General features: G+C 46.0%; 1 protein-coding gene across 1 annotated transcript; it reads left to right on the top strand.

Moving 5' to 3' along the window:
- The first annotated feature begins 1,624 nt into the window (after positions 1 to 1,624).
- On the top strand, positions 1,625 to 112,418 carry VCP (valosin containing protein). Its single transcript, XM_069212692.1, has 17 exons — positions 1,625 to 1,863; positions 11,531 to 11,645; positions 17,945 to 18,117; positions 19,692 to 19,834; positions 23,354 to 23,484; positions 31,639 to 31,770; positions 32,141 to 32,243; positions 34,140 to 34,273; positions 56,447 to 56,582; positions 61,251 to 61,363; positions 61,561 to 61,725; positions 61,821 to 61,943; positions 66,472 to 66,684; positions 67,004 to 67,312; positions 104,501 to 104,656; positions 105,479 to 105,633; positions 111,853 to 112,418. Exons 1-17 carry the CDS (start codon positions 1,847 to 1,849, stop codon positions 111,956 to 111,958), a joined length of 2,424 nt encoding a protein of 807 aa, XP_069068793.1. The 5' UTR covers positions 1,625 to 1,846; the 3' UTR covers positions 111,959 to 112,418.
- The last annotated feature ends 31,761 nt before the right edge of the window (positions 112,419 to 144,179 follow it).

Here is a 144,179-nt window from a genome sequence, read left to right on the forward strand (position 1 = left end):
AACTGATAGACATTACAAGGTGGGTATCTTATCTTTATTTCCATACGATGAAGAATAATCTGTTTTCTTGTCCTCTCAAAAGTACATTGTGGCAAGTAAAATAATGCTTGTATCACTGAGTTTAATGGTGTATGTTTCTAAATTACTCAGTTTGGTTAGGTATGCTTTGTTGTTAGACAATAGCCACATGTAAATTACTGATATGGGAATGGACTTAACGAGGTATGTTTTATATGTAGTATCTGATAACAAGACTGATTGAAGCTGCTTGAACTTAACCTCCTACAGTGAAGACAAGGAAGAACTTGGGGAGTCTGGATTATATATTGACTTGTGGACTGCTTGGGGATTGGTTGATAGTTACTAAAAACACTGTCCCTTGGGTCATGGGATATGTAGTCTGTATGTTTTCTTTTGAACTTGCTGTTAATAAAGAGTGAAGAAAGTAATGCATAATCCTCACATCCGTGTCCGTAATAGAATTTTCCTTCTCATTAGCTAGGAAATTTCTCATTTCCAAACTAAAATCCTTCTTTCATGTATAATAAGGGTGTCTGAGATGCCATAGTATTATCTATGGGCCTGCGAGGAAAATTACCAAGCACGATTTAATTGGGCAGATGACGATAATGTCAGGTAGCTGTAAGGGAATTATTGCAGAAAGGGGAGTCTGAAAGGCGTTACTGAATTGCACACAAGGTTTAGTGCATATTAAGAAGCTATTATGGGGGTTATTACAACTTTGGAGGAGGTGGTAATCCATCCCAAATGTGACGGATATACCACCAGCCGTATTACGAGTTCCATAGGATATAATGGACTTGTAATACGGCTGGTGGTATATCCGTCACTTTACCGTCACTTTTGGGACGGATTAACACCTCCTCCAAAGTTGTAATAACCCCCTTTGTGTCTGCAAACCCTATGCCTTTGTGAATCGCAGGGACCGAGAATCCAACATTTTTTGTTTTTTAGGTTCCATGTTAGGTAAAGAATTAAGTTATATTCAATTGGTATGTTGCAGTTAAAGATGTAATGTGTTTTATATTGGACTTTTGTTATTGTTTGTCAGTAAAATATTTACTTTACCTGACAAAAGTCCAGAAATTTCTGGTTTCACTATGGGCAAGCTCCTATCTAGACTATACATCCCACAAATAAATATATTTACTGAATTCAATGGAATGGGGAGACGTGATGGGAGCACAATCAGCATATTGTGCAGGGGGTCCCCTCAAGTTTCTTAGACACGGAGTAACAAGTGTGAAAATTCTACAGCGTTCAACTCCCAAAAACGAGGCTTCAACCTTCGAACCGAGCCGGTAAAATAATGTCCGCAAGTGACGAAGCACCATCCAGCATGACTGGCAAAATACGATCAGCCAATCACACACAGACATGTAAGGTTGCGTTGCACCCTCACGTGGCTTATGTGAGAAAAATTTGCATTAGGTCGTCTCATATTGCACGGCCCCAACCAATGGCCTATTTGTCGGTATGACGACTATTGTTGGAGTCAGCCAATAATGAAGAGCCGCTTGTAGGAACTCGGAAACTTACTTTGACATTTTTTGATTGGATAGAACTGGGACCCGGTCCTTTCCTTGTTCGCCGGTCTCTGACCAATCGGCGCCGCTTTAGCTGGTGAAGCAGGAAGTCCCTTCGCCCCGGCGAACAGTATTTTGTTTCACTGCTGGGGATTGCTGGGCTTTGCGCAGGCGCAGATCCCTTCTCGTGCCGCCGGATGACTCGGTTGTGAAAGCTTCGGCCGGGATCTTCAGTCAGAGCGGAGCGAGCGCGAGGCAGAGCCGGCCAGAGACCCGCAGAAAGCACCAGCACCGCAGCCATGGCCTCGGGATCCGAGTGAGTGTCCGGTGGGGAGCTCCGGTTCGCCGGGGTCCGTGGAGCGCTGGGGCGGGGGTCGCCGTGCCTTCTCGGTGGTCTTCCGCCTGGGGATGGGGGTCCGGGTCCTCAGTCGGTGCTTGCTGTACGCTGGTGCCCCCCCCCCCAGGCCCTTGTGACAGCGCTGGGAGCGGCCATGGGTGGAGGAGAGGGGGAGGCCGGTGCTCGGGCCTGCGTCCTGCTGTGTCATGTAGGCCCCGGTGCTGCCCACGAGCAGGGCCTGTGGGTGCCGCCGCTGCCTGAGGGTCTTCTGCGCTCTTTGTGTCACTAGCCTGACGGCTGTAGCCGGGGAGAGGGTCGGGGGCCGCAGTTTAAATGCTTGAAGTCATCGCCTTTGTCACGAGGCTCGCTAGTCTATGCTGTATTGCTACCAGCTTACTGAGACCTTTATCCATCCTTTTTATCCCAAACCATTGCCTCTCTGGGCACACGCATTTGGCCTACCTCTACTCCACGAAGTTTAAGAAATATTTCCTGGTTAGCAAACCTGTTTTAAGTGCAATATCCTTGCCTGGCAAAATGTATGGTAACATGCATTTTTATATACCTAAATGGAATATTAGAACAACCATCAACATTGTTACACAGCTTGTCAACTGACATCTTTAAAGTACTTTTGTGCTATCCTGAGTTAACTCCGTAACCTCGATTATAAAAGCCATCCGCCTCTTTGCGTGAATGTAATTAGTCTTTTCACATAACTCAATGTCCAGGCTCCTTAGTAGGTGAGGCTGGTTTATAGCTCTCTGGTATATGCCATAAACTAATAGATAGTAAAAGCATATTCCCCACGTAGCGCCCCCTTCCCTAATGAGCAGTGCATCGCTTTTCATATTGTCAGAGCATTAGTTCATACCGTTTACACCTGATTATCCAGAAGCAGAGTTATCTTTTGTTGAGACCTAGGAGCACATTTGTTCCCCGAAACTTGTCTTCTGATTAGGGAGACCACAAGGAAGAGAAAATATCACCTTGTGAATGTGTTCCTGACTTCTCAATCACACAGACTGATGCCTGGTCTTGATTTACCTAAATCATCGATTTCTAGTCCCGGGCTTACTTCACTTTTATTTTTTTTTGTTTGCTAATTTTCCTTACTTGTATAGCGCGTCATGGGCAATAGTGTCGCGAGGAAATCGCGAATAATGGCTTCCTTCTGCATCAGTTTAATTTTGTTGCCCCCCGAAATATCGGAGTTCCTGCCGTGGAACCTATCGCCAGAGTTTGGCCCCACAGTTACTTGCTGCCCATTACAAGGATACGCAATAGCCCTTTAGTCTGTCGGCAACTAGAAAGCTATAGAAGTAGTCTGAACTAAATGTGTTAGTGTTTAAGTAGCTTGTGTGTGTGTGTGTATATATATATATATATATATATATATAGTTAGTTAACTTCCGTCGTCTTTAGGTAGCCAGTGGCAATGCATTTAAACTATTGGGACGACAGCCTTTCGTGACCTGGCAGAAGCGCAGTGACAGTGCGTCTTTCAAAGGTCTCCCACATTTTGCCATCTGCATTTCGAGTGAAGGATGTTCAGTTGCAAAACACGTGACATCTTACGGTGTAGCTGAAGGCGAGTCCTCGGGCTCACCACGGCCAGCCTCCTTGCTTTGTCTGTTTATTCCCAGCGCGGAAGAGACGACTCGGTTTCGTTTTCCTGGCTATGGTTACATCATAGCAGGTACGTCCGCCCCTAGCACTAGTACTGCTTGAATGTGCGCAGATGTTACCCCGTTTGTTTTTCGAATTACACTTAATTTTCTGATGGGCTGGTACTTAAAACATAATCCTCCGTTGAGCCCGTGAATTAGTGATTCCATGCCCTATCAACTTCGAGCTGTCTGATGCTGGTCTCCCGGGAGCTGGAGCAAGATGAACGCAGCGCTTTTCACCTGTAATTTAATATGCTGGTGACGGGCGTTGCTGTGCATTGTTTATCCTGCATCGTCATCTGCAGTTATGGAAGCAGGCTGTGGCATCTCTGTTGCTGAAGGGCCTCGATTTCCATAAGTTTGACAGCCCAGCATGTTTTAGAGACTATTTATTCACTATGATGCATCGTGTGTTTTTTTTCACGCTCTTATGAAATGGGTCGTACCTTATTAGTAGTGAAGGGTAAATACCCACCTAAATGTGCACTATCGCGAATAACAGTACGTACCTTGTAATGCTCGATTCATTTGTATAAACTTATTTTTTAAACGTTTTCACCCAACACATAATTTGTAAATTAAGTTTTTTTTAAACATAAGATTCATAAGCATGTATGCCTGTGCTCTTTCATGTTTTAGCTTAGATTCTGGTACATTTATACTGTCAAATCTACATAAAGAATAGTTTGTTGAAGCCCTCCCTATAGCCATATTTCTTGTACATAAATGCATGCGTTTATTATAGTATGCACATTAATAAGAGCACATGCTACAATGTTGGCTACATATAATTTGTTACCGAGGCAAGTCTGGTGTCTGAAACAGTTTTTTTAATGGTGCTTTTATATTCAGATATCTGATCTTAAGCTAGTTAAAATGCGCCACAACCTCTGTTCCAATACTGTGAGCGGTGCATTTCTGTAACGCTGATTGTCACAGTGACTGATTCTCGGAGCCCTATTTCAGTGACCATCCAGCTTTTTATCAGGGCAAGGACATCACATACTTTATACTGGATTTTAAAAACACCAATCTATAAACCAAGCCCTTCTTAGCCAGGGGCACTGGAATTAAACGATTGTGCGGCACTAGCGTTTTTCACATAATTCTAGATCTGCTGCATTTGCCATATAAATCCATCATCTGCTGCACAATCTGCAGTTTTTAACAAAAAATAGTTTCTAGCTTAACCAGTTCAAAAGTTACTGACATAGCAGCCACATCTTTCCGAGCAGTGTAAAGCCCTTTGCACAGGTTGACTGGTCACTTCTAGTGTTAAGTGTAAAAATGACAAAGTAATGCTATCAGAACATGTGCAGTATACAGTCGAAAGTCAGCAGTGCCGCATAATTTGGCTCTCTCCTGTCGCATAACTCTGTTAGCACTGTTCTTAGCCCATGGTGGGCATTGAAAGTTTGGGCCTTCATTGATAACCTCCAGATTGTACTTAATGCTAGGATTTAAGATTCATGCTTTCCAGTCACCTCTAGAACAAAAAGCTATCTTCCTGGAAGGTATTTGAGCTGTCCAGGGGAACTGTTATTCAGACTGTTAAAACTGAACCCTGACTGCTTAAGTTGCTATGAGCGCTGGGCACAGTAGTCTTATCTCAATTAGAATTAACTAGATAGATTGCTCCACCATTTTATAATGGTCTTACTCTCCCACTTACGGAATTGAGAGCTGTATGTCCGTCAATGATTTCCTCTTCCCTGCAAGGTTTCCGCTACCTGTTTCTTTGTACAGTAGTTGGTTAGTCAACACTTCAGAGTGGGACTCGTGGTTCATAATAAGTGTGAGAACACCCAAGTACATTGATTCTCCTCCGTATCGAACAAGCAGAACACTGGCTGGTTGTAATATAACCACATGTCTGTTAGAAGCACGAGTTGAGGGCTAGTTTAACGGAAGCATCACTTTTGCTCTGATTTTAAAATAAGGGAAGTGGTCTGAATAAATGAAGCTTTGAGCCCTTCAGAAGTTGGCAGTACCTAACGTTGGTTCATGAAGTTTACAGGTATCCTTTTTATGAAGAACCTAATAGTTTTCTTTTCTAGCTTACTTCTAACTGGTTTTAATTAGGACAGTTAAAGAAACTGAGGTACAATTAAATCACGTCCTTTGACTCATACATTTTATTGGGAAGGTGCAGATAGGGCCACAGGAATTATACAGCAATGTGAGTGAAGGATTATGCGGCAGTATTAATTAAATTACGCAGAAAGAAAGGGCAAATTATGCATTATAATGCAGCTCACTATGTGACAATGTTGTTTAATAAGTTTGTTATTTTAACACATAAGGGTCACCTCAGTAGTACCAGTTTAACATTTGAACACAACTATCATTAATTTAAGATGACCAGTTAACCTTCACAAATAGCCTGCCACTGCACAGCAGCACACATGGCATGTTTTATTGGTAACGTTTTGACATGTTTCTACTAGAAATAAACATTTGATTAAACTTTGCATGTTGTGTGGATGATGGAATATGTGGCTAATGTGGTAAATACATGTAGGAAGTTGGCTCTGTATATACTACCTCAAAGTGAGAGAGGCTCCCCTTAGAGGTTAATAGTGACAATAATAGATAATACTAATGCTATAATTTGTGGTAGTGTTGCCGAGCAGTAGGCGTATCAGAGGGTAATGTTAAGCATTTGTTGTACACACACAGGCAATAAATGAGAACACACACTCAGACTTAATTCCAGGCCAATAGGTTTTTTTAATAGAAAAATATGATTTTCTTAATTTATTTTAGAACCGCAAGACTCAGAATTCAAGTAAGTACATACATTGTTGGGCACTTGGCATAGGTAAATATGGAACTTTGAATTAAAACAGTAATGTACAAAGTTTTGGCAAAAATGGCAATAAGCTAATTTAAAAGTGGACACTGCAAAAATCAACAGTTCTTGGGGGAGGAGGGGTAAGTATTGGTTACTTTTTCAGGTAAGTAAAGCACTTACAAGTTCAGTCTCTGGGGCATAGTCAGCCCACCATTGGGGGCTCAAGTCAACCCCAAACAACCAGCAACACAGGGCCACAGGTGCAGAGGTCAAAGTAGGGCCCAAATAACATAGGCGCCTATGGAGACTAGGGGTGCTCTGGTTCCAGTCTGCTAGCAGGTAAGTACCTGTGTTCTCGGGGGGGGGGGGGAGCAGACCATGGGGGTTTTGTAGATCACGGGGGGGGGGTCACAAACGGGCACACAAAATACACCCTCAGCGACACAGGGGCGGCCGGGTGCAGTGTGTGAAGTAGGTGTCAGGTTTTAGGTAGAAATCAATGGAGAGACCCGGGGGTCACTTTGGCGATGCAGGCCGGGCACAGGGGGGCTTCTCGGGCCAGCCACCAACTGGACAAGGATGAGGGCCGCCTGCGGGTCACTCCTGCACCGGTAGTTGGTTTCTCCCGGGCCTGGGTGCTGTGGGTGCAGTGCTTCTTCCAGGTGTCTGGTTCTTTGTTACCGATCTGTCGCGGTCAGGGGGGAGCCTCTGGATTCTCTCTGCGGGCATCGCTGTGGGGGTGCAGGGAGATTGTTTCAGTGTGTCCACATCGTGGGAGTCGCCTGGGGGTCCTCTCTGCAGTGTTGGTTCTTCTGGACATGAGTCGGGTGCAGAGTGTTGGGGACTCACGCTTCCGGAGTGAGGCTGGAGTCCCTTTTTAAAGATGGTTTCTTTGTTACTGTTTGGACAGAGCCGCTGTCCACAGGAGTTTCTTGGTCCTTTGGTTGCAGGGCAGTCCTCTGAGTCCTCAGAGGTCTCTGGTCCTGGTGGATGCGTCGCTGTGCAGTTTCTTTGAGTCTGGAGACAGGCGGTAGGGCTGGGGCCAAGTCAGTTGTCGTCTCCATCGTCTCTGCAGGGCTTTCAGGTCAGCAGTCCTTGTTGTAGGTCGTCAGGAATCTGTTTTCCTGGGTTCAGGGTCACCCCTAAATACTGATTTTAGGGGTGTGTTTAGGTCTGGGGGGCAGTAGCCAATGGCTACTGTCCTCGAGGGTGGCTACACCCTCTTTGTGCCTCCTCCCTGTGGGGAGGGGGCACATCCCTAATCCTATTGGGGGGAATCCTCCAAAGCAAGAGGGAGTATTTCCTAAGGCAGGGGTCACCTCAGCTCAGGACACCTTAGGGGCTGTCCTGGCTGGAGGGTGACTTCTCATTGTTTTTCTCATTATCTTCTCCAGACTTGCCGCCAAAAGTGGGGACTGTGTCTAGGGGGGGGGGGGGGCAGGGGGCATCTCCACTAGCTGGGATGCCCTGGGGTGCTGTAACAAAACGCATGAGCCTTTGAGGCTCACCGCCAGGTGTTACAGTTCCTGCAGGGGGAGGTGTGAAGCACCTCCACCCAGTACAGGCTTTGTTCCTGGCCACAGAGTGAGAAAGGCACACACCCCATGTGGCCAGAAACCCGTCTGGATGTGGCAGGCTGGCTGAAACTGGTCAGCCTAGCACTAGTAGTTGGACTGGTATACAGGGGGCATCTCTAAGATGCTCTCTGTGTGCCTTTCTCAATAGATCCCACACTGGTATCAGTGTGGATTTATTGTGCTGAGAAGTTTGATACCAAACTTCCCAGTATTCAGTGTAGCCATTATGGAACTGTGGAGTTTGTGTTTGACAAACTCCCAGACCACATACTCTTTATGGCTTCCCTGCACTTACAATGTCTAAGAATTGGCTTAGACACTGTAGGGGCATAGTGCTCATGCAACTATGCTCTCACCTGTGGTATAGTGCACCCTGCCTTAGGGCTGTAAGGCCTGCTAGAGGGGTGACTTACCTATGCCACAGGCAGTGGGTTGTGGGCATGGCACTCTTAAGGGGAGTGCTGTGTCAACTTACTCTTTTTCTCCCCACCAGCACACACAAGCTGTGAGGCAGTGTGTGTGTGCGCTGAGTGAGGGGTCCCCAGGGAGGCATAATATATGCTGCAGCCCTTAGAGACCTTCCCTGGCCACAGGGCCCTTGGTACCAGGGGTACCATTTACAAGGGACCTATCTGTGGGCCAGGGCTGTGTCAATTGTGGGAACAAAGGTACAGTTTAGGGAAAGAACACTGGTGCTGTGGCCTGGTTAGCAGAGTCTCCGCACACTTTCAATCATAACTAGCATCAATAAAAGGCAAAAAGGTAGAGGGTAACCATGCCAACAAAGGTATTTTCCTACAACACATAATTATGTGGAAAACACCATAGGCACACTATTGTGAAATTAAAGTGCCCGAACCATAGATTATAACTTTTGTGCCAGGTTGAAGTTGATAACTTGCCCACATCTCATTAATGTCAAAACAAACGATCCTCTTCAAGGGCCTGTTTGGAATAAAATGCCTTGTACTATATACCCCAGCCGTTAATTGTCGCAGAGGTTTCTGCTTCCCAAAACAAATCCACTGTAGCACCCTGCATTGAGTATACGATATCTTGTTAGAAGAACTATTGTTAAAACAGTTTATTGAAAGCATAATTGAGCTTCTCTGAAAACAGTCTCTTTACTTTCTGTAAAGTGACAGTAATGCCCCAGATTATCTGTATCTGATCCCAACACTGTACATTGTTGCATCATTTCGTTATTCTGCCACTGGTACTTGTTGCAAGGTTTTGTTTAAGCCCTCTTGCGTGTAATACATGGTTGCCTCCTCTAACTAGACACCAACCAATATTTTCTTCTAATTATCTAAAGTATTAAATATGGCATTTAACTTAAAACTTAATGGCACTTGGTTGGAAGTGTGAGGGGAAAATGTATAAAACAAAACCTATTCAGATAGTGAGTGCAATGATACGTAAGTGCTGCGTGAAACAATGCCAGTGAACCAGTCGTTTTAATAATTGGTGGCTGTATCTTGAAAATACAATTTTGTATGCCTAACCCCAAGTTGCTCACTATAAATTCCTTTGGTTGGCATTTCTTATTGCTACCTAGGCAGGAGTGGTTATAATATCTGCTTTGAATGTTAAGAATTCTACCAGTACAAACTGTACTGTTTATATGTCAAAAGCCCCTAATGAAGTTTGTGGGTGCTGAAAACCCCTCTTGTGCAACTCCCATTGAGAGGAGCTCGTAAGATGGCTGTGACTTGCAGTTCATTTAAAATCCATGGTTGCAGCAGGACATAGAATTGTGAATAGTAAGCAATGGTTCATAACATTTTATGGAAGCAGACGTGTAAATATTAACCTCTAAAGGCAATTGTTGGACCGCCTAAATATCGGCCTCCTCCCCAATCATATTTTAGCGCGCCCCCTCCACCCCCTTTCCAATGTTCAATAACTCGACCATGAGCCTTGAAACATTGTTGGTGACTTGATGCTTGTCTGTCTGTTATTGGCCACTAAGGAGCTCTAAGTACAACAACTTCTGTCGCCTGTGCCCTATGAAAAGGGACTCCATGGCACAGATGGGAATCATAGGGAATCTGGTCACCATTGATTGGGCAAATATTAGTGCTTGGCTGTCCATCTTTTGGTTCCCCATAGAGTTCTGGGTTACATGTTAGATAAGGAGCCCTTGATTAACCGAGTTATCTGGTCTTTGCATGAAATATCAGTCACTGCCACCCACATCTGGGACCCTGGGGACAAGGGCACAGCAGAGCTACTCTGGACAGCACCATGACATTTTGCTAATTGAGATCACCTGTATCCTGACTCTAAATTCTTGAATGTTCTTGTCTAACTCGTTAATGAATGTCTGGTTAGCCAATCTGGCAAGTGCACCACTCCCAGGCACACAGGAAGCCATTTATTTTTCTTCTCTCGCATAAGTCCTCCTTCCTGGAGGAGACGGTGTGTTAGCTTTCTTCTATGTCTGGAAACCACGTGGCTTGTACGATGATGACCAAATAAGGCCCTAGCTGCAGTTCTCAAACTCTTAAAAACTCTAAAATCCCACTCATGCGTACCTCATGTAAAGGTGGGCCTGCATATGTGAAAAATGTATTCGGTATGTGAAATTGTAGAAACTGCCATGGCTATGTAGAGGGGAAAAGCTTTGGGTGGTTGAATGTACAAAGTAAAGCTAATTGCAACAAGGTTTAGTTTTCCCTCTTAAAGGCACATTTTGCCTCTATTACTGGTAGAGCAGCTTTCGCATCATAGATTAGTATGAAGTTGGTGATAATAACCCCAGTTTCACTTCCCAGAGGCTTGTTCCTCTCAAAATATTACTCTATGCCTCCTGTTAAGACAGTGGCTGTCCAAGGAGTGAGGTGGTGCGAAACTTGAGTGTTAGTAGGCAAAAAACGTGTTGAAACGCTCGAATGAATGGTAGGTTTAGCTTACACATCCATTTCCAGACTGTGCATGGGTAGGAAAATTGAAAGAAGAGATGCTAACTGAACTTAAGAGGTGAATTGTGAGTATTGAATTTGTATGAGAAGATGGCAGCTGGCTGGATTAAATGGATAGTAACATATGGTAGGTTTTGAGCCAGGAATCAAAGTAGAATTGAAAAGCAATAATCTCTGTGGGAATAGACAAAAGCAAGGGTGTTTTGTCTTTTGTAGCTTGGAGAGATGGCCTGGGCCGAGTCACGTGGCTACTGAAAAGTAGTTGTATGCAAAAACTGGTAGGAATATTTGTAAGCAGCAGTTGAGCTAAAAAAAATATCATTTAGGATCCTGTTACCTCCTTAAACTTCATGTGCATTGAATAGTTCCTTATTCCCATCCATCTTTAAGACCAAGGAAATAAACTATTCTGAAAATTATCCTCTAACGGCAGACTCTAGACCACTTAAATATCACTCCTTTTCATTATCGTTTGAAAATGCAAAGGTGACTTTTTTTTTTTTCCCCCCTTAAACATAATTTCTTTATGTAGGTTAATAGTAAGAGCTAGGCACTGGATTTCTAACGAGGTGGTGGTGCAACTACTAATCTGAAAACCATAAGAATTAGGTGCATGTTTTTGTAAGGCAACTCACACAATACTTTTTCATGCAAATTCAATTTACCTCTTTTTTTCGACAGTTCAAAATCTGCAGATGATCTGTCCACTGCAATTCTGAAGCAAAAGAACCGGCCTAATAGACTAATTGTTGATGAAGCGATCAATGAGGACAACAGTGTGGTGTCGCTGTCCCAGGTAACTGTAGCTGTATTCTCTAGTAATTGTGTTGTGTGAGACACTCGTCTAGATTTTAGATTTTGCTTTGTTAGTCTCAGGTGACCTTCGACCATGTGTATAACTGATTATAATTTCGTGGAATTAAAGGTATAATCCGTTTCGAGAATCGCTTCAGATGGCTATGGTTGGATACAATTCAGAAAGGTGAAGTAAGTGGTACAGACTAATAAGAAAAGGCAAGCCTCTAGCTCTGATTTCAGTGAATGTGTTTTCTGCTGGTACTGCTTTTACTGTTCTGTGCACCTGCATATGTCCCTTTTTTCGAATATGAGATAGGCAAATCTCACTAATATTTTTTTCTTTCCTTCTAAATGCTTCGAAGTCCTGAAACTTCCAAGCATACATAGCCGGGCTTTTTATTGTAAATGTTCTTTAAATAGGAACGGTTCGGTTCTGTATATCAAAATTTGTGCAGCAGAAATAGCTTTTGATACCATAACCAACTCTCTGTATGAGCCCCCCTCTCTTGCAGTTTTGGAACAGTGCGTTGTTTAATAAGATCTTATAGCAACCTTTCCAGGCGCCTAGTTACTTCTGCGTGTGAAGTTGAATGCTGCTTCTCAATACTAGCAACTCGTTGTTAAGCTGCCAGCATGTTTCCTGAAAATGTGAAGCTTAACACAGATGATCAGGACAGTAAGGACGCACATAATCACATTTTTAAGCTGCATGGGGTAACTTTACACAGCAGTGACCCTTGATATCTCCAGCTTATTCAGTTGGCTTTCAACAAAAATACCTTTAATAAGATAATCATGCTTTCTAAATGTCCACTGGTCTAGAATCTATTATTCGTTTTTAGCAGGTACTTTTGTTTTTGATTTTTTTTAAAAACATCTGTAAAATTAGAGGACTCATGCTGTTCAGCTTCTCTGTGCGTGCCGCTTTCCCACTGAAAGTTGTATCGGCTCAGCAGCCAGTCTAATCTCTTACTCTTTTCAGATAAGTTTCGAAGTCTTTCATTACATTTTGGTGAATTTCCTTCATGGCTGTAAATCTAATTGGAGCATTTTTAAACTTTCTGTAATTCCCGTCCCAGTGATAGCAATGGCGCTTTGTCTAGTGATATTTATGTAACTGATTTTTTTTTTCCACTGGATTTGAAAAGGGGGAATTTGGAGGTTTGCCCCTGTTATGCTATATATTTGAAAGAACGTTTGGTTTTTGTGTTTCTCGTGTGCTACAGCTGCTTCTCTTTCCGGTGCTGTTTAAGCTGTGGCATTTCTGCAGGTGGATATGTTGAAGAGCCCTCCTTTATTCTTTCTTCCTGAGGTTTGCTTATGTCCCAGTGTGATCTTTCCCTGCTACGCAGCCATCTTTCCAATCCCAGAACTCCTTTGTGGCTGTGAAAAAAGAGGCTTTATCATATACTCTTTCAGTTTTGTAGGGTATAGCTGCATATATTTAACATTTAGTTCCCATATTCATCTTTTGCTTCAGAGAATTACGCTCTGTTGCACTGACGTTGTGGACTTATATGTTGTTTTTTCTCCTTAAGTTGTAATGCTGTGCGTGCCATTTGCAGAATAGTGTCTCTGTCTTTGTCGTACAACAGCTTCACGACCACAGTTTTTGTGGAGTCTCCATAGATGGGAGACTTGTCGGGAAAACCCCTGTAGAGTTACTTCTATTTTCAACCAGATTTCTAGGTAGGATAATAAATCATTGCCTTATAAACTCTCGGGTGCTACTGCGTCTGGATCGTTCTTTTGCTTATCAGCCCTATACTCTAGAAAGTGCACACTTTCAGCTGGGCCTGTCACTTGTTTTTATAGATCGAATGTTGCTTTATGCAGTTTGTTCAAAGCCGTTTCTGCATACTCCGCTGAGTCCAATATTCAGTTTTTATGGATGAGTAGACAAATACAGCTCCTGTTTTGGGCTCTTGGATTTTAATTGATCATTTTGTGTTGAGTGGTCTCGGGCTGCTGTGCTGTTGGTCCCTGTGGGGTATCTTACACTGGCAGTTCTGGTTGGGGGTTGTAGCTTGGGCCACATTTTGTTCCAAAATAGAAGTATTGCATGATTTTCTCATCCTCACTGCAGTTTAGTCTTTCTTCACCATTTGTCCCTTTTAATTGGTTAACTTGAATTTATTTTTTTGGGAGCTGGCGTTCACGTTCACATACTTCGATGTTGTGACTGTGGTTTATACAGTTGTAAAATCCCTTTGAGTGCTTGTCCTGCTCCACTATTCTTTCATCTGGTTTATCCTGATATTTTCCAGTGCTTTATATGGCTGCATTTTGTCTTTTGCTAACTTTATTCATATATTTGATAATTCCTGCTCCCTTTGACTCATGGTCTCCCCGCCCTCCGCCACCACACCCATCAAGGTGATGGGTGGGAGTCTGCTTTTCTACTAACAGTTTCCTTGTTTAATTTAATTACAACACTTGCACCATCTCCTATGGCTTTACCAAGGGTGGAAGAGCAGTGTCTCCAATATGTTGCCTGGTCTGTGTGCCCTTTGACCCTGGCTTCCTATATCATCATAGGTAGACCATCTTGGGGTTATGGGCCCTCAGACTGCCGCAACCTGTTTGGGGCCTTTCCTTGTGGTGTCTCCTTTGGTGGCCGGCAGTGAGACAGTTGCTGCTGCATTGGTGGCACATCATTAATCCTGGGCTGTTTCTCTAACACTTCACCGTTCTGGGATCACACCTGGGTCGTTGATCAGGTAACGATCCTAAATGTCTTTTGCACCCCAAACTCAGCACTCTGACGACTTGTTTTGATGCACTCTCCTCCCCCGCCCCCTCACATCGCCCTAGTGTAAGACCTTCGTTCCTACTGCAAGCCTGACCACTGACTGCGACCTGTATCTGTGCCTCCAAGACAAGCCGTGTTTCATTACTTCAGTGTTCTAAGAATATTTTGCAGAACATTGCAGGGTTTATTTATCTGTTTACTGATAGTGTATCTCTTCCCTTTAGTTTGTGTGGCCTGCCATCTTGTCAGTCAGCTGCAGGGGTGTGGAATTTATTAAAAGATCTACTTGTCCATACAGGTTGCCTCATAAACTTACTTGTACTGAATATAAATCTTCATGTCCCTTTGGACTCCTGTATTGCGGCGACAAATTAGGACAGCAGTCTCATTATATAAGAGCTCTGATAATAGCCTTTTTGATTATGCCAGGGCTAATACCATAGTAGGGCTTGAATACTGGTGATTTCCTTCTTTTTCCACCGGTCCGCAGATCTACATAGTGAGGGTGGAGGAATCAGTAAGCAATATTTCCAGTCTGTGCAAACCTACTAAAGTTTTTTTTTTTTTTTTTTTTTTTTTTTTTTTTTTTTTTTAAGGGTTTTCACCAGCATTCCTCTAATCTTTTCCTATACTGAGAAAGATTGGAAATTTACTCCTGACAAGGGCAGAAGTAAAACTTCTTCTAGGGTTGGTGAAAAAAGTGGTTGGAGGGAAAGCAAATTGGTAAATGCTCAACAGATTTTCACATGAGCACATCTACACATGCATGTTTGCTTCTGCTAAAATACAGTTCACAAATTTTCTAGGAGTATGATTTCCTGATCTACTTCTGTCAATTCTTGTGAATTCATGAAATACGTAAATCTGCTGTAATGCAAAGACATATACCATGGATTCACTTTTGTGACTTTCTTTAAGAATTATGCCCCTAATTAGGTCTGGTGTTAACCAAGACCTTTTTGTTTTTATTGAAATTCTATACCTTTCTCGATCGGTTGGCTTTACTTTGAGTTATACCATGCTGCTTTTTCACAAGGAGCATAATGGCACACAAAGTAGTGCCACGAACTGCTGTTTCAAGGTGTGCTTTATTTATTTTTTAGTCCAAAAAATAATTTTGCTTTTTGACAGTGTTTGTTACAATGGTGAGGGCATGGCACCACCCACAACAATGTTTTACAAAATCCATGTCAAAACAAGACACATTGTCAAAACCAGTAGACTGACAACCAATGTCAGACCTAATGGCTTTCCTAATGTGAATATTTTCATGTTTCCCATAATCTTGTCAAAACAGGTTAGTGATTTTCCATTAAAAAATATTTTTGGGAAACACTAATATGCATCAACACATTATGCTTAATGATGCTTCTAAGAAATGGAACCTAAATTTCACAGCAGTTTAGCAAAACACTTTTATTTCACAGTTGCATTTTATTCTGAAAGGAAATAATTATCAATCTTGCTTTCAAGCATCTACAAATATTTGCATCTAATCAGAGCATTCTGGGAGCATTAAACATAGTTTCATATTCTTACATTTAGCAAAAATATGCACATTTATTGGAACCACTGGCAGGTAGTGCAGTCAAAGCTTACAACATTTATTTAGGGCGCTCACCTTAATAATAAAGGCTTTGCATTAATGAACCATAAATACAAGTTTGAACAGCATTAACATATGGGCATAAATATCATCTTAACTGCAGACCGTCCCCTTGCCTGTAAACTGGCAGCCAAAGGGTTTGTGCTGCAGGGGACTGGGACTACTTGTCCCAAGGACAAAATAAATATGAAAACTTGTCTGACTCCAAATGTTATGCCCTGAGCATCGGGCGTTAGGAATTCCACACCCCTGCAGCTGCATTTGTGGTTCCCACATCCAGGGATAATTTGGTTGTAGTATGGTGAATTTTGATGGAGCGCCACTGCAGGAAGGTGCCTAAATTAGTTTCTGCTATGTGATGTGTGTTGGGTGTTAAATGGACTGGGTTGTTAGAAATTTGTCTACTTGGTGGGAATTCCAAGGGGTATGTGTAATTCCTTTCAGTTCTCAGCCTCTTGGCCACGGCACCCCTTATTAGCTTAGTAACTACAATTCACATAAGCTGTGTAATTATTTTTGGGAGCGATATCAAGTGCATAGAAATTGTTCTTAGAGTAGGAAAGAGCTGTTTGGCTGTTTGGGGTAGTTTGCGCTTAGGCTTGCATAACTTTTTTGTCCATGTAAGGTATCCATGCCAAATTTGAATCCTGTGTTTTTTTTTTTTTTTTGTCCCCCCCCCCCCCCCCCTCGCCTCCCTGTCAACATCTGGGGGATTCCAGTAGTACCCAAGGCTTGTGGATTTCCCTGTAGGGGACTGAGAAATTAGCCAAAATACAGCAAATGTTTTTGGGGGAAAAGTGCTGCAGAAGAAAACATTTGTCCATTTCTGAATTTGTGGCCCATAACAGCATATGAATTAGAGGGCTTTTCTCAAAATGACTTAATCATTACACACTGTCTTACATTTGGAAGGCGCAAATGCAGAGAGAGAGAATTGGCAATAACACTTGTTCTACTATTCTGTGTTCCTTTAAGACTCCCGATTAAAAGTGGTACCTCACTTGTGCAGGTAGGCCTAGTGCCCGCGACAGGAAATGGCCCAAAGCGCAACATGGACGCAGCAAAGTTTTTTTTTTTTATTTTTTTTTTTTTTTTCTCCACCGAATCATGGCCCTTTCCCCCCCCCCCCCCCCCCCCCCCCCCCCCCCCCCCCCCACCACCACCACTGTTGGTAGCTTGAGAGTTTGGACACTAGCTCAGTCGGCACTTAAGGAAACCTAGCCAACCTGTACATTTTTGAAAACTAGACACCTACATGTATGAAGGGTGAGTTGAATTGTATGGCTCACACCACATCTTTTTACCCAGAATCTCTTGCAAACTTCACACATTCACTAAAAAACACATTTTCCTCACATATTTTTTGATGGAAAGTTCTATAATCTGCAGGGAAACTTTGGGGGATCCATGCAAACCACACCTCCCTGGACTCGCCCCCACACCCCCCCGGTGTATAGTTTTCAGAAATGTCCGGGGTTGGTAGGTTTCCCTAGATGGTCGCAGAGTCAGCGACCAAAATCGGAGGTACCTTGCCACCCCCCTTGCAAAAATCATTTTGTGATCGGTAGGGGGCCACCTGCTTTTTTGGTCCCAGGCTGAGAGCCATCCGCACACAAGCACTCCAGTGTCGAACAGCTCATGGCCGTCCGACGCACGCAAATGGTTAAGGCTATTTGCCAGTTGTTAAAAATCTCTGTCCATTGTAGACATTATCTGCATCACGCCACGTCTTGTGTAAACAAGTCAGGCTTTAATTTGAGCGTTTAATTTGGTACAGTGATAGGGTCTTCAATCAAAGCTAATAAACCTTGAGTAATGGTGATGGCAGCAAACATGACAGCAAGTAACCAATAACAAGACCTCGGAATACAAGAGAAGCTGTATTTACATATGAACCAACAATGGTTAAATTTTTTATATTTTTTGCTCTTTTCTACAGGCTAAAATGGATGAATTACAGTTGTTTAGGGGGGATACAGTTCTTCTGAAAGGAAAGAAAAGACGGGAAGCAGTCTGCATTGTCCTTTCTGACGATACCTGTTCAGATGAGAAGATCCGCATGAATAGGGTTGTCCGTAACAATCTACGGGTTCGTCTGGGAGATGTGATCAGGTACTGTATTTGTCCACTGTCAGTTGATTTTCAGTTCGGAATGTCATAGCGGTCTATTGGTAATTTTTAGTGTTGAGTATTTGCACTTGCGTTCTTATGACCTATTAGGCTACATGGTTAATATGATATTTTGGAGGCGTCAGACATTTCTGTGATTTAATTTTAGGTATAACCTATGTTGCAACTGGTCAATATGGTAATGCAGTAGAAAACCATTGAAGAAGTAGGTGTTAAACTAGAAAGGGGTATTGAGTCTTGTTTAACAAAGACTACAAGGCTTATAAATTAGTAATTTTTATCTGTAAAGATCCAGTCCTGGTTCTTTAAAAAGGGGGAGAAAATACAGTTTTCAGCAGTGACCTTATTTGGAATTACTGCAGATTGGACTGGGATTACTGGTGAGTTAGGATTTCAATTAAAGTTTTAATGGAAATTTGAAAATTTAGTGACAATCCCTTGAGTGACAGTTTTGGCAGTATTTGCCCCGATGTGGGCCTAAGTTGGTGGTCCATTATCATTGTTTCAATGTCTAGCCAGATTTATAAATGGTATTTTTGCTCTTGTTAGGGAGACTCTACTTTGTCCCCCACACTTTGTGGTAGTATTTCATTGAAATGGTAGCAGATCACCGCTGTAGATTCTCAGTAGCCTTGACACTATTTCAGATTGAGTTACCCATATCCTGTAGTAGAGCTGGAGGAGTTTGTGCTGGTATAATTGGTAGTTATCAGTCCACTTCAATTTATTTATTTTTGAGTAGATTTATTTGCATTGACTGTAAACTCCCTCCTCTAAATGAGGCCATTCATTTTGGAGATAAATGCTTGTCAAGCTCCTGTAGTCGGGTAACCCCTGTGTTGTCCCCTTCCCGTGGGCTCCATTAAGAGTTTCCGGCTGGGTCAGTGGGCAGAAACAGTTTCTGCCTGGTGGCCCAGCGGGGAAAGGCCTACAAAATTGATAAAGGTGCTGTTGAGAAGTAGAAGATCAGGGTACACAAGAGACGTGCTACACTCATTGTGAGATAGGCCTAAAGATCCTCCATTGCAACGAAACTGCTCACATCTGACCGCAACGGGGAGTTCTAGAGGTGAGTTACACCCAGATGTTTTGGCTAAGGTCTACTTTTATGAAAACAAAGAACAAGTCTTGGTCCACCCTAAAGGCTAAGATATACCATTCCATTAGCATAGTGTCCACCTCACTTAAGACCTCAGTCTGTTGATTTGATGGATGTATAGTTTACTTGTGTTTTTTTTTATTATTTTTTTTTTATTATTGGGTTACTGGAGTTATGGGGGAAGTTACCGGAAAGAGAAACACTCAGCTCACTGAAAATATCTGACACAAGTGCTAATTAACGCTTTTCTGTACTGCATTCACAATGCCATTGAATATTGTGTCCTTTAATGTCACTGGTCTCCATTGCATGACAAAGCGTGGGGCAGTGTTAAACATGCTCTAAAATGCAGGTGCAACATATGTTTATTAGACACAACTTTGCTCTTCAGAAAGGACTTGTTTGAGAGGTTGTTTCTTTTTAAATTTATCATATCTATGTATTTCTTTCATTTTAGCATCCAGCCATGCCCAGATGTGAAGTATGGAAAGCGCATTCATGTACTGCCTATTGATGATACAGTTGAAGGGATCACTGGAAACCTTTTTGAGGTGTATCTTAAACCATACTTCCTTGAAGCCTATAGACCAATTAGAAAAGGTAATGTAAGTACTGAAGAGAGGCTGTTGATAATCCAGATTTTCGTTGGCGCTTTAATTTTTCTCTCCCATGCTTAAAAATGTAATTGTAATTTGTAATGTTGCTGAAACTCTGTAAATGTCAGTTCCTAGTGCTTTGGTAGTCCTAAGAGAATACTCCCCACCCTACCAATAGTTACAAGTATTCTTACTGCACGGAGAATAATCCAAATCTAAAAGCTTCCCAAAAATGTGGACTCTCTAACAGTCTGTTAAAGGTGCTGCTGCAAAGATGAACCTAAGCGCCTTTTGTGCTTGTGCATTTCTCACACAGTTTCCGAAAAATGTACGTTTAAGATATTTCATGACATGTTGCTGATAGGGACAGAGAAACTATGTTTGACCTAGTAAACATAAGATGGCAGCATTGACAGTTACACTTGCCCAAATGAGATCTGTACCATTTACCCCACTTTGCTCATACTTTCCCCAACGAGTCAAAAATATTTTTCATGTTTTATTGGTTTAACAAATTGTGTCAATGGAACTGCATTTGATTTTGGATGTCCAAATCTACATTGGTGCACATGCCTGTTCTTGAGATGCACTACTTGTTATCCATTCAGGAACTGAATTCTGCTGTCTCTACTTTAAGAAAAGCCTTAGACTGCAGGGCTTTAGACCTCACAAAAAAAAAAAAAAAGCGAACGACCATATATTCTTTTAAAGAGCAGATTCAAGATTTCACCCAAAAATATACCTAGCCAATGAGGACACTGATCCAGTTTTACACACTAATAGCTTCTTGCTTTAGTCAGTAGCCCAGATGAATCATAGCCCCTATGATTTGAATGTAGTTGCATACCTGGCCAGTTTCCAGTCTCAGAGCTTGACCTGTGGAGCTACTTTAGCAGATACTGTTTCTGGCTCTTATACCTCATGTCTGCTGAGAATCGTGTCAGTTGTGTGACATTCCATTCTGTAGAAGAGTATTGCTGGAATTTATGTTTTGAGGGTGGCTATAAAACGTTTCTCAAGGTGGTGTAGTATAGTGTTCAGGCCAGCTGCAAAGGAAGTTAATTTGACAGCTTGAATGCAATTGGCAGTACCAATTCTAGAAGAGAAGCACCACAGACAGATGAAACTATTGACTTTCCCTAATTTCCATTTAAATATCAACTTTCTTGATTCCAAGAAAAGACAGTTATCTTATTCATGGTGGCATTTATTTGCAGGGGTTCTTAGTAGTCTAATAGAGCCAGTGCGCTTTTCTGAAGGCCTATCATGGTTGGTCAAAGATAATGACCGTGTCAAAATAGGCGTGATTATCTAACAGCAGTCTGCCTGTCACTGGGGGACATTTCTAACAGAATATTGCAGGTAGATTATAGCTATAGGGGTTTTGGTCGTGGGGAGGTGTAAATGGATTTTTCCTTTAATCTGTCAGGAACCTCATATCTGCCTTTTTGGGCCTGACTTCAATTATCAGGGTGTAGCGCAGCTAATATCCTCAATACCCTGACTGTTTAGTGCAATCAGTTTGTCCCGCGACCTCTGCCTATCCTATTTTATCAGAGGTGGTTAAAAAATAAAAAAACTGGGACTGCAATGGTGGTTTTCTACATAATTATCCGAGATTGCTCTAGTCTAGCCTAGTTACATTATATAAACAAGAAAACTACGCTCGCGTGCAGTGGAGCTTAAAGTTGTTGAAACTCATCCAAGCCCGTACTGTATAGTAGCCCCAGATACAGTGATCCATTGTGAAGGGGAGCCTATCAAATGAGAGGTAAGCCAACATCTAGCATAGATGCTGTGATCTCACAGATCTAAAACCACTTCCTAAAACCAGCTTGAATACCAAAAATGCTCCAAGCATAGAATTTGACGTAGGTCTACTCCGATGTTACAATTCTAGAACCACGTTAGTGGAAACCTTTTCAGTACCGACTAGGAATGTAATTTGGCAAGAATTTTTAGAGCCATTTTTGGCACCTTTTTGTGTCCCAGCATCAAGATGCTACTCCTTCAGACGTTTATCTGTGTGGAGCATAACGACTCTATAAAAAGATGCCAGATTTGTGTATCGGGTAAACTGTCTTTTTGTGCATGTGTGTTTTTTTTTTTTTTTTTTTTAGTTATGCTAGCTGTTAAAATATCCAGGCCACCAGCTGATGCTGACCCAGGGCAGGTGTGGGATGGGGAGGCCTGGGGGGGGTGTCACACATTTACTATAAGGCGCACTGACTATATCTGCACCATGGGACATCCATTTAAAGGTGACAGACGAGGGCAGGGCACCCTATATAAAGTATGGTGCTTAAGCCCCCTAGGTGTACTTTGTCAGATGGCACCACACAGTTCACCCCAAGAGACCTGACATTGTCCGTAAGATCGCTGCTGAATTCGTACACTCACTCACTATTACCTCTCTGCTCCAGATGGAACTTGTGGGTCCCACACAGTGAGATTCTTTGTAGTCATGTGAATTACTGACGTGCTAGAATGGGGGTAGGGAGGTCACAGAAGAGCAACATATACGCCTCTCCCGCTCTGTCAAAAAAGGTGCTGAGGTTGGGACAGCCTAGAGGCTGCAACTGGACGATTTTAATGAACATGTCGACTCGGACACTGATTCAGACCAGGGAGTATGTGAGACATGAATGTATACAGATTTTTTGCTGAATAAAGGCGCTATGGTTACCAAGAGTAGACTTGCGGAATGTGCTGTCTGTGTTAACTTGTATCTTCAGGAATACTGGATGTGTAGAGTGGCAACTGCACTTGGCGATATGCAGTGAATGTTACATTTATTTGTCGCAATAAAGGCACAACTAAAGGTTTAAAAACAACAACAAAAAAGTTCTTTGTAATGTATGCCGTCGCTGGGCCCTATGGTGTTGCTGCTGAGCTGTGCTATATAAACAGTTATTGGGTCCTCTGTTAAAGACAATAATACAGTTCTGCCAAATTCTGTATAGTCACTAATTAAAATCAGTTGTCACCTTCCAGTACTATACAGACTTATTATTCTGGGAGGTTTGTCTACCATGGTTTTACTGTTTGGTGATTCAAGAATGTTCTGTCCTTACAGTGCCTCTGAACCCTAGAAGCATCCACCTCTCACTCCTGTTGAAGGCTTGTATATATCAGGTTACTTTTAGCTCATCCGCGACGTGTCTGTTTTGGCTAGGGACGCATTCAATTTTTCTTGGTCAAATTGAGAATTTTATTATACTTTGTTCATATTGCACACTTTTCAACTCTGTTCCATTGGGGGGGGGGGGCCCTTGTTGGAACCTACCTTACTTGTTTGATACATTTGCTGTTTCTCCCTGATATGAGGTATTAACCCAACGATTCATATGTTCGATAAATTGGTTTCAATTTGGAAATAAATTGAGCATCTTTTTGTCTTTTCATATATTGTAGCTGCTTCTTAAGTGAACTAAAGGCTTACCACAATACATTAAAAATCCATAAGAATCATCTCTTGGTGGGTTAAATGAGTCACCTTGAATGTTTCTTCCTCAATGCACAGGTGATATTTTCTTGGTCCGTGGAGGAATGCGTGCAGTGGAGTTTAAAGTTGTTGAAACCGATCCAAGCCCGTACTGTATAGTGGCCCCAGATACAGTGATCCATTGTGAAGGGGAGCCTATCAAACGAGAGGTAAGCCCGCATCTAGCATAGATGCTGTGAAATCAAAGATGTAAGACCGCTTCTTAAACCAGCTTTGACTTAATAGGAATACCATAGTCCTTGTGCTTCTCAGGGGTTCTTAATTTCTGTGTCATAACTGACCTGCTCTAAACACAAGATTTAGCTATTGTAAGTTTCCTTGTGTATTAGGCTCTTCTCTACTAAAGTTAGGAGTTGCGCGCTCTACCATTTAACTTGGTAACAAAAACAATCATGAGTTTGCTGTTCTCTGCTTGATGGCCCAGAGCTAAATTTACTTTGCTCCCCTTTTCTTGGTCGATGCGAGTTTCTTGGTAGTATGCCTTCATTTTTTTTAGTTTGAGCGAGTAAAGTAAGACCGGAGGCCTCACATGTGATATGGGCCTCTTTGGCAATTGATACATCATGCAAAGACTCTTCAGGTGAGTCAAAGACAAAAAATTAAAACTTGAGATGTTATAAGTATAGATGTTATATACATAGCAGACCTCTATCACCATGCACTTTCTGGAGATAACAAAATAAAGATGGATAGTAGTTTTTTTGCATTGTGAATCTTTTCTGCATTGTCTTGCCATCAAGTGGCTGGGTCTAGAATTGTCTTTCCTCCTTGTCCCCTTGTGACATCAGACGTATGTCCCAGAAGTTCCCATGTGTGGTTCCCATTTTCATATTCTTTATTCTGCTTTTGGGTTTTGAAGCGCTATATAAAGCAACAGGTCACACACAGTTCAGTGAAGTGAAAGACATGGCTGAAGGAAAAATCTGGATGAGTGAAGACACCAAGATCAACTGTGGTCATTGAGGGCAAGCAAAACTACCAAAAGCCTGAAAGGGCTGTTTTTTTAATGTGGCACTTCAATCACATGTTTTGGATTATGAACGATAGGAAGGGGATTGGTGTCTATGGGAGATAAGGGCAAACACCACCTTTTAGGTTTTGCCTGAAATTCCACCGCAAACTTTCACTGAAGGACAGTCACAAAGTCTGTAATCTCCGCCTGTCCATCAATCGTAATGGCGAAGGTTGTGAGGTATGTGGAGAATTTCTACCCACGGCTCTTCAGGTGAGCCTTCTCTCCAGGACATGGAGCGGTCAATTGACTATGAACAACTTGGGGGAAAGAGTCAAACATTGAGGAGAGTGTTGCTTACCTTGAAAGGATTTGCTGAGGAAGGAGTTGAAGGACTCTGAGCGATAAAGGGCATTTTTTTTGCAACGCCACAAGATTGCTTCGGGGCTTAAGTGAAATCCTCAGACTGTCCTCCAAGACATCCTTGACAATAAAGCAACTATTAGTTCGAGGGAAGTCGAAACGCAAAAAGCCCCACCGATCCAATCACAAGGACACGGTCTGTGATAAACCCTCAGACCCTGGCTTGACTCAGAAAGGGTATTGGTACTGTGGGGAAGTGTTTTGCTTTCACTAATTACCGAGCTGACAAGAATTTCTGGAATGCTCTTCTCAGTTCAAAGAAGACATTTGTTGTTGTTTCACCACGAGTTTCCTAAAAAAGGAGTTTAGTAGATTGAAAGCATGTTTAAAAAAAAAAAAAAGTCACAGCAATGAAGGGAAAATATACCAAAATGATTCTCAACTGCAATGTACTCAGCAAATATATGTAGTTATGATTATGAAAGGCAAAGAATAAAAATTAATCACTGTAGGGCCTGCCAAGCTCTTCATCTTTCTCATGCCAGCAAGAAGATGACCCCGTTCAACTGCGAGAAAGATATCCACCCTCACGGGGCAGATATGTCAGGCATTCGACGTCTAATCCTGACCGAGGTCTTGGAAATTTCACCTCTACTGACCAGGGCACCTTTTTATAGCTTAACCCGAGAAGGGCTTTCTGGAAAAAACCCTCCCATAAAAAATAAATATTCAAACATGCTTGCTAATGTAGGTCAGAGCTGAAAGAAACGGGTTATGGGTTGAAACTGGCAAGTCTCCCCAATTGTCTCTCAAGGCCAAAACCGTTCCCTGCTTGCACAAAAAAAAAAAACAAATCAGTCTGGTACATTCTTATTGTGCTGACTGACTAACTGTTCGGTGATAATATGTACTAGTTCTTCGGTGAGAAAGAATACGAAAATAAGCACAGTTTATAATGTGGAAAAACACGGACGGTTTTAACATAGCAGTGTCTAATGCTACGATAAAGTCAATAGGCAGCTAAACTGAATACAAAATGTAATCTGCAACTGGTGAACTCTAGACAGCTAATCCAGGTGCAAAGTGTTGCAACACAGTCAGTGGTCAAGAACACATTTAACAACAGGAAGGAAAAGGAAAACACCGAAGAGAAGGACTCTGTGCTAGGTGCTTGACATCTAGCAACAAAAAGTTCACTAATAGCAAAGATCGCAGTACTGCTCCACAGGGACGAGGAGTTCCACAACTCTTGCAAGGCCTTAAAAATTCTATCAAGGCCAGAGTAGACTAAATGACTAGAGAGGGAGCACAGAAATGACAGCCTCCTGCAGAATGTAAATTGCAAAGATAGGAACAACAACTCTTGTACCAGAAGGAAGGGGAGCAGCAATATAAGCCTGACCTTTTACAAAACTCAACAGAACTGGTCTGGCACCAAATTGACACCAACCCATTAGAAGTCACTCGTCCTACTCCGAGTCTTTACCCCCCCATATGACGCTGACCTGTACAATGCTATCATTAGAGAACAGCCGACATCTACTTACGGTACACCTACAGGAGGAACAAACCAATTCATGTTTTCGGCTTGAAACCCTCTTCCCTCTACGAAAGAACCCATACTTGCCTATGCCAGCAAGGTTCTTAGATCAGGGGATGAAAGCTTTTAAGGAGATGGTCTCTTCAAAAGCTCTTACACCTAGAGTGGTGACAAAATATTAACAGTCCTCACAGGATCCTGCATACATAAAGAACTCCTCAGCAGACTCTAATGTCCACAGCAAAAAAGCAGTCCAGTCCTCTGGTCTGGTGAGGAAAGTAAAACTGAAAAGTTGGTTGGAAGTAGGCCGGGGTGGAGTTCGCGTAGTGACTAAAAAACTCTGCCATGATACGCAGCGTTCATCAAGCAGCGGAGTGAGTTGGGTTGCGCAGTTTGTGCTGATTTTTAGCACCGGGTGTTTGTCCAGCACTGTAAAATCAGCGCGAACTGCGCCATGCACAGTGCAAGAGGGTGCTGCTTCTGCCGCTCAAGTAGAGGGTGGTGTGATTGAGTGAGGGAGGGTGAATGTGTGACTAAGGAGGAGAGGGGGAAAGCAAGAGAGGGGGTACAGAAAATGTATCAAGTGAGAGTGGTGTGTGAGAAAGATGGTGAGAGAAGAGAGCAGAAAAATAGAAAGGAAGAGTGACACAGGTGTGTGGGTAAAAGAACCCAAACCAGACTAGTAGGGTGAGGGTCAGGGACACGAGGGAGCAGCAGCATCTGTTAATGTCACAAAACCTCAGAGTTCAACGTTGTCCTCTGGTTTGCCGACAAAGCTTCACCCTGACATATTTCCCCTTCTTGTTCGTCCTAGTTGGAGCTGATTGAACTGTCAAAGGGGGTGGGAGGTTGGAGCTACCAGAGAGACAAATGTGAAACCAACTCAAAGTGCACAGCCCTTCCCTCTCCACACAGACCCCTGGCATACTCCTTACTCCATGCCCTGAGAGCACACCTCATCCTCCACATCCGCCCTGACCCATCCCCACAAACAGGCACCAAAATGCTAAGGCGGTGACTCTCGCAAGTGGAAGCTGAAGCAAGAAACAGTGAAAGGTCTTTTAGGAGTGGGGCAGACCAGAAATTGTCTTCTTAGCAACTGTAAGAAGTTGGCTCTGTGCACACTATTTCTTACTTTGAAATAGTATATATAGAGTCCAAGGGTTCCCCTTAGAGGTAAGATAGTGGCAAAAATAGATGATTCTAATGCTGTATTTTGTGGTAGTGTGGTCCAGCAGTAGGCTTATCAGAGGGTAGTGATAAGCATTTGTTGTACACACACAGGCAATAAATGAGGAACACACACTCAGACTTACTCCAGGCCAATAGGTTTTTATATTGAAAAATATATTTTCTTAGTGTATTTTAAGGACCACAGTTTCAAGATTTACAGTTAATACTTTAAATGTATGGTACTTCACTTAAATACTTGAGGAACTTTGAATAAAAGCAATATCACATAGTCTTTGTAAAAATGGCAATAAGCTATTTTCAAAGTGGAGACTTAGTGCAAAAATCAACAGTTCCTGGGGGAGGTAAGTAAAGGTTAGGTTTGTAGGTAAGTAAAACACTTACAAGTCTCAAAGTTGGGGCAAAGATAGCCCACCGTTGAGGGTTCAAGTCAACCCCAAAGTTACCACACCAGCAGCTCGGGCCGGTCAAGTGCAGAGGTCAAAGAGGTGCCCAAAACACATAGGCTTCAATGGAGAACAGGGGTGCCCCAGTTCCAGTCTGCCAGCAGGTAAGTACCTGCGTCCTCGGGGGCAGACCAGGGGGTTTTTGTAGGGCATCGGGGGGAGACACAAGAAAGCACAGAAAGTACACCCTCAGCGGCACAGGGGCGGCCGGGTGCAGTGTGCAAACAGGCATTGGGTTTTAGATAGGAAGTAATGGCGGGACCCAGGGGTCACTTCAATGATGCAGGCAGGCATGGGGGACTCCTTGGGGCAGCCACCACCTGGGCTAGGCAGAGGGTCGCCTGGGGGTCGCTCCTGCACTGGAGTTCGGTTCCTTCAGGTCCTGGGGGCTGCGGGTGCAGTGTTGGTTCCAGGCGTCAGGTCCCTTGTTACAGGCAGTTGCAGTCAGGGGGAGCCTCTGGATTCTCTCTGCAGGCGTCGCTGTGGGGGCTCAGGGCGGTCGTCTCTGGTTACTCACAGGCTCGCAGTCGCCGGGGAGTCCTCCCTGAGGTGTTGGTTTTCTGCAGGTCGAGCCGGGGGTGTCTGGTGCAGAGTGGAAAGTCTCACGCTTCCGGCGGAAAACTTGAAGTCTTTAAAGTTGCTTCTTTGTTGCAAAGAAGTTGCAGGTTTTTTAACACAGCCGCTGTTCTCTGGATTTTCTTGGTCCTTGGGTGCAGGGCAGTCCTCTGAGGCTTCAGAGATCGCTGGTTCCTGTTAAATGCGTAGCTGTTGCAGTTTTCTTCAAAGTTGGGAGACGGGCCGGTAGGGCTGGGGCCAAAGCAGTTGCCGTCTCCGTCTTTTCTGCAGGGCTTCAGGTCAGCAGTCCTCCTTCTTGTTAAGGTTTCAGGAATCTAGTTTCCTAGGTTCTGGGGTGTCCCTAAATACTGAATTTAGAGGTGTTTTTAGGTCTGGGAGGGCAGTAGCCAATGGCTACTGTCCTTGAGGGTGGCTACACCCTCTTTGTGCCTCCTCCCTGTGGGGAGCGGGGCACATCCCTAATCCTATTGGGGGAATCCTCCAAACTCAAGATGGAGGATTTCTCAAGGCGGGGTCACCTCCGCTCAGGACACCTTGGGGGCTGTCCTGACTGGTGGGTGGTGACTCCTTGTTTTTCTCATTATCTCCTCCAGCCTTGCTCCCAAAAGTGGGGGCCGTGGCCAGAGGGGCAGGCATCTCCACTAGCTGGGATGCTCTGGGGCGCTGTAACAAAAGGGGTGAGCCTCTGAGACTCACCGCCAGGTGTTACAGTTCCTGCAGGGGGAGGTGAGAAGCACCTCCACCCAGTACAGGCTTTGACAAAGGCACTCTCCCCATGTGGCCAGCAACATGTCTGGTGTGTGGCAGGCTGGCAGAAACTGGTCAGCCTACACTGAAAGTCTGGTATGTTTTCAGGGGGCATCTCTAAGATGCCCTCTGGGTGTATTTTACAATAAATTGTATACTGGCATCAGTGTGCATTTATTGTGCTGAGAAGTTTGATACCAAACTTCCCAGTTTTCAGTGTAGCCATTATGGTACTGTGGAGTTCGTGTTTGACAAACTCCCAGACCATATACTCTTATGGCTACCCTGCACTCACAATGTCTAAGGTTTTGCTTAGACACTGTAGGGGCATAGTGCTCATGCACATATGCCCTCACCTGTGGTATAGTGCACCCTGCCTGAGGGCTGTAAGGCCTGCTAGAGGGGTGACTTACCTATGCCACAGGCAGTGTGAGGTTGGCATGGCACCCTGAGGGGAGTGCCATGTCGACCTAGTCATTTTCTCCCCACCAGCACACACAAGCTGAGAGGCAGTGTGCATTTGCTGAGTGAGGGGTCCCTAGGGTGGCATAACACATGCTGCAGCCCTTAGAGACCTTCCCTGGCATCAGGGTCATTGGTACCTGTTACAAGAGACTTACCTAGGTGCCAGGGTTTTGCCAATTGTGGAGACAAAAGTACAATTTAGGGAAAGAACACTGGTGCTGGGGCCTGGTTAGCAGGGTCCCAGCACACTTTCAAAACATAACTTAGCATCAGCAAAGGCAAAAAGTCAGAGGGTAACCATGCCGAGGAGGCATTTCCTTACAGCAACATACAAAAATGTGAAAATGCCAAAACTTTGTATCCAGTTGTCTGCACCCCCTATATGTCGATAAGACTTGGCAGGGAAACCTGCTTACACCTTTCCCCTAATCCGACTAATGTTTAAGCAGGTGCAAATTAACTGCCTTTTCACTGATCATGATAGCTCCACAGTAGGCCAGAGAGAGGTGGTTTTCTGACCTGTTGGAGATGACACAAGGCACGATAATAAAAGTATCCCCTTAAATGACCTGTTAACAGTACAGCGGTACAACTGTCGTCCAGATTCAGCCAGCTTTAACTTAGCAGAAGTGTTTCTGAGGACTTAGAATTTGGACACGTGTGTCTTGCACAGAAATGCATGGAAGTTCTGAGCGAGGCTATGAGACCTACAAACACGTGCATGCATTTTTGGTGCCTGCGTATGGTAACGGAGGACACCACGAGTGCTCAGTAGTGCTTTGTCAGAAACTAGCCTATTATGATAGTTATACTTTAGCATTTCTTTTTAACACTGTGGCTGTGTTATTGATTTTAAGACTGTGTTTTACAGTGCATATGTACACAAGTATTTGAGGTCTGTATACTCCTGGTGCAGGGTGGGCTGGCAGTTAACATTTTGAATGTTCTGTTTTAGTTGTTGCATCATTTAGGCTGGGAAAAGGGGCTCTTGTCACATTCTGATAAAATGTCCCACTTTGTGGTTGTGGGAGAGATGACTAAATGGAGGCTCAACTTCGAATTATCCTTGAACCAGATGGCAGTATATTCTACTGCTAGTATAGTGGCTTGGGTGCGTTCTTTCAATAATCCTTGTAGTGGTTGCGTGACGCCTTGTGTGATATTACACTGTTTCTTCTATCTCTTGCTTTCTTTGTTGCCTTGTATGTTTCCTAAGAGAGCGGATGGTTAAAAGGCATAACTGTGTGCATTGAGCTGTTAGCATGTATATGGGTGTCCGTTTCCAAATGAGAGAAAGTAAAGCGAAGGTGCGTTTGCACTTGTTTTGTCTTTCCTCCAGAGGAACACCTTGCTGTTCCCGCCCAGCCCTCCTCCAACCCTTAGGAAGAATAAATCCTCAGACTTTTTCACAGTGGTGAATTATCTGTAATGGCTTTATGGATACTTAGAAACTTGCAGATATGTGGTATTCACTGACATTTACAGGTGCCTCCGTTGTGCAGTTTCCACAAACGTGGCCTCTGGTTCTATTTACTTGTGAATAATTTTATGTGCGGTAACAGTTATGAGTTCATAGTCAGGTTTTGCGAATAATCAGTTACCTTTCTGCTCTTAAATCCTGCACAATATCAGCTAGGTGTCTTGTCGTCTTTCGGCTAGGATGTCCTGCTGGCGCACGAGGCTGTGCTGGCCATGGGAGTCTATGTAAAGGCTGAACAAGGGTTCTGTGTATGGCTGGCATTGGTTACATTGATCTCTAATGTGCTAATGGAGGGTTTGTGTATTCAAGCGCCCTGCCAAATTCTTCAGTGCAACCCCAAGCACTTACTTTACTGCGAGTGTCTTATTAAATGTGTTCGTTTTTGCCCGGGGATCTGCTGCATTAGATCTGGAGTGCGCGCCAAGGCCCAGCCTGACCTTAGGGCCTCAGGGCGGGTGTTTCTGCGCTCTGTGCTTTGCAGCGTTATCGCGACGCTCTTGCGGTATCCGGTGCCACTGAGGTTTGTCTGCTTCCTTCTTACAGGATGAAGAGGAGTCCCTGAACGAAGTGGGTTACGATGATATTGGTGGCTGTCGGAAGCAGTTGGCGCAGATTAAGGAGATGGTGGAGCTCCCGCTCAGGCACCCGGCGCTCTTCAAGGCTATAGGCGTGAAGGTAACATACACGGATGCTTTAACAGGCCCTCTGATGTTAGAATCCACTCAGTTTATCCATTTGTGTTCTGCCTTCTAGAAATCTGAACAACCTTGGCATAACTAGTTAAGTTTGATGTCCTAAAAAATGCCACTCCTGCAGTCGAAAAAAAAAAAGATTAGAAAGGGAGTTAAAGTCTAAATTCTGTACGTAACGCCAGCTTACCAAGTCTTTTCCTCGGAGTATCTTGTCTGAGTATACTCTATGTAGTGTGTTTTGACAGACCATCATTTATCACTAAAAGTAAAAAAAAAAAAAAAAAAAAAATATACTCTTGTCAGTATAACTCTCTTGGAACTTTGCTGCATTTAAGTGTCTCTTTCGCCCTCAGCCTCCACGTGGTATCCTACTGTATGGACCCCCTGGTACTGGAAAGACCCTTATAGCCCGGGCAGTTGCAAATGAAACTGGAGCTTTCTTCTTCCTGATCAATGGTAAAATCTGCTTTTTATTCTTCTCCCGTTGTGTTCATGGCTCATAAAGGTCATTTTGTTAGTGTACTAGTCCTCGTGATTTTTTTTTTTTTTAACAGTAACTACAAATGATGAAATGACTTCAAATCACATGAAGCAGCCTACCTGATTAACATTTTTCAATTTTCTTGTACTTTCCATGTTCTGCTGAGAGCGTCTCATACTATATTTCAGTCCAAAGTTTGGAAGAGAATCCCGGTCTAATAAGGCTGTAATTATTTCCTAGGACTCTTCACATCTTATTCTTCTCAAAAGATGGAATTCTTCATGCCTGGGCTGCAGTACAAACTACTCTACTTCTTGGGTGTTCTTCTACTATGAACTTTTTTGTCCTGTAAATCTGCATCAAATTTGAGACCTACATCCAGTACATATCTCAGATTTGCTGATGATCTGATCTTTCAGCGCTAACTTGGCCCTATGTACACTGTTGGTGCTCTGGCATCTTGTGCACACCATCTCAGTGTTGTGCTTCCACATTACCGCATACCCCCATCAGTGAGTTCCAGGAAGGAGAGGTTTGTAATTGGACAGAGCCTTTCTCCATGGTAGCCTTACAAAATCCCATGCTTAGTTGAAGGCAGCCCCTATTTAAGAACTTTATAAAGATGCTCATACAACTTGGGGAAAGAAGCGCATGTTAAGTCCAAATGAGGACTTTCATCTGGAGCTGCATTCCAAATGTCTGAATCCACCCTCTCGAGGCACTACAAATAAAATTACTTAGTGAAGTGCTGCAAATTAAAAAAAAAATTTAAACTGGTTTTGCTGTTGCAAAGCCTGCACTATGACATGCTAACAGGCTTTGAGTGTCAAATCAAAAGTCCCTTTGCACTAACTACTTTGCGACCCATTCCAAATGACAAAGGTGAAGAGCACGTAAGGGGCGCTCCCTCCTATTATCACATTAGCAAGGCGCAGATAGCAGACTCCTTCCATGTCGTGAGTACAAATGACAGCCAGTGCCACATTAGGTAGTGTTGTAGAGCGTGTAGACTAGAGGAAGAGACCGTCATACCAAGCACCCAGAATATTCTTTGTTATTTAGATTCACTTGCCTATTAGTTTTTGACTCCATCATTTTGCGTCCTTGGAGGCGGCTTTTATGATGGTGCTTAATAGAATAGCAAGGTTTTCGCAGCCTTTTGTTGCTATGCAGCAGTTTTTATTTGTAAGGTTTCTTCATTCTTCTGTGGTGTGTTTTTTTTTTTTATTTTTTTTTTTTATTTTTTAAATGTGGTTAAATCAAGACTAACTGCTCACCCTCTTCTGGCTGCCATTATGCATTTCTGTTAAACTGCAGAATTACTTTAAATTTACTGTAGTTCTTTGATAGTCTTATTTCTGAACACCACCACTCATACATATTGGTTGTCCAGCCATCTTCTGTTATTTCAGCTTATATAAGCCTCGTCCTAGAAGATGTTGGTGACATTTCATGCAAACACAAGATTGAAAGGAAAGATGTTTAATGTTTCTCATCAGATACACCTGAGGAAGTTGAGGCTACATTAGTGCTTAATGTGTTAAGTGGTACTTGTGTTCTGTTGGTACCCAGACTAGGGAAGCTCCGAATGAAAATCGGGAGGATTGAATACCACCTTGTGTTCAGAAATACCTTGAAAACCTCCAAGTTCTGCTAGGTGAAAGTCTACACCGTTAGCTCCTTGAAGTTTTGTTTTTATCTCTTACTGCCAAATAGCCACTTGTGGTACAGCCTGTGCATTAGAAGTATGTTTAAGTCATTTTTTTGTTTCACTATAAAATGTTTAACATTAATTGTGTTTTTGTAAATATTTCTGCTATATAGAGGGTAAAAAATTATAATTAAATGAATGCAATAACTTTGTTTCGCAGGTCCTGAAATCATGAGCAAACTGGCTGGGGAATCTGAGAGTAATCTGCGTAAGGCCTTTGAAGAGGCAGAAAAAAATGCTCCTGCCATCATATTCATTGATGAGCTTGATGCCATTGCTCCGAAGAGAGAGAAGGTTAGTGACTAACCCAGACATTCTCTGGAAAACTCTAAATGGATGAACATTATTTCACCTGAGCCCTTGATGCACCTTATACTTTTTGTTTGCATGTCTCTCCTGCATTTCGCCCATTCTTTGTGTTTTTTGTTTGCTATGTTGCATAATTCTCTATGGTACGTATCCAAGCACTGCTAATGGTGAAAGTAGTGATAATTTGTTCTCTTGAACAAAAAAGTGATAGCCCCTTCCCCAGTTGTGAAAAATAGAATTTATTTGGTTTGGTGAAAACATTTTGCTTTGCCCTCTTATGTGCAGCAACTTGTTCTTCTGTTTTGTGGGCTACTATTTTAACAGTGAATAAGATATACCTTTACATACTCTATCAATACCGGGCTAGCGAGAGAACAAAAAAGTGTTATTGGTTTATCTCTTTCGGTTTTCAAAATAAATCTTCGTTTTTGTTCTTTATATTAAACACTTTGCACAGCCAAGGTATAAAGAGATTGTCTTAATAGACAAAAAATGGCTTGCAGGAAAAAAATTATTAATTTTATTAAGTAGATCATGTGGTCCTTAGAAGCATTATCTAACATTTTAGCATAGATCACTAGACATATTTTCTGGTTATCCAGGTCTGTTAAAAAGAATAGGATGTCATAGCTTCACCAAAGTCGTGAAGAGGACAATTGCTGCAGCACCACGCGTCTTCTAGAGTAAGAGCTACTCTTGCCTTTTTAGTGTAACCTGATCTGGCAATCTTGAAACATCTGTTTGCATTCCTACGTGACATCCACACCTTGTGCTCCACAGTGAAGTTCTAAACCTTAAGGAGATTGAATGTGCTGAGCTACTTGGTGTTTCATCCATCATATGCAGCATCCGTTTTTGGGGTTTATGATTCATCTGGACCAGAAACGTTGTCCTTAGGATGACCACCTGGCATGGGTGTAATTTCAGGACAGTGAGTGTAAAAATTCAGGACAAAGGGTCAAAATTCGGGACAAAAGGTATGTTTTACAGACTTATCGGAGTCGGGCACACAATAGTATACCAAGTGAGCAAATAGACAACCAACACCTCAAATAGACTTATTTGCAACAAAGGAGAACGCAAAATGCCAAAACTTCGCATCCAGATACCCACACAGGCAGTCTCAAGGCAATGCCCTATGGATGAACTGGTCAGGGATATTTGCGTACGCTTTTCCCCCTCTCCCTCTCCTTCCATATCTAGTAAACAAATTGAGTCAAAACAAACTCAAACTCATACTGATAGCACCAACATGGGCAAGGCAACCATGGTACACAACACTGCTAGACCTATCAGTAGTACCCCACGTCAAGTTGCCCAACAGGCCAGATCTGTTAACACAACACAAACAACAGATCAGGCATCCAAACCCAGCATCGCTGAATCTAGCAATCTGGCTCCTGAAATCCTAGAATTCGGACACTTAAACCTCACACAAGAATGTATGGATGTCATAAAGCAAGCTAGAAGACCATCCACTAGACACTGCTATGCAAGCAAATGGAAAAGGTTTGTTTGCTACTGCCATCATAATCAAATTCAACCATTACACGCATCTCCAAAAGATGTAGTGGGTTACTTACTACACTTACAAAAATCGAACCGGGCCTTCTCTTCCATTAAAATACACCTAGCAGCAATATCTGCATACCTGCAGATTACCCATTCAACTTCACTATTTAGGTTACCTGTCATTAAAGCGTTTATGGAAGGCCTCAAAAGAATTATACCACCAAGGACACCACCCGTTCCTTCATGGAACCTCAACATCGCCTTAACAAGACTCATGGGTCCACCCTTTGAACATATGCACTCTTGCGAAATACAATTCCTAACCTGGAAAGTTGCATTTCTCATCGCCATCACATCTCTAAGAAGAGTAAGTGAAATTCAGGCGTTTACAATACAAGAACCTTTTATCCAACTACACAAAAATAAAGTAGTCCTAAGGACCAATCCTACATTTTTGCCAAAGGTTATTTCACCGTTCCACCTAAATCAAACGGTAGAGCTACCAGTGTTCTTCCCACAGCCAGATTCCATAGCTGAAAGGGCACTACATACATTAGACGTCAAAAGAGCACTTATGTACTACATCGACAGAACTAAACACATCAGAAAAACTAAACAACTGTTTATTGCATTTCAAAAACCTCACGCAGGAAACCCAATATCGAAACAGGGTATAGCCAGATGGATAGTTAAGTGCATCCAAATCTGCTACCTTAAAGCAAAAAGACAACTGCCCATTACACCAAGGGCACACTCAACCAGAAAGAAAGGCGCTACCATGGCCTTCCTAGGGAATATTCCAATGCACGAAATATGTAAGGCAGCCACATGGTCTATGCCTCACACATTTACCAAGCACTACTGTGTAGACGTGCTATCAGCACAACCAGCCACAGTAGGCCAAGCCGTACTAAGAACCTTATTTCAGACTACTTCCGCTCCTACAGGCTGAGCCACCGCTTTTGGGGAGATAACTGCTTACTAGTCTATGCACAACATGTGTATCTACAGCGACAGATGCCATCGAACTGAAAATGTCACTTACCCAGTGTACATCTGTTCGTGGCATCAGTCGCTGAAGATTCACATGTGCCCACCCACCTCCCCGGGAGCCTGTAGCCGTTTGGAAGTTAGCCTTAACTTTGTACATTTGTAAATATATTAAATCTTAAATAGGTACATACTTATTCACTCCATTGCATGGGCACTATTACTAACAAACAACTCCTACCTCACCCTCTGCGGGGAAAACAATCGAAGATGGAGTTGACGCCCACGCGCAATGGAGACAGAGGAGGAGTCCCTCGGTCCCGTGACTCGAAAGACTTCTTCGAAGAAAAACAACTTGTAACACTCCGACCCAACACCAGATGGCGGGCTATGCACAACATGTGAATCTTCAGCGACTGATGCCACGAACAGATGTACACTGGGTAAGTGACATTTTCATAATGCATTAAGACATCTAGATAATAGTCCATCTTCAGGTTCATTAAGGGAACAAGCATAAAAGTCCACAGAATCAAAAACATAATGCTGACTTAGTTGCTACATAAAAAACACTTGTTACAGCAACTTGAGACAACTAGCTTAAAAGACCATCTTCAGGCTTAATAAGCACACTGACTTGCAATGTCTGCAAAAACTTTCAGCTTGTTATCGCAATAAAATAAGTAAAACAGTGGCAACTATCTGAGAAAGTGACGTAAAGTGCAGGGTCCAGTAAGATGAGACAAAGCTATGAAATGGTCTTGCCTGTGAACAGATACTGCTCAGTGAGTACCGCTGCTTACTAACAGCAGTGCGGTTGCGAATAAGCCATGCAGCATGACAACATTTCATCGTGATAACAATCCATTCTCTCGTATCAGTGTCTAATATACATAAAACAGGGATGAATTGAGTGAATCCAAGGAGCTTCCATGTAGGTACAAACCACTTTGTTGTGAGGACGTGCATAGGTTGGTCAAAAGAAGGCAAAGTGGTCTAAAGTTTCCTCGACTGTGGTGCAGGAAGGACACTTACTGATGCTACAGTATTCCTCACCCTGTTTGGCACAGAAACGGTTCACGGGGAAACAGATATGTAATCCGTGCCTCTCTCGATCTCTAAAGATGGCTGTTGGGTGTGTTAGCACTTCAGGGTTAAACAGGCTATGCATCATGGTCGTGGTTGGGTTTACAGCACAGTCATGGAGTCAAGCAGGAGAGAGGTTTTAAGGGCATTTGAAAATGTCACTCTGGACTGTGCTCACCCGAGATGCCTCAAACCCTGCCTTGAAACACAATGCTGTTTGACCCTATAAAGTACCTTTGACACAGAAGCACTGATCAGTCTTGCAAGGTGATATCTAAAGGGACATCCTCTTGCTTTGCAACCAGCTGACTCTTGACACCAACCATTTGAGGCGGTCCAAAGCATCCCATGGCAGATCTCACGATTCTTTGACATACATTCATAACAACGTGACAGGACGTGAAAAGAACACATTATATCTGCCTTAAGATAGTCCATGAGGAGCACAATTTGAGGAAAATGCACCAGTTAATGTCTTTAAGGGAGTGTTTGTTTCTCACATCGAGACCTTTCCTCACACCCAAAGGGTAAAAATATACACAGAGAACATGTGGTAGCCATATATAATACATTTAGAAACTGAAATGAACTTACTCTCTCCTTCAGTCTCAAACTGCCCCACAGATGTCCCACTGGACTCTAAAATGCCACTTTTGCCTCTTGGCATAACCTCTTCCTGTGACACACTCTCTTTGCAGACCTGCTCATCAGGTACAATCAAAACAAGCACTGGTAGGCACTGAATCCTGAGATTCTCAACCTATACTTCAGGGGTAGGGCACACCAACTCAGGTTTGATTTCCACAGCTGAAAACAAAACGGGCCACAGCTTTCCAGGTTTCATTTGTTAGGCAGTGCACTGAGGATCAACTGGTCAGGGATATGTTCGTACGTTATTCACGTCTTCAACTGATTCTTGTATTGTTGAGTAAAAATGTGCCAAGTGGCTAACTTACCATCCCAATCCAGTCACTAAATCTAGCGAGGTGACTCCTGAATTCTTAGCAGTTATAAAGCCTAATTGACCATTGATATGTATAGCTATCCTTAGGACAGCATAGTCCCACAACATGCATGTGCTATGTATGTAGCAGTGGAAATGTTTCATTAGTGTAAATGAGCCTCTGTACATCCTCTCACTTATTCTCTGATGCACACAGTAAATACCTGTTCGATGGCATCTGTCGCTGTAGATACGCATGTTCTGCAATAGCTCGCCATCTGGTGTTGGGCCGGAGTGTTACAAGTTGTTTTTCTTCGAAGAAGTCTTTCGAGTCACGGGACCGAGTGACTCCTCCTTTTGTCTCCATTGCGCATGGGCGTCGACTCCATCTTCGATTGTTTTTTTTCCGCCATCGGGTTCGGACGTGTTCCTGTCGCTCCGAGTTTCGGAACGGAAAATTAGCTAATTTCGGAAGATTTTCGTCGGTATTGTTGCGTTCGGGATCGGCGTACTTAGATTCCACACCGCATCGAAGATCGAAGAGCTCCGGTGCCCTTCGGGGTAGTTTTTCGATCCCCCGTCGGGGCCTGGTCGGCCCGACCGCGTGCTGAAGAACGCCGATGGAACGGACCCCGTTCCGTTTCTGCCCCAAATGCCACAATAAATACCCCTACACAGACCAACACTTGGTCTGCAACCTGTGCCTGTCACCTGAGCACAGCGAAGACATCTGCGAGGCCTGTCGTGCGTTCCGGTCCCGAAAAACACTCCGAGACCGTCGAGCCAGAAGACTTCAGATGGCGTCCGCACCGACAGCCCAACGGGAGTTCGAGGAACAAGAAGAGGAAGGTACCTTCTCGATCCAAGACTCAGACTCCGAAGGATTCGACGATACACAAACCGTGAGTAAGACGTCGAAAACCACACAGAGAAACATTTACAAGGCCCAGGGGACGCCACTGCCATCCGGCCATGGCTCCACCCATAAATTCGGTGACCGACCGTCGGCACCGAAAAAGGCCCAAACAGTGCCGAGGTCGTCCGACTCCGGTCGAGACACCGGCACGCAGCCTTCTCGGGACCGAGAAAGTGCTGGAGACAAGCCTCGCCACCGAGATGCCGGTGTGGACACGGCTCGACGCCGAGACAGCGGCGCCGAAGCAGATCGACGCCGAGAGGTTTCGGCCCCAAAAAAGAAAAAAGTCACCTCGGAGCCGAAAAAACACGCAGACAGGGTTTCGATGCCGACACAAACTGCAAGCGACCCAGCTTCAGGCTCTTATACAGAAGAGCACTCGCTAACCTCCCAAATGCAAAAGCATAGGTTTGAGGAAGAGCTACAAGCAACTGATGTGGACCATACGCAAAAGCGTATCTTCATACAGCAGGGGACAGGAAAAATAAGCACCCTTCCCCCCATTAGGAGAAAGAGGAGGTTGGAGTTCCAGACTGAACAGACACCACAACCAAAAGTGGTGAAAAGAGTTACCCCACCACCCTCTCCTCCGCCCGTGATTAACGTCTCACCAGCACAAACTCCATCACACTCCCCAGCTCACACCACCATGAGCCAGGGTGACCAAGATCAGGACGCATGGGACCTATACGACGCCCCAGTGTCAGATAACAGTCCGGAGGCATACCCTACGAAGCCATCTCCACCAGAAGACAGCACCGCGTATTCTCAAGTGGTAGCTAGAGCAGCACAATTTCACAACGTAAGCCTCCACTCAGAACAGGTCGAGGATGATTTTTTATTCAACACACTCTCCTCCACCCACAGCTCATACCAAAGCCTGCCTATGCTCCCTGGTATGCTCCGGCACGCAAAAGGCATCTTTAAGGAGCCGGTCAAAAGTAGGGCAATCACACCAAGGGTGGAAAAAAGTATAAGGCGCCTCCTACAGACCCGGTTTTCATCACTACACAGCTGCCACCAGACTCTGTCGTTGTAGGAGCAGCTAGGAAAAGGGCCAACTCTCACACATCTGGAGATGCACCACCCCCAGATAAAGAAAGCCGCAAGTTCGATGCAGCTGGTAAGAGTCGCAGCACAAGCTGCAAACCAGTGGCGCATCGCGAACTCCCAGGCACTACTTGCGCGCTATGACAGAGCCCACTGGGACGAGATGCAACATCTCATTGAACATCTGCCCAAGGACTTACAAAATAGGGCAAAACAAGTGGTTGAGGAGGGACAGACCATTTCCAACAACCAGATCCGCTCCTCCATGGACTCTGCAGATACAGCTGCACGGACAATTAATACATCTGTAACTATCAGAAGGCATGCATGGCTCCGAACGTCTGGATTTAAACCAGAGATTCAACAAGCAGTTCTCAATATGCCTTTTAATGAAAAAGAACTGTTCGGTCCAGAAGTGGACACAGCGATTGAGAAACTCAAAAAAGATACGGACACTGCCAAAGCCATGGGCGCACTCTACTCCCCGCAGAGCAGAGGGAATTACAGCACATTCCGTAAAACGCCCTTTCGAGGGGGGTTTCGGGGTCAGAGCACACAAGCCAGCACCTCACAAGCAACACCGTCCAGTTACCAGGGACAGTATAGAGGAGGTTTTCGGGGACAATATAGAGGAGGGCAATTCCCTAGAAATAGAGGAAGATTTCAGAGCCCCAAAACCCCTACTACTAAACAGTGACTCACATGTCACTCACCCCCTCCACACAACACCAGTGGGGGGAAAGAATAGGTCATTATTACAAAGCATGGGAGGAAATCACTACAGACACTTGGGTTCTAGCAATTATCCAACATGGTTATTGCATAGAATTTCTACAATTCCCTCCAAACATACCACCAAAAGCACAAAATTTAACAACACACCATTCCAATCTCCTGGAGATAGAAGTGCAGGCACTATTGCAAAAGAATGCAATCGAATTAGTGCCAAACACACAAATAAACACAGGAGTTTACTCACTGTACTTTCTGATACCAAAGAAGGACAAAACGCTGAGACCAATCCTAGACCTCAGAGTAGTGAACACTTTCATCAAATCAGACCACTTCCACATGGTCACACTACAAGAAGTATTGCCATTGCTAAAACTACACGACTACATGGCAACTTTAGACCTCAAGGATGCTTATTTCCATATACCAATACACCCATCGCACAGGAAATACCTAAGGTTTGTATTCAAAGGAATACATTACCAATTCAAGGTACTGCCTTTCGGATTAACAACCGCACCAAGAGTCTTTACCAAATGTCTAGCGGTAGTCGCTGCACACATAAGAAGGCAGCAAATACATGTGTTCCCATATTTGGACGACTGGCTAATCAAGGCCCATTCGTTCATAGAGTGCTCAAATCACACAAATCAGATCATACAAACCCTCTTCAAACTCGGGTTCACCGTCAACTTTACAAAATCCAACATTCTGCCGCGCAAGGTACAACAATACCTAGGAGCCATAATAGACACATCAAAGGGAGTAGCCACTCCAAGTCCACAAAGAATTCTAAATTTCAACACCATCATACAACGCATGTATCCAACACAAAAGATACAAGCAAAGATGGTATTACAACTCCTAGGCATGATGTCTTCATGCATAGCCATTGTCCCAAACGCAAGACTGCACATGAGGCCCTTACAACAATGCCTAGCATCACAGTGGTCTCAAGCACAGGGTCACCTTCTAGATCTGGTGTTAATAGACCGCCAAACTTACCTCTCGCTTCTGTGGTGGAACAACATAAATTTAAACAAGGGGCGGCCTTTCCAAGACCCAGTGCCACAATACGTAATAACAGATGCTTCCATGACAGGGTGGGGAGCACACCTCGATCAACACAGCATACAAGGACAATGGAACGTACATCAAACAAAACTGCATATCAATCACCTAGAACTTCTAGCAGTTTTTCAAGCACTAAAAGCTTTCCAACCAATAATAGTTCACAAATACATTCTCGTCAAAACAGACAACATGACAACAATGTATTATCTAAACAAGCAGGGGGGGACGCACTCCACGCAGTTAAGCCTGCTAGCACAAAAGATTTGGCGTTGGGCAATTCACAACCAAATTCGCATAATAGCACAATTTATACCAGGGATCCAAAATCAACTCGCAGACAATCTCTCTCTCGATCACCAACAGGTCCACGAATGGGAAATTCACCCCCAAATTCTGAACACTTATTTCAAACTCTGGGGAACACCTCAGATAGACTTGTTTGCGACAAGGGAGAACGCAAAATGCCAAAACTTCGCATCCAGATACCCACACGAACAATCCCAAGGCAATGCCCTATGGATGAACTGGTCAGGGATATTTGCTTACGCTTTTCCTCCTCTCCCTCTCCTTCCTTACCTGGTAAACAAACTCAGTCAAAGCAAACTCAAACTCCTATTGATAGCACCAACTTGGGCAAGGCAACCCTGGTACACAACGCTGCTAGACCTATCAGTGGTACCCTGCATCAAATTGCCCAACAGGCCAGATCTGTTGACACAGCACAACCAAAAGATCAGACACCCAGATCCAGCATCGCTGAATCTAGCAATCTGGCTCCTGAAATCCTAGAATTCGGGCACTTACAACTTACCCAAGAATGTATGGAAGTCATAAAACCAGCCAGAAGGCCATCCACCAGGCACTGCTATGCAAGTAAATGGAAGAGGTTTGTTTGCTACTGCCATATTAATCAAATACAACCATTACACACAACTCCAGAACATGTAGTGGGTTACTTGCTTCACTTACAAAAATCTAACCTGGCTTTCTCTTCCATTAAAATACACCTTGCAGCAATATCTGCATACCTGCAGACTACCTATTCAACTTCCCTATATAAGATAGCAGTCATTAAAGCATTCATTGAGGGCCTTAGGAGAATTATACCACCAAGAACACCACCTGTTCCTTCATGGAACCTAAATGTTGTCCTAACTAGACTTATGGGTCCACCTTTTGAACCCATGCACTCCTGCGACATACAGTTCCTAACCTGGAAGGTGGCATTTCTCATCGCCATTACTTCCCTAAGAAGAGTAAGCGAGATTCAGGCGTTTACAATACAGGAACCTTTTATACAACTACACAAAAATAAAGTCGTCCTAAGGACCAATCCTAAATTTTTGCCAAAGGTTATTTCACCGTTCCATCTAAATCAAACAGTGGAACTTCCAGTGTTTTTTCCACAGCCAGATACCGTAGCTGAAAGGGCACTACATACATTAGATGTCAAAAGAGCATTGATGTATTACATTGACAGAACAAAAAACATCAGAAAGACTAAACAACTATTTATTGCATTTCAAAAACCTCATGCAGGAAACCCAATATCAAAACAAGGTATAGCCACATGGATAGTTAAATGCATCCAAATCTGCTACCTTAAAGCTAAACGACAGCTGCCCATTACACCAAGGGCACACTCAACCAGAAAGAAAGGTGCTACCATGGCCTTTCTAGGAAACATCCCAATGCAAGAAATATGTAAGGCAGCCACATGGTCTACGCCTCACACATTCACCAAGCACTACTGTGTAGACGTGTTATCCGCACAACAAGCCACAGTAGGTCAAGCCGTATTAAGAACATTATTTCAGACTACTTCCACTCCTACAGGCTGATCCACCGCTTTTGGGGAAATAACTGCTTACTAGTCTATGCAGAACATGCGTATCTACAGCGACAGATGCCATCGAACTGAAAATGTCACTTACCCAGTGTACATCTGTTCGTGGCATCAGTCGCAGTAGATTCGCATGTGCCCACCCGCCTCCCCGGGAGCCTGTAGCAGTTTGGAAGTTACCTTCAATTATTTATATATGTATCATCTCAACCTTAAATAGGTGCATACTTAGTCACTCCATTGCATGGGCACTATTACTACAATTCAACTCCTACCTCACCCTCTGCGGGGAAAAACAATCGAAGATGGAGTCGACGCCCATGCGCAATGGAGACAAAAGGAGGAGTCACTCGGTCCCGTGACTCGAAAGACTTCTTCGAAGAAAAACAACTTGTAACACTCCGGCCCAACACCAGATGGCGAGCTATTGCAGAACATGCGAATCTACTGCGACTGATGCCACGAACAGATGTACACTGGGTAAGTGACATTTTCATTTTCTTCCCTTAAGAAAGCACCCTAACCTTCACTTCATTTATTTGAAGTGAAGACGCCACTTTAAGTACCAGTACATCACAAGGCATCAACTATCCAGACCCCAGCTTCTCCGAACACTGATTTTATGCTCATCACGGACTTTGTGCAGAGCTCTGCTGCCTTTTAGCTAGGTTTGCTCGCTAGAAATGCCATATGCATTCATACATTTTGTAAGCACTTGCAGACAATAAAATTCCACTTGGGAAATCACTGTCCATTAAAAGTTCATAGAACAGTTAATTCTAAAGCAAACCGGGTCCGCACTTGGATCACGAACAGGCTCATAGTTCCACTTTTCTGCCAATGCACTGATGTTCACGTAACATGGAAATGTGCATTTCTGGTATAAAGCTCTTGCTTGTCCTTTGCTCTCTTACCATGAGTAGCCTATTTCTAAAAAAGAGCATAGCCAGATGGACTGTGGGATGCAATCATGTGTGTTACACTTCCACATACACGTGACTCCAAGACACTGCAGGCCATGATGGCCTTTCTTGGCAGTAGCCAGCATGTGGATATTGATCTGGCAGCAAAGTGTTCATATGTTCCTGTGTTAGTAAAAAATTACTATGTGAACATTCATAGATAATTGGAAGCCCAAGTTGGTGAAAAAGTTACAAAAACATTATTTGCTACAACTTCCTCTGTCCACCTCAGTCTTAATGGTATGGGGTGGTACTTCTAAGTATGAGCAGAACATGATTGAACCACACACACACTAAAATGATGTGTTAACCTGCACAGCCACTGTAGATCTAGAATTCTACAGATGCAGCTTTTGCCCCTTAATTATGGATTTCCCACACAGTAAGTAATGTGCTGCATACTACGCTGATTACATCAAAAACAATCCGTCTCTAGCAGAGACGTATCAAAAGTTGCTAAAAATGTGATGTTACCGTGCGGTGGAAGACCCTTCACAAAGGTTGACTGGTCATCTTTCAGTTACTTATTGTTGACAAACCGGTATGAATGAGGTAAAATCTATCCTTAGACACTGTTACCAGGTGTAAAAATGTCAAAATAATGAAAATGTGTTGTATTACAGTGTTTAACTTTCCTTTCTTGTTGCATAATTCCAGTGGCCCTGCTTACACGTAACTGTTAGCATTGTGTCATGTTGATTTGCACATGCCACCCACCTCCCCCCGCAAGTGAAACACGGTGAGGTTGACTTTACTAACCGTGTCATACTGTATTTAACAGGCTCAAGCGGATGACAATTGTTTCTAAAGGGGAAAAATAATAACAATCTTAGGTTAGAACCTGCTAATTACGATGCAGTTTTCACTATGAATGTGCCACCCACCTCCCCGGCTCCTTTGCTGTTAAGTCCTTCTTGAAACAAAAAGTATAATTTCGAAGTGAACACGTTGTAATATTCAAAACCCAACACAAAATGGTAGTTTAGTGCACCACATATTGCGTATAACAAAAAGGTGCAAACAGTTGGTTGCAGCTAAATCCAGGTGCTGGAGGGGTTAGCCACTTTGAGAGAAGTATAAACACAATAGATTATGTTCTGCTTTACTGTCCTGTCTATTAAAGAAAAGGACTTTGTTTCAGGCTTTTTAAGGACCCAGAACAGTCCTAGCAGATGAATTGGTAACCATGGTATTTTATCAAGTTTGAGCAATGCACTGTCAAATTAACAAAGATTAGTCCGCCTTCAGCATCTCCAGGCACCCAGCTGATGCCACCATGCACCTTGCCACACTTCAACTCTTAACCTCCAGTCGGGCCTTCTAGAATGCCAATGTCTTTGAGCCGAGATCTGGCAAGATAAGGAGTATGTATGTATGTATGTCTGTCTTTCTTTCTCAGCTTCGATAACCATTACAGTGCTCCCGAGAGCGCATTGTTTTCCCGGGGTTCTGGGGCACCCTGGCGGTGTCTCTCAGTGATGAGCTTACTACTTCCAGCTCCACCTAAAGCAGCCCACTAAGCACCAGGCTGTTTTTCATTCAAATCCTCACGTAGGATACACACTCCCCAAGCCAGGTCTCCCTCTGTAAGATAACCAGTCTCAATCCTAGAGTCGAGCAAAGTTACTCCCTCTCACTCAATTTTAAGATCCTCCAGCCTTGTCCTCATTGTGCATGTCTCCCCAATTCGGTTTGCAGCTTCCTTGATGTTGAGTCTTGGTCTCCATTCTATGCCAGTTGGGCTGATGCCTAGACCTTCAATTTTATCCTGAACTGATCTTACTGCCTTCTATTTGTTGTCTTCTGCACCATTTCAGGGTGCATGTCATTTATCAATCGCAGCAGTGTTTTCGTACCAAGTGAGTCTTACTTCTTCATCCTACAAACCCAGTGGGGTGCTCCTTCATCCTTGTACCCCAGTGTGGTGCTCCTCTGTGCCTTTTCATTTCCTCTGTTAGGGACAACCTTTTTGCATTTGTCTGTTATTGCCACCAGGAGACAAGATGCTAGTTTCCCAAGCTGTTCAAAATGCAGAGGATGGCGCCACTTCACTGCATCTTCTGGCCTGGGGTCGGCAGTTATAGCAGGCATGAGTTTCAATTCACAGCTTGTTAGACTTTTCATCCTTGGCGTGGTCTCCCTTAACTTTTTGCCTCAGTTTCTCAGGTTGTTGATGTGTGCTGGAATCTGATTTTGCTGTTTTTGTTACTCTGGGCACTTTACGACTGCTAACCAGTGCTAAAGTGCAAGTGCTCCTTTTACAAAATGTGTATGTAATTGGCTTATCCATTGTAGGAAGTTGGCTCTGTATGCACTATTTCAAAGTAAGGAGTAGTATGCACAGAGTCCAAGGGTTCCCCTTAGAGGTAAGATAGTGACAAAAATAGATAATTCTAATGCTCTATTTTGTGGTAGTGTGGTCGAGCAGTAGGCTTATCAGAGGATAGTGTTAAGCATTTGTTGTACACACACAGGCAATAAATGAGGAAAACACACTCCGACAATTCCAGGCCAATAGGTTTTTGTATAGAAAAATATATTTTCTTTATTTTAAGAACCACAGGTTCAAGATTTACAAGTAATACTTCAAATGAAAGGTATTTCAGGTAGGTACTTTAGGAACTTTGAATTAGCAAAATAGCATATACAGTTTTCACATAAATGACATATAGCTATTTTAAAACTAGACAGTGCAATTTTCAGCAGTTCCTGGGGGAGGTAAGTGTTTGTTAGTTTTTGCAGGTAAGTAAACCACCTACGGGGTTCAAGTTTGGGTCCAAGGTAGCCTACCGTTGGGGGTTCAGAGCAACCCCAAAGTTACCACACCAGCAGCTCAGGGCCGGTCAGGTGCAGAGGTCAAAGTGGTGCCCAAAATGCATAGGCTTCAATGGAGAAGGGGGTGCCCTGGTTCCAGTCTGCCAGCAGGTAAGTACCCGTGTCTTCAGAGGGCAGACCAGGGGGGTTTTGTAGGGCACCGGGGGGGGGGGGGAGGCAAGTTAGCACAAAAAGTACACCCTCAGCAGCACGGGGCGGCCGGGTGCAGTGTGTAAACAGGCGTCGGGTTCGTAATAGAAATAAATGGGAGACCAAGGGGTCTCTTCAGCGATGCAGGCAAGGGGGGGGGGGGGGCTCCTCGGGGTAGCCACCACCTGGGCAAGGGAGAGGGCCATCTGGGGTTCACTCCTGCCCTGGAGGTCGGATCCTTCAGGTCCTGGGGGCAGCGGGTGCAGTGCCTTTACCAGGCGTCGGGTCTTTGAAGCAGGCAGTCGCGGTCAGGGGGAGCCTCGGGATTCCCTCTGCAGGTGTCGCTGTGGGGGCTCAGGGGGGGGTCAACTCTGGCTACTCACGGTCTCGTAGTCGCTGGGGAGTCCTCCCTGTGGTGTTTGTTCTCCACAAGTCGAGCCGGGGGCGTCGGGTGCAGAGTGCAAAGTCTCACGCTTCCGGCGGGAAACGTGTGTTTCAAAGTTGCTTCTTTGTTGCAAAGTTGCAGTCTTTGGGGAACAGAGCCGCTGTCCTCGGGAGTTCTTGGTCCTTCAAGATGCAGGGTAGTCCTCTGAGGCTTCAGAGGTTGCTGGACCCTGGGAACGCGTCGCTGGGGCAGTGTCTTTAGAAAGGGGGAGACAGGCCGGTAGAGCTGGGGCCAAAGCAGTTGGTGTCTCCGTCTTCTCTGCAGGTTTTTCAGTTCAGCAGTCCTCTTCTTCTTAGGTTGCAGGAATCTATCTTGCTGTGTTCTGGGAGCCCCTAAATACTCGATTTAGGGGTGTGTTTAGGTCTGGGGGGTTAGTAGCCAATGGCTACTAGCCCTGAGGGTGGCTACACCCTCTTTGTGCCTCCTCCCTGAGGGGAGGGGGGGCACATCCCTATCCCTATTGGGGGAGTCCTCCATCTGCAAGATGGAGGATTTCTAAAAGTCAGTCACCTCAGCTCAGGACACCTTAGGGGCTGTCCTGACTGGCCAGTGACTCCTCCTTGTTGTTCTTATGATCTCCTCCGGCCTTGCCACCAAAAGTGGGGCCGTGGCTGGAGGGGGCGGGCAACTCCACTAGCTGGAGTGTCCTGGGGTGCTGTAACAAAGGGGGTGAGCCTTTGAGGCTCACCGCCAGGTGTTACAGTTCCTGCAGGGGGAGGTGTGAAGCACCTCCACCCAGTACAGGCTTTGTTGCTAGCCACAGAGTGACAAAGGCACTCTCCCCATGTGGTCAGCAACATGTCTGGAGGGTGGCAGGCTGCTAAAACCAGTCAGCCTACACGGGTAGTCTGTTAAGGTTTCAGGGGGCACCTCTAAGGTGCCCTCTGGGGTGTATGTTACAATAAAATGTACACTGGCATCAGTGTGCATTTATTGTGCTGAGAAGTTTGATACCAAACTTCACAGTTTTCAGTGTAGCCATTATGGTGCTGTGGAGTTTGTGCATGACAGTCTCCCAGACCATATACTCTTATGGCTACCCTGCACTTCCAATGTCTAAGGTTTTGCTTAGACACTGTAGGGGCATAGTGCTCATGCACTTATGCCCTCACCTATGGTATAGTGCACCCTGCCTTAGGGCTGAAAGGCCTCCTAGAGGGGCGACTTACCTATACCTATAGGCAGTGTGAGGCTGGCATGGCACCCTGAGGGGAGTGCCATGTCGACTTACTCGTTTTGTGCTCACCAGCACACACAAGCTGGCAAGCAGTGGGTCTGTGCTGAGTGAGGGGTCCCCAGGGTGGCATAAGACATGCTGCAGCCCTTAGAGACCTTCCCTGGCATCAGGGCCCTTGGTACCAGGAGTACCAGTTACAAGGGACTTACCTGGATGCCAGGGTGTGCCAATTGTGGAAACAAAGGTACAGGTTAGGGAAAGAACACTGGTGCTGGGGCCTGGTTAGCAGGCCTCAGTACACTTTCAAATCAAAACTTAGCATCAGCAAAGGCAAAAAGTCAGGGGGTAACCATGCCAAAGAGGCATTTCCTTACATCCATGATTGGCATATTTGATTTTTTTTAGTAAGTCTAGTGCACTGGAGGTGCCCAGGGCCTGTAAATGAAATGCTACTAATGGGCCTGCAGCACTGGTTGTGCCACCCACATAAGTAGCTCTGTTATGTCTCAGACCTGCCATTGCAGTGTCTGTGTGTGCAGATTTACCTGTAAGTTCGACTTGGCAAGTGGACCCACTTGCCAGGCTTAAACCTTCCCTTTTCTTACATGTAAGACACCCTAATGTAGGCCCTAGGTAGCCCCAAGGGCAGGGTGCAGTGTATGGTTAAGGTAGGACATATATTAATGTGTTTTATATGTCCTGACAGTGAAATATTACTAAATTCGTTTTTCGCTGTTGCAAGGCCTGTCCCTCTCATAGGTTAATATGGGTGCTACCTTTAAATTTGAGTAAAGTGTAGATTCCCTTTGGGAGTGGATGAGCATGTGGCGTTTGGGGTCTCTGAGCTCACAATTTAAAAATACATCTTTTAGTAAAGTTGATTTTGATATTGTGTGTTTGAAAATGCCACTTTAGAAAGGGAACATTTTCTTACCTATGCCATTTCTGTGACTCTGCCTGTTTGTGGATTCCCTGTCTGGGTCAGTTTGGCAGTTGGGCTGGTTGCATCTCACACTAGACAGTGACACAAAGGGAGCTGGGGTGTAGCCTGCATATCCCGATGAGCCATCTGTGCTAGGAGGGAGGGGAGGAGTGGTCACTCACACCTGAAAGGGCTGTGCCTGCCCTCTCTCAATACAGTCTCCAACCCCCTGGTGAGTGTCTGAGGCCTGGCCTGGCCAAGGCAGGATTTCACATTCAAGAGAGACTTTGCTTTGCAGTAGGCCTACTTCAAAGGAGAAATTGGGTATAAGAAGGGCACCCAAAACCACAGACTTTAGAACACTTCTGGAAACCAAGAGGAACCTCTGCTTGGAGAAGAGCTGAAGAGCTTCCCTGCCTGTGACTGTACTTTGTGGAGCTATCCTGCAGTTGCTGCTTCTGCCAGAGTAAGGGGGCAAAGACTGGACTTTGTGTGCCTTCCATCTTGTGAAGATCTCCAAGGGCTTGATTTAGAGCTTGCCTCCTGTTTGAAGTCTCAGGGACAACAAAGACTTCTCTCTGCCAGCACCTGGAGTCTCTGGAGAGACTCCTACTTTGCCAAGTGGTGCCCATCCAGTTCCTGGGACCCTGAAAGGAGAAGCTGGCAGCCTAAGAGGAAGAAATCCACGCACAGAACGCCGTGCTGGGAAAAGATCGACGCGACTCTGATCTGCGGCTGAAAAATCGACGCTCACCTGCAACGCGACCGAAGAATTGACACACAGAGCTGGAGAAACAATGCACAGCATCGCTGACGGAGGCTGGTGAGATCGCAATCTGCGCTGCGTGGTTTTTGGAACATCGTGCGGCTGGGTTTCCGACGCAAACACCGCTGGGTGTGTAAAAAAAAAAAAAAAAATAAATAAATAAAAAACGCAAGGCCTGCCTGGACCTGAGTGCTGACCGGATCGACGCCTTGCTGTCCTACGGAAAGAAGAAACAACACTCCCCGACCCGACGAAAGGAGAAACGACGCAACGTCTCGCTCGTAAGTGAAATCGACGCATCACAAGCCCTTTTTGACATTCACTCGCCCGTGCGGGGTTATTTTTGACACACCCAAGGTCCATTTTCACAATAACCGTGTTAGTGTGTGTTTAAAACTACATGAAGACTCTCTGCTTTTTAATTGATAACTTGACTTGTGTATTGTGGATTTTTGTAGTTTTGGTCTTGTTTTGTTAAATATTTTCTATTTTTGTAAACCTGTGTTGTCATTTTGTAGTGTTTTCATTAAGTTAGTGTGTGTTGGTACACATACTTTACATCTAGCACTCTGAAGTAAAGCCTACTGCTCGTGCCAAGCTACCAAGGGGTAAGCAGGGGTTAGCGGAGGGTGATTCTCTTTTACCCTGACTAGATTGAGGGTCCTTGCTTGGACAGGGGGTAACGTGACTGCCAACCAAAAACCCCAAGGACAAACCAGCTGTTGCAAGGTTTGTCCTTCCCCGGAGACTCCTGAGCCCTAGTTAATCATTGACCCTCTGGGGATCTACAATCCTCCCCAGTGAGATCCTGCACTATCTACCCCAGCCCCAATAACCAGCATACCATGCTGCAGTCCTGGCTAAAGTCGGCCTTTCTGGGAATGTTCGCTCCGTCTTTACATGACCTGGCAGCGCTCCTGAGTGGTGCTCCTCGGCTGCACTGGGTTCCCTCTCCACATAGCAGTCTCATTAGGGTTGTCATTGCTGGGTGTCACTCCGCTACAGTGTTGTGCTGCAGCACACGTCTGCTCCCAGTTGTGATGCTGCACGTGCTCTGTTGTCTAGAGATCTTCCGGGGTGCCAGTGTCATCGCATGCGCTGACTCCACAAAAGCTTCTACAGTGGCTTTGACGGGTGCAGGACTGACGCTCTGATGGATTGCTGCCATATTGATTACTGGCTGCTTCCTCTCCCCTCAAAGGAAAGAACTTTAAAAAGCCATTAACACTGCACCTTTTAAGAAAAATCATTAAACAAGTTTAAAAAAACTAAAACGTCCTTATATCTTCTGGGCTGAAGTAGTGACCCTGCGCAAAAACAATATTTCTTCTTCGTGCTAGATACTAGATTTTCTTTTAACTTTGAGCCCAGTAATGTTAACCAATGTAAAATGCCTCCAGTCAACTCTAATGTTAAGGACTGCTCGATGGTTAAATTAAAATAGCTATTGAGTGACTGGATACTGGCATGGAGACCAGAACCCGTATCTTAGTTTGATCGAGCTGCCCTTGGTACTTAAAAGTGCTATTTGAATAGAAGGAGTGTAGGAAGTTGGCTCTGTATGTACTATTTCAAAGTAAGAAATAGCATGCACAGAGTCCAAGGGTTCCCCTTAGAGGTAAGATAGTGGCAAAAAGAGATAATTCTAATGCTCTAATTTGTGGTATTGTGGTCGAGCAGTAGGCTTATCAGAGGATAGTGTTAAGCATTTGTTGTATACACACAGGCAATAAATGAGGAACACACACTCGGAGACAATTCGAGGCCAATAGGTTTTTGTATAGAAAAATATATTTTCTTAGTTTATTTTAAGAACCACAGGTTCAAGATTTACAAGTAATACTTCAAATGAAAGGTATTTCAGGTAGGTACTTTAGAAACTTTGAATTAGCAAAATAGCATATACAGTTTTCACATAAATGACATATAGCTATTTTAAAACTAGACAGTGCAATTTTCAACAGTTCCTGGGGGAGGTAAGTGTTTGTTAGTTTTTGCAGGTAAGTAAACCACCTATGGGGTTCAAGTTTGGGTCCAAGGTAGCCCACCGTTGGGGGTTCAGAGCAACCCCAAAGTTACCACACCAGCAGCTCAGGGCCGGTCAGGTGCAGAGGTCAAAGTGGTGCCCAAAACGCATAGGCTTCAATGGAGAAGGGGTTGCCCCGGTTCCAGTCTGCCAGCAGGTAAGTACCCGCATCTTCGGAGGGCAGACCAGGGGGGTTTTGTAGGGCACCGGGGGGGACACAAGTCCACACAGAAAGTACACCCTCCGCTGCACGGGGGCGGCCGGGTGCAGTGTGTAAACAAGCGTCCGGTTTTCAATAGAAAGCAATGGGAGACCAAGGGGTCTCTTCAGCGATGGGTGGGGGGGGGGGGGGCTCCTCGGGGTAGCCACCACCTGCGCAAGGGAGAGGGCCACCTGGGGGTTGCTCCTGCACTGGAGGTCGGATCCTTCAGGTCCTGGGGGCTGTGGGTGCAGAGTCTTTACCAGGCGTCGGGTCTTTGAAGCAGGCAGTCGCGGTCAGGGGGAGCCTCTGGATTCCCTCTGCAGGCGTTGCTGTGGTGGCTCAGGGGGGGTCAACTCTGGCTACTCACGGTCTCGTAGTCGCCGGGGGAGTCCTCCCGGTGGTGTTTGTTCTCCACAAGTTGAGCCGGGGCGTTGGGTGCAGAGTGCAAAGTCTCACGCTTCCGGCGGGAAACGTGTGTTGGTTCAAAGCTGCTTCTTTGTTGCAAAGTTGCAGTCTTTGTGGAACAGAGCCGCTGTCCTCGGGAGTTCTTGGTCCTTCTAGATGCAGGGTAGTCCTCTGAGGCTTCAGAGGTCGCTGGTCCCTGGGGAACGCGTCGCTGGTGCAATGTCTTTAGAAGTGGGGAGACAGGCCGGTAGAGCTGGGGCCAAAGCAGTTGGTGTCTCCGTCTTCTTTGCAGGGTTTTTCAGTTCAGCAGCCCTCTTCTTCTTAAGTTGCAGGAATCTAGTTTCCAAGGTTCTGGGGAGCCCCTAAATACTGAATTTAGGGGTGTTTAGGTCTGGGAGGGCAGTAGCCAATGGCTACTGTCCTTGAGGGTGGCTAAACCCTCTTTGTGCCTCCTCCCTGAGGGGAGGGGGGCACATCCCTATTCCTATTGGGGGAATCCTCCAAAATCAAGATGGAGGATTTCTATAGGCAGGGGTCACCTCAGCTCAGGACACCTTAGGGGCTGTCCTGACTGGTGGGTGACTCCTCCTTGTTTTTCTCATTATCTCCCCTGGGTTTGCTGCCAAAAGTGGGGGCTGTGTCCAGGGGGCGGGCATCTCCACTAGCTGGGGTGCCCTGGTGCATTGTAACACGAAGCCTGAGCCTTTGAGGCTCATTGCTAGGTGTTACAGTTCCTGCAGGGGGGAGGTGTGAAGCACCTCCACCCAGAGCAGGCGTTTGTTTCTGTCCTCCAAGAGCACAAAGGCCCTCACCACCGGGGGTCAGAAACTCGTCTCTCAGCAGCAGGCTGGCACAGACCAGTCAGTCCTGCACTAAACAATTGGGTAAAATACAGGGGGCATCTCTAAGATGCTCTCTGTGTGCATTTTTGAATAAATCCAATACTGGCATCAGTGTGGGTTTATTATTCTGAGACGTTTGATACCAAACTTCCCAGTATTCAGTGTAGCCATTATGGTGCTGTGGAGTTCGGTTTTGACAGACTCCCAGACCATATACTCTTATGGCTACCCTGCACTTACAATGTCTGAGGTTTTGCTTAGACACTGTAGGGGCATAGTGCTCATGCACCTATGCCCTCACCTGTAGTATAGTGCACCCTGCCGTAGGGCTGTAAGGCCTGCTAGAGGGGTGACTTACCTATGCCACAGGCAGTGTGAGGTTGGCATGGCACCCTGAGGGGAGTGCCATGTCGACTTAGTCATTTTCTCCCGACCAGCACACACAAGCTGGCAAGCAGTGTGTCTGTGCTGAGTGAGGGGTCCCTAGGGTGGCATAAGACATGCAGCAGCCCTTAGAGACCTTCCCTGGCATCAGGGCCCTTGGTACCAGGGGTACCAGTTACAAGGGACTTACCTGGGTGCCAGGGTTGTGCCAATTGTGGAGACAATGGTACATTTTAGGTGAAAGAACACTGGTGCTGGGGCCTGGTTAGCAGGGTCCCAGCACACTTCTCAGTCAAGTCAGCATCAGTATCGGGCAAAAAGTGGGGGGTAATTGCAACAGGGAGCCATTTCCTTACAAGGAGGCTGCCTTAAGAAATGGTCCATGCATGTGTCCTTTAGCAATGCCTACTCCAAAACTCACCCCCAATTCAGCACGACTGCCATCTACAGGATTACTTGAAGGCATTCACAGATGGACTGGTGGCTGTGTGGGTTAAGAGTCATGTTGTTGGTGTTGAGGTTTTCAACAAGTTGCTGTTATATTTATTGTTTTGTTTAAGTACTTAAATGTTACCATGTGTAATCCCTGAACTTTCTAATCGAAGAATAGGATGGCTGTTTATGATGTGAACGTGTTAGTCCTTCGGAGGGTGGTTGGCATCGATTTTAAACAGATGTGGATATAAGGGAGATGTTGCAGCAGTGTATTGGCACTGTGTACCCGGCTGCCGAATGCAGACATTTCCATTATTCCACTTGAGATCTGGTAGGAACTTGAGCACTTTTGGTCCCTCTGCTGTTAGGTTAATCCCGAGATGCTGTGAGGGCGCTGCGTTATGATGCTCCCCAAGTTACATTACAAGTGAGGAATGGAATTTAAAATGACTGAAGCTGCTAACCTGCTTGGTTTCTTGCAGACACACGGGGAGGTGGAGCGCCGTATCGTGTCGCAGCTGCTGACGCTCATGGATGGCCTGAAGCAGAGAGCACATGTGATTGTCATGGCTGCTACTAACAGACCCAACAGCATCGACCCTGCGCTCAGACGATTTGGTAATGAAACGTCTTCCACACTTGCAGCTCTGGCATAATGTGCCCTTGGTGTGTAACCTCCTACTCCCATAATCGCAGCAGCTTGATTTGATACTTAGGATGGCTTTCCCAGTACACTGAAATGGTTCATATTATGGTATATGATGCTGAAATGAAATGGAAGGGAAGGCTTTAGTAACAAAGGTGCTACCCTGACATTCTGGGGGAGCAGTTATGAGCAAGTCCTTCTGTATGTGATGCTTGCTCCAAGTTTACCTGGAAAAGCAAGTGTTCGTGGAAGGCTGTCCTAGGGAAGTATTGTGGCTGTGAGTACAACTGGGAACCTTCAAGAAGCCATCTCATTAACGCGCAGTTGTGATCCATCTGTTTGCTAATGGAGGATTGGCAGTGTTCACCGAGGCTTCCACTTTTGGTCACTTTGAGCTAAGAGCTTAACCTGGAGGTGTTACAATATTCACCAAGCATGAGACGGTGCAATGTAAACAATTTAATTTTCAGCAGAAGTGGTTTCACATGTATTAATTACAATTAAGAGGCTTTTGAGTTGGGTTTCAGGTCCATAACTCCCTCTTCAACTGTGTTGTAAAACAGTCGCTTCCAGATGGTATTAGCAAGTCAGGGTGTTCATGGGTGGGCAATGCTTGAACCAGAGAGGGAATAGATGCGTGGACTGCTAAAGACACCTATAGGTCTGGCTTTTAGTCTAAAGAAGAAGAAAAAGAAACCACATCTTCCTTCATTGATAAGTGTATGTGTGGGTATACAGATTGGTAAGTTGGCAAATGCAAAATTGAGTGGAAGGGTAGATGGCTGGGCAAGTACACGACTAAAGTTGAATTAATAGAGCAATTAGGCACGCGTCTGTGGCAGAGGACTGGTTGCTGGTACTGATGTATTCGCGTTGGTGGCAGGAAATGGATCTTACCTCCTGTCTAATCTATGATTTTCTCAGCTATTCACTCATTATTCCATTCATCCACACACACACACCAAACTTTTCAGTGAAGAGGCACTTTCGGATATTTAAATACTGTTGTGGATTTGTCTTTATTGATATAAATTCTAATAAGGCATCACTGGAGTTTACCCTTCCTGTTAGTAACATTAATGTTTTTTTTCTTATAATGCTACTGCTTCCAAGTGCTGTAAATTTCTAGTATTGCCTTTACTTAGTTTATTTGGGGCTACTTTCATTTGCTAGCTTTCGTAAGTCAGGCTAGTTAGGAGAAGCCATATTAGTTTGACACCTTTTCAAAACTGTGACAATTATAACTTTGCATTAAAATGTGACCAAGCCACAGATTACAATATTCTGGACATAATATATTGTTTGAGGACACTCCTGTTACAAATGCTCTAATGTTTTATAGAAAAAACAAGGAAGGGTCAAAGCAGCTTTTGAACATCTGTTATATTAATGGCTTTGCATATCGTTCACCGCGCCACCATTGTTCTGGTATACTAGTGCATTACTGTCTGCGCATCCTTGAGTGCACACCTAGGTGTTCATGGGAAACAAATGATCTGTTCTTGATTTATTGTCTTTAGTTCAGAGCTTGTGTATTGATTACTACAGGAGTGCATTGTGTATTAGTCCAATCTCCAAAGATAGTTGCGTTGTTTGAAGATTTATGCATTTAAACCCCCCCCCCCCCCGGCCTCAACCACCACCAACCATGCATTACATGTACAATCCTTGTAAGAATGTGGATCTTGTAGGATCACAAAAATGTTAGCTTCTTGGTGCTAGAAGTGTGTGGTTTCTGTGGGTAGAAGTGAGAATGTGGTGATGCAGATTCTATACTTGGTTCTTGAGGACTGGTGCTGCAGGACCAGAGAATATTGCCCTCTAGAGATGCACTTATAGTGTTCAGATACCAGAGATTTCAGGGTTACAGTGCTGTAAAACTAGGATCTTCTTATCCATTTTCAGAGGAAAACAGAAGTAGGAATTTTTGGCTAGAGCTGGAAAGCACCACATGAATGGACATGCAGTGTGGCCTGATGGCCTTTACTGCACCACCCTCAGCTGATGTGATGAGCGCACGAGCGTGGCTGCGGACGGGGATACAAGTAACCCGAGTCCCCATCCGAGCCATCGAGTACTCGAAGAAGCTCAGCGTCCCCTCTTGGACGGCATCGTCTCATTCTACTAGTTCTTCTATCCGGGTCTGCAGCTAACACACAAGTTGCACTAACTGCAGAGGGCCTCTTGTCCTTGAGACCATCTCATAAATGTCAGTAGCAGGTCTGCTTGACTGTGGGGAGCACTGTTCCGTTCCCTCTTCTGGAAAACAACAAACAGTTACTGTCAGGTCTGTGTTTACCCAACGCGGGCTTACAGGGCGAGTTGAACAATGACTTTATTGTAAAAGGAATAGTTCATCTTTTGGACGCTTAATATTCCAGTTGTCACTTGAACATTACGGGCCGCAGAGCCGTCGGCTACCCAACCCCCCCCAACTAACATGGCGGAGAACTAGGATGTCACTACGACCATATCTGAGATGTGCTGCCTGTGAGGATGCCTCTTCCTCCGCCTGTGCTTGGGGAGTAAACTCTACACCCCTGGCTGTGGCTTAGCACAGCGGCCTGCGCACGAGGAACCAGCAGGGCTTCTGGGATCAGCTCCCTCCACCGGCCCCCGCTTTTTCTCAGATCGGATTCCTTTTTTGCGAGGAAAGCTCAGAGTGCAGACTCTTCCAGAAGTACAGTACCACTACTAGATGTCCATGTCAAGTAAGGCGCGAGGAATGGTCCCAAGGATGTGGGGGAAACGGGCGTAGGAGGAAGAGCGGGAACGGGGGTGGCAGAGTCCAGGGAAGGGAGGGTCGGAGCCCCGCAGCAGGACACCAGGGGAAAGGAAAGGAGTGCCTGGACACACCGGGTCCAAGTGCTGTAACAACTGAAGTCACAAAAACCAAAGCTCTAATGCAGTGTCAGTAGTGCGATGCAAGCATCCTTGGATGCCTAAAGCAGGAAAGCTGTGGGGGCACAAACCTTGCTCTGTGTACTTATTGTGCGTATTTTTTAGATCTTTCCTAGGACAGTGCATACCATCCGTGCTGCCGGCAGCTACAGTACAATGCCATAGCCAAAATCTTTGATTGCCTCTTGGCTTTGCAAATGTGTTTTGTAAAAGTTACATGAGCTCTTGCAGCAGACAACTAAAGCACTCATTGTGGTTAGCCCCAAGATATACCCCTGAGAATATACGGCGCTGGGTGATTTCTGTGTCTCTGAAGTTTAGTCCGGGTGATTCCGGGCCTGAAGACACCGAATGCGTACCGCGGTACAGTTAACTGCTGCGCCCAGACCGTCCACCTAGCTCCTGCACAACAGGGAGAGCTTCAAAAGCTCTGACCTTAAACCACATTATTTCACGCAACTGAGAGGTACTTATTACAAGTGATCATTATTGAATATGCGCTTTCAACCATTCCCGCTCCACTCCTGACGACCATGTCCTTGACCTAGGAAGCAAATTAGTTCTCGTGCACCCTGCATGTGCCCCATGTTCTTATAAATAGGGCAACATTGTAGTCTATTGAATCAAACGCAGTGCTTTTTGTGCAATTCAATATTCTTAACTTGGTATTTGAATAATGATAATGAAGTAAAAGGAGTATCAGTAAAATATTTGACTTGGATCATACTGTTTGGTTAAGCAGGGTAGGTGGGCTTAAAACCACGTTTTCGGTTATTAATATTATTTCTGTTATTGTTATTGATATTTTTTTGTACAAATCAGTCACTAAACAGGTCTCTGTTGAGCTCTCTGTTTTATTTCAACTGTTAATGCTTGTTACTGCTTTGAATTTAACTCTTTACTCTTAAAGATAGAGCTTGGGTAGCAGGCAGAAGTCACATGAAAGCTCAGCACGTGTTTGTTTGAAATTCCAGGAGGACCTTGAGCTGACTTCTGGCTTGAGCTTTCAGTGGCTTGTCCACCTCTAAGAAGCAGATTTGGTCTGCTGTATCTGGATTCACGTGTTGTTCCCTTATCCCTGGGGAATAACTCTTAAACCCCACATTTAGGTGCTGGGGCACTGCTTAAAGTCAATACTGGGCTCCAGTATCCCAGCACTTGCATCTGGGAAACTGATGATGGCCTGAATCTCTCATCTCTGAATGTTTCAAACAAAAGTTCTCCTGTAAACTTAGATGCCTCTCTAGACTTACTTTTTTCTTTTTGCAAGCCATGTGAGCCTGGTGCGTCGGTAGTGCTCCATGGCCAGTGCAGCATCAGCATGCATCACTCCTCCCACTGCAGTTTACTGCTTGCGCCTGCTGCCCTCCCGGGTACCACAGAAACATCTTATATAGTCTCCGTGAAGCAGAGGGTTACCTCCATGTCTCCCAATCAGTAAATAACCTTTTCGATTAATTGATCTTTTTAGTGACCGGCCCCTCATTTCTATGTTTTCCCCAAAGTTTAATTAAGGCCTCTCCAACTTCTTTATTAAACCTGCCTTGCGAGCTCTACCTTTTCTAATGACATTTTTCTTGCCACTTTGTTCAAATGGTGCCCCTCTCCCCCCACCAAATAGTTCTGGAAAATTTTAGAGCATCAATCTGCTAAAAGTCCACTGTGGAATTTACACTTTATGATGGGCAGTCTGAAGTGACTTATTTATTTTTAATGGGTGTCTGCCTTCCACTCTACAGGGCGTTTTGACAGGGAAGTAGATATTGGCATTCCAGATGCAACTGGTCGGCTGGAAATTCTGCAGATCCACACCAAGAACATGAAGCTCGCTGATGATGTTGATCTGGAGCAGGTAGGTGATGTAGGAGTAGTTAAAGTCCTCTCATAAGCTGCACAGCGTTGGCTTAAATCCTGCATTTGCTTCTCTCTAGTTTGTATGCTGCTGATTATAATGAGGGTGTTCTTTTGGCCTTGATCTTCGGCAGCAGTCTGAGAGGTCTGCTGGGACCGTTAAGCTTTTTCATCATGTCTTGTTCCCAATTAATCCAGGTGGCAAATGAGACCCATGGACACGTTGGTGCTGACTTGGCTGCTCTGTGCTCAGAGGCCGCTCTACAGGCTATCCGAAAGAAGATGGATCTCATCGACCTGGAGGATGAAACCATTGATGCCGAAGTAATGAACTCGTTGGCTGTGACCATGGATGACTTCAGGGTGAGGAGTCGAGGGGCTGTTCTCAACGTATGACACATTCTAGGGCTTCTAGTTTAACAGTGTTTAAGCTCTAACCATGCTCTGTATTTCTGCAGTGGGCTTTAAGCCAGAGCAACCCATCTGCGCTGCGTGAGACAGTTGTAGAGGTACCACAGGTCACTTGGGAAGATATTGGTGGTCTCGAAGATGTGAAGAGGGAGCTTCAAGAACTTGTGCAGGTAAGGCAGTGGTATGAGGTATTCACCTCTAGAGTACAGTACAAACAAATACGGTCAAATCTTTCACCATGTGAAACCTGCCTTGCTAAAATACTCCATACTGAACTTTTCTTCATGGATGAAGCAAGATGTTCTGTAAGTGGCTGTTCTGTACTGGGCAGGCACAAGCCAGGAGTTGAAGGCATCTGGTTTGCTTGATATAAAGATTAACTCAACAGTAATTGGTCGGGTGGGGGGGTGCGGGGGGTTTGGCGGGAGAGAATTGGGGGTGTCTGTTCCCTGTGGGGACCAGTTCGATCCTCGTAGCATGGGTAAACACTGTCAGTTCTAGGCAGGCAAACACTATCATTTTGATGACCGGTCACTGTAGTGTGTTTAGGTTGGTTTTTGTGAGTGCTTCAAAAAACTGAGTGCAGTTATATTTGCCTTGGTCTGCTTTATAACCTTCCCTACTAACAAAGCGCATGTGGAGTTAAAATAGTAAATACTCTTCATTATGGTCCTCATTATTAGAGGTATGTGATATTTGGGGTGGGGGGTGGGGGAGAGGGGGGGTGGTTGAGTGTTTTACTCACCATTGGGTGAGATTGAATGATTATAACTTATGGTGTGGAGACTCACAGTAGTAGATAATCTCTGAGGATCTCTATATATGTAGAATTTAAGAATGTATTGTGGTGCTTGAAACCAAGGCTTATTTCTATGCATGATTTAGAGAAGAGTGAGCTAGACTTTGATATCTGTATGCCTAGTAGTGAGTTAACCCTTTCTCCCAAGTTGTGGTGTGAAACCATATTGGACGGATTTGCTTAGTGTCTTAAAGAAACCTGCAGCAAACCTAAAACACTGATATAATTAGTACTCTGTAGCAGGACTCGAGTTTCATGATTGTGTTACATGTTTATATACTTCCTTTAACATTAATAATTGACATTAACAAACACTGTTTTCAAAATAGAATGGAACCTTGCACCATGTCCCTCCCCCTGATGTTGGCCTTGGTAAAAGCAAATGGCGCCCAGTAACAAGTAGAGCATTCACAGTCTGGACCAGTGTTAGACTATGTATTTTACACATCGTGAACTCAGGGGAGCTGAAGCTGTCCGTTTGCTCATGTAAATTGAGTGTTTCTTCAGTGAGGCGCTATGGTTCAGAGAGGAGAGTTATTCTCTTTGATACTTGTGCCGGCTAGCGAAAGGGGTGTGACAAGCCTGGGTCTCTGTGGAGGACCAGCCAGTGAATGAGAACTGCTGCCTGGGTGAATGAAAAGACTGAAACGTGTAAGCATGTGGCAGTCACTTTCACATTGTCCAGCTGACCTGATTTTCTCCTCACTCTATGCTAACAGCGTAGGAAAGTAGCTTCTTTTTGGCATGGCTACCCCCACTTTTTGCCTGACGTCAGTATGTTTTGACTGTTCACTAGGATCCTGCCAACCAGGACTCCAGTTACTGCTCTTTCCCCTCTAAATTTGGTTGCTGGGACTTCACACATGCCACATTTGGCATACTGGTGCTCCCATATAAGTCCCTAGTATATGGTACCAGGGCATTGGGGCCCCAGGGGTTCCCCTTGGGCTGCAGCATGTATTATGCCACCCATGGGAGCCCTTGTAAAATGTGCCTGTAGGCCTGCCATTGCAGCCTGTGTGAAAAGGTGCATGCACCCTTTCTCTACAGGTCACTGCAATTCACACCCTGTGGTAGGCCCTCTTAGCCAAGAGGGCAGGGTGCAGATACCTGTGTATGAGGGCATCCCTGCATGAACAGAGGTGCCCCTATGAACTCCCCCTCTATTTTCCTGGACTTCGTAAGTGCGGGGAAGCCCTTTTAACCATGCACTGGACATAGCTCACTACCTATGTCCAGCTACATAACGGTAATTCCAAACCTGGACATAATCAAACAAGTCGGAATCATACCCCAATAATGTTGCCAGTATTGGTTTATGATTCTATGCACTCTGGGGGGCTCCTTAGAGGACGGTCAGCATTGCTCCTACCAGCCTTCTGGGGTTTTCCAGGCAGCCCACGCTGCTGCCCACCCCTCAGACGGGTTTCTGCCCTCCTGCTGCTTGACCAGCCTCAAGCCCAGGAAGGCAGAACAAAGGATTCCCTTTGGGAAAGGAAGGTAACACCCTCTCTCTCTCTGGAAATAGGTTTTACATGGCTTGGGAGGGGTAGTCTTCCCAAGCCACTGGTATGCTTTAAAGGGCACATTTGGTGCCCTCCTTGCATAAACCAGTCTACACTGGTTCAGGGACCTCCAGTCCCTGCTCTGGTGGGAAACTGGACAATGGAAAGGGGAGTAACCATTCCCTTGCCCTTCACCACCCCAGGGGTGGTGCCAAAGCTCCTCCAGGTGGCCACTTTATTCTGCCACTTTAAATCCAAGATGAGCAGAGGCCTCTGGGAGCATCTGAGTGGCCAGGTCAGGCAGGTGATGTCACAGCCCCCTCCTGGTAGATGTTCACCTTGCTAGGTGACCAGTCCTCCTTCCAGGGCTATTTAGGGTATTCCTCTTAGGTGGGTCCTCAGATTTGATGTGCAAGACTCCAGCAGGACTCCTCTACAACCTTTACTTCGACTTCTGGCCACTGAAACCGCAACTGGACTTCACAGGAATCTACAATCTGCAGAGACGAGACTGCTCTGTAACATTGTTTCTCCAGCTCCTTCCAACTGCAACATTTCCCCATCTGTGCATCCTCTGAGGGCAGCAAGCCTTCAGTCTCCACCGAGAAGCATGAAGGAATCTCTCTTGGAGTGAAGGAGTCACTCCCCTGCATCTGCAGGCACCTACAGCAACAACCGGCTACATGAATCTCCTCTCCTCCAGAACTGCATGGATCCTGCATCGTGGGTGGTGGTCTGGAGTTGTCTCCTTGCTCCTTTCTACCAGCTATCCAACTTGGGAGATGGCAAGCCCTTTCCTCCCCACGCAAGACAGTACCCCCTGTGCACTGCATCTCTTGCAGCTACCAAGGCTTGTTGGCATCGCCTCCAAGGGATCTTCAGGCTCCGTGTAGCCCAAGCCCCCAGCACTCTCCGCTGCGACACAGTCCTCTGCGTGCTTCTCCTGTGGCAAGGGACTCCTTTCTATGTGTGCTGCATGGGCCTCACCTCGACAACTGTTTGCTGCCTGTGGGGGCTGCTTCCTCTTCCTGCGACTCACCTCACTACTGAGGGTCACCCGGGACGCCCCTCTGTGGGTTGAATTCCCCTGGGCCTTGGGGGTCCCCGGCAGCTCCACAACATGTCTTTGCCAAGGATTGTTGGTGGTTTTTCCACACCACAGACTGACTGCCATCCTTCTTCCAGCGTGGGACGTCGACTGCATCACCCTAGAAACTCTTCAGCTGCGCTACAGACTATCGTCGACCTGGGCATGCATCCACAGACGAGTGGGTTAGTGGCTCCTACCACCACTGGCCATTCCAACATGAACTGGACTTGGTCTTTGTCTTTTCCAGGTCTTCCTCTTCCAGGATCCACCTTCGGTTTCTTGCAGTCTTGTCTGGGTCTTGAATATCTTTCTCTGTAGCCCTTCTGGTGGGTTTGGGAGAACCAGTTACTTAGCTATTGTCTCCTGGTTGCTGGGGGGGGGGGGGGGGGGGGGGGGGGGGGGGGGGGGGGGGGGGGGGGGGGGTGGTGTGTGTCTGGTCCTTACCTTGTGGGTTTTCTAGTTCCTCCAGCTTCCCCCACTTCCTTGGGTGATGGCATGACGTTCGCATTCCACTTTGTTAGTATGTGGTTTGGTTTCACCCCCCCCCCCCACCCCCCCCCCCCCCCCCACACACACACAACACACACACACACACCTTCAGTATTTAATATGGCTTTAACTGTTTTCTATTTCATTTTATGCTAATTCCTGACTGCTACTATACTTATAATAGTGGGTTTTACTTACCTCCAGTTGGGGAATCGCCTATATAGTATTTTAGTATTTGTGTCTCTAAAATAAAGTACCTTTATTTTTGTAACGCTGAGTGTATTCTTTCATGTGTTTAAGTACTGTGTGACTAAAGTGGTATTGCATGAGCTTTTCATGTCTCCTAGATAAGTCTTGGCTGCTCATCCACAGCTATCTCTAGAGAGCCCTGGCTTCCTAAACTCTGCCTACACCTTAATTATAGGGGATGCCTGGTATAAGGTGATAATACCATAGGTACTCACAAGAACAGCTTCCTACAGTCAGAGGTAACATTAAATGTAGATGCTCTGAAAGTAATTTCAAAGGATTAAACAAAAAAAATATCTGAAAAACACAGTTAAAACAGCCATTAAATCAAAGCACAGTTTTAAGACTGACAAAATAAGAAAAACATGTAAGGTATTTTCCAGAAAAGTTCCCATAGACTGTTAAAAAATAAATAAAATAAAGGGCAGACTTTTTAGCCGCTTTGTTCTGCTGACAATTGTATTGTAGTTGGGTTCTGTTCAGCATTTCTTTCTCTCTTGTTCGGATGTTGATTTGTTTATTGAACTCTTGATGCAAATTATTTTTGTCGCAACTTCTCATTACAGTACCCTGTGGAGCATCCAGACAAATTCCTCAAGTTTGGAATGACGCCTTCCAAAGGAGTGTTGTTTTACGGACCCCCGGGATGTGGTAAGACTCTACTGGCTAAGGCGATCGCCAATGAATGTCAGGCCAACTTCATCTCCATCAAGGGCCCAGAGCTGCTCACCATGTGGTTTGGTGAATCTGAAGCTAACGTCCGGGAGATCTTTGATAAGGTGAGCTTGGGGGTGGCGCTGGTGATGGGCAATGACTCGGAGGCCTACTGTATTATGCATGAAGCTTTTGTGAAGGGGGAAATTGCCTAATGTTTACCTAGTTTCTGTGCACCGCAGCATTAACTGAGGAAATGTCTTGTGTAAAGACTTTATCACTCAATATAAACGGGGAGAAATCTCAGCAGTGGTAGTCCCGTCCCAGACTTGGGTTTCTTAAGAAGAGAATGATGTTTAATAACTTAATTGATGAGCTAAGACCGATTTGGCAATTGCAGATGTTGGCATGTAGTTCTCCTAATGAAATGTATCTGCTCCGCAGGCGCGTCAAGCAGCGCCTTGTGTGCTGTTCTTCGATGAGCTGGACTCCATAGCCAAGGCTCGAGGGGGCAACATCGGTGATGGCGGCGGCGCCGCGGACCGAGTCATCAATCAGATTCTGACCGAGATGGACGGCATGTCCACCAAGAAGAACGTGTTCATCATCGGTGCTACCAACCGCCCCGACATCATCGACCCCGCCATCCTGCGCCCCGGCCGCCTGGACCAGCTGATCTACATCCCGCTGCCGGATGAGAAGTCACGCATGGCCATTCTGAAGGCCAACCTGAGGAAGTCACCCGTCGCTAAGGTGAGTTTAAGCTCTTGTGTGGTTTTCTGAATATCACTGTAACACTTGTTTGTTTTTCCTCGACGTCTACGTTCCTGCGCTGGCCCAGGCCCTTCTGTACTGTCCGAGTGCAGGAGTGCAGCTGCATACACGGCGAGCACTCCTTCATTGCCTAGTATGCCTCTAACCATCGCAAAGACGAGCTTAATTTGAAGGCGTCCTAAATGTACATAACAATAGCGAGGACTCGAGAATCCACACGTTGTTCTTACAGTTATCACATGCACTCTTGTAACTTGTCAGCTACGCATTGTTTACTGCTTTTGTTCACACTTATCCTGCTAAACATACATCCTTCAAACTACTTCTTGGCCGCAGTGCCGAAGCTCAGCTCTGGGTGGATGCTGGCACCCCACCTGCTTCTATTGTTTCTGAATTTATGGGGTATGGTTTCTATCCAGAAACGCTGTGATGAACACCCGCTTTATATAAATGTACATATTGCACATCACTCTTGATTAAGCCCGTTAAGAACTGCTGTACTTCACACAACCATTACTCAGTGGATGCCCTTGCTTGGCCGTGCTGAATAAAAGTCAGGGGTAACTTTGACAATCTCAGTACTCCCTGAATTTGCACACAGCTGATTTATATCCGGTCAGGACTGTGTGAAGGACGCAGTTCAATTTTCTGCCGCAAGGTGGCAGAGGTAGTCTAAGTTTTGTGCATTGTATGTCTTAGCCAGCCATAGGGTACCGAGCGCTTCACATTTTGCTTTTGACGCGTAGCATAGAATAAAAAGCAAGTGGACAGTTCTTTCTTATTGTGTAGAAAAGATGTAACGTTTCGGAGAGTTAGGCAGTGACAAATCTAAACAGAAGTGATAAATGCAAATTAAGTGGAATGTTAAATAATATTGGAATCGTGTGTCAGCGGGTGATATGTAGGGGCATGGAGGGGCGTGTGTTAAGGAGAGCTGCGTGTTCTAGATGTGTAGAGGCGGGGCCTAATTTGGAAAATTAGTTTTAATTTTTTTATATGTTGGCACTGAGGTATTTTATTGCCCTTTTATAGTCTACTGTTTAGATCGAATAAAGTTTGAGTTGACCTCAGTGGCGGTGCCCAAAGCTGTATTCAGAAGCCGGTGGCTGTCAGCGCCCCTTATCCCAAGGCTGCATAGCTTTGGTTCCACCCAGGCCTTTTTAGGGCATATGGCTGGATTCAAACTGGGGTGGTATGGTGAGCAAAATAATGGATGGATTAAACCCAGATCTGTGACTTGGGGGTGAATGTTTGATTGGTTCTGCATTCCGTCCATCCAGTTACACTATCCCAGAGCCCTTGTGTTTTGCTTTGCTTTTGCCACCCTAAGTGCGCCGGGTATGCCCAGACGTGGGTCCCGGGCTCACTGTGCCACTGGATTCAAGCTAGCCTGGCTGATGAGGGGTGAAACCCTGAAACCGGTCCCAGGATGCTTGTTTCCGGTCCAGGGAGAACCTGTCCTGGCAGTTCGGGCTGGACTGTTCCCATGGGGAACAGGGTCAAGACTGATTTGCATATGGCTGGGTTCAAACTGGGGTGGCATGGTGAGCAAAATAATGGATGGATTAAACCCAGATCTGTGACTGGGGGTGAATGTTTGATTGGTTCTACATTCCGTCCATCCAGTTACGCTATCCCACAGCGTTTGTGTTTTGCTTTGCTCTTCTCTTTAGTTCACTGCCAGACACTCCCTGCCCCTTAACTTACACCCGTGGTCTCCTGCTTTCTCCCTTTGTGACGGGTTTTCTGTCTGTCTTCCTCTCACTTCGTCTTTCCACTTTGCATGTTTTCCCCTCTCTTGCTCTCGGGAAATGTTCAAAGAGCAAAGATAAGCGGCGGTCCCCAAAAACAAGGGCCGGTGGTCGCAACCGCCGGCTCAAATTAAGCACTGTCTAGAGGTCATGGTGTGCCTTACTTTCTAGTGTATAGTATTCATATTTTCATACCAGTTGTAATTTAGGATGAAGGAGGAGCTTTTCCCAAGCAGAGGTGAGTTTCAAATTTTGGGACCATTACCAGAGAACATTTCATGATCTTGGGTAAATTATGCAGCAGCGAAATATTGCCCCTTAATTTTTTCCTTCCTTTTCAAGAGTAAGTTTACAAGCAAGTTTAGTTAGGGTGTTTAGATGTATGGCCGTGTCTGGGGTGCATGGTACCCCAAGATGTAGCCTGTTCAGAGAATTTAGACTGGCTTCATCGAACTTGCATTTTCTTTTTCTAGTTGGGCAGTACACATTTCAGCAGTGCAGGACCGGGATTTGGGTCTGTCTGGGAGGTCTATGGATTGTAATGCATTATTTTAAGTATATGCTTCTGTATATCACATGCTTTTTATACGCTTGCGATCTAGTGTTGGGTGTCTACATTGTCAAGTTGTTTCTTTGAAGATATCTTCGGTCTAAGTATCTTATGACCCCCCTCCCTGAAGCCAACCATGTACCAGGACAAAGACTCCACTGCAGATAGATTGCTGTTTGTTTTTCCTGCCATCTGTATCGGCCATTCAGCTCCGCGACCGTGAAGCCAGCTTGCAGACACAGATTGTCCTGGTAAAGTATCGGAGGACTTGTCACGCTACAGACACCGCACCAGATCGGTTTTCGCTCTTATTGTCCGTGTGAGAGAGACTGAGAAATGACAGCCGCTCCCTGCTCCAAAGAGTCTGAAAAAGCCTTTGACACATCAGACATCCTAGCTAGTCAGGAAGGAGTGGATCCCTGAAACCAGTCTCCTACAGTGGCTCCGAGTTTTGAAGAACAGCCTATTGAGTCACAAGAAACACCTCAACCTAGGAACAAGACCACGACCAGAGCCCATTGCTCCTTGATCAACTGAGGATTAACCTTGCAAGACTTGACCTCAAACCAGCTAGAGGCCGGGTATTGCTGCTGAGTGAGTCCGGGGTTCAAACCCTGAGACTGGACACAATAGACACCATCCTTTGGGGCTCGACTTCTGGCTCCCAGCCTGCCTCTGCTGCGGACAAGTCTTCAGCCAAGTGCTCAGACCCCTAGCGCCAACCCATACCGGCTCTACCCAGAGGGCCAGGCTATTCCCCCTCCCCAGAAACAAAACCTTCTGAGTCAGACTCTGAGGAAGCTTGACATTGAGTGAGCCACACTAACTGTGGTACTCCCAGAGGTGTCCAGTGTTGGGCAGCAAAAGATTATGTTCAATGGCATATATGGCTGTAGATACACATGCTCTGCACACTCCTGCCTTCCAGTGTTGAGTTAGAGTGTTGCAAGTTGTTTTTCTTCAAAGAAGCATTTTCGAGTCACTGGATAGAGTGGTGACTCCTTTTCAGTGATACTGCATATGGACTTCGATTTCTTTGTTAGATTGTTTTCTCTCTGCCATTGGGTTCGGACGTGCCTTCACTCTAGTTTCAAATCTTCTTCCATCTTTCTTTAAATCAACAGTATTATCTTTAATCGTGCTTCTCTATTATTGCCCCTGCCTCACTGCGGGGCACGAAACAGCATGCCATGCTGATGGAACGAATGCCGGTGGAGCGAATGTGTTTCGATTCTGCCCTTGATGCCACTCCAAATTCCCACATACCGACCAACATCTGGTGTGTAATCTGTGCCTATCCCCGTACCATCAAGAAGTCACTTGCGATACCTGCAGATCCATGCCACCTCAAACCTCCGCTCCGACCACTTCGGCACCGAACTGATCCACTACCACCTTGGCTTCGGTACCAACGAAAGGGTACTGATCGAAAACTTAAATGCCAAAAACAAGGGATTCAACTTTTTCGGAACCTAAAAACTCTAGTCAGTCTTCGGCCACTTCATCTCCAGTTGAACCCATTTTGGAGATTGTCCTCGCGTCAGCGCCGCCTCTACATCCAAGAGGCTACAGGGCGTATCATTGCTTAACCACCCCCACCCCCTTCCCGATTACTTTCAAGAGAAAATTATCATTTCGGGAGGTTCTGGACACATCACCACCTCCAGAGAAGATCAAGGAAACTGCTATCTCCATTCACAAGCCTTATCCTTTTCTTCCTCCTTTTCCTCCACTACCTCCACCACCTACCTGTCCTTAACCCTCATCCCCTCCTCATTCACCCACCTCCCCTACTGCAGCAGATGTAACACCACATGATTCCCAGTTATTCACGGGGGGAGACTTAGGTGTCACCCCCAAGGACCCAGATCCCTGGGATACATATGATCCTGATCCCATGATCTCTCTGGATCCAGATCTATAGCCCACATGAGACCTTCATCACCAGAGGATACTATATCTTAGCAACAGGTGATTGCTAGTGCAGCCGCCTAAAAAAAATAATCCGGTCCCACCAGATTCTATTGTGGCTACTACCACACTTAAACGGGCCAATAGTCTGGGCCTGTCCTACTCCAGATGAGAGTAAAAAGATTGATGCCACAGGTAAAAGAATAGCTGCGCAAGCAGCCAATCACTGACTTATCACCAACTCACAAGCTTTACTTGCGAAATATGATAGGACTCACTGGGATGAAATGGAAGAGCTCCTCCAATATCTCCCAGATGAGCACTATAAAAGGGGACAACAGATTGTCACTGAAAGGCAGGCAATTAGTAATAATGCCATCAGATGTGCCCTAGATGCCGTGGACACTGCTGCACGCGGTATCAACACTGCTGTTTTAGTTAGAACATGCCTGGCTTAGGTCCTCAAGTGGACTTCACCCTTGAAGCTGAAGAAAGACACAGATATGCTAAGGCCATTTGCGTTTTACTATCTCCCTCTCAAAGAGGTACTTTTCGTTGCCCCACATTTCGAGGTGGTTACAAACCATCGACTTCCTGAGACCTCCACATCTCAGGCCAGACAGTCTTCCAGCTCCTACTCACAAGGGTTCTATAGAGGCACCTATAGAGGTATCAACACGAGGTAGCAGTAAGAACACCATCGGCTTCTCTACCTCAACAGCTAAACAGTGACTATCTACACCTACCCACCCCTGACACCACACCTGTCTGGGTAAGTGTAAGGAAATGCCTCCTTGGCATGGTTGCCCCCTGACTTTTTGCCTTTGCTGATGCTATGTTTACAATTGAAAGTGTGCTGAGGCCTGCTAACCAGGCCCCAGCACCAGTGTTCTTTCCCTAACCTGTACTTTTGTATCCACAATTGGCAGACCCTGGCATCCAGATAAGTCCCTTGTAACTGGTACTTCTAGTACCAAGGGCCCTGATGCCAAGGAAGGTCTCTAAGGGCTGCAGCATGTCTTATGCCACCCTGGAGACCTCTCACTCAGCACAGACACACTGCTTGCCAGCTTGTGTGTGCTAGTGAGGACAAAACGAGTAAGTCGACATGGCACTCCCCTCAGGGTGCCATGCCAGCCTCTCACTGCCTATGCAGTATAATTTCTGTGTGGACTTGTGTCCCCCCCGGTGCCCTACAAAACCCCCCTGGTCTGCCCTCCGAAGACGCGGGTACTTACCTGCAAGCAGACCGGAACCGGGGCACCCCCTTCTCTCCATTCTAGCCTATGCGTTTTGGGCACCACTTTGAACTCTGCACCTGACCGGCCCTGAGCTGCTGGTGTGGTAACTTTGGGGTTGCTCTGAACCCCCAACGGTGGGCTACCTTGGACCAAGAACTGAACCCTGTAAGTGTCTTACTTACCTGGTAAAACTAACAAAAACTTACCTCCCCCAGGAACTGTGAAAATTGCACTAAGTGTCCACTTTTGAAATAGCTATTTGTCAATAACTTGAAAGGTATACATGCAATTGAAATGATTCAAAGTTCCTAATGTACTTACCTGCAATACCTTTCAAACAAGATATTACATGTTAAATTTGAACCTGTGGTTCTTAAAATAAACTAAGAAAAGATATTTTTCTATAACAAAACCTATTGGCTGGATTTGTCTCTGAGTGTGTGTACCTCATTTATTGTCTATGTGTATGTACAACAAATGCTTAACACTACTCCTTGGATAAGCCTACTGCTCGACCACACTACCACAAAATAGAGCATTAGTATTATCTCTTTTTACCACTATTTTACCTCTAAGGGGAACCCTTGGACTCTGTGCATGCTATTCCTTACTTTGAAATAGCACATACAGAGCCAACTTCCTACATTGGTGGATCAGCGGTGGGGTACAAGACTTTGCATTTGCTGGACTACTCAGCCAATACCTGATCACACGACAAATTCCAAAATTGTCATTAGAAATTGATTTTTGCAATTTGAAAAGTTTTCTAAATTCTTTAAAGTCCTGCTAGGGCCTTGTGTTAGTCCCTGTTAGCATTTCTTTTAGAGTTTAAAAATTTGTTAAAAGTTTGAATTAGATTCTAGAACCAGTTTTAGTTTCTTAAAAAGTATTCCAACTTTTAGAAGCATAATGTCTAGCACAGATGTGAATGTGGTGGAACTCGACACCACACCTTACCTCCATCTACAGATGAGAGAGCTAAGGTCACTCTGTAAACTAAAGAAAATAGCAATGGGCCCCAAACCTACCAAAGTACAGCTCCAGGAGCTTTTGGCAGAGTTTGAAAAGGCCAACCCCTCTGAGGATGGCAACTCAGAGGATGAAGATAGTGACTTGGAGGGAAATTCCCCCCCTCCAGTCCTACTTAGGGAGAGCAGGGCTTCTCAAGCCCTGACTCCACAAATAATAGTCAGAGATGCTGGTTCCCTCACAGGAGGGACCAACAACTCTGAAATCACTGAGGATAACTCCAGTGAAGAGGACATCCAGTTAGCCAGGATGGCCAAAAGATTGGCTTTGGAAAGACAGATCCTAGCCATAGAGAGGGAAAGACAAGAGATGGGCCTAGGACCCATCAATGGTGGCAGCAACATAAATAGGGTCAGAGATTCTCCTGACATGTTGAAAATCCCTAAAGGGATTGTAACTAAATATGAAGATGGTGATGACATCACCAAATGGTTCACAGCTTTTGAGAGGGCTTGTGTAACCAGAAAAGTGAACAGATCTCACTGGGGTGCTCTCCTTTGGGAAATGTTCACAGGAAAGTGTAGGGATAGACTCCTCACACTCTCTGGACAAGATGCAGAATCTTATGACCTCATGAAGGGTACCCTGATTGAGGGCTTTGGATTCTCCACTGAGGAGTACAGGATTAGGTTCAGGGGGGCTCAAAAATCCTCGAGCCAGACCTGGGTTGACTTTGTTGACTACTCAGTGAAAACACTAGATGGTTGGATTCAAGGCAGTGGTGTAAGTAATTATGATGGGCTGTACAATTTATTTGTGAAAGAACACCTGTTAAGTAATTGTTTCAATGATAAACTGCATCAGCATCTGGTAGACCTGGGACCAATTTCTCCCCAAGAATTGGGAAAGAAGGCGGACCATTGGGTCAAGACAAGGGTGTCCAAGACTTCAACAGGGGGTGACCAAAAGAAAGGGGTCACAAAGACTCCCCAGGGGAAGGGTGATGAGACAACCAAAACTAAAAATAGTAAAGAGTCTTCTACAGGCCCCCAAAAACCTGCACAGGAGGGTGGGCCCAGAGCCTCTTCACAAAACAATGGGTACAAGGGTAAAAACTTTGATCCCAAAAAGGCCTGGTGTCATAGCTGTAAACAGCATGGACACCAAACTGGAGACAAGGCCTGTCCCAAGAAAGGTTCCACTCCAAACTCCCATCCAGGTAACACTGGTATGGCTAGTCTCCAAGTGGGATCAACAGTGTGCCCAGAGCAAATCAGGGTCCACACTGAAGCTACTCTAGTTTCTGAGGGTGGGGTGGATTTAGCCACACTAGCTGTCTGGCCGCCTAACATGCAAAAATACAGACAGCAACTCTTAATTAATGGGACTAGAATAGAGGGCCTGAGGGATACAGGTGCCAGTGTCACCATGGTGACAGAGAAACTGGTTTCCCCTGGCCAATACCTGACTGGAAAAACTTACACAGTCACCAACGCTGACAATCAGAGAAAAGTACATCCCATGGCAATGGTTACTTTAGAATGGGGAGGGGTCAATGGCCTGAAACAGGTGGTGGTCTCCTCAAATATCCCAGTGGACTGTCTGCTTGGAAATGACCTGGAGTCCTCAGCATGGGCTGAGGTAGAGCTAAAAACCCATGCAGCAATGCTGGGTATCCCTGAACTGGTGTGTGTGAAAACAAGAGCACAATGCAAGGCACAGGGTGAAAAAGTAGAGCTGGAGTCTGGAAAAATGGCCCCGCCTACCAAGAGAACAGGAAAGTCAGTTGGGAAACCAACTGCAACACAGCAAAAGAAAGGGAACCTCTCTTCTCAGGAAGAAGTTCTGCCCTCTGAGGGAACTGAGCCTTTGGAGCTTGAACCTTATCAGGTTGAGCTCTTAGGCCCAGGGGGACCCTCAAGGGAAGAGCTGTGTAAGGGACAAGAAACCTGTCCCTCTCTTGAAGGCCTTAGGCAGCAAGCTGCTGAAGAGTCCAAAGGCAAGAAAAATGGAACACATAGGGTCTATTGGGAAGATGGGCTCCTGTACACTGAGGCCAGAGACCCCAAACCTGGTGCCACTAGGAGAGTGGTAGTGCCTCAGCTGTTCAGAGAGTTCATCCTAACATTGGCCCATGACATTCCCCTTGCTGGACATTTGGGACAAACCAAGACGTGGGAGAGGTTAGTCAACCACTTCTACTGGCCCAATATGTCCAACATGGTTAAGGAGTTTTGCCTCTCCTGCCCCACCTGTCAAGCCAGTGGTAAGACAGGTGGGCATCCAAAGGCCCCCCTCATTCCACTTCCAGTGGTGGGGGTGCCCTTTGAAAGAGTGGGTGTGGACATAGTTGGTCCACTGGAACCTCCCACAGCCTCAGGAAATATGTATATCTTGGTAGTAGTGGATCATGCTACCAGGTATCCTGAAGCTATTCCCCTTAGGTCGACTACTGCCCCTGCAGTAGCCAAGGCCCTCATTGGTATCTTTACCAGAGTGGGTTTCCCTAAGGAGGTGGTGTCTGACAGAGGTACCAACTTCATGTCAGCATACCTAAAGCACATGTGGAATGAGTGTGGAGTGACTTATAAATTCACTACACCTTACCATCCACAAACTAATGGCTTAGTTGAGAGATTCAACAAGACATTAAAGGGCATGATCATGGGGCTCCCAGAAAAACTCAAAAGGAGATGGGATGTCCTCCTGCCATGTCTGCTTTTCGCTTACAGGGAGGTACCACAGAAGGGAGTAGGGTTCTCACCCTTTGAACTTCTGTTTGGTCATCCTGTAAGGGGACCACTTGCCCTTGTTAAAGAAGGCTGGGAGAGACCTCTCCATGAGCCTAAACAGGACGTAGTGGACTATGTACTTGGCCTTCGCTCTAGAATGGCAGAGTACATGGAAAAGGCAACCAAAAACCTTGAGGCCAGCCAACAACTCCAGAAGTTTTGGTATGACCAAAAGGCTGCACTGGTTGAGTTCCAACCAGGGCAGAAAGTCTGGGTTCTGGAGCCTGTGGCTCCCAGGGCACTCCAGGACAAATGGAGTGGCCCTTACCCAGTACTAGAAAGGAAGAGTCAGGTCACCTACCTGGTGGACCTGGGCACAAGCAGGAGCCCCAAGAGGGTGATCCATGTGAACCGCCTTAAGCTCTTCCATGACAGAGCTGATGTGAATCTGTTGATGGTAACAGATGAGGATCAGGAGGCAGAGAGTGAACCTCTCCCTGATCTTCTGTCATCAGACCCAAAAGATGGCACAGTAGATGGAGTGATCTACTCAGACACCCTCTCTGGCCAACAGCAGGCTGATTGTAGGAGAGTCCTACAACAGTTTCCTGAGCTTTTCTCCCTAACCCCTGGTCAGACACACCTGTGTACCCATGATGTGGGCACAGGAGACAGCATGCCTGTCAAGAACAAAATCTTCAGACAGTCTGACCATGTTAAGGAAAGCATCAAGATGGAAGTCCACAAGATGCTGGAATTGGGAGTGATTGAGCGCTCTGACAGCCCCTGGGCTAGCCCAGTGGTCTTAGTCCCCAAACCTCACACCAAAGATGGAAAGAAAGAGATGAGGTTTTGTGTGGACTACAGAGGGCTCAACTCTGTCACCAAGACAGATGCCCATCCAATTCCAAGAGCTGATGAGCTCATTGATAAGTTAGGTGCTGCCAAATTTCTAAGTACCTTTGACTTGACAGCAGGGTACTGGCAAATAAAAATGGCACCTGGAGCAAAAGAAAAGACAGCATTCTCCACACCTGATGGGCATTATCAGTTTACTGTTATGCCCTTTGGTTTAAAGAATGCCCCTGCCACCTTCCAAAGGTTGGTGAATCAAGTCCTTGCTGGCTTGGAGTCCTTTAGCACAGCTTATCTTGATGATATTGCTGTCTTTAGCTCCACCTGGCAGGATCACCTGGTCCACCTGAAGAAGGTTTTGAAGGCTCTGCAATCTGCAGGCCTCTCTATCAAGGCATCCAAATGCCAGATAGGGCAGGGAACTGTGGTTTACTTGGGACACCTTGTAGGTGGAGGCCAAGTTCAGCCACTCCAACCCAAGATCCAGACTATTCTGGACTGGGTAGCTCCAAAAACCCAGACTCAAGTCAGGGCATTCCTTGGCTTGACTGGGTATTACAGGAGGTTTGTGAAGGGATATGGATCCATTGTGACAGCCCTCACTGAACTCACCTCCAAGAAAATGCCCAAGAAAGTAAACTGGACTGTGGAATGCCAACAGGCCTTTGACACCCTGAAACAGGCAATGTGCTCAGCACCAGTTCTCAAAGCTCCAGATTATTCTAAGCAGTTCATTGTGCAGACTGATGCCTCTGAACATGGGATAGGGGCAGTTTTGTCCCAAACAAATGATGATGGCCTTGACCAGCCTGTTGCTTTCATTAGCAGGAGGTTACTCCCCAGGGAGCAGCGTTGGAGTGCCATTGAGAGGGAGGCCTTTGCTGTGGTTTGGTCCCTGAAGAAGCTGAGACCATACCTCTTTGGGACTCACTTCCTAGTTCAAACTGACCACAGACCTCTCAAATGGCTGATGCAAATGAAAGGTGAAAATCCTAAACTGTTGAGGTGGTCCATCTCCCTACAGGGAATGGACTTTATAGTGGAACACAGACCTGGGACTGCCCATGCCAATGCAGATGGCCTTTCCAGGTTCTTCCACTTAGAAAATGAAGACTCTCTTGGGAAAGGTTAGTCTCATCCTCTTTCGTTTGGGGGGGGGGTTGTGTAAGGAAATGCCTCCTTGGCATGGTTGCCCCCTGACTTTTTGCCTTTGCTGATGCTATGTTTACAATTGAAAGTGTGCTGAGGCCTGCTAACCAGGCCCCAGCACCAGTGTTCTTTCCCTAACCTGTACTTTTGTATCCACAATTGGCAGACCCTGGCATCCAGATAAGTCCCTTGTAACTGGTACTTCTAGTACCAAGGGCCCTGATGCCAAGGAAGGTCTCTAAGGGCTGCAGCATGTCTTATGCCACCCTGGAGACCTCTCACTCAGCACAGACACACTGCTTGCCAGCTTGTGTGTGCTAGTGAGGACAAAACGAGTAAGTCGACATGGCACTCCCCTCAGGGTGCCATGCCAGCCTCTCACTGCCTATGCAGTATAGGTAAGACACCCCTCTAGCAGGCCTTACAGCCCTAAGGCAGGGTGCACTATACCATAGGTGAGGGTACCAGTGCATGAGCATGGTACCCCTACAGTGTCTAAACAAAACCTTAGACATTGTAAGTGCAGGGTAGCCATAAGAGTATATGGTCTGGGAGTCTGTCAAACACGAACTCCACAGCACCATAATGGCTACACTGAAAACTGGGAAGTTTGGTATCAAACTTCTCAGCACAATAAATGCACACTGATGCCAGTGTACATTTTATTGTAAAATACACCCCAGAGGGCACCTTAGAGGTGCCCCCTGAAACCTATCCGACTATCTGTGTAGGCTGACTGGTTCCAGCAGCCTGCCACACTAGAGACATGTTGCTGGCCCCATGGGGAGAGTGCCTTTGTCACTCTGAGGCCAGTAACAAAGCCTGCACTGGGTGGAGATGCTAACACCTCCCCCAGGCAGGAGCTGTAACACCTGGCGGTGAGCCTCAAAGGCTCACCCCTTTGTCACAGCCCAGCAGGGCACTCCAGCTTAGTGGAGTTGCCCGCCCCCTCCGGCCACGGCCCCCACTTTTGGCGGCAAGGCTGGAGGGAACAAAGAAAGCAACAAGGAGGAGTCACTGGCCAGTCAGGACAGCCCCTAAGGTGTCCTGAGCTGAGGTGACTCTGACTTTTAGAAATCCTCCATCTTGCAGATGGAGGATTCCCCCAATAGGGTTAGGATTGTGACCCCCTCCCCTTGGGAGGGGGCACAAAGAGGGTGTACCCACCCTCAGGGCTAGTAGCCATTGGCTACTAACCCCCCAGACCTAAACACGCCCTTAAATTTAGTATTTAAGGGCTACCCTGAACCCTAGAAAATTAGATTCCTGCAACTACAAGAAGAAGGACTGCCTAGCTGAAAACCCCTGCAGAGGAAGACCAGAAGACGACAACTGCCTTGGCTCCAGAAACTCACCGGCCTGTCTCCTGCCTTCCAAAGATCCTGCTCCAGCGACGCCTTCCAAAGGGACCAGCGACCTCGACATCCTCTGAGGACTGCCCCTGCTTCGAAAAGACAAACTCCCGAGGACAGCGGACCTGCTCCAAGAAAAGCTGCAACTTTGTTTCCAGCAGCTTTAAAGAACCCTGCAAGCTCCCCGCAAGAAGCGTGAGACTTGCAACACTGCACCCGGCGACCCCGACTCGGCTGGTGGCGATCCAACACCTCAGGAGGGACCCCAGGACTACTCTAAGACTGTGAGTACAAAAACCTGTCCCCCCTGAGCCCCCACAGCGCCGCCTGCAGAGGGAATCCCGAGGCTTCCCCTGACCGCGACTCTTTGAAACCAAAGTCCCGACACCTGGGAGAGACCCTGCACCCGCAGCCCCCAGGACCTGAAGGACCGGACTTTCACTGGAGGAGTGACCCCCAGGAGTCCCTCTCCCTTGCCCAGGTGGAGGTTTCCCCGAGGAACCCCCCCCTTGCCTGCCTGCAGCGCTGAAGAGATCCCTAGATCTCCCATTGACTTCCATTACAAACCCGACGCTTGTTTCTACACTGCACCCGGCCGCCCCCGCGCTGCTGAGGGTGAAATTTCTGTGTGGACTTGTGTCCCCCCCGGTGCCCTACAAAACCCCCCTGGTCTGCCCTCCGAAGACGCGGGTACTTACCTGCAAGCAGACCGGAACCGGGGCACCCCCTTCTCTCCATTCTAGCCTATGTGTTTTGGGCACCACTTTGAACTCTGCACCTGACCGGCCCTGAACTGCTGGTGTGGTGACTTTGGGGTTGCTCTGAACCCCCAACGGTGGGCTACCTTGGACCAAGAACTGAACCCTGTAAGTGTCTTACTTACCTGGTAAAACTAATCAAAACTTACCTCCCCTAGGAACTGTGAAAATTGCACTAAGTGTCCACTTTTAAAACAGCTATTTGTCAATAACTTGAAAAGTATACATGCAATTTTGATGATTTGAAGTTCCTAAAGTACTTACCTGCAATACCTTTCGAATGAGATATTACATGTAGAATTTGAACCTGTGGTTCTTAAAATAAACTAAGAAAAGATATTTTTCTATATAAAAACCTATTGGCTGGATTTGTCTCTGAGTGTGTGTATCTCATTTATTGTCTATGTGTATGTACAACAAATGCTTAACACTACTCCTTGGATAAGCCTACTGCTCGACCACACTACCACAAAATAGAGCATTAGTATTATCTATTTTTACCACTATTTTACCTCTAAGGGGAACCCTTGGACTCTGTGCATGCTATTCCTTACTTTGAAATAGCACATACAGAGCCAACTTCCTACAGTAAGACTTCAAGATTTCAATACACAATGGGCCAAGATCAGTTAGGACCAATAGGTCCTATCCATTATCTATCATGGCTACTGTCTGGGGAAATAAGGTCACAATTGTCACAACTCTGACCATATAGAAATGGTCTCTCAACCATCACATTCACATAGTTGTAGATTATTTCCCAGGAACGGACATCAACTTTGCAGATCTCCTCAGCAGGATGCAGCAACAAGTCCACGAATGAGTACTCCGCCCACAAGTCCTTCAAAGTTACTTCAGAAAGTGGCGAACACCTCGGATAGATCTTTTTGCCACAGCAGAAAACACAAAATGCCTAAACCTTGCCTCCAGGTGCCTACAATCTCTATCCAAAGGCAATGCTCAGTGGATTAATAGATCGGGGATATTTGCCTACGTTTTTCCTCCTCTCCCTCTTATTATATTTCTAGTTCGACAGATCAGGCAAACATTCTCAAAATGATCCTTGTAGCGCCAACATGGGCACACTAGTCCCAATTCACCACATTACTGGATCTCAGTAGTTGTAGGAAGTTGGCTCTGTATGTGCTATTTCAAAGTAAGGAATAGCATGCACAGAGTCCAAGGGTTCCCCTTAGAGGTAAAATAGTGGTAAAAAGAGATAATACTATTGCTCTATTTTGTGGTAGTGTGGTCGAGCAGTAGGCTTATCCAAGGAGTAGTGTTAAGCATTTGTTGTACATACACATAGACAATAAATGAGGTACACACACTCAGAGACAAATCCAGCCAATAGGTTTTTGTATAGAAAAATATCTTTTCTTAGTTTATTTTAAGAACCACAGGTTCAAATTCTACATGTAATATCTCATTCGAAAGGTATTGCAGGTAAGTACTTTAGGAACTTCAAATCATCAAAATTGCATGTATACTTTTCAAGTTATTCACAAATAGCTGTTTTAAAAGTGGACACTTAGTGCAATTTTCACAGTTCCTAGGGGAGGTAAGTTTTGGTTAGTTTTACCAGGTAAGTAAGACACTTACAGGGTTCAGTTCTTGGTCCAAGGTAGCCCACCGTTGGGGGTTCAGAGCAACCCCAAAGTCACCACACCAGCAGCTCAGGGCCGGTCAGGTGCAGAGTTCAAAGTGGTGCCCAAAACACATAGGCTAGAATGGAGAGAAGGGGGTGCCCCGGTTTCTGTCTGCTTGCAGGTAAGTACCCGCGTCTTCGGAGGGCAGACCAGGGGGGTTTTGTAGGGCACCGGGGGGGACACAAGTCCACACAGAAATTTCACCCTCAGCAGCGCGGGGGCGGCCGGGTGCAGTGTAGGAACAGGCGTCGGGTTCGCAATGTTAGTCTATGAGAGATCTCGGGATCTCTTCAGCGCTGCAGGCAGGCAAGGGGGGGATTCCTCGGGGAAACCTCCACTTGGGTAAGGGAGAGGGACTCCTGGGGGTCACTTCTCCAGTGAAAGTCCGGTCCTTCAGGTCCTGGGGGCTGCGGGTGCAGGGTCTCTCCCAGGCGTCGGGACTTTAGGTTCAAAGAGTCGCGGTCAGGGGAAGCCTCGGGATTCCCTCTGCAGGCGGCGCTGTGGGGGCTCAAGGGGGACAGGTTTTGGTACTCACAGTATCAGAGTAGTCCTGGGGTCCCTCCTGAGGTGTTGGATCGCCACCAGCCGAGTCGGGGTTGCCGGGTGCAGTGTTGCAAGTCTCACGCTTCTTGCGGGGAGCTTGCAGGGTTCTTTAAAGCTGCTGGAAACAAAGTTGCAGCTTTTCTTGGAGCAGGTCCGCTGTCCTCGGGAGTTTCTTGTCTTTTCGAAGCAGGGGCAGTCCTCAGAGGATGTCGAGGTCGCTGGTCCCTTTGGAAGGCGTCGCTGGAGCAGGATCTTTGGAAGGCAGGAGACAGGCCGGTGAGTTTCTGGAGCCAAGGCAGTTGTAGTCTTCTGGTCTTCCTCTGCAGGGGTTTTCAGCTAGGCAGTCCTTCTTCTTGTAGTTGCAGGAATCTAATTTTCTAGGGTTCAGGGTAGCTCTTAAATACTAAATTTAAGGGCGTGTTTAGGTCTGGGGGGTTAGTAGCCAATGGCTACTAGTCCTGAGGGTGGGTACACCCTCTTTGTGCCTCCTCCCAAGGGGAGGGGGTCACAATCCTAACCCTATTGGGGGAATCCTCCATCTGCAAGATGGAGGATTTCTAAAAGTTAGAGTCACCTCAGCTCAGGACACCTTAGGGGCTGTCCTGACTGGCCAGTGACTCCTCCTTGTTTTTCTCATTATTTTCTCCGGCCTTGCCGCCAAAAGTGGGGCCTGGCCGGAGGGGGCGGGCAACTCCACTAGCTGGAGTGTCCTGCTGGGTTGGCACAAAGGAGGTGAGCCTTTGAGGCTCACCGCCAGGTGTGACAATTCCTGCCTGGGGGAGGTGTTAGCATCTCCACCCAGTGCAGGCTTTGTTACTGGCCTCAGAGTGACAAAGGCACTCTCCCCATGGGGCCAGCAACATGTCTCGGTTTGTGGCAGGCTGCTAAAACTAGTCAGCCTACACAGATAGTCGGTTAAGTTTCAGGGGGCACCTCTAAGGTGCCCTCTGTGGTGTATTTTACAATAAAATGTACACTGGCATCAGTGTGCATTTATTGTGCTGAGAAGTTTGATACCAAACTTCCCAGTTTTCAGTGTAGCCATTATGGTGCTGTGGAGTTCGTGTTTGACAAACTCCCAGACCATATACTCTTATGGCTACCCTGCACTTACAATGTCTAAGGTTTTGTTTAGACACTGTAGGGGCACCATGCTCATGCACTGGTACCCTCACCTATGGTATAGTGCACCCTGCCTTAGGGCTGTAAGGCCTGCTAGAGGGGTGTCTTACCTATACTGCATAGGCAGTGAGAGGCTGGCATGGCACCCTGAGGGGAGTGCCATGTCGACTTACTCGTTTTGTCCTCACTAGCACACACAAGCTGGCAAGCAGTGTGTCTGTGCTGAGTGAGAGGTCTCCAGGGTGGCATAAGACATGCTGCAGCCCTTAGAGACCTTCCTTGGCATCAGGGCCCTTGGTACTAGAAGTACCAGTTACAAGGGACTTATCTGGATGCCAGGGTCTGCCAATTGTGGATACAAAAGTACAGGTTAGGGAAAGAACACTGGTGCTGGGGCCTGGTTAGCAGGCCTCAGCACACTTTCAATTGTAAACATAGCATCAGCAAAGGCAAAAAGTCAGGGGGCAACCATGCCAAGGAGGCATTTCCTTACAGTAGTCTTCACTCAAAACCAAGGTCACAGTCAGACACCCAGACCCCAAATCTGTCAACCTTGCGATATGGCTCCTTGAGCTCGTAGAATTTGGTTATCTAGATCTGCCTGCAGAGTGCATGGACATCCTTAGAGAAGCTTGTAAACCCACTACCAGAGCATTTTATGCTGCAAAGTGGAAACGCTTTGTTTGCTACTGTCAACCCAAACATATTAATTCCATCAAAGCTACTGTCCAAGACATTGTCTGTTTCTGGCTTCATTTACAAAAAGCTAATGTTCGATGGCATCTGTCGCTGTAGATACGCATGTTTTGCAATAGCTCGCCATCTGGTGTTGGGCCGGAGTGTTAAAAGTTGTTTTTCTTCGAAGAAGTCTTTCGAGTCACGGGACCGAGTGACTCCTCCTTTTGTCTCCATTGCGCATGGGCGTCGACTCCATCTTCGATTGTTTTTTTTCCGCCATCGGGTTCGGACGTGTTCCTGTCGCTCCGAGTTTCGGAACGGAAAGATAGCTAATTTCGGAAGATTTTTGTCGGTATTGTTGCGTTCGGGATCGGCGTAGTTAGATTCAACACCGCGTCGAAGGATCGAAGAGCTCCGGTGCCCTTCGGGGGTAGTTTTTTCGATCCCCCGTCGGGGCCTGGTCGGCCCGACCGCGTGCTGAAGAACGCCGATGGAACAGACCCCGTTCCGTTTCTGCCCCAAATGCCACAATAAATACCCCTATACAGACCAACACTTGGTCTGTAACCTGTGCCTGTCACCTGAGCACAGTGAAGACACCTGCGAGGCCTGTCGTGCGTTCCGGTCCCGAAAAACACTCCGAGACCGTCGAGCCAGAAGACTTCAGATGGCGTCCGCGCCGACAGCCCACCGAGAGTTCGAGGAACAAGAAGAGGAAGGTACCTTCTCGATCCAAGACTCAGACTCCGAAGGATTCGACGATACACAAACCGTGAGTAAGACGTCGAAAACCACTCAGAGGAAGATTTACAAGGCCCAGGGGACGCCACTGCCACGGCTCCACCCATAAATTCGGTGACCGACCGTCTGCACTGAAAAAGGCCCAAACAGTGCCGAGATCGTCCGACTCCGGTCGAGACACCGGCACGCAGCCTTCTCGGGACCGAGAAAGTGCTGGAGACAAGCATCGACACCGAGATGCCGGTGTAGACACGGCTCGACGCCGAGACAGCGGCCCTGAAGAAGATCGGCGCCGACAGGTTTCGGCCCCGAAAATGAAAAAAGTCACCTCTGAGCCGAAAAAGGACGCAGACAGGGTTTCGGTCCCGAAACAAACTGCAACCGACCCAGCTTCAGGCTCTTATACAGAAGAGCACTCGCTAACCTCACAAATGCAAAAGCATAGGTTTGAGGAAGAGCTACAATCAACTGATGTGGACCATACGCAAAAGCGTATTTTCATACAGCAGGGGACAGGAAAAATAAGCACCCTTCCCCCTATTAGAAGAAAGAGAAGGTTGGAGTTCCAAACTGAACAGACACCACAACCAAAAGTGGTGAAAAGAGTTACCCCACCACCCTCTCCTCCGCCCGTGATTAACGTCTCACCAGCACAAACTCCATCACACTCCCCAGCTCACACCACCATAAGCCAGGGTGACCAAGATCAAGACGCATGGGACCTATACGACGCCCCAGTGTCAGATAACAGTCCGGAGGCATACCCTACGAAGCCATCTCCACCAGAGGACAGCACCGCGTATTCTCAAGTGGTGGCTAGAGCAGCACAATTTCACAACGTAAGCCTCCACTCCGAACAGGTCGAGGATGATTTTTTATTCAACACACTCTCCTCCACCCACAGCTCATACCAAAGCCTGCCTATGCTCCCTGGTATGCTCCGGCACGCAAAAGAAATCTTTAAGGAGCCGGTCAAAAGTAGGGCAATCACACCAAGGGTGGAAAAAAAGTATAAGGCGCCTCCTACAGACCCGGTTTTCATCACTACACAGCTGCCACCAGACTCTGTCGTTGTAGGAGCAGCTAGGAAAAGGGCCAACTCCCACACATCTGGAGATGCACCACCCCCAGATAAAGAAAGCTGCAAGTTCGATGCAGCTGGTAAGAGTCGCAGCACAAGCTGCAAACCAGTGGCGCATCGCGAACTCCCAGGCACTACTTGCGCGCTATGACAGAGCCCATTGGGACGAGATGCAACATCTCATTGAACATCTGCCCAAGGACTTACAAAATAGGGCAAAACAAGTGGTTGAGGAGGGACAGACCATTTCCAACAACCAGATCCGCTCCTCCATGGACGCTGCAGATACAGCTGCACGGACAATTAATACATCTGTAACTATCAGAAGGCATGCATGGCTCCGAACGTCTGGATTTAAACCAGAGATTCAACAAGCAGTTCTCAATATGCCTTTTAACGAAAAAGAACTGTTCGGTCCAGAAGTGGACACAGCGATTGAGAAACTCAAAAAAAATACGGACACTGCCAAAGCCATGGGCGCACTCTACTCCCCGCAGAGCAGAGGGAATTACAGCACATTCCGTAAAACACCCTTTAGAGGGGGGTTTCGGGGTCAGAGCACACAAGCCAGCACCTCACAAGCAACACCGTCCAGTTACCAGGGACAGTATAGAGGAGGTTTTCGGGGACAATATAGAGGAGGGCAATTCCCTAGGAATAGAGGAAGATTTCAGAGCCCCAAAACCCCTACTACTAAACAGTGACTCACATGTCACTCACCCCCTCCACACAACACCAGTGGGGGGAAGAATAAGTCATTATTACAAAGCATGGGAGGAAATCACTACAGACACTTGGGTTCTAGCAATTATCCAACATGGTTATTGCATAGAATTTCTACAATTCCCTCCAAACATACCACCAAAAGCACAAAATTTGACAAAACATCATTCCAATCTCCTGGAGATAGAAGTGCAGGCACTATTGCAAAAGAATGCAATCGAATTAGTGCCAAACACACAAATAAACACAGGAGTTTACTCACTGTACTTTCTGATACCAAAGAAGGACAAAACGCTGAGACCAATCCTAGACCTCAGAATAGTGAACACTCATCAAATCAGACCACTTTCACATGGTCACACTACAAGAAGTATTGCCATTGCTAAAACTACACGACTACATGGCAACTTTAGACCTCAAGGATGCTTATTTCCATATACCAATACACCCATCGCACAGGAAATACCTAAGGTTTGTATTCAAGGGAATACATTACCAATTCAAGGTACTGCCTTTCGGATTAACAACCGCACCAAGAGTCTTTACCAAATGTCTAGCGGTAGTCGCTGCACACATAAGAAGGCAGCAAATACATGTGTTCCCATATCTAGACGACTGGCTAATCAAGGCCCATTCGTTAATAGAGTGCTCAAATCACACAAATCATATCATACAAACCCTCTTCAAACTAGGGTTCACCGTCAACTTCACAAAATCCAAAATTCTGCCGCGCAAGGTACAACAATACCTAGGAGCCATAATAGACACATCAAAAGGAGTAGCCACTCTAAGTCCACAAAGAATTCAAGATTTCAACACCATCATACAACGCATGTATCCAACACAAAGGATACAAGCAAAGATGGTACTACAACTCCTAGGCATGATGTCTTCATGCATAGCCATTGTCCCAAACGCAAGACTGCACATGAGGCCCTTACAACAGTGCCTAGCATCACAATGGTCACAAGCACAGGGTCACCTTCTAGATCTGGTGTTAATAGACCGCCAAACATACATCTTGCTTCTGTGGTGGAACAACATAAATTTAAACAAAGGGCGGCCTTTCCAAGATCCAGTGCCACAATACGTAATAACAACAGATGCTTCCATGACAGGGTGGGGAGCACACCTCAATCAACACAGCATCCAAGGACAATGGGACGTACATCAAAGAAAGGTTCATATAAATCACCTAGAATTGTTAGCAGTATTTCTAGCGTTGAAAGCATTCCAACCAATGATAACCCACAAATACATTCTTGTCAAAACCGACAACATGACGACAATGTATTATTTAAACAAACAGGGGGGGAACACACTCGACACAGTTGTGTCTCCTAACACAAAAAATATGGCATTGGGCAATTCACAACCACATTCGCCTAATAGCACAGTTTATTCCAGGGATCCAGAACCAGCTAGCAGACAATCTCTCTCGGGATCACCAACCGGTCCACGAATGGGAAATTCACCCCCAAATTCTGAAAACTTACTTCCAAATTTGGGGAACACCTCAAATAGATCTATTTGCAACAAAAGAAAACGCAAAATGCCAAAACTTCGCATCCAGGTACCCACACCGGCAATCTCAAGGCAATGCTCTATGGATGAATTGGTCAGGGATATTTGCGTACGCTTTTCCCCCTCTCCCTCTCCTTCCATATCTAGTAAACAGATTGAGTCAAAACAAACTCATACTAATAGCACCAACATGGGCAAGACAACCTTGGTATACGACACTAGTCAGTAGTACCTCATGTCAAACTACCCAACAGGCCAGATCTGTTAACACAAACAACAGATCAGGCATCCAAACCCAGCATCGCTGAATCTAGCAATTTGGCTCCTGAAATCCTAGAATTTGGACACTTGAACCTCACACAAGAGTGTATGGAGGTCATAAAACAAGCTAGAAGACCATCCACTAGACACTGCTATGCAAGTAAATGGAAAAGATTTGTTTGTTACTGCCATAATAATCAAGTCCAACCATTGCATGCATCTCCAAAAGATGTAGTAGGATATTTACTACATTTACAAAAATCAAATCTAGCTTTCTCTTCCATAAAAATACATCTTGCAGCAATATCTGCTTACCTGCAGATTACTCATTCAACTTCCCTATTTAGAATACCTGTCATTAAAGCGTTTATGGAGGGCCTAAAGAGAATTATACCACCAAGGACACCACCTGTTCCTTCATGGAACCTCAACATTGTCTTGACAAGGCTCATGGGTCCACCTTTCGAACCCATGCATTCTTGTGAAATGCAATACTTAACGTGGAAAGTTGCATTTCTCATTGCCATCACATCTCTAAGAAGAGTAAGTGAAATACAGGCGTTTACCATACAAGAACCATTTATTCAAATACACAAAAATAAGGTCATTCTAAGAACAAATCCAAAATTCTTACCAAAGGTTATCTCACCGTTCCACTTGAACCAAACAGTGGAATTACCAGTGTTCTTCCCACAGCCAGATTCAATAGCTGAAAGAGCACTACATACATTAGACATCAAGAGAGCGCTAATGTACTACATTGACAGGACAAAAGAAATTAGGAAGACAAAACAACTATTTATTGCCTTCCAAAAACCTCATACAGGAAATCCAATTTCAAAACAAGGTATCGCCAGAAGGATAGTAAAGTGCATCCAAACCTGCTATCTTAAAGCAAAGAGAGAACTGCCTATTACACCAAAGGCACACTCAACCAGAAAGAAAGGTGCTACTATGGCCTTTCTAGGAAATATTCCAATGACCGAAATATGTAAGGCAGCAACATGGTCTACACCTCATACATTTACTAAACACTACTGTGTAGATGTGTTATCTGCACAACAGGCCACAGTAGGTCAAGCCGTACTAAGAACTTGATTTCAAACTACTTCCACTCCTACAGGCTGAACCACCGCTTTTGGGGAGATAACTGCTTACTAGTCTATGCACAGCATGTATATCTGCAGCTACACATGCCACCGAACGGAAAATGTCACTTACCCAGTGTACATCTGTTCGTGGCATTAGTCGCTGCAGATTCGCATGCGCCCACCCTCCTCCCCGGGAGCCTGTAGCCGTTTAGAAGTAGATCTTGAACATTTGTACATTTGTAAATATATTACATTAAACCTTCATTTTGTACATACGTATTTATTCCATTGCATGGGCACTATTATTAGCATACACAACTCCTACCTCACCCTCTGCGGGGAAAACAATCTAAGATGGAGTCGACGCCCATGCGCAATGGAACTGAAGTGGGAGGAGTCCCTCGGTCTCGTGACTCAAAGACTTCTTCGAAGAAAACAACTTGTAACACTCCGACCCAACACCAGACGGCGGACTATGCACAGCATGTGAATCTGCAGCGACTAATGCCACGAACAGATGTACACTGGGTAAGTGACATTTTCCTTACTTATCCCACATAAAGGGAACCACAAAGTGTTGCAAACATAAAGGTACTTTATTATAGGCACACCAGACTAGACTACTATTGGTATACTTCACTCTGGAGGCATGAACACAACAAATATACACAGGGAAGTAAATAGGAATATCATCTGCAGGGTCCAGGAGCTGCAGATGAGTCCCTGAAGTCACCTACGAGTTGTACATCGCCAGATTGCAGACGGGTCAGTGGTTAGGATGGCCACCAACAAGTAAATGCAAGAGAAGCTGTTGGACGTTTTGCAGAGCTGTGGAGGACCAGCAAGGTCCTAGGGACTCTACCCTTGGAGGGGAGTCAGGGCTGACCTTCAGGAAAAAAAGGAAAACCAGCAGAAGCAGATGTAGCCCCCACAGGCAATCCACTGACCGCAGGCACAGTAAGTTGCGGTGAGGCCCAGTCCGCACACCTGAAGAGGAGGAGTAGCTGCTGCAGCAGAGGAGACTGTCTTTGCATAAGTGGAATGCTGTGGCTACTTGGAGCCTGAAGATCCCTCGGAGCAGGAGTCAACAAGCCTTGGTTGCTGCAACAGTTGCGGTGCACAAGGATTCTGTCCTCATGGAAGAGGGAAGGGCTCAGAGGATTCCTCAGAACCACCACCTGTGTTGGAGAATCTTCACAGATCTGGAGGAGGACAAAAGATCCCACTAGCCAGACATTGCCTGCGGATGCAAAGGGGGGGGGTGACTCCTTCACTCACTACAAGGGAGATTCCTTCATGTGTCTTGGTGCAGCTGAAGTCTTGCCGACCCCAGAGGATGCACAGCTGTTGAAATGTTGCAGATTGCTGACGGGAGCCGCAGAATCAATGTTGCAAGGAGATGTCTTCTCAGGTGTTGCAAGTCTTCTCAGGTGTTGCAATCTTGTTCGGTTCCTGTGTTGCCCAGTAGCAGTTCTGAAGGCCAAGAGCAGAAAAGGTCTTTGCAGAGGAGTCCTGATGGAATTTTGCACGATGAATCTGGGGACCCACCCTCAGGGGAATCTCTGAATAGCCCAAAAAGGGGGTTTGGTCACTCTGGAGTGACCATATATCAGGAGGGGTCTCTGATGTTGGGTACCTGGCCTACTCAGCCAGATGCTTTCAGAGGCCTCTGCACATCTTGTTTCCAAGATGGCAGAACCAAGTGGCCACCTGGAGGAGCTCCGGGCACCACCCCCAGGATGATGCTGAACAGGCGAGTGGACACTCCTCTTTCCTTTGTGTGTGTTGCGCCAGAGTAGGGACCAGTGGTCTCTGGACTGGTGCAAACCAGATTATGCAAGGAGGGCACCAAATGTGCCCTTCAAAGCAAACCGTGGCATGGGGAGGTTACCCCTCCTTGTAACACCTATTTCCAAAGGAGAGGAGATTGCACCCTTCTCCTACAGGAAATCCTTTGTTCTGCTGTCCCCTGCTTGAGCTGGTCAAGCAGCAGGAGGGCAGAATCGTGTCTGAGGTACTGCAGCAGTGGGGGCTGCCCGCAGACCCTGGAAGACTGGCAGGAGCAGAACTGGGGAATCCTCTAAAACTTCCAGAGTGCACAGAATCATGCCACCAATACCGGAAACCGTATTGGGGCTATTATTCTGACATGTTTGATACCAAACATGCCCAGGTTCGGAGTTATCATTATGTAGCTGGACCATAGGAAGTGACCAGTGGTCAGTACATAGCTAAAATGGCTTCCCCTCACTTACGAAGTCCAGGGAATTGGAATTTGAGTTCGTAGGGGCATCTCTGCTCGTGCAGGAGTGCCCCCACACATCCAGGGACCTGCACCCTGCCCTTTGGTTTGAAAGGTCCTACCATAGGAGTGATTTATAGTGACCTGGTGTAGTGACCTGAAAAGGTGCATGCACCTTTTCACGCAGGCTGCAGTGGCATGCCTGCAGACAGTTTGCATGGCCTCCCATGGGTGGCATAATACATGCTGCAGCTCATTGGGGTCCTCTGGTGTACAAATGCCCTGGGTACCTAAGTACCATATACTAGGGACTTGCAGGGGTACACCAGTATGCCCAATGTGGGGTGTAAGAAGTACCAAAGCAACTACTTTTGGAGGAGAGCACAATCACTGTGATCCTGGTTAGCAGGGTCTCAGTGAAAACCGTCTAAGCACACTGACATACGGCAAAAATTGGGGGTAACCATGCCAGAAAGAGGGGACTTTCCTACAACGTGCTCTCCTAAGACTTCAGGCCTTGAACCAACCATAACACAGCGTACCTCAACAGCCCCCCCCCCCCAAAGCCTCATGCTGCAGTGTAGACTTCTGCCTGTGCCCCACATCCATACTCCCACCTTACATTTCATTAACCTGTGCAGTATATACAGGGAGTGCAGAATTATTAGGCAAATGAGTATTTTGACCACATCATCCTCTTTATGCATGTTGTCTTACTCCAAGCTGTATAGGCTCGAAAGCCTACTACCAATTAAGCATATTAGGTGATGTGCATCTCTGTAATGAGAAGGGGTGTGGTCTAATGACATCAACACCCTATATCAGGTGTGCATAATTATTAGGCAACTTCCTTTCCTTTGGCAAAATGGGTCAAAAGAAGGACTTGACAGGCTCAGAAAAGTCAAAAATAGTGAGATATCTTGCAGAGGGATGCAGCACTCTTAAAATTGCAAAGCTTCTGAAGCGTGATCATCGAACAATCAAGCGTTTCATTCAAAATAGTCAACAGGGTCGCAAGAAGCGTGTGGAAAAACCAAGGCGCAAAATAACTGCCCATGAACTGAGAAAAGTCAAGCGTGCAGCTGCCACGATGCCACTTGCCACCAGTTTGGCCATATTTCAGAGCTGCAACATCACTGGAGTGCCCAAAAGCACAAGGTGTGCAATACTCAGAGACATGGCCAAGGTAAGAAAGGCTGAAAGACGACCACCACTGAACAAGACACACAAGCTGAAACGTCAAGACTGGGCCAAGAAATATCTCAAGACTGATTTTTCTAAGGTTTTATGGACTGATGAAATGAGTGAGTCTTGATGGGCCAGATGGATGGGCCTGTGGCTGGATTGGTAAAGGGCAGAGAGCTCCAGTCCGACTCAGACGCCAGCAAGGTGGAGGTGGAGTACTGGTTTGGGCTGGTATCATCAAAGATGAGCTTGTGGGGCCTTTTCGGGTTGAGGATGGAGTCCAGCTCAACTCCCAGTCCTACTGCCAGTTCCTGGAAGACACCTTCAAGCAGTGGTACAGGAAGAAGCCTGCATCCTTCAAGAAAAACATGATTTTCATGCAGGGCAATGCTCCATCACACGCGTCCAAGTACTCCACAGTGTAAGGAAATGCCTCCTTGGCATGGTTGCCCCCTGACTTTTTGCCTTTGCTGATGCTATGTTTACAATTGAAAGTGTGCTGAGGCCTGCTAACCAGGCCCCAGCACCAGTGTTCTTTCCCTAACCTGTACTTTTGTATCCACAATTGGCAGACCCTGGCATCCAGGTAAGTCCCTTGTAACTGGTACTTCTAGTACCAAGGGCCCTGATGCCAAGGAAGGTCTCTAAGGGCCACAGCATGTCTTATGCCACCCTGGAGACCTCTCACTCAGCACAGACACACTGCTTACCAGCTTGTGTGTGCTAGTGAGGACAAAACGAGTAAGTCGACATGGCACTCCCCTCAGGGTGCCATGCCAGCCTCTCACTGCCTATGCAGTATAGGTAAGACACCCCTCTAGCAGGCCTTACAGCCCTAAGGCAGGGTGCACTATACCATAGGTGAGGGTACCAGTGCATGAGCATGGTACCCCTACAGTGTCTAAACAAAACCTTAGACATTGTAAGTGCAGGGTAGCCATAAGAGTATATGGTCTGGGAGTCTGTCAAACACGAACTCCACAGCACCATAATGGCTACACTGAAAACTGGGAAGTTTGGTATCAAACTTCTCAGCACAATAAATGCACACTGATACCAGTGTACATTTTATTGTAAAATACACCACAGAGGGCACCTTAGAGGTGCCCCCTGAAACTTAACCGACTGTCTGTGTAGGCTGACTAGTTCCAGCAGCCTGCCACACCAGAGACATGTTGCTGGCCCCATGGGGAGAGTGCCTTTGTCACTCTGAGGCCAGTAACAAAGCCTGCACTGGGTGGAGATGCTAACACCTCCCCCAGGCAGGAGCTGTGACACCTGGCGGTGAGCCTCAAAGGCTCACCCCTTTGTCACAACCCAGCAGGGCACTCCAGCTTAGTGGAGTTGCCCGCCCCCTCCGGCCACGGCCCCCACTTTTGGCGGCAAGGCTGGAGGGAACAAAGAAAGCAACAAGGAGGAGTCACTGGCCAGTCAGGACAGCCCCTAAGGTGTCCTGAGCTGAAGTGACTCTAACTTTTAGAAATCCTCCATCTTGCAGATGGAGGATTCCCCCAATAGGGTTAGGAATGTGACTCCCTCCCCTTGGGAGGAGGCACAAAGAGGGTGTACCCACCCTCAGGGCTAGTAGCCATTGGCTACTAACCCCCCAGACCTAAACACGCCCTTAAATTTAGTATTTAAGGGCTACCCTGAACCCTAGAAAATTAGATTCCTGCAACTACAAGAAGGACTGCCCAGCTGAAAACCCCTGCAGCGGAAGACCAGAAGACGACAACTGCCTTGGCTCCAGAAACTCACCGGCCTGTCTCCTGCCTTCCAAAGATCCTGCTCCAGCGACGCCTTCCAAAGGGACCAGCGACCTCGACATCCTCTGAGGACTGCCCCTGCTTCGAAAAGACAAGAAACTCCCGAGGACAGCGGACCTGCTCCAAGAAAAGCTGCAACTTTGTTTCCAGCAACTTTAAAGAACCCTGCAAGCTCCCCGCAAGAAGCGTGAGACTTGCAACACTGCACCCGGCGACCCCGACTCGGCTGGTGGCGATCCAACACCTCAGGAGGGACCCCAGGACTACTCTAAGACTGTGAGTACAAAAACCTGTCCCCCCTGAGCCCCCACAGCGCCGCCTGCAGAGGGAATCCCGAGGCTTCCCCTGACCGCGACTCTTTGAACCTAAAGTCCCGACGCCTGGGAGAGACCCTGCACCCGCAGCCCCCAGGACCTGAAGGACCGGACTTTCACTGGAGAAGTGACCCCCAGGAGTCCCTCTCCCTTACCCAAGTGGAGGTTTCCCCGAGGAATCCCCCCCTTGCCTGCCTGCAGCGCTGAAGAGATCCCGAGATCTCTCATAGACTAACATTGCGAACCCGACGCCTGTTCCTACACTGCACCCGGCCGCCCCCGCGCTGCTGAGGGTGAAATTTCTGTGTGGACTTGTGTCCCCCCCGGTGCCCTACAAAACCCCCCTGGTCTGCCCTCCGAAGACGCGGGTACTTACCTGCAAGCAGACCGGAACCGGGGCACCCCCTTCTCTCCATTCTAGCCTATGCGTTTTGGGCACCACTTTGAACTCTGCACCTGACCGGCCCTGAGCTGCTGGTGTGGTGACTTGGGGGTTGCTCTGAACCCCCAACGGTGGGCTACCTTGGACCAAGAACTAAGCCCTGTAAGTGTCTTACTTACCTGGTTAACCTAACAAATACTTACCTCCCCTAGGAACTGTGAAAATTGCACTGTGTCCACTTTTTAAACAGCTATTTGTGAATAACTTGAAAAGTATACATGCAATTTTGATGATTTGAAGTTCCTAAAGTACTTACCTGCAATACCTTTCGAATGAGATATTACATGTAGAAGTTGAACCTGTGGTTCTTAAAATAAACTAAGAAAAGATATTTTTCTATATAAAAACCTATTGGCTGGATTTGTCTCTGAGTGTGTGTACCTCATTTATTGTCTATGTGTATGTACAACAAATGCTTAACACTACTCCTTGGATAAGCCTACTGCTCGACCACACTACCACAAAATAGAGCATTAGTATTATCTCTTTTTGCCACTATCTTACCTCTAAGGGGAACCCTTGGACTCTGTGCATGCTATTCCTTACTTTGAAATAGCACATACAGAGCCAACTTCCTACATTGGTGGATCAGCGGTGGGGTACAAGACTTTGCATTTGCTGGACTACTCAGCCAATACCTGATCACACGACAAATTCCAAAATTGTCATTAGAAATTCATTTTTGCAATTTGAAATTTTTCTAAATTCTTAAAAGTCCTGCTAGGGCCTTGTGTGTTAAGTCCCTGTTTAGCATTGTCTTTTTAGAGTTTAAAAGTTTGTTAAAAGTTTGAATTAGATTCTAGAAACAGTTTTAGATTCTTAAAAAAGTATTCCAACTCTTAGCAGAATAATGTCAGATACAGAGATGCAGGTGGTGGAACTCGACACCACACCTTACCTCCATCTTAAGATGAGGGAGCTAAGGTCTCTCTGTAATATAAAGAAAATAACCATTGGCTCCAGACCTACCAAAATTCAGCTCCAGGAGCTGTTGGCAGAGTTTGAAAAAGCCAACCCCTCTGATGATGACCTCACAGAGGAAGAAATTAGTGACTTGGAGGCCAATGTCCCTCCTCCAGTCCTAAATAGGGAGAACAGGACCCCTCAAGTCCTGTCTCCAACTGTGTTAGTCAGAAATAGTGAGTCCCTCACAGGAGGGTCCCACATTTCTGAAATCACTGAGGATGCTCTCAGTGAAGATGACCTCCTGTTAGCCAGGATGGCCAAAAGATTGGCTTTAGAGAGACAGCTCCTAGCCATAGAAAGGGAAAGACAAGAGATGGGCCTAGGACCCATCAATGGTGGCAGCAATATAAATAGGGTCAGAGATTCTCCTGACATGTTAAAAATCCCCAAAGGGATTGTGACAAAATTTGAAGATGGTGATGACATCACCAAGTGGTTCACAGCTTTTGAGAGGGCTTGTGTAACCAGAAAAGTGAACAGATCTCACTGGGGTGCTCTCCTTTGGGAAATGTTCACTGGAAAGTGTAGGGATAGACTCCTCACACTCTCTGGAAAAGATGCAGAATCTTATGACCTCATGAAGGGTACCCTGATTGAGGGCTTTGGATTCTCCACTGAGGAGTACAGGATTAGGTTCAGGGGGGCTCAAAAATCCTCGAGCCAGACCTGGGTTGACTTTGTTGACTACTCAGTGAAAACACTAGATGGTTGGATTCAAGGCAGTGGTGTAAGTAATTATGATGGGCTGTACAATTTATTTGTGAAAGAACACCTGTTAAGTAATTGTTTCAATGATAAACTGCATCAGCATCTGGTAGACCTAGGACCAATTTCTCCCCAAGAATTGGGAAAGAAGGCGGACCATTGGGTCAAGACAAGGGTGTCCAAGACTTCAACAGGGGGTGACCAAAAGAAAGGGGTCACAAAGACTCCCCAGGGGAAGGGTGATGAGACAACCAAAACTAAAAATAGTAAAGAGTCTTCTACAGGCCCCCAAAAACCTGCACAGGAGGGTGGGCCCAGAGCCTCTTCACAAAACAATGGGTACAAGGGTAAAAACTTTGATCCCAAAAAGGCCTGGTGTCATAGCTGTAAACAGCATGGACACCAAACTGGAGACAAGGCCTGTCCCAAGAAAGGTTCCACTCCAAACTCCCATCCAGGTAACACTGGTATGGCTAGTCTCCAAGTGGGATCAACAGTGTGCCCAGAGCAAATCAGGGTCCACACTGAAGCTACTCTAGTTTCTGAGGGTGGGGTGGATTTAGCCACACTAGCTGTCTGGCCGCCTAACATGCAAAAATACAGACAGCAACTCTTAATTAATGGGACTAGAATAGAGGGCCTGAGGGATACAGGTGCCAGTGTCACCATGGTGACAGAGAAACTGGTTTCCCCTGGCCAATACCTGACTGGAAAAACTTACACAGTCACCAACGCTGACAATCAGAGAAAAGTACATCCCATGGCAATGGTTACTTTAGAATGGGGAGGGGTCAATGGCCTGAAACAGGTGGTGGTCTCCTCAAATATCCCAGTGGACTGTCTGCTTGGAAATGACCTGGAGTCCTCAGCATGGGCTGAGGTAGAACTAAAAACCCATGCAGCAATGCTGGGTATCCCTGAACTGGTGTGTGTGAAAACAAGAGCACAGTGCAAGGCACAGGGTGAACAAGTAGAGCTGGAGTCTGGAAGAATGGCCCAGCCTACCAAGAGAACAGGAAAGTCAGCTGGGAAACCAACTGCAACACAGCAAAAGAAAGGGAACCTCTCTTCTCAGGAAGAAGTTCTGCCCTCTGAGGGAACTGAGCCTTTGGAGCTTGAACCTTATCAGGTTGAGCTCTTAGGCCCAGGGGGACCCTCAAGGGAGGAGCTGTGTAAGGGACAAGAAACCTGTCCCTCTCTTGAAAGCCTTAGGCAGCAAGCTGCTGAAGAGTCCAAAGGCAAGAAAAATGGAACGCATAGGGTCTATTGGGAAGATGGACTCCTGTACACTGAGGCCAGAGACCCCAAACCTGGTGCCACTAGGAGAGTGGTAGTGCCTCAGCTGTTCTGGAAGTTCATCCTAACATTGGCCCATGACATTCCCCTTGCTGGACATTTGGGACAAACCAAGACGTGGGAGAGGTTAGTCAACCACTTCTACTGGCCCAATATGTCCAACATGGTTAAGGAGTTTTGCCTCTCCTGCCCCACCTGTCAAGCCAGTGGTAAGACAGGTGGGCATCCAAAGGCCCCCCTCATCCCACTTCCAGTGGTGGGGGTTCCCTTTGAAAGAGTGGGTGTGGACATAGTTGGTCCACTGGAACCTCCCACAGCCTCAGGAAATATGTATATCCTGGTAGTAGTGGATCATGCTACCAGGTATCCTGAAGCTATTCCCCTTAGGTCGACTACTGCCCCTGCAGTAGCCAAGGCCCTCATTGGTATCTTTACCAGAGTGGGTTTCCCTAAGGAGGTGGTGTCTGACAGAGGTACCAACTTCATGTCAGCATACCTAAAGCACATGTGGAATGAGTGTGGAGTGACTTATAAATTCACTACACCATACCATCCACAAACTAATGGCTTGGTTGAGAGATTCAACAAGACATTAAAAGGCATGATCATGGGGCTCCCAGAAAAGCTCAAAAGGAGATGGGATGTCCTCTTGCCATGTCTGCTTTTCGCTTACAGAGAGGTGCCACAGAAGGGAGTAGGATTCTCACCCTTTGAACTTCTGTTTGGTCATCCTGTAAGGGGACCACTTGCCCTTGTTAAAGAAGGCTGGGAGAGACCTCTCCATGAGCCTAAACAGGACATAGTGGACTATGTACTTGGCCTTCGCTCTAGAATGGCAGAGTACATGGAAAAGGCAACCAAAAACCTTGAGGCCAGCCAACAGCTCCAGAAGTTTTGGTATGACCAAAAGGCTGCACTGGTTGAGTTCCAACCAGGGCAGAAAGTCTGGGTTCTGGAGCCTGTGGCTCCCAGGGCACTCCAGGACAAATGGAGTGGCCCTTACCCAGTACTAGAAAGGAAGAGTCAGGTCACCTACCTGGTGGACCTGGGCACAAGCAGGAGCCCCAAGAGGGTGATCCATGTAAACCGCCTTAAGCTCTTCCACGACAGGGCTGATGTCAATCTGTTGATGGTAACAGATGAGGATCAGGAGGCAGAGAGTGAACCTCTCCCTGATCTTCTGTCATCAGACCCAAAAGATGGCACAGTAGATGGAGTGATCTACTCAGACACCCTCTCTGGCCAACAGCAAGCTGATTGTAGGAGAGTCCTACAACAGTTTCCTGAACTCTTCTCCTTAACCCCTGGTCAGACACACCTGTGTACCCATGATGTGGACACAGGAGACAGCATGCCTGTCAAGAACAAAATCTTTAGACAATCTGACCATGTTAAGGAAAGCATCAAGGTGGAAGTCCACAAGATGCTGGAATTGGGAGTAATTGAGCGCTCTGACAGCCCCTGGGCTAGCCCAGTGGTCTTAGTCCCCAAACCTCACACCAAAGATGGAAAGAAAGAGATGAGGTTTTGTGTGGACTACAGAGGGCTCAATTCTGTCACCAAGACAGATGCTCATCCAATTCCAAGAGCTGATGAGCTCATAGATAAATTAGGTGCTGCCAAATTCTTAAGTACCTTTGACTTGACAGCAGACCTCTCAGATGGCTGATGCAAATGAAAGGTGAAAATCCAAAACTGTTGAGGTGGTCCATCTCCCTACAGGGAATGGACTTTATAGTGGAACACAGACCTGGGCTGCCCATGCCAATGCAGATGGCCTTTCCAGGTTCTTCCACTTAGAAAATGAAGACTCTCTTGGGAAAGGTTAGTCTCATCCTCTTTCGTTTGGGGGGGGGGGGGGGGGGTTGTGTAAGGAAATGCCTCCTTGGCATGGTTACCCCCTGACTTTTTGCCTTTGCTGATGCTATGTTTTGAATTGAAAGTGTGCTGAGGCCTGCTAACCAGGCCCCAGCACCAGTGTTCTTTCCCTAACCTGTACTTTTGATTCCACAATTGGCACACCCTGGCATCCAGATAAGTCCCTTGTAACTGGTACCTCTGGTACCAAGGGCCCTGATGCCAGGGAAGGTCTCTAAGGGCTGCAGCATGTATTATGCCACCCTAAGAGACCCCTCACTCAGCGCAGACACACTGCTTACCAGCTTGTGTGTGATAGTGAGAACAAAATGAGTAAGTCGACATGGCACTCCCCTCAGGGTGCCATGCCAGCCTCTCACTGCCTATGCAGTATAGGTAAGACACCCCTCTAGCAGGCCCTACAGCCCTAAGGCAGGGTGCACTATACCATAGGTGAGGGTACCAGTGCATGAGCACTGTGCCCCTACAGTGTCTAAGCAAAACCTTAGACATTGTAAGTGCAGGGTAGCCATAAGAGTATATGGTCTGGGAGTCTGTTTTACACGAACTCCACAGCACCATAATGGCTACACTGAAAACTGGGAAGTTTGGTATCAAACTTCTCAGCACAATAAATGCACACTGATGCCAGTGTCCATTTTATTGTAAAATACACCTTAGAGGTGCCCCCTGAAACTTAACCGACTATCTGTGTAGGCTGACTGGTTCCAGCAGCCTGCCACACTAGAGACATGTTGCTGGCCCCATGAGGAGAGTGCCTTTGTCACTCTGAGGCCAGTAACAAAGCCTGCACTGGGTGGAGATGCTAACACCTCCCCCAGGCAGGAGCTGTAACACCTGGCGGTGAGCCTCAAAGGCTCACCCCTTTGTCACAGCCCAGCAGGGCACTCCAGCTTAGTGGAGTTGCCCGCCCCCTCCGGCCACGGCCCCCACTTTTGGCGGCAAGGCTGGAGGGAACAAAGAAAACAACAAGGAGTCGTCACTGGCCAGTCAGGACAGCCCCTAAGGTGGGCTACCTTGGACCAAGGACTGAACCCTGTAAGTGTCTTACTTACCTGGTAAAACTAACAAAAACTTACCTCCCCCAGGAACTGTGAAAATTGCACTGTGTACACTTTTAAAATAGCTATTTGTGAATAACTTGAAAAGTATACATGCAATTGAAATGATTCAAAGTTCCTAATGTACTTACCTGCAATACCTTTCAAACAAGATATTACATGTTAAATTTGAACCTGTGGTTCTTAAAATAAACTAAGAAAAGATATTTTTCTATAACAAAACCTATTGGCTGAATTTGTCTCTGAGTGTGTGTACCTCATTTATTGTCTATGTGTATGTACAACAAATGCTTAACACTACTCCTTGGATAAGCCTACTGCTCGACCACACTACCACAAAATAGAGCATTAGTATTATCTCTTTTTACCACTATTTTACCTCTAAGGGGAACCCTTGGACTCTGTGCATGCTATTCCTTACTTTGAAATAGCACATACAGAGCCAACTTCCTACACCTGAACACCCCTGTAATTTATACCGCGTCTTCCATCCCTGATGCATCTTGTAGAATGGTTCTGTCCAGCACCACTTGCATATTTAATGGTGCCTCTTCATATCCCCAAGTGTCTGACTTCTAACCAGTACCACCATACTTCATGCCCAGTGTCCTATTCTGTTGTTTGGTTTTAACTATTTAAAGATGTGCCCCTTTCCTTTGATGGTTTCCCTGTAACTCCGAATTAAACCTTCATAGGACCTTTGTTGAATGGCGAGATCAGGATGTCTGTTTCACCTACAAAACACTGGGGCATTTAGATTATGTTCAGATTTATTTTATGCCACCCTGGGTGCAACTGAGAATTTAAGTTTTCATATTATGTGAGTCGGAGGGCATTTTGCAAAATGTGTACTTTTTTGCCCATTGACTAACGCAAAAGCCCAAAATTTAGAGAAATTTATTATACCAAATATTACACTGTTGTGTAGTCCCTCGCTTCTCTTTAAAAAAAAAAAAAAAAATGGTACTGGTGTGGCTGGGCCTATGACCCGCAGCAAGAAAATCCCCAAAAGGCAACGTGGCAACATCACATTTTAATATGAAAATTTACCCGTTTTGGTGCGGTTGGTAGTTAGCTGCTGTATTGGAAAACTAGATGCCCAGGAGCATGTAGGGTGACAGCACTTGCATCACTCCCTCGAGATTTTCTTAACTTGGATGGGCCGCAAACCTCGTACTTAAGCTAAAGTCACACTTTCCTGCATTTCCATGAAAGAAAATCTGTCTCCTGGTATCTACAAAATTTCCACATTTCTCCTGATTAAAAATGATGGCTGAATATATAATATAATTTGATTTATTTTGGTTATTTCATCAAACAGCACTAACATGTCCTGGTGGCTCTCGAATACAGAAATATACTTAAAGTTGATTACCAGGACCAGTATACACAAGTCAATAATTTCTCCACATCGGGGCTGGGCATACAGAAACAGAAAATATCACTAATCCTGACTTTCAGATTGGAATAATTACACGTGTGTGGTGTGGAACTATGAACATATTTATTTTTTATTAGAATGAGAAGTACAGATACATTGCAGCAGATTCTAATCAACATATTCAAACATTTTTTATTAGCAGTCACAAAATGTGCAAGATTGGCAATTATTTTCTCATTTGAAGCCATCCAGAGTTTTGTCCAGCAGCTTAATAAGATCAACGTACACCGGTATGATGCATTTGTCCCTTGTCACGCATTTTGATTGTCTCTCCAGCCTCTGCATCGTCAGAAGGACGTGTTGAGTCTAATGCTCCTTTAATCAAATTCCTATTAGTTGATTTAGAAAGTCATTAAGCACAATGCTTCCTTGTTAAATGTAAAATTTAATTCTAAATAAGTTATGAGAAAGACAGTTCTAGAGCATCACTAGATCACCATAGTTTATCTGGCTTGGTGTACTTTATTCTAATGCAGTATAATTGAGAGATGGTCGGTTATTTCCCATTGATAGTCTGCCTAGTACTAATCTTAAACAGGGTAGGTAAGATAGACTTAAACTTAGAAATCCTAACCTTAAAGATGAAAGTGATTAGGTATTAACATTATGAACATTTTGGGCAAGACCACATACTTAGAATGAGTTTGTTGGAGTCCAGAGTGTACATGGGTCCCTCTGATCTCTAAGCAGACTGCTGAATACAGTGTTTTCAGAATCGTTATATCGCATGAGTTGTAAGTCTGTGCTGTTAAAATGTTTTTTTTTTTTTTTTTTTTTAAGTTAAAAAAAAAAAAATTGCTTATCTCTGCTGCTAAGAATTTTATCTTGCCATTTTTGGTTAACTTCATGTAAAATGTGCCTATATACAAAAAATAAATCAAAAGCTTGGCCCTATGAGTGACTCGTGCATGGTGGTTTTTGCACGTTTTATTCTGTTGTTGATCTAGATACCTATCCCACCCCCAAACATTTACTCTTAGTTAATACTTGACACAATGTTCTACCACTTTTTTTTTCCCCCCAGGTTTAGATGAATGAGTAAAGATAGTTACATGTAAGGATGTGCAGAGTTTGTTCCCTGCCATTAAAGATGCACACAGGCACGTGCATGAAAGAGATCGAACTATTTTGGTGATGTGCAGGACTGTGGTATGCTTCCAAAGTTAAACTGCTTTTTCTGTTCTTCGTAGGACGTAGATGTCGATTTCTTGGCTAAAATGACCAATGGTTTCTCTGGTGCGGATCTGACTGAAATTTGCCAGCGAGCGTGCAAGTTAGCGATCCGTGAGTGCATTGAGAACGAGATCCGGAGAGAGCGGGAGCGACAGACCAATCCCTCAGCCATGGTATGTTCTCTGCAGAATAGCTTCTAGTGTTCAGTGACTGAGATCTCTCTGCACGTCTTCAATTAAGCTAATGAAAGAAGTGTCTCTAGATCTTCTCTTGCTAGCTGCCACATTACACACGAAGTGTCTTCAATGATATCTAGTTCGGATTAGTTATCACAAAGGATTTGATAGAGTGGAAACCTCCTTATTCAGTGGTATCCATACCTGCTTTGACTGGTAGAGGGGCTGCAGGCTGTATGGATGATGGGTTTGTTTTAACCACATCTTAAGCAGAACAAAGCAGCTGATCCTAAAAGTCACTTCAAGATGGAGTTTAATGATCCTTGTGATGGAAAAAGACAGCCTGGAGATGGCCAAATGTAGAACGTTTTACTGGTATAAGTCTGACACCATTGGGGGGGGGGGGGGGCAGCTGTTAACTGCTTTTATCAAACAAGTTTTAACATTCTAATTGATCAGAGCAATAGATGGGTTTTCTTGGGGCATATGACACAAGTGCTTCCATTCCGTATCATCTGCGGGGCGCTCTCTCACTGAAACCCCCTCCACTTACACGTCTCACGCTCCCAGCATGCACAACAGCACTGAAACATTACACGCAAGTTTGAGTCCAGCACATCCACTCGCTCCCTCTGTTGCATGGTATTGGTTTTCTTTAACTTGAAGAAACTATGAACCTTTTCCCTACTGGCATTCGTTCTTTTTGTAGAGTAAGACACTTGAATTAGTGCCCAAGGTCATGCTGAGAATCTCTGTAAATATTTGTGTGCTTTGACTGCTTGGGTTCCTGGGCATAATCACGTGTTCATTTAATTTTAGGAAGTGGAGGAGGATGATCCAGTCCCTGAAATCCGCAAGGATCATTTTGAAGAGGCTATGCGCTTTGCCCGCCGCTCTGTCAGTGACAACGACATCAGGAAATATGAGATGTTTGCACAGACATTACAGCAGAGCCGTGGATTTGGCAGCTTCAGGTAACAGCACTGTGATGGAGGAGCACTGTGATGGAGGAGCACTGATTGTTTACAAGCCCTGACAATTATGACCGATAACTGTTTGAGGTTTTTTTTTTATTGGAGGTCTCTATGCTACCACCACTAATTGGGATCTATTAAGCTCCCTAAGGGCCTGCTACAGAATTCATGCAAGGGATTAAATGCAGTTTAATTTCTTGGGTGTTATGATGGCTCCTTCAATCCTTGAGAGGTTTATTTATTTCCGATGATGTGGATACTAGGCCTGTTGCTGTTTAACACCGCCATAGGTCCAGCTGGCCTGGAGATGACCAGAATAGGATGGTGAGTGTAGGGTGAAATCTTCCCTAGTTGAATCTCCTGTTCTCTCATTCCTGCTCCAAATGCCGAAAGTTGAGCCATCTCACATAACATACTAAAGGTGCTCATATGCATAGTAGTTTTTCTAAGTCATCTACCTTTCCTTCCCAAAAACATCCCAGATAATCACCTCAAACTGTTTACCTTATGATTGTCAGAAAGACACTCTCTGGCAGAAACGTTTCTTCCTAGGTCGGATGGTAAGAGGGCTCTAAGATGCCTCTTAGCCATTCATTATAAAGGAGCTCAAAGGAAACACTCCATCCGCCATGGCGCGTTTTGCCGGAGCAGGACCTCCACAAAGCAGACCGTAGCTAGGTTGATAGTGTGCTGTATAGCTCATGCTTCCGTGGGGCAAGCAGACCTCTGCAGGGTAATCACTAATGCTGCTGCCAAGAGGAATTAACCTGTTCCTTTTGCAGAGGACCTACAAGGAAGGGGCCGTATCTTTTGTGAACACTCGGCCACTGGTTTTCAAAATGTAAGGTTTTCTCCAACCCTGGTCCCCACCCCAGTGGACAGCCAAGATGTGTTTGCATTGGCAGCTTTGAAGCATCCAGTGATCGTTGGTTATTTAAATTATTCTTGTATTTGCAGAAAACCATTCTGTGATTTTACTCCAGTTTTCTTTATAGTAGAATAATAAGAGTTGGGTGTGATCCTCATGGGGGATAAGTGAGTTTAGTGGAACAGATTATTTTTTTTTTTTAAATCCTGCAATCTGAAAACTTAAAACACGTTAGTTAGGCGCTAGAATCGGGCTAAATGTATGTCCATTGTTAGGCTACAGCTGCAGCAAGGCCTGCTGAGGAGCTCAGGAGTCAGATGTGTAAGTAAGGTAATGGCTGAATACATAGGCAGGGAAATAGAGCTAAAGAACAGGAAAAAGTAGATGCCCTAGTGCTTCTCTTTCTGCCTATCGTTTGGGGGTGGACAGGTTGATGCTGCAAGCTGGAAATGATTGCATGTGTTCCTAGTCGTGTAAGAGTTCATGAAAACCATGACAACTGGTCTAGGAGTACACTTTGCACTCCAGATATTTTTATCTGAAGGATCTTAAACATACATGTAGGAATGTTGAGCCAAATTATCTGGCCAGTAGATTGGCACAAACCAAAAGAAGATACGTTGGGCTTGAGGGCAAAAAATAAAGCAACCTGTAGAGGGCAGAGGTACATATTCTTATTACTCCCTCAGAGTCGGGGCCTAGTGAGACTTTAAGGAGCTGCTTGATACACAGGCCTGGGCCAGTATCGATAGCTCTGTACCTCCTACAAACACTTCCCATAGAATCGTAATTACAGTTGGGACATATGACTAGTGCCGAAGAGAGAATGCTTGAAAGCAGCAAAGCAGTCATCAAGTTGTACTTGCAGTTATTGTAGGATAAAATGAGAGGGCAGGGATTTGATTAGCATTATTTTATAGCCCAGTGAAATCACTGAGTGTAAGGAAATGGCTCCCTGTTGCAATTACCCCCCACTTCTTGCCTGATACTGATGCTGACTTGACTGAGAAGTGTGCTGGGACCCTGCTAATCAGGCCCCAGCACCAGTGTTCTTTCACCTAAAATGTACCATTGTTCCACAATTGGCACACCCCGGCACACAGATAAGTCCCTTGTAAAAGGTACTAGTGGTACCAAGGGCCCTGTGACCAGGGAAGGTCCCTAAGGGCTGCAGCATATGTTGTGCCACCCTAAGGGACCCCTCACCTAACACATGCACACTGCCATTGCAGATTGTGTGTGTTAGTGGGGAGAAAAAGGCAACGTCGACATGGCATCCCCCTCAGGATGCCATGCACACAATACTGCCTGTGGCATAGGTAAGTCACCCCTCTAGCAGGCCTTACAGCCCTAAGGCAGGGTGCACTATACCACAGGTGAGGTCATAGCTGCATGAGCAATATGCCCCTACAGTGTCTAAGTCTATTCTTAGACATTGTAAGTACAGTTGTGGCCATATTAAGTATATGGTCTGGGAGTTTGTCCATAATGGCTACACTGAATACTGGGAAGTTTGGTATCAAACTTCTCAGAATAATAAACCCACACTGATGCCAGTGTTGGATTTATTAAAAAATGCACACACCGGGCATCTTAGAGATACCCCCTGTATTTTACCCAATTGTTCAGTGCAGGACTGACTGGTCTGTGCCAGCCTGCTGCTGAGAGACGAGTTTCTGACCCCATGTGGTGAGAGCCTTTGTGCTCTCTGAGGACAGAAATAAAGCCTGCTCTGGGTGGAGGTGCTTCACACCTCCCCCCTGCAGGAACTGTAACACCTAGCAGTGAGCCTCAAAGGCTCAGGCTTCGTGTTACAATGCCCCAGGGATGCAGCTTGTGGAGATGCCCTCCCCCTGGACATAGCCCCGAATTTTGGCAGCAAGTCCAGGCGAGATAATGAGAAAAACAAGGAGGAGTCACCCACCAGTCAGGACAGCCCCTAAGGTGTCTTGAGCTGAGGCAACCCCTGCCTTTAGAAATCCCCAATCTTTATTTTGGAGGATTCCCCCAATAGGGATGTGCCCCCCTCCCCTCAGGGAGAAGGCACAAAGAGGGTGTAGCCACCCTCAAGGACAGTAGCCATTGGCTACTGCCCTCCCAGACCTAAACACACCCCTAAATTCAGTATTTAGGGGCACCCCAGAACCTAGGAAACTTAGATTCCTGCAACCTGAAGAAGAAGGACTGCTGACCTGAAGCCCTGCAGAGAAGACGGAGACACCAACTGCTTTGGCCCCAGCCCAAACGGCCTGTCTCACCACTTCAAGAAAAACTGCAACAGCGACGCGTCCCCCAGGGTCCAGCGACCTCTGAAGCCTCAGAGGACTACCCTGCATCTAAAAGGACCAAGAAACTCCTGAGGACAGCGGCCCTGTTCCACAAAGACTGAAATTTGCAACAAAGAAACAACTTTTAAAGACCACACGTTTCCTGCCGGAAGCGTGAGACTTTCTACTCTGCACCCGACGCCCCCGGCTCGACCTGTGGGAAAACCAACACTACAGGGAGGACTCCCCGGCGACTGCGAGCCCGTGAGTAGCCAAAGTTGAGCCCCCACCGCGACGCCTGCAGAGGAAATCCAGAGGCTCCCCCTGACCGCGACTGCCTGCTTCCAAGAACCCGACGCCGGGTAAAGACACTGCACCCGCAGCCCTCAGGACCTGAAGGATCCGACCTCCAGTGCAGAAGCGACCTCCAGGTGGCCCTCTCCCTTGCCCAGGTGGTGGCTACCCCGAGGAGGCCCCTCCTCCCCCCTTGCTTGCCTGCTTCGCTGAAGAGACCCCTGGGTCTCCCATTGAAACATATTGCGAACCCGACGTCTGTTGGCACACTGCACCCGGCCGCCCCCATGCCGCTGAGGGTGTACTTTCTGTGCTGACTTGTCTCCCCTCGCCTGGTGCCCTACAAAACCCCCCCTGGTCTGCCCTCCGAAGTCGCAGGTACTTACCTGCTGGCAGACTGGAACCGGGGCACCCCCTTCTCCATTGAAGCCTATGCGTTTTGGGCATCACTTTGTCCTCTGCACCTGACCGGCCCTGAGCTGCTGATGTGGTAACTTTGGGGTTGCCCTGAACCCGTAACGGTGGGCTACCTTGGACCCATCCTTGAACCCTGTAGGTGCTTTACTTAACTGCAAAACTAATACTTACCCCCCCCAGGAACTGTTGAAATTTGCACGAAGTGTCTAGTTTTAAAATAGCTTATTGACATTTTTGCTAAAACTGTACATGATATTCTGTTGATTCAAAGTTGCTAAGATACCTGAGTGAAATACCTTTCATTTGAAGTATTATTTGTAAATCTTGAACCTGTGGTTCTTAAAATAAACTAAGAAAATATATTTTTCTATATAAAAACCTATTGGCCTGGAATTGTCTGAGTGTGTGCCTCATTTATTGCCTGTGTGTGTACAACAAATGCGTAACACTACCCTCTGATAAGCCTACTTCTCGACCACACTACCACTAAATAGAACATTAGAATTATCTCTTTTTGCCACTCTTACCTCTAAGGGGAACCATTGAACTCTGTGCACACTATTTCTTACTTTGAAATACTATATACAGAGCCAACTTCCTACACTGAGAAACTAGTACTGCCTCAGCTTCCCCTCCAGAGATCTCAGTTGCGCCCAGTCATGGACCCCCATCCAGAACCGTGAACTCATGTTGCATGAAAAACAAATTTACAGAAATGCGTCATCTGGGGGAAAAGAACTTTGCTTTGTCTAAATTGGCTTACCACTGCGCTTGGAAAGAGTCCAGGAGGAGGATGTGAGATGGACTGTTAAGCTTCAGTAAGTAGAAACAAGGGAGTCGTTCAGCTCCGACGGCGCAGAACTGAAATGTACACAGGCCGTAGGAGCTTCGGTAATGTTACACAGGTGTAAGCTATTAAGTTATTTTTCTGTGGCCTAGAGCGCTGATGCAGGGTGCTAAAACGTTGTCCATGGTGCATGGAACAAGGTTGCAGGTCTATGCCTGAACCGCAACAATTTGTCGCATGGCTTCAGCTTTTAGCCGGTGTCTCACACACAAAAGTACATCATCCTTTGTCCTCTGAATGTGGCACAAAGCATAAGGTGACATGGCTTCAGCACTTTGCCGAGGGTGCATCGTACAAAGTTACACAGGTTCATTTACTATGTCTGTTCTGCAGCTCTGTGTTTCACATCTTCAAGACTGTGCCAGTGTCTTAAAGCACAACGTTGCATAGTCCTAGTAGTGATGTGCAGCCCACAAGACAAGGGTACACCATCTCTGTGGCCTTGCTTTGTTTTGGGGTTTCTGAAACATGGAGTCCTAATCTCACACTAACCCTGGGTTAGGGTGGGATTATGACTGCAAAAGTTCAGAAGACTACAATGTGAGCGGAGGGAGCTTGGACTAGTCTGGGCAGCAAATGCTTGTAGTTGGTGCTGAAGAGGGTATACAGTTAACCCCACTAGGATCAGGGCTTGAAGAATGATTCACTTTAGTGTCACATAATGGCAAACTCCCAGACCATAGACTCAGTATGGGTACCCTGCACTTACAATGTCTAAGAATTGATTTAGACACTGTAGGGGGAATAAAGCCGCTGCAGCTATGCCCTCACCTGTGGTATAGTGCACCCTGCCCTAGGGCTGTTAGGCCTGCTAGAAGGGTGACTTACCTATGCATCAGGCAGTGGTTTGTGGGCATGGCACTCTAAGGGGAGTGCCATGTCGACTTTCTTTTCTCTCCACCAGCACACACAAGCTGCAAAGCAGTGTGCATGCACTGAGTGAGGGGTCCCCAGGGTGGCATAATACATGCTGCAGCCCTTATGGACCTTCCGTGGCCACAGGGCCCTTGGTACCAGGGGTACCTTTTACAAGGGACTTAACTGTGTGCCAGGGCTGTGCCAACAGTGGAAACAAAGGTAAGTTTTAGGGAAAGAACACTGGTGCTGGGGACTGGTTAGCAGGGTCCCAGCCCACTCCCATTCAAAGCTGGCATCAACACTAGGCAAAAAGTGTGGGGGGGGGGGTGACCATGCCAACAGTGGCATTTTCCTACTTAAATATAGATATATTTTTTAGGCCTTCTGCAGCGGCTATGGACTAAGCAAGATGCAGTGATAGGATGAAGTTGCTCATTGCTTGTGTAGTGTGTATGGTTGCCCACAACCTGTACCATGTGCGTTATATATTTCCTTATTAAAGGTTGTTACAGTTACCATAGGATTTTAGCACATTGTTTTAGCAAGCCTTACAACTTAATGAAGCTGGGATTGTTCACCAACATTGTTTTCCTGTATGCCTTTCAAATAAATGTATGAACACATCTCCTATTTTGTTGAAGTCTGTTAATTCCTGGGTCTCTTCATAGGTTTCCATCAGGCAGCCAGTCCGGAGCTGGACCAAGCCAAGGCTCTGCACCCGGAAGTGGTGGGAATGTGTACAATGAAGACAATGACGACGATCTGTACGGATAAAGTACTTATTTTAGCTGGACCAAAAACAACTGGCAGGCCGCCGCTCCCCGTTGTGCAGATATTCCAGTGTTCATGGACTTCTTGGCTTCTTCATTCCTCAGTCAGAACAGCATAGCTGCGCCTCCGACTTGTTGTTTTTTTTTCTTTTGTACCGGGGCTTTTTGTTGCAGAATCTGTTTTCGTTTATTTCCAAGGCAGTGCATTGAATTAACCAGAGTGGATTCTTTTTTTGGGAAAATACTTCCATTCTGTTTGATTTCATTTATCAGATTTCCCGCAGCTTTAGAAGTGGGTGCAACGCTAGCCTGTGTCAAAATGGTAATAAAACTGAAAACGAAACAAAAAAAATATTTTTCAAAAAACGAGCAAAGAACTTTTATTTCCTTTTCCAATGTCAGTAAAGGGGCACAATGTTAAAACTTATTATAAATTAAAAGATCTTCACCTGAACCGAGAATAAGTTGAATACTTGTTTTTCCTTTTTTTGTTTGAATTTGTTTTTCATCAGTATTCTTGTGAATTACATCAGCTGAACAAATCCTCATAATTAGTAAATAGATGTACGCAGTGTGCTTCATTCTATAGCTTCAGCCATTTTGGTGCCGCAGCATTGGTGACTGTCAGTAGAAAGCTCTGTGGCTACTGTGTAGAGTTTTAAATCAGTTGAATAAGGAAATAGTGAACGACTAACTTATTCGTGGGCACACACTTGAGCCGTCAGCCTCCTCTCCTTATTCTGTGTTCCAGCCAACACAGCTAGCTGACAGTGCTCTGAAAACTGAGGTTTCATTTGCATTACAGCGCCTTCAGTTGGGAAATCCTCTAATAAGGTACACCAAAAGCTCAGGGATGTATGCTGCGTGACATGGAAAATGATTTTCAACCACAAACTGAAAACCTAATCTATTGTTGTATACCCAGTAAGAAATGCTGTAGACAAGGTGGCGGGCAATCACAGATATGAAACGGATATCTGCAACGTCTGCAATGCGGAATTACTGTTACTTGTGTAATAAGAGGACAATACAGGAAGTGGTGGATCAGTAGAAGATACAGAGTGTATGTACTCCAATGTTTGTTTACACCCAAAAAAAAAAGTTTAGAGTTGGTGCTTTAGGTACAGAATAATCCCATCATCCTACTGTGGAAGAAGGCTGTTTCAGGATGATTATATCTCTAGGTACCCTTCTTGGAGATTGTGATTGACTGTTAGCAGAATATATTTGTAGGTTTAGGCTGGGTCAAGCATGTAATGGCAAGTTTGCTCCGTTGGTGATGAAAGAAATGGTATTTGCCGTAAGTCCTAAAAGGCAAGCTAAGTAGCTTTCCATAAGTCTGAATTAAAACTACATTATTGGATTTTTTTTCTTCTTTTTCAATAATTCTTCACTTTTTAATTACAGTAACATGACAGCGAATAGAATAAAGGCATGTGTGCAGATCAGTAAAATTCTGCTTCTTAGCCGTGTAAAGAAGCTTGAAGAGTCCAACACTGACGACTAGTTAAAGTGGACATGCATGAGCTTCATTTACAACCGCTTTTTAATGTCGGACTACCCATGCTATCATTTCAAGAACTATGTAAGCGGTTCTTTTGAGTTATAGAAAAAAGACCCCAGTGCGTGTGTTTACTTGAGGTGCTTTAAGGCCAAAGAAGGGAATTTCAACATTAGCAAGGTAAGGCTGAAGGTAGCAAGGTCACAGTAAGGCTGAAAGTTTAGGCCACAGAGTAATTAAGAGATGTGATGTTAATCGTGTAGTTAAGGAGAACACTTTTTTGTTTTCTGCTTTTTAAAGTGCAGTCACCAGGACATGCTGTCAAAACTAAGTTGAAGTGGAGGTAAAGGGCTCTAACATATTAATGGGGGGTGTTGGAATGCCAAGAGTATCGAAATGTGGCCGTGTGAAGAGGTCCTGTGTGAAATACAGGGGTGAAGAATAGCAGGGAAATTTGGAGTCCACTAGAAATTTGAATTGTGATTTGAGATTTCCCCAAGTGATTTGGAAGTGACTGATAATTGTGAGCTGGAAAAACAAGCATTTGCAATGCAATAGGTCTTGCATTTTCTTGAGTTAGAGTTATTGGCATTGTAAATTCATAACAGGACTTTTCTTGCCACATTAAAGTGGTCAACCCGGTCTCATAATTTCGTCTTTTCCTGCCCTATAATTCCTGTGTCCCTGCATAAAACTAAAGCACTTCCATTTACCCTCTTCCTCTCTTACAATATATACAATTATCATATAAACTTTTATCGACATTTTTTTGCATTAGACTTTATTGCTCGAAACACCATAACATAAATATAATTTGGAATGGATTGGAGGGTCAAAGGAAAGATGGAGTCTGAAGTAAAGATTGAGGAGCCAAGTGGCATGGTATTGGTGTTATGGGCCCTGTAATAAACGAAAATGGTTGACTGTAATTTCAATAGGAAAATACAGCAGTAATTGGAGTTGTGAGGTCTGTAGGTTTCTGGGCCCCGGTGCCACTGCACTTGTTGCTCCACTGATAACTAGACCTCAGGAGAGAAAGCAGATGGGGCAGAAAAAGAGAAGCAAAAGGAATTATATAACAGACGAAAGAGAAGGGGTCGTAAAGAAAGAACATGAAAACATCTAAAAGAAGCAATAGTGCAAGCATGTGAGACAAAAGAAAAAAGGGAAGGAAGCTAGCAAACAAAAGACAGATGAAACAATAATGGAAGTGTGAAAAGAAAGAGAAAAATGAACATCAGAGAAGGTAGAGTTGGTGAGGGAAACAAGCAGCGAAAGCACCAGGGCATGTATGTACTGACACGTTTCCCACAGGCACAGAATGGGGAAAACATCTAGGCCCGACAAGTAACTTGTGGCTTCCACACACAGATGTGGAAAAATAGATTTATAGTAAAATGTGAATTGACAGAGAAAGATCAGAAAAACATCAGAGGAGGAAAGAAAGATCTTTAAAAAAAAATTTAAAAAATGAAAGGACACACATACAGAGTCAAAGGAAAGAGCAAATAAAGACAAAAATAATAATGGGAAGAGGGGGGGGAAAAAGTGTGAGAATGAACGCCTGATGAGAAAGAAAACATTGAGTAGATGGAGTAAAGGAAATAACAGAGTGAGATAGGTGAAACAGACCCTCCCAAATAAAGATGGCAACTAAAAATAGATTTAATTGGCTCCCACACGTCCTCAAACAGAAGTCCGAGTGTGGAACAGCAGGGGGCGCTGCATAACAGCAGGCAGTTTATCAACAGTTGTATGTTGAACTCAAATACAGCAATATTGGGGTGCTTAAGATCAGGATTAGGAGTATAGGCAGAGCTGTGTCCTGGCCCAGTGCTGGAATAACAAAGGCAGTGGGACAGGAATGAGAAACAGAGCTCAGTGAAATTCCTGGTACTGGAATAATGGGGCACTGCAGGGTAGGGTTGAGGTGCACTGACTGTGGTACGGGAATAGTAACAGGCACACCAGGTTAGAAGTGAGGTATCTTAATAGAGCTATGTGTGGAATCTAATATTGGTGTGCCAGTGTTGCCTAGTGTTAGCCTGGAGGTGCCCTTGTGAAGCTGTGAGTGGGGCCCAGCATGGGAGTGGCATTGCCTCTGAACCACAGAAGTGAGGAGTTCTTGGGGGGGGGGGGGGGGAGAGAGAGAGAGAGAGAGAGAGACTGAGACTGAGACTGAGACTGAGACTCTGTACTGAGACTGAGACTCTGTACTGAGACTGAGACTCTGTACTGAGACTGAGACTCTGTACTGAGACTGAGACTCTGTACTGAGACTGAGACTCTGTACTGAGACTCTGTACTGAGACTGAGACTCTGTACTGAGACTCTGTACTGAGACTCTGTACTGAGACTCTGTACTGAGACTCTGTACTGAGACTCTGTACTGAGACTCTGTACTGAGACTGAGACTCTGTACTGAGACTCTGTACTGAGACTCTGTACTGAGACTCTGTACTGAGACTGAGACTCTGTACTGAGACTGAGACTCTGTACTGAGACTGAGACTCTGTACTGAGACTGAGACTCTGTACTGAGACTGAGACTCTGTACTGAGACTGAGACTCTGTACTGAGACTGAGACTCTGTACTGAGACTGAGAGACTGAGACTGAGAGACTGAGACTGAGACTGAGACTGAGACTGAGAGACTGAGACACTGAGACTGAGAGACTGAGACACAGAGACTGAGACACAGACACTGAGACACAGACACTGAGACACAGACACTGAGACACAGACACTGAGACACAGACACTGAGACACTGAGACACTGAGAGACTGAGAGACTGAGAGACTGAGAGACTGAGAGACTGAGAGACTGAGAAGAAACATGCACTGAGTGTTAGAATTGATGGATTCTGGTGGAGCTGTGGTGGTTCCCATAAACAGTGGTGTTGGATGTAAGACTTGAGGTGCACTGGCTAAGCTGTGTTTTGCTCTTTTGGGTCCAGTATTGGCTTGGCAGTGGGACTGAATATTAGAATTGAGCTGCTGTAATGGAACTGTATGTGGGAGGGGGGAATCACATTATAGGAAAGGAAGCGACCTAGTTTGGGTAGAACTGAGGTGCACTGATGGAGCTGTGCGTGAAGTCCCAGGAATGGAACAGCAGTTTGTATGTTCTGACTGTAAGAACTGAGGTGCTCTGGCAGACAGGATGTGTTGGGTTCTGGCACAGCTGAGGGCCTGGAGTGTGTGAACTGAGGTGCACTGATGGAGCTGCGCATGAGGGATCCTCCACCCTTGCTCTCAGCACTGAGGACCGCAGGCAGGCGCACACTAAAGAAAATCCAAGCCAAAGAAGGGCGGGAGTCAGGCACCTGAGAGGGTGCAGGGAGCCCAGCGAGACCAAATGTGACCAAGATAACAGCCTGATTTCTAACCTTGTTTACATCTAAACTCGAGCAGGAATGCTCTGGAAATGAAAAGGGAAGCTTCCTGGGACACGAGCAGGAAACACAAGGTTTATTATTATTATATATATATATATATATATATATATATATATATATATATATATATATATTTTTTTTTTAAAATAAAGTCCCCTAGAGACCAGATAAATGGGACAATGTGAAATTCTACAGTAGTGGTTCCCTGCTCCCATTCAGAAGGAGGGACAAAAAGGCATGACTGACCACTAGCAAGCAAAGATATTTTAATGACACTGGAACTAGCAAATTAAATAGCTGGAAGCCCACAGAAGAAGAATACTTAAAAGTTTTAAGAGGTCGTATGGATATGCCCGACCTAAAAATCAACTGGCAAGAAGCTTATCCAGCGATTGGTAAAAGCAATATACAAGAAAATGTCATTCTGTGTATTTGTAAAAGGGAGAGACTACCTCGGCTTGCGTTAGTTTTTGTTTGCACATTCCTTTAGCACCCATTTGAATCACTCCATTTGCCCTTTGCTCTGCCGGTGGTCAATGACCAGTTATTCTGAACAGCACTCGCATCCACTCCATCCTTTGGAGAAAATCCTTTATCCCCACAGTAGTCAGTGGCCCCCACAAAATCAACCATTGTGGGTATAATCCATTATATCAAAACAAGAGTTATTAACTCTTGCACAAAAATATCAAAATCCCCCTCTCCCAGGCATACTTCAACCATTTGTAGCTGCTTCACAGATGACACAATCCTCTTAAGGTACCAGTCGCTTGAATAATGTTATGCACCCTCCAATGAGCCTTTCAGTCAGATCCTAATGGAATGTTTTTGGAAGCATGGTCCTCATGAGTGGTCTAGAACTGTATTTGTAGAAGGATGGGAGTGCGGGTGATGCAGTTGTACACCATTTGAACTTTGCTGTGCTCTAGGCCTGGAATCACTGGGTCAGCAAATGCTGGACATCGGACTTGTCTTCGAAACTGCAGGCAGCTGCAGCTCCCAGGCCCACCCCCTTCTGTTGCTCAATATGTGAGTGAGTTGCACACACTCCACTCCAGCTGGCGACTGCCTTCTATGCAGCTTCCCTGGCCTGTTGATGAATGTGGAAGTGGCTAGAATCCGAGATGAGGGCCCAACACTTAATACTCATTCCTGGGGAACTACCTTTCCCAGTCTCCGCAGCAAATTCCTTGACATACAGCTCTTGAAACTTGGAAGAAAGGTTTTGGTTCCACTTTCTCCAAGGCTAACCCTTCCCTCTGCACTTACCACATCATGACAAACTGCTGTAGTGTGTTTTTCCCAGCATGCACCTGACTGCATTACTACACTCATAGCTCGCACCTAACATTCTGACAGTGGACATCCTAATGGCCACAGATGTCTCTGCTTAAGAGTATTCCAGCATGGCTTCAGGCTGGTCTGAAAAATGTTTTCCTCCAGCAATGACTTTCCAGGACCAGCAGGTGGTGGCCTGTGGTTCTAGCCACCACTCAGCTCAGTCTTTGGAAATTGTCATCAGCTGCGTCAGTTCCGGTTTCCTGTTGCTCCTCAACATGGTTTGGAGCTCTCTTGTTCTCTCAGACCAATTAGATCCACTGTCTCTGCAATGGCCCTCTGGTTTTAAGCCTTTTAAGCCCCCGGTCTCTTTCAGGCCCCCAGGACAACCACATGTGGTGCCTGAGGTCGAGTCACGTCTCTGCTACCTGCAGCTTATGTGCCCCCCTTCACCTGAAGATCATTAAGGAGTGGGAGGCCTAGTTATTTCCGGCTGAGATCCACAGGGTGAAGCTCAATCGAATTATTTCTCTGAAAAGTAAGTAATCTTTTAAGGAACATTATTCCAACATCTTCCCACAAAAAGCATCATTGGAAGTAGAAGTGTTCATCATCGAGGAAGCGTCCCCACTCTTGTGAGTTTTTATCATTCCCAAAAGCTTTCCTTGATATTTGGCTACAGCTCCCTAAATGGCACCTAAGATGATGAGACTAGTTCCCAGTCCTTCAAATGTCCCCCCACGCTGATCGAGGCAGTCTGTCTTGCAATTCTCTTGGATGCTCCCCAATGGCGCTCCCTTCCTGTGGGCTCGATTGCCAACACCAGCTAGGGGGCAGTTTGCTCTAGCCCTTCAGTACTAGTTTTGAAGACGATGGTGTCCACTGAGCAAGCACTGGCCAAGGCAGTGATGGAGGAAGAATTCTGTTTGTAGTAAAGGAGAAGTTGATTGCTGATTTTAATTATGAACCGTAATGTGAGGATCCCCCCCCAAGGTCATCAGCTTGGAGGAGCTTTTCAGTTCGGATACAAACGCCTTGGCTACTTAGGATGAGCACTCTGGCCTGACGAAGTATAACAACTCAAATGCGGATAGTCTCTTGTTCTCTTACAATATTGATGCTGGCAGTTACTTGGACTTTCAAAATGCTAGTAGCCTAGCTTATTTGCCAGAATAGGACATTTCATATTCCTCTAGTTTTGATTTGGAAGGGGGCCTTCTCTTATAAAAGTCCTTGGTAAGATGGCAGAGGCCTTGACATCGACTTTCCCTTGCACTGAAGTGCATGTATTGTTTTGACAAAATCTTTTATCTCCTGCAGAACGTCTGTGGGATCCTTGGGTTTGTTCATTGATGCTGTCTTGCACCCTATAATGGCATCATGAGAGCAGCCATTTTGGGACTTGGCAGTCCTGCTATTGGCTCTGAGTGACCCTTACATTTTATGCTCCCACCTGAAAGTCTGGTAGTTAAAACATAATATTCAAAGTAGAATCATAATACCTTTCCTACAACTCCCCTGGACAGAGAATCCAAGAGGATGGACACCTTGCTTCAGTTTTCGCCTCTTGTAGCTTTGCTCTCTACATGGCTAATGCCACCTGCCATTCTAGCCCACTACATCCATTCCTTATGGTAACTGACAAAACTTGCAACTATCAGCCTGGCAGGCTATATAAAGCAGCCATTCTCTGTCCTGCTAAATGACGGCTTGGATGCATCAAAAAAAGACCCTGGAGTGTGGCTTGACTCAAGCTGCTGTTCGGTCAATGGATAGGGCTGTCATGCTGTGCTAGCATGTTTGGATGTGCTCCATTACATTTTTGTGAGGTGTCTAGGTTTCTCCCAACAACATACTTTTTGATGGTGAACAGCTGTTTGAGAGGACCATACTTCCTTAGAACATTTCAAGAACTGCAGGGCTGCAGCTCGTGACCTGGGCCTGACCTTCCTTGCAATGACTTTCACCAAGGGCATCCTGTTTTGTGGTTTTTCTAGTACTTCAGTTTTAACAATGACGGGCATCTTAATTTCTCCACCAGCCCAAACAACTGCATTGCATCTTTTCAGGCAGGGCACGAATCCAAAATGCCACTATCAGAAGAAACCAGTAATTTCCATGTCATCTATTGGTCCTGCTGCATCCAAAGCCTTCGGACTCTTGTGAAGTCCCCTATGTTGAACCACGAACCTCTGCGGTGGACTTCACAACCTAAGGTTTACTATCACTAACCCGAAGTCTCATCTCACTCAGAGGATGATATTAATTAATGGGGTGCTCGACACAACCACCATGAAGGCCTGTGCTCTTCCTTACAGGGTTGTGGCTGTTCAGATGATGATTCTCATATCCCGTGCTCAGATTTCAGTGCTACAGTGTGTCACCTGCTTAGCTTCATGAACAAATGCAACTTAATGGTGTCTCATTCCAGGTACCGGATGAGAGCCCACCAATGGTGTCAAACAGTGGATGAAACACCAAGGAAAGTCTCTTGTTTCAGGCATGGGCCTTTCAGTCGGTGTATCTGGATTCACAATGATAGAAGGACCCCTCTGCCCTTTTGAAGAGTTGCCCATGCAGCAGTCTGTAGGCTCTGACTACTGTGGTTATGGATGTTTTGCCACTGATTTGGGTGAGGGTGCAGGGCCTTTTGTCTGTGTCTGAGCAGCCTGCAACTTAATTTGCTTGAACTGTGGATGGTCTGTCTGAAGTGATGACTACCAAGCTGCCCTGTCTGCGATTTGTCTTCTAACCAACCTTCCCCATTTAAATTATCACTAGTGGCATGTTATCTGAATGCTTTTCTTTACTATCACTCTGTTTATTGCTTATTAGTGGGATTCGAATCGTGAGACATTCTAATGGCATTTCCGTTTGATCTGATGCACAGTTGGCGACTTATTCTAAAAATAATTTTGTGGAAAATTCTGCTTGCAGGGTTGGAGATTGTCAGTATGTTGCTCTCCAGTTTTTTTATCTGGATAAGTTGATCCTTCGTACCTGTCCAGTCTTCTTACCAAAAGGAGCTTTTGAATCTTATATGGGTCACACTATTATCCTTCCAACTTGTCCTTCACTGCATCTAACTGATTAGGAACTTCTGCATAGGCTAGACCCCTGGCATATTATGTACTACATGGACTGCACGTGAGAGGAAAGGTGTGATGACCAGCTCTTTGTCGCCTTTGCTGATAATAAAAAGGGCAAGTCTGTGACCCAGTGCACCATTTCACATTTGGTCATTCTCTGTATCAAGACCTGCTGTGCTCTGGCCAAGAAAGACTGCTCTGCAGGGCATTTGCGCTTATTCCAACAGCACCATAGCTGGTGCCACAGCTCTTTCCAGGGTGGTCTTGGTTGCTCATGTCTACCGTGCTGTTCTGTGGTCATTGCAGAATTTTGCAAAGTACTACACGTCTCGGGGCTCTTATTTTAGTTGTAACCCGTTTTGCATACTTCTTTTCAGGTTGACAAGCATTACTCAATTCCAATTCCAAATAGATACTATTTTGTACTATTTATAATGTGAAAAAACTGCAGGAGGATGTATCCAACAGAAAAGTTACTTGCCTTCGGTAACAATATTTCTGGTGAATACATAATCTTGCAGATTACTCTTCACCCTCCTTCCTCTTTTTCATTGTTCATGCATTGCATAATAAGACCACCTCACTATCCCCTTTCACCTTCCAAGCAACAAACCGTGGTCAGCCCAAAAGACAACACCAAGCCTTCAGATCCTTCAAAGACTTCTCCCTTGATTATCAACAGCTTGAACTCTGCTCCTGCCTTGCCATCTCCATGTCTGACATCAACATCCTCCTAAAAGACTTCAACACTTTCATGGAAAACAATGTGAATGCACGCTCTCCAACATAAAATGTGCAAGTGCAAGCTGACACCTTCAGCACCGTTGATGATCTTGCTCAAGACAAAATCTCCATCCGCATCCAGGGAGGAAAATACAAGAGAAAATGACCCCCAGCCTCCTCCAGAGGGCCTATCACTACTGAATTCTCTCTGGCAACACCATCAATTAACATTTGAGCAGAAGTAGAACAATCTTCAGGCAAGCATTGTGTCAACCGCTTGTCTGAACACACCACAGACAAGGACAGAGGCATCTATCTGCCTCTTCATCAGTGGAAAAATACACAAGGGGCCAGATGTATCAAAAAAACAAATTGCATTTCTTAAATAGCAAATTTTAAGAAATCGCTATTTAAGAAATGCAAAATGGTATGTATGATTTTTGCGATTCGGTAATAGTGATTTCTTAAAATTCGCAAATGCTATTACCGAATCGCAAATAGAGAATCCAACTCCATTTGCACCTATGGGCTTGCTGCAAATGCTTTTGCATTTCCTAAATTGCGAATTTCAGTTAGGAATTGGCAATTTAGGAAATGCAAATCCCAGGGTGCTGGGGGCCTAAGGCCCCCTCTGCTGCACCCCAAAAATATTTTTACGGACATGTGAAGCACACACATGCCTAAGGGGCATGTGTGCGCTACATGTCAATTTTGAAAATGCATTTAAAATGCATTTTTAAAATTTGCACATGGTTACCACCAAACTTTTGTTGGTGGTAATTGCATTTCCTAAATGCCCAATTCGTATTTAGGAAATGCTTGATACGTGTGCTTAAGAAATCGCAAATAAGGATTCCTTATTTGCGATTTCCCATTTAGAGAATCGCAAGTTGCGATTCTCTAAATGGGGGTCGCAATTTTAAGGAATCTCTATTTAAGCGATTCATTAAAATTTAATAGCAAATGCCTTTCATACATTCTGAAAGGCATTTTTGCATTCGCAAACGGCCGAATTTTGCGATTCGCACTGTTTGCGAATGCAAAATCACTTGATACATCTGGCCCAAGGTCTTGTAGCACATCAAAAACACCAATTCTGCTTCTTCTCCCGGAACCACATCCTCATAGCATTCTGCATGGTCATCCTTCAAAGCCCTGTCTCTTGCAGACCTTGATGACATACTCTACTCACCCAAAGCTACCTCTTTTGAAAATGTCGTACCAAAATCCTTCACAAAAGTTTTCCCTAGAGAAGCTCTCATCCCTACATACTGTTGCCTGTGCCTTCATTTGATGCATCTTCACGGAAGCTTTCAAGACAGGCCCGATCTGCCCACTGGTTAAGAAAGTTACACTCTACCATGATGACCCTGCCAATCTCTCACTTACATGCCATCTGCAAGATCACTGAAAAAAGCAATCTACGCTCAGCCCCAACCATCACCTGCACTATCAGTCTAGATTTAGGTCATGCAATCATACAGAGACTGCTACTGTACACGTCGTAGACTGCATCCTCCATTCAGTCCCTCTTCTGGTTTGATATTTAGGGAAACCCTGCAAATGGAAGGTCTGTCTGCCAATTTCAGTAGGGCTTATATATCCCTGATTTATAAGACTGGTAGAGCTCCATTATGCTGTGAAAATTACTATATCTCATAGACTTCTAGCTACAAATTCCTTACCTTAGAATTTTCCCCCGGCATCAGACTGGATCTGGAAATTTTTCTTGAGCAGTACCCCTGTGTGCTGGTATGCGGCATCGTTCAGATCCGCATGGCGTCATTCGCACTGGAATTGACATGCGCAGTGCCAATAAAGGTGACCACCCACCACGCTGACGTCAGTTCTTTTCTTCCTGCTTTAGCGCAGATCTAGGGAAAGCTACCCCATCACCTTTTCACTGTCTTTTTTTTTGGGGGGGGGGCTTTTTGTCTAAGTTTTTGAGAATTGCCTCCTTGTGTGGCAGGGATATCTAAGTGAAAGGCTGGACTCAAACCATGCGGCACCTGTCACCTGCAACTGTCAGTGATAGTCCAGCACCTATTCAGTCTCTGGTGCCTTGAGGCCAACCACAATACCAAGACCTGTGTCGATTGTCATGCTGTGCCCCCCAGATCTTGAGGGAGTGATCCCTCAAACTCCTTGCTGCTCGACATGCAACGCCACCACCATCTTTATCCCAGTCGAGAGTAAGGTCCTGGGATCAGTCCGGGAGCTATAGATCTTCGTCTAAGTCATCTAATTCCGGTAAGTCCCACAGAACGAAGAGCAAGAAGTCGAAGATACCTTCAACTTCACCCCATCCATCAAAGTCATCTGTTGAGATGAGGGAGCATAGTCACTGGAGGTCTGGCTCTGCGATTGAGCCTGGGCCACCTCTATGCCTCCCTGAATTTCTGGGAGCTGGTGCGATCCCTGCCCACCTCTGAGTTCTATGAGGGCACGTGTCTCAGATTTGGGCAGCCTGTCCCTACAGATGTGCCTTCAGGCCCCTTGGGATCGGGATTGGGCCCTTACTGGTTCACTGCTGGTGGGTCTGCCCTCGGCACCAGCTGGACCTCTTGGATATACAGATGAAACCAGTCCAGTGCCCATCATGCCATCTCAAACTTCCCAGACATCAGTCCCCCTGTCGATACTTCTGGTGCCACCCCTGACTCAGACAACGCCGCACTGGCTCTGTGTCAGATGCCGGTGCCAACTAGAGCCATTCTATCCATGCCACAGCCTGAGCTCCATTTCTATGGGCTAGGACTTGGGGAAGATTGGGAGGGGACCCTTGACCCTGAAGGATATCAGCCCCTAGACCTGAATATGGACTGGAATTGGCAAATGCTAGTGGACTGGACACCTCCCCAGATAATGGCTTGGTCTCTCCTCCTACCATGAGTACGGAGAAGGGTGCCACTTTTGCTATGGGGGTGAGGAGGACACCTGAGGTCTTGAACCTTCAGTTGCCTTCTATGGTGATCAAGTCTAACATCTTGACGGAAGTGCTGATACTGGGAGTCTCCCCCTCTGAACCACTTCTCCCATTTAATGAAGCTGTTACAGATGTCGTGCTCTGTCCTGGTTCAAGCTCTGCACAGGCACTTGTGTAGGCAGGGCAATTACCTGCTGCCACTGCCCTGCCCCAGGGTATCCCACTTTCCTCATCCAACACCCTACCTTCAGAGAGCTTGGTGGTCCAAGCCTCCACCTCCCAAGTAAATCCTGGTGCATTCCCTACCACCTCCCTAGATAGGGAAGCCCCTTGAGAACCTCTCAGGTGATTTGCTGCATTTTATAAAGCTGCCATTCTGGCAATGCGGTCTGTGAATGCCACATGCCTTTTGGGCTGCTAATGCCATTCCCTGTGGGCTTCGATGTAGGAAGCTGGCTCTGTATATACTATATCAAAATGAGATATAGTGTGCAGAGGCCAGGGGTTCCCCAGAGGCTTAACGGAGGCTAAAGTAGATAAAACTAATGCTCTGTTTTGTGGTAGTGTGGTCGAGCAGTTAGGCTTATCACAGAGTAGTGCAAAGCATTTGTTGTACACACATAGACAATAGAAGAAGCACACACTCAATGACTTAACTCCAGACCAATTGTTGGTATATAGCAAAAATATATTTTGTTAATTTATTTCTAGAACCACTAGATTAAAGTTGCAGGTAAGTACATGAATAAATACATATTTCACATATGTATCAAAATCACTTTGATTAGAATGGGCAAGTTGTACAGTTCTGTAATAAATAGCAATAATCTGTTTTAAAAGTTGACACACTGCACCACGGGACCGCCAGGATGCTGAAGTCAAAGATGAGGCAAATTTAACATGGGCTCCTATGGACACTGGGGTCACTCGGAATCAGGCCTGCTTGCAGATAAGTACCCGTGGGTAGACCTGGGGGTTTAGAGGACAACGGGTGGGGGAGGTTTGGGGGACGGGGACAGGTCAGCATCAAACACACACCCTCCGCGGCATAGGGGCAGCAGGGTGCAAACAGTGGCGAGCTCCCAATGCTTTCAAATAGGGGGACCACTTGCAGGCTGGGTCTAGGGGGTCGGTTCCGGGAAACCACAGACTGGACAAGGAAGAGGGCCGCCTGCTGGACATTGCTGCACCGAAGGTCAGATTCCCCAAGGCCAGGGGGCTGCAGGTGCAGTCTACATTTTGGCAATGGGTATCTTCGTCCGGTGCTGTCCCAGTCAGGAGGGTCCTCCGGATTCACACTGCAGGTGTCATCTTGGTGGACAGGAGAGGTCAACCCAGGGTAGGCACTTGCTCGGAATCGCCTGGGGATCCTCTCTAGGTGTTTGGGCCCCCTGGACGTCGGGTGCAGAGTGGTCAGGACTCGCGGATCCGGGGAGGCTCTGGAGTCCTTAGGTGTAGTTTCTTCTTGGACAGGGCTGATGTCCACGGGAGTTCTTGGTCCTTGGTGATGCAGGCAGTCTTATGGAGGCTTGGCAGAGGTCGCTGGACCTGCAGGATATGTCGCTTTCTTTAACAGGGCTTTTTGAAGGAGGAGACAAGTCGGTAGGACTGGGGCAAAGTCAGTTCATCTTTTTTCTTCTCTGCTGGGGTTTCAGCTTGGCAGTCCTTCTTTCTTGTGAGGTCACCAGGGAAGTCCTTAAATCCTGGAATTAGGGGTGTTACAGGGGTCAGAGGGCATTAGCCAATGGCTACTGTCCCTGAGGGTGGCTACACCCATCCTATGTCCACTACCTTTGGGGAGGGGGACACAGACCTAACCATCTGGACTCTTATGGGGTGGTCCCAGCTGAAGTGGTCACTCCTCCCTGCTTTCCTTAATTTTCCCACTGCGGCTTGCGGCCAAAAGTGGGGCTTCGTTTGGGGGGTGTGGCGGGCAACTCCACTATCTGGGGTGCCCTGTGGCACTGTAACAAGAGGCCTGAGCCTTTGAGGCTCACCGCCAGGTGTTATCAGTTCCTGTAGGGGTGAGGATTGGAGCCCCTCCACCCAGGACAGGCTTTGTTCTGGCCCCTGAGAGCACAAAGGCTCTTACCCCATGTGGTCAGAAACTCATCTGAAAGTGGCAGCCTGGCACAGACTAGTCAGACCTGCACTAGCAGTTTGGCTAACTGGGGGGGGGGGCAGCCATGCCAACAAGGGCACTTTCCTACAGTTTCATTTGCACAGATGCTGCTTATAGTCCCGGAGGAGGCCATAGTCTATCAAGCTGTGGCTGATGGGAGAGATGCAACTTAGGGCCAGATGTATCAAATGGTTTTACCCATTATGTGTCTATTGGAAAAAGCGGTGATACATATGGCCCTAAGTTCCCAAACCGATGTGGCCTAGACATGACCGACTGGCTTAGCAGAGAGGTTTCTTCATCCGGGCCTTACTGTGCCACACCTGGCTTAGGACAGCTAGATTTTCAATGGATGTCTAAGCTTCACTTAAGGGCTTGGCCCTTGACGGCTCCCATCTCTTTGGAGACAAAGCGGACTTGGTGCTGGAGCGCTTTAAGAACAGTAGAGCTACAGCTGTGTCGTTGGACCTTTCCTTAGCGCCCCATGAACTCCAGTCTGCATTCACTCCTTTCATGGCCATGGAAGGGGCTCTCTCGCACGTCTCTACCCGTCCAGTCACCATGGCCTGCAAGCTTCCCAATCTCTGCGCGGCTGAGGCCATAGCACCCACTGACCGTGTGGGTCACCAGCAAGACGGTGTCCCAGTCGAACAATCCCGCAGCCTCCGAGCCTCTGTAGTTTGCCCACCAACCATAGTTGGTGGCAGGATGCCCCATCGTCTGCACTACTGGAGGCCTATAACATCAGACTGCTGGCTTCTCCAGATTGTCTGAAGGGTATACTCTCTCCCCTTCATGATTATCCCTCCACACATGCCACCCACGTAGGACAGGCTGATTGAGGACCATCTTTCCTTACTCTGCCAGAAAGTGATGGCTCTCTTGGCCAAGGGAGCCATTGAGAGGGTGCCGGCATCAGAAGACAGTTGTGGATGTTATTCCAGCTACTTTCTGGCGCACAAGAAGGATGGAGACTTTCATCCTATATTAGACCTGTGCCCTGTCAATTTCTTCCTGAAAAAGGAGAAATTCAAAATACTCATACATGTGCAAGTCCTGTATGCCCTGGACCCAGGAGACTGGATGGTGATGTTGGACTCGCAGGACTCTTATTTCCACATACTGCCTGCCCACCGACGTTACCTGTGGTTGACGGTAGGTAATAAGCACTTCCCATTTGCTGTGCTGCTTTTTGGCCTCCCTCGGGTGTTCATTAAGGTGGTTAAAGCTCATCTAGGTAGTTCAGGGATACCAGTCTTCCCCTATCTCAAAGACTGGCTATTGAAGGCAGGCTCATCCCAGGCAGTTGTCTTCCCACCTCCAAATTACGGCGAACCATCTGCATTTGCTGAGGCTCACTATTAACGTACTGAAGTCACATTTGACATCTTCTCAGATGCTCCCTTTCATCTCACCAGAGCTGTTCTGGACACAGTGCAGTTTCAGGCTTATCCTCTACAATGGCGAGTCCAAGATATTTGGGATATGATACAGATGTTTCAGCCTCTATCCTGTGTTTGTGAGACTGACTCCTGAGACTGGCTAATTTCATGGCCTCCTGCATCCTGTCTGTGACACATGCAGGCTCTGCCATAGGACCTCAAGTTCCAGTGGGCGCAGCATCAGGGGAATCTCTGTTTCCTGCTCTCAGACAGCACTGCAGTGGTGGTTAACTAACTGCGATTGGGCCAGCAGCAGTCCCCTTTCCCCCTCCCCATTCAGATCGGACAGATATGTTGCTCCTGGGATGGGCCCGCCATAATGGGAGAGGTGGTCAGAGGCCTCTGGTCTCCGGTTGGATCCAGACTCCACATCAACCTGTTGAGCGACCCAGCTGGCAGTCACAGACAACACCAATGGCATTTTGTACTGCAACAAACAGGGCTAGGTGGGGCTGTGGACAGACATGGGGCATGTCCCTGGTGGTTCAACACCTGGCAGGCTCTCTGAATGCCAGAGCAGCCAAACTCAGACGATGATGCCAAGTTGATCACAAATGGCATCTCGAGTAGTGGGGAGATTCTCGGTTAGATCTATTTGCCACTGCCGAGAATGGGAAATGTCTGCAGTTTTGTGCAATGGAATTTCCAAGGTGGCTTTTGGTCGGAAACGCTTTTCATCTCGAGTGGAGCTCAGGCCTCCTATAAGCCTTTCCATCCATACCACTCCTGCCCAGAGTTCTCAAAAAGGTCAGGAATTATCAGGCCAAAGTCATCCTTATGCCTCTAGATTGTGCTTGGAGACCTTTTTATCCCAACCTGTTAAGCATGGCCATCAGTCCTGTTATTAGACTGCCCCTTAGGGTGGATCTTCTGTCGCAGCAGCAGGGAAGGATTCTCCACCCAAACCTGCCAGTGCCCTACCTTCCGACTCAAGACTGAGCAGCAACAGTTGACAGCTTTCGACATGCCCGAAGTCTGCAATGTTGTCTTGGCAGCTGGCATCCATCCACCAAGACAGTATACGCTGGCCATTGGAAGAAAGTTGTGGCATGTTGTGCTCAGAAACCGACTGATCACTTTTCTGCTCCCCTTTCCCAGTTTCCTTTGTTTATCTTTATCCCAGGAGGGCACTGCCCTGATCACTTTAAAAGGTTATTTATCTGCCGCATCAGCCTTCTCTCTCTCTCTCTCCAAGTCTCCTATTGTACATAGCTTCCTTAAAGGTCTGCAACACAGGTTTCCCCCCAGCTCCCTTTGTTAGACCTCAACTTGGTTCATACCTTCTTAATGTGCACTCTCTTTGAGCTGCTTCATTCTTATCCTGGTTGACTCCCCACCATCAATACAGCCTTCCTGGTGGCAATTACATCAGCCTGGAGGGTCAGTGAGCTACAGGCACTGTCATCTCAGCCTCCCTTTATTTCCTTTTCCCCTGACAAACTGGCACTTCGGACTCAATCGTCCTTCTTGCCGGAGGTGGTGAACCTGTTCAACTTAAGCCAGTTCATCACTTTGCCTACATTATTTTACTGCAACTTATCCCCCCTGAGGAAGAGGGGAGACTCCACCGGCTGGACCCAAAAAGAGCATTGTCATTCTACCTTGAATGCAGTTGGCTGATCAACTCTTTGTGGGGTATGTTCGGGGCAAGAAAGGGAAGGCCATGCAGAAACAGACCACCTCCTAATGGAGCTTGCTCTGTGTTAAAATATGCTACACATTGGCCAAGAATCAGCCCGGTGAGGGTTTGCAGGCTTACTCCACCAGAGCAGCTGGAGTTTCTGTTCTGGATATCTGTCAGGCAGCAACATGGGCATCTTTGCACACATTTACCAAATACTAGTGCCTGGACAGTCAGGTCTGTAGGGATGGGCACACTGCTTGTTCAGTCCTGTAGGACGTTCTAGGGTAAAATAATTTTGCAGACCCTAATACAGGGAGGTATTGTGTGGGTATCTATTCTAAGGCAAGGAATCTGTGACTAAAAGTCTCTACCTTTGGTAACGCCTTATCTGGTAAAGACACTATCTAGCTGGAGATTCCTTACCAACCCACCCCTTCTCCCAGTTCTGCAAACAGATTTCTAGGGTCAAGGCTGTTAAGTTTCCTCACTAGTGCTCAGTGTTCGTGCGCTCCTGCAGTAGAAAGTCATGAAAAGAAGCTGACATCAGCACGCTGAGGTGGCACCTAAATATGCACTATGAACATCACTCCAGGTGCTGATGATGCCAATTAGAGCTGAACTATGCCACCTACCGGTGTCCAGGGGTGCTGCAAAAGAAACATTTTGGTATCAAGTCTGATGCCTGAGGAAAATTGTACAGTAAGGAATCTGCGACTATGTGGTCTACCAGATAAGACATTACTAATTGTAAGTAACTTGTTCACCCATACCTTTATTCAACAAAGCAACACGGCTGAAAAAGGTAATTACCGCACAAAAAACGAGTTGGGTTTGTACCGGGGGCGTTCCTCACACAATAATGCGCATATCGTTACTCCTAATCTGGTGCACCAGACAGGATGAAGATGAAAAGGTGTTCCAGTCTTTGGAATGTGGCTGCCTCTTCTGAGTGCACACCAGGATGGACACCGGTCCCACTCTTGACACGATGGCTATACGGCATGCCATTGTAAATTGTAAGGACAATTGTCATTAACTAAGGGACCTGTGGGAGGCCTCTTGTTCCCTCTACTGTTTTTACCTGCACTAGAGCCATTGTCATCTGTCGTTCAAGAGATATTGTGGGCGGTGATACCCCTGCAGGTAACAAAGCTGATCCTGTATGCTGACGTTGGACTCCCCTAGCACTTCCGTACCTGGCCTTATGAAGATCATAATGCTACTTTCTCAAGCTGCAAGATCATCTGGGTCAAGAGTGAAGCCTTACCTATGATAGCACTTAGGACAGCTCGCTGCTTGGACCGCCACCCATTCTGGTGGGAGTAGATGACAATTAAACATCTGGGCAGTCTAGTGTGCAGTACCTTACAAGTCAGCGTGATGGTCAGAGATAAGGCAGTTTAAATAAAGCAAATGCAGAAAGACTCTGTAATCTAGAACACACTTCAACCCTATATTTCGTGGGAGGGGGAAAAAAGGGGGAGGGAAGGATATATATATACACACACACATATATATATATATAAATATATATATACACATATATACACAGTATATATATATAGCATGTTTTATGTTCTCAGCATGCTACCAATCCCAGTGCCCAGAATGCACTGTTGAAGGATTAATCATAGCATATGGCACACAGCCACGTGGAAACTGGTGGGGCATAACTACATGCAGCCATGACATCTGGTGGTTTGTCCCGCCCAAAGAGTTCCACGTGGCCCAGCACCTGTCATCAGCTGGCCGATCCCTTTCACACGGAACTGGAAACTCATGACTGTTCTGTAAGAGAACCACCTTTGAGAAGGACTTTAAGGGCCCTCGGTCATTTACCCCAAAAAAAACGTGTCGTCATAAAATTATAAAACATGCTTTCCTACATCTTTACGCACATGTTTGGAACCATACAGAAATTTGATTAGCTAGGAGATATTTCACTGGCCACAATGTGTGCACAGTGGCGTCCTCTCACTTGGGCACGCCCTTTCTGATGATGTGTATAAACCCTTTGTTGCATCGTCAGCAACAGAATACCTGCCTCGCTACTAGGAAGAATAACTGCAGTGGATAAATGTACTTTGTATGACTCTGGAAAATGGGAAATCTACCGGAAACCGGTGTAGGTCTTGTATCAAACATTACGCATTAGGGAGCATATTTATCATTGAATCACGCAGCGCAGTAAGTCATCTTGATACGCATTGTGATAGGGAAAGAACAAAAATGTGCTGTTCTTAACATTGTATGGCGCGTTCATGGATGTTCGCAGCGCTGGTGCACAATGTGCTGCCTGGCGCCTATGCAGACACGCTTGTAGCATGGTGCAAGGGTGCCTGCGTTGTAAGCGGGATTATTTTTGTGCGGGAAGGGACACCTTCCCGCACAAGAATCTTGAGAGGCTTTTTCCTCTTTCTGTGTGTGGGGCAGAATGTAGCACACACAGGAGGGAAAAAAAACGAGGAGAAATAAGGATATTCACCTGGGGATGCGTAGCATTTTGACATATTCCCAGGTCTACCAGTAATCTGGAAATGCACCAAAATATATGAGTGGGTGCATGGGAACACCCGTGGAACACCTTCCCAGAGCAGAATAACGCATTGCGTTACTCTGGAATTATCAAGGAAGGCCACGGAAGGTGGCCACTGTGCCAGGCTTGATAAATCTAAATCTAAATTGAGTTGCATCACACTTGCACCACGTTGCATGGTTCAAGGGCGATGCAGCTCTTTGATAAATATGACGCAATGTACTCTAAAACGACCCTGAAACACCTTCCTACCAGATGGCAACCACACCTTCAAACACCTTGCAGTGAGACACAGTGGAATGATCTACTACACGAATATGATAGGAGTCTTTGTGAATTTCAGGCTTTCCATTAGTCTCCTTATCATCTTTACAGGAGGAAACTTGCACCTAATGCAAAATGTTGGAGAGGTGATCAAACCAGAGGAGATGTGGTACATGTTTTGTGACTATATCCAAAGTTACAAGCTTACTGGAATGCCACCTGGCACCAACTGCAGAGTGTGACAGCCATTTCTTGAACTAGCATTTTTCTTGATACACAGCACATTGTTGGCATTACTAACCATTGAAAAATGATGGCTGGACTCTTTGGTAGCTGTTGCCAAGCTTTGCATACTGAGATACTGGAAGCCTGCCTTGCCACCAGACTTGACGGAATAGCTTGAAGCCATGATGTCACATGAATGTGTGATTTATAAACTGAGGGCCATATTTGTGGCTCTCGTTGCATCACTCTTGCACCATGCAACGTGGTGCAAATGTGTCACAAATCTTAAGGCAGATTTATGAAGCTAGGCAAGGCCACCTTCCGTGGCCTTACTTGGCTTCATAAATATGGAGTAACGCAACGCATCAAAAATCGCTGTATTGCGTTAATCTGCCCTGGAAAGATGTTCCCATGCAACTCCCATGGATTTTGATGCACTCCCAGATGTACCAGAACTGATACACGACAAAATGCTGCGCCTTTCCAAGGGAGGCGTAATGAGGAGAAATAGCTTTATTTTTCCTTCTTACGTCCTTTCTATGCACACACAGAAAGTGGAATAAGCCTCCGGGGATTGTTTTTCTACAGGAAGGTGAACATTCCTGCAAAAAAATAAAAATAAATCCTTCTTACCACAGAGGCACACTTGCACCATGGTACAAGGGTACATACGTTGGCACTAGGCTGCCAAAACGGCACCAGCACAGGGAGAAAGGCAGGAATGAACTGTATTCTTCTAAATAGGGTGCATTCCTACCCTTTCCATTTCACGAGTGCAGCAAGGTGGCTTTTTGCGTTGCACTGCATGACGTGTCCATAAACATGGCCCTGAATGACCAGTTGAAAATGTTAGAGGAGATTTGGAGGGCTTAGTTGAAATGAATGCTTCATGTGAGTAAAAGAAAAAAAAACACACCAAGTCGGTAAATTAAATTCTTTGAGGATGTGGTTGCTTGCTTTGTCCTGATACAATTTCTAAGCGGAGTGGTATGTTACCAGATGACGCACTGGTAGGGTAGATATGTGTTCTATTTTCTGTGAGACATGAATTGTAGAAAATGTGTAGCTTGAGTGCATCACTAATCTATCATCCGGGAAAACTAAGGCCCATATTTATACTTTTTGACGCACAACTGCGCCAACGCAGTTGTGCGTAAATTTTCCATTCTAACGCGCCATGCGGGCGCCTTATTAATGGAATGACGTTAGCCGGCGCTGCGGACTAGTGTGCGTCCAAAAAAATGACTCCCACCAGGCAGCGCCGGTGTATGGGAAAATGGGGGTTGTGCGTAAAAAAATGGTGCACGTCAGGTCTGAGGCAAAATTCAGGCCTCAAACCGGATTTGCGCCATTTTTTTTGACACCCAACCTCCATTGACATGACTCCTGTCTTAGCAAAGACAGGAGTCATGCCCCCTTGCCCTTGCCCAATGGCCATGCCTAGGGGACTTATGTCCCCTGGGCATGGTCATTGGGCATAGTGGCATGTAGGGGGGCCCAAATCAGGCCCCCCTATGCCACAAAAAAAATACTTACCCGAACTTACCTTTACTTCCCTGGGATGGGTCCCTCCATCCTTGGGTGTCCTCCTGGGGTGGGCAAGGGTGGCAGGGGGTGTCCCTGGGGGCAGGGGAGGGCACCTCTGGGCTCCTTCCGAGCACACAGGTACCTTAACGCCTGCCCTGACCCAGGCGTTAAAAAACGACGCACATCAGGCTGTGCGCCGTTTTTTAAGGCCCACCCCCTCCTGTGCGTCAAAATGACGGCAGAGTATAAATAAGGGGCACAGGCCTTAAAGTCATTTTTTGGAAGGGAACGCCTACCTTGCATATAATTAACGCAAAGCTGGTTCCCCCTTCCAAAAAATGACGCACATGGTGGAATTTTGACGCCCGCGGGGTCGGACGTCAAAGTATAAATATGGGGCAGGGTTTGCGCCGGTTGTGCGTCAAAAAATTTGACGCACATTCGGCGCAAACAGAGTATAAATATGCCCCTAAGGCCCATATTTATACTTTTTTTGCACCACATTTGCATCATTTTTTGACACAAAAGCGGCGCAAACTTACAAAATATAATTGTATTTTGTAAGTTTGCACCTCTTTTGCGTCACAAAATGACGCAAATACGGTGTGAAAAAAGTCTAAAAATGGGCCTCAGTAAAGAAACTCAAACAAGAAAGTCTCCTCCATTGGTTCCAGACATGCATCCCCTAAATCACTGCCTGCACCTCATACAGACCTAGATGCCATGAACCTAAATGAAGTTCAGCCCTATTGAGACAATTCCAGTTATTTACCAAGAACAAAAAGTGATGTATAATACAATCCTGCCTCAGTGACATGACCTAAGAAAATCTACATGGCCTTTTATTGGCTCTGTGTACTAAAGAAAGTGAAACCATCCCTCACAGGAAGCGACTTCAGAAGAACAGTTCAGGCTCTTGTGCTCTTGTATCTGAATGGTGGAAACTCCTTGGGTCCATGGCCTCCCAGGCTCCATACTGGGCCCTTTCAAGGGCCTCCTACACAGTGCAGCACGTTTCGTCCAATTGTGGTGCAGTTCGTGCTTCAATCACGTAGAGACGTTTCTGGGGGCTTTCTATGAATATGACATTTAGGAGATTTCTAGAAATATAACGTGGTTTCCAAACAGTGGCATATTTAGTTGTATTTACATTGTGAAGCTGCTTCGAGGAACATGCTTTATGTTCTTGAAATTAAAACATTTAGAGCTGGGTTTACAAGGCCATCGCGCCTCCTTCCGCCACATTGGCGTAATTTTTTTACACTAATGTGGTGTTAGGTAGGCATTTCTGATGCACCATATTCACAAAATGGCACAATGCGCTAGCATTGCACCACTTTGTAACCCTTTGTGCCACATTATGCCTTTGCCAGGCATAATGTATGAAAGAAGGCATTCCCCCCCCAGGGAGGCCGCCAAAAATGGCGCAGTGAAAACTACAAGATCTCACTGCGTCATTTTTAACACCTGCACATTGCAGGTGTTAAAGCGACGGGCCCATAATAACCTGTGGGCCTCCCTAGTGGTTTGCTGGGTTAGCGCTATAATTAATCGTGCTAATCCAGCGAAGCACCACAATAGCATCATAAATTCTGACGCTACTATGCTAACACGGTGCGCTGTATTGTAAATACAGAGCTACCATGGTGACATTAGCTGGACTAAGGGCGGCACATGAAAAGTTGCGCATCAGGACTGATGTGCCACTTTCTTGTAGATTTGGCCCTGAGAATGTCTTAGGGAAAAACAGTTCCATCTAGCCTGGATAAGCTAGAGACTAAGGGGCAGATTTAAGAAAAGTGGTGCTGCACACAGTGCAGCGCCACTTTTCTTTCACCCTTTACCGCCACCATATGTGCAATGTATTTAAAATACGGCACACCATGGTGCAGGGTAGGGGGCAATAACGTCATTTTTTATGATGCTTTTGATGTACTCTGCAGGAGTAGTGACAAAATGTTTGTGCTACTCCTGCAGAGTACACAGGGGCCCATTGTAAACAATGGTGTGCCCCCTTTTAACACCTGCTCTGAGCAGGCGTCAAAAGTGCAGAAAAAAATGACACAAGGAAATCTCTTAGATTTCCTTGTGCCATTTTTGCGGCCCCCCTAATGGGTGAACGCCCCTTTTCCATACATTATACATAGTGCAGGCATAATGTGGCACAAAGGGTTACAGAGTGGCAAAATGCATGCATGTGCGCCACTTTGTAAATATGGCGCAGTGTTTTTGGCCTTATAACGCCACATTAGCATAAAAAACTTATGCCCCTAAACATGTTGTGCAACTATGGGTAAGTTCTCTGTGCTAACTAAGGAGCATATTAAAAAGACCCCGGCAGCACAATAATGCTGCTGGAGCATCACTTTTGTGACACTCTGGTGGCACAGTGCGCCCTACATATTTACAAGGTTACGTAAAGCCACTTTGCTTGACTTTTCATGGCCTTGTAGAGTTGTCCCACTTTCATGCATACCTGCGTGAAAGGGGCGTTCCATGGGTGTTGCTGTGGGTATTCCCACGCAACACCCATGGAATCTGACGCATTCCCAAATTTACAAGGTTTTGTAAACCTGGGCATGAGCCAAATTCCTATGCTACCCCAGGGTTGGCGTAAAAGTGGTGCATTTCTCCTTGTTTTTTTGCTCTTTTATGTGTGCTGCATATGTCAGGTATCGGAGGTGGGACCAGGGCAAGCACAGCTCCCTAAGCGCACCCTGCTCCGCTGACACACATGGCTCTGCAACCGCCAACATAAGCCATCTTTCGACAAGTGCCCCATTCACCACAGGAGCAGCGGACGCAATCTGTGGAATCAATCTGTGCTGGGTCAATACGCCAGGGACAAAAGACGAAGCGACGCCTGGCCTGCGCTGTCCAATTAGAAGGCAGCAAAGAAATAACACTGAAGCCGCAAAATGGTAAGCAATGGGCGGGCTCCAAGCCCTTTTTGTAAACAATAGTGCAAGACTCACGCAGGCATAACCCTAGAAAGGAAAAAAACACAGGCAACATGCCTTTTGTATCTGTGGACTCAGGATCTGGATAACATTCTCTTATTCATGAAGAATGTTCCACCCCTGCACTCAGGAAAGAGTTGAAAAAGCACCTCTGTGGTATTGCCCAAAGTGGGCACTGTCAAAACTAGACAGAGAGCCTCATGCAGACCCTTGTTGTTACTGAATCTTGCTTACAAGATTCTTGTTAAAGTACTTTGATGCAGACTGCTTCTAATATTATCCAAACGGATCCATTCGTACCAGAGTGGATTAATCCTGGGGTGTAACAGCTCTCCCGATTTTAGAAAGGCTTTGCTATGTACCTGACTGATAAGGAGACACACCTTGGTAAGTTGTAACTATACGTTTATTTCTTTGTGCAGCTCTCATCTCGCCCGGTCTCCAGCCCAAGTACCGCCTTCCTCAGAATCCTCTCCCCACCAACATTCCAACATGCAGCATAATCATTAATGCATGAGCTGTTTCCTGCACATAAATATTACACAACCAAACACATCTTCCCCCCATATATTTGAACAGAACAAAAATGGCAAAGAAATTTTGCATTAATAAAACTTGACCTAGCAACACATCTATGACATATGTACATCCCACATGTCAAACCAACATTGATTGGACATCCCCATTAATCCATAATGTAATCTTTAAACTTTCCCGGCGATCTGAAGACTCTAGTGGAGAGCTTGCGTTTAACTTGGTCGTTCCCACCCACCGTTGTATTTAAGTCCTTCCCAGAACCTTGAGTTCTGGAAATAGAAATGTTATCTTTATTGCACCATTTTCCATCTTCCAGTTTTACGACACCGTACACTGTCTTTCACTTTCACAATTTTCTACCTTTCTGAAAATTTTGATTGTCCCTTGGAAATAATTCTCGGGCATTTCACTCTCACCTCATCCCCTACCTTCCATGTGAATCTCCGGCTCCCCATCATATGAAAGTTTATTTCTTTGTGACAGCAGGTCATGACAGCTCGCATCTCGTCCGGTCTCTCCGCCTTCCTCAGAATCCTCTCCCCACCAACATGCATCATGATCATTAATGCACAAGCTGTTTCCTGCACAAAAATATTACACAACCCAACACTGACCTCCCAAACACTGCTGTTGCTGCACTGGATACGGAGAAAGCATTTGAACCCCTTGGGTAGAAGTGCCTGAACACAGATGTGGAAAAGACTGCAATAAGCCTCCAAATTCTGGGCTGGATCAGATTCTTATATTCCTACAACTAGAGTCAAGACGGGGCAAATTTATTGTGGGAGCTGATTATGTTTGTATTGGCCATGGAACCCTTAGCATAACACTTCTGGATATGTTACAAATATGTATATTCTAGGTATTTCCTTGCTCGAGTTACATGTTACTGTCAATCGAAAATGGAATACATAGCGTTAGTAAAATGCAGAATGCGTGTGATGAATATGGCGCTTTGTAACAAGTTTATTTACTGCAATTTTATAAGCATATTTGAACATATTTGTAGTATTTAGTTTGATCCCTGATCGGCTCATTTTACATCTGCTTTTTATTGATTTCCAAGAGTTTCTAGAAGGTTGACAACTAAGATGTACAGAAAAGGCACGGAATGCAGCACAGCAGCCAAAAATGCTGTGCTGTGTTACAGGGAGGGAGAAGAAGAGTGCTATAACTACAAAGACATGGCACTTTCCTGCCCTCTCCTTAGCATCGTCACTGATTTTAGCTGCAATGCGTCACACACACAACTTTGCACCTAAGTGCAAGGGTGTGTGCATGAGTCTAGTAAAGGTTTTGTACTGGAAGGGTCCCCTTCCAGTATAAAATACTGTGCTTAGGCACACCTTAAAACTTTTCCTACTTTGTATGTGAGCTGTACAGTGCAGCACGCATGCAAAGTCGGAAAAGAAATGAGAAATTAAAGCATTTCTCCTTTTAATGCCTGCTTTCAAATGGCGTTAACATTTGGTGCAAAACCCATTCTACTATTGTTTGTAAATAGGGTTCTGCAACAAAAGGCATGAGTAGTTGCATGGGAACGTCCATGTACCACCCATGTAACGCCCCTTTTGCACTGGAAAGTAAATAAGGAAAAAATAATTTTGTGCTGGTTAGCGTCACTTTTGTGACACTCACCCAGTGCAAAATGTTTGTAAATCTCCCCCTTAGTGCCCCCCTACTGCCACCATGTGTGCGCCGTATTTCAAATACGGCGCACCATGGGGCAGGGTAAGGGGCAATAGCATCACAATTTCTGACGCTGTTTATGTACTGTTCAGGGTTAGTGCCAAAATGTTGGCGCTAACCCTGAACAGTACATAGGGGCCCTTTATAAATAATGGAACCCCCTTTTAATGCCTGCTTGAATTCTGTAGCACACATAGAAAGAGGAAAACACGAGGAGGAATAAAGATAGATTTACTTGCTGCACCTCTCCTGTGGAGGCATAAGGTTTTGCCTTATCCCCAGGTTTACAAGGTCTTTTAAATCTGGGGATGTGTCAAAATCCATGGGAGTTGTATGCTCATGGAACATCTGCCCAGGGCAGAGTCGCGCAACGCAGCGACTCGCGCTGCGCTACTCCAGACTTATGAGGGCACTCAAAGCCACGCTATGTGGCTTTGCGTGGTCTTATAAATCTGACTGAGAACCTTGTGTCATGCATGCACTACTTTGCGTGGTGCAAACATGACGCAAGGCTCATGGGCCTGAATATCTAAACCATCTCACGTCATCAAATAATCCTTTGAACTGCTGCCTTGCTAACCTGAGAGAGTCAATTGTTGGAGTTGGAGAGGAGGACTATTTAGTTATTCAGTTTGGGGTTCACTAGTACTGTGGCTCCAGGACACCTGCAGTGAACAACTCCAATTGATGCAACTTGAGTCCAGTAATCATTGACTGTCTTGGTGCCCCAGGAAATCGATTGTCACAGCTTACAACATGGTGTTCTCTATATGCGCCAGTAAGACCTCCTTCCAATGCAGACCCCAGGAGAAGCAACAGAGACCTGCTCCCAGCGCCCACAGCACCAGCAGAAGCAGGTAGGCCCATCAATCCCCTGGGAGTAAACACTTGTGGAATCACTGGCCAGTCTGTCCACAGAGGCACCATCAGATTTCACTTCCCCATGGTCCTAGGCAAGCAGTTGAGGTGGACATGAGGTGTGCCTCAGCTGGATACCTGCATGGCTGCTAGCCATGCCCGGCAAAGCTTCCTTCGACGTCGTCCAGGAGCCCCTGAAGCCCTCCTCAGGAAGGTGATTATATTTGGGATTAATGCCCTATTACTTACAGTCTTCCAAAAAAGACGAACAAACTTGTTCAGTCCCAGTTCACCCAAAGAACGCCTTTATCACCAACATCAGTTTTCAATCCTCTTTTGATAGTCATGTCAGCCTCTACACCAAAATTAGCGAAGTCAGAAACAACAGAAAAGGAACCCCAAGGACCCTCAGGGCTCTCAGCCCTCCTCATAAGACAGATCATTGTCTAATGCCAGACAAGGACTCCGATTTCTCTCTCTGTACTCCACTCCCGTGAGAGGAACTACAGGAGAGTGCTGAGTACTGAAAAGTGTCAAAGTATCCCCCACAGGAGAGCGCGGACTCTTGTGTGGAATGGCTCCTCGCTTCTGACTTGGAAGTACCTCCTACATCCCTTCCAACAAACACTCCAAAATTCAGCCTTTCCAAGTTTTAGAGGGAAAGAGCTTATTTGCTTTAAAAAATAAAAATAAAATAAGAACAAGTTCCTCCATTCATGGAAGCATGAAAATCAGCTTGCATGTCTTCTAGAATGTCTGAGTCCTGGAAGGGCCACAGTAGCTTCGCCGCTTTGAGTTCTACAACTTTGGCAACTGCTGGCGAGAGAGGGCTACGGTAAAACTTAGACACGTTTGAGGGATCTACCGGGTATTTTTGCGAGAGGGGGCACGGTTCCTACTTAGAAAGCTGTTGGGACGCTGCGCAGGATGAGTGCCAGGTTGAGGATCTGAAGTAGTGGCTGTGCAGGGGGGTGTTTGATTTGAGAGAGGAAACAAACTGGGATCATGTCTAGCATTGAGCTGGATGCAGTGGCCCAGTCACTGGAGGACAGTACAAGGGTCTAGCAGGTCAAAGTCTGGGGAGAAGAGTCTTCAACATAGGGCGGTGGAGCATAAGACGTGAGGGTGAAACCTTCAGCTAATGGTCTCCAATGGTTGGTTCCAATGTTGGAGAGAAGAAAATGTGCAAGATCTTCACATTTTGAGAAGTATTTGGAGGCAAAATACAAAGGAGGGAGAGACTGTTACGATAAGATTTTAAGTAATTCTTTATAAGTGTTTTTAGTTTTTGAAATTCTAGACTAATAGTAGTTCCTTGTGTTTTTATCGTATTCTTGTAAGTCTCTAAAGCAGTCTCATGTTCCATGTTTTTAATACGGGATCATAGTTGCACTTCCATTAATGATGTGGAGACCTGCTCTTACATTGAAGAGTATGTAATTCATCCTTAACCAATGTCGAGAGTGAAGCCTAGAGTCTGTTCTTTTATTGGGAACAGGTTAATATAGCAAGTGCAGGCACATCTGAGTGCATTTGTCTACATAGCCTGCCTCTGAAACAGGAGGGGCAGGTTTACTAAGGACTTGCGTTGTCCTTGTGTGATGCAAGTGGTGACAAGATGACACAAGTCCTTAACTGCGATAGGCAAAGCCATATAAGGCGTTTTGCGTCCCCTCATGTGACTTTTAAACATAAACACACGAGGGCAAGTCAGGCTTCCCACAGGAGATGGGTAAAGAATATGTAGAGCACAATGTTCCTGAAGGAATTAGTTATGAAAATAAATTGAACATTTTTGTGCCCGATGGGCCCTAATGCCACATCCTCTCCCCATGTGCACTGTACACCTAGTCACAAACATGTTAGGCTTGAAGCACTTTAAAAACCACACTAATGAATGAATGAATTACATTGTATTCATAGACACTCAGCAAAAATGTGTTTCTTGGTGTGTGGGCAGCTGACCAGCACCAGTCGATGCTCCTTCTTTCCTGTTAACTTGAGCAAAGACTGACCCACCTGCCTTTTCCTATAAGCTAGTTTGAACAATGGAGTATCCTTCAATATGGGGGCTGCATAGTGCCTGCGTTAGCTTAACAAAGGCGTCTAGACACTTCTCAGTCCAGTTTCTTGCATTGCACTGTTATGCAGCGCTGTCGCGGGAGCAACTCTAGTGCCATAGGTGATCACAGAGTTTTGTACTACCCTGTGAGGCACAAGACACCTGTAACTTTGGTGGTGAGTTCTCCTACTCCGCACAGTGCAGACCTTTGTCTTAGAGAGGTCTGATCCTCAGATTCCCTATCTGATGCCACAAGTAAGCTATTCAAGACCCAGTTTGGCACTTGATTGCTTTGATGGACAGTTTGCCCACTGCAAGAAAGTCAGCACCCTCTGGGGGAATCCAGGTGTTCCCCCAAATTGTGCCACAATGTAATCTAGATAACCCAAACAAAAGGCCTCTAGGCTAGTCATGCAGCTGGGGGTATTCATTCAGTTGGTACACTCTTGGCCGACCACCTTGGGTCCTCGTCTCAGTTTCAGTTTCAGTTGTAGCCATGATGGTCCATGTTAGAAATGGGGTCTTTGGTTGGCAGTCAGGTTGCCCCCTGTCCAAGCAAGGACCCTCATTCTAGTCAGGGCAAAAGAGAGAGACACCTGGTTAACCCCCACTCACCCCCTTGGTAGCTTGGCACGAGCAGAAAGGCTTAACTCAGAGACAATGTACACACAGTATCACATTGAAACACTACAAAATGGACACCACACAGGTGTAGAAAAATAGTAATATTTATCTAAATAAAACAAGACCAAATACGATAAAAATCCACTATGCACAATTAAAAATATGACTTTAGCAATTAAAAACACAAAAATAGCACCTAGAGGCACAAATGCTGAAATCTGATGTTAAAGCAGCATCGTGACAAAGTCATTTCCCACAATGCAACGCCACTGGCGCTATTTACGGAATCACAGGGACCCCCAGGTACAGTACCTTAGAAATATGTGTGGAAAATAGGCTGGTGCATGGAGTCGGGGAGTGAAGCGTCATGGGATCCGATGCAACGTCAGTTCCGGTGCTGCGGGGCGAAGGAGCAGGGGTGTCACGAAAAGGCATCGGGTCCTTGCTGCGGAGCAGTGGAGGTGAGGCGGCTTTGGTTGCGAGGAGATGGTCCGTGCCACCTCTGGCAAAGTCAAGGAATGGCTCCTCACTTCTGACTTGGAAGTACCTCCTACATCCCTTCCGAAGTCACGATGCTGTAGGGTCGTTGGGTCTACACTGACATGGGGTCGGCACGCCTGGGCGAGGTCCACGGATCCAGGTGTAGGCATCGCAGGCTTCATGCAGCAGTGTCGTTAGCAAAGTTGCACAGAGTAATCCGCCGTCGTTTCACAGGAGTTTCATCAGAAATTCACTTCCTGGGGCCCAGGAACTGGAATGGCACCCTCTGGCAAGCTAGAGTCCACAGCATGCAGACTCAGAGACTGGTTGGTGAAGCCTTGCAGGAGGCAAGCTCAGTTCA

This window comes from Pleurodeles waltl, chromosome 1_1 (genome assembly GCF_031143425.1).
Source record: "Pleurodeles waltl isolate 20211129_DDA chromosome 1_1, aPleWal1.hap1.20221129, whole genome shotgun sequence".
NCBI lineage: Eukaryota > Metazoa > Chordata > Amphibia > Caudata > Salamandridae > Pleurodeles > Pleurodeles waltl.

Coding starts and splice junctions, on each gene's coding strand:
- VCP (XM_069212692.1), top strand. Junction 31,771..32,140: donor TCAAGGCTATAGGCGTGAAG/GTAACATACACG, acceptor TTTCGCCCTCAG/CCTCCACGTGGTATCCTACT. Junction 105,634..111,852: donor CGTGGATTTGGCAGCTTCAG/GTAACAGCACTG, acceptor GTCTCTTCATAG/GTTTCCATCAGGCAGCCAGT.